At 46.0% G+C, this 144,179-nt stretch overlaps 2 protein-coding genes and 1 pseudogene across 2 annotated transcripts; 2 read left to right on the forward strand and 1 right to left on the reverse strand.

Annotated features, from left to right (window-relative positions):
• The first annotated feature begins 28,107 nt into the window (after positions 1 to 28,107).
• LOC142455964 (coatomer subunit zeta-1 pseudogene) lies at positions 28,108 to 32,739 on the forward strand (annotated as a pseudogene).
• Positions 32,725 to 66,748, forward strand: TM6SF1 (transmembrane 6 superfamily member 1). Its single transcript, XM_075558054.1, has 10 exons — positions 32,725 to 32,847; positions 38,383 to 38,486; positions 42,497 to 42,594; positions 46,564 to 46,667; positions 49,885 to 49,967; positions 51,833 to 51,954; positions 54,275 to 54,379; positions 59,301 to 59,393; positions 59,563 to 59,682; positions 65,146 to 66,748. Exons 1-10 carry the CDS (start codon positions 32,756 to 32,758, stop codon positions 65,335 to 65,337), a joined length of 1,113 nt encoding a protein of 370 aa, XP_075414169.1. The 5' UTR covers positions 32,725 to 32,755; the 3' UTR covers positions 65,338 to 66,748.
• Positions 63,933 to 120,824, reverse strand: HDGFL3 (HDGF like 3). The gene is made up of 6 exons (XM_075558053.1): positions 120,606 to 120,824; positions 97,303 to 97,379; positions 91,802 to 91,940; positions 88,709 to 88,867; positions 81,652 to 81,798; positions 63,933 to 67,825 (listed from the first exon to the last, which is right to left on the reverse strand). The coding sequence occupies exons 1-6, from the start codon at positions 120,687 to 120,689 to the stop codon at positions 67,820 to 67,822; spliced, it is 612 nt and encodes a 203-aa protein (XP_075414168.1). The 5' UTR covers positions 120,690 to 120,824; the 3' UTR covers positions 63,933 to 67,819.
• Between the last annotated feature and the right edge of the window lie 23,355 nt (positions 120,825 to 144,179).

Below are 144,179 nucleotides of genomic sequence, written 5' to 3' on the forward strand. Positions count from 1 at the left end.
GGTACAATGGATTTGGGATGAGATGTGGAGAGTGGCTACACACTTAAATAGAATATGATCATTGTTACAAGTGAATTGCATATGTAGAAATTACTGAGAGCAGGGATGTTTTGTTCTGTATATTTTCACCACAATAAAAAGGAAATACATTTATAAGGCTATCATGCTAGGCATATAATTCCCAAACATGCTTTCCATCCCCACCCCCACCCCACTGAAAACTTTATGGAAATCATTTCATGCCAAGTCATGCTTTCAAATGCTCAAAGAGTGGATGCTGAATCAACTTATTAAGAATGTAGAAAATGAGCTTCCAAAGATATTCTGAAGTGAGTTTAACACTGATACTAGAAACTGATGAAGATCACTCAAAAACAAAGCAAATCAGCCAATCTAATTTTATAATTATAATTTTATGTGTCCACTTGGCTCGGCCATCATGCTCAGTCTAGAATTGGTGTGAAAGTATTGGTAGTGTGAAAGGTTAAGGAAGAGGCTGGACAACTATGGCAGGGGCCAAACCCAATCCAGGGATACAGATGGAAGCCAACTAAATAAGAGGGGGAAAGAAAGAGAGAAGAAAAATACATGGGTGGGGGGCAGCAGGGCACTAGCCCACCCAAGGGGAGGGTATACTTTATATCTCCAAAGGAGAGTGAGAGAGAGACCAGGCTTCAACCCGATGCACCAACGTGAATACAACATGTCGGCATGTACCAGGGAACAAACACAGAGGTCTGCGGGGCTAGTCCCAGCCCCAGCTATGTGGACACTTCCCCCCTCAGAAGAATGTGCTTGAGAGGACAGCACTGGGGCTACAGCTTGGGGAGAGGGCGCATTGTTTTAGAGCACACAGGAGAAACAAAAATGGATGGAGAGGGAGGAGAGGACATCCTGGCCCACCAAGCCCCAAGGCTGATGTTCCTCCTCGGAGCAGACAGTACACGGGGAGGACCTTAGGACTGGCCCCAACAGTGGACATGGTGTCCCTCACTGAACCATGGCACTGCGGGGGATAGCACTGGAGACATAGTGTGGGAATAGTGCATGGTCTGGTAGGCACGGGGGACATGTAGCAGAGCAGCAGGGAGAGCAGAGTGTTTGACCCCCCCGGGGAATACCAAAAATAGACTTTGGAGACAGACTGGAAAGCACTGGTAAAGGCCAACAAACAGACCTTGAACTATTTATAGGCTTTTCCATTTTTGTCAGTGGTTTTCTTTTTGTTATTGTTTTGACTTCCTTTGTTGTTTTATTTGACTTTGCCTGGTTTTTGCACTTATTAATGCATCTGCATGTCTATCTAGATAAGATAGGTGGGATAAATAATTCGGAGATGAAAAGAATGGGACCAATGGTTCTGGGGGGATGGGGAGAAGAAGAAGTGGGAGAAAGGAAAGGTGGGGACCAACCCAGGGACAAGGGAACAACAAGTGAACTAAAATCAATGGAAGGAAGGTCATAGGATGCCTAGTGGGACTTAATCAAGTGCAATGCAGCAGTGAGAAATTACTAAACCCAAATTAAGGCTGAACATGATGGTGGGACAAGAGGAAAGTAAAAGGAAATAGAGCAAAGAACCAGGAGGCAAAAGACATTTATAGAGGCCTAAATACAGGCATGTGCATATGTAAATACATATAGAACAAGAGGGGAATAGAACTATGTACTCAGATCTATATGTTAAGAATCAAGGTTGAAATGGACATTGGGCCTCGACTCAAGTACTCCCTCAACATAAGAACACTTTGTGCTTACAATTGGGCATTCTGTGATGCTCACCTTCCCGACACAATTGCTAAAGACAAAATGGGTGCATAAGCAAATCTTGTGAAGAAAGCTGATGGTGCCCGGCTATCAAAAGATATAGATTGTGGGGTATTACAGGCTTGAAGATAAACAAGCAGCCATGGAGCTGAGAAGCAACAAAGCCCACATGGAAGAAGCACATCAGCCTGTGTGATCATGAGGTGCCCATGGAATCAGGTATCAGGCATCTAAGATCCAGAACAAACTCATACCCAATGTGAATGGGGTGGGGGCAGGAAGTGGACACCCAATTCCCATCTATAGACAATTGAACATCCCTCACAGAGGGGTCACAGGGAGGTGATAAGCCAGTCAGGGTGCAGTATAGCACCGATGAATCACACAACTTTCCTCTAGTTCTTTGGTGCTTCCTTCCTCCCCACTATCATGACCTTAATTCTACCTTACAAATCGGATTAGATCAGAACATGCACACTACTACAGATAGAGCCCGAAACACAGGGAATCCAGGATACATAAATCCCTCAGGGCCAATAAGGAGAGTAATGCCAGGAAGATTAGGGGAGGGTAGGGGGAAAAGGGGGAATCAATCACAAGGATCAACTCCCAAGGGGACACGAGTAACAGAAAAGTGGTGACGGGCAACAGAGGACAATGTAAGATATGGAAATAATCTATAACTTATCAAGGGTTCATGAGGGAGGGTGAAGGGGAGGGAGGGGGAAGAAATGAGGAGCTGATATCAGGGGCTCAAGTGGGAAAGAATGGTTTGAAAATGATGATGGCGGTATATGTGCAAATGTGCTTGACACACTGGATGAATGTATGGATTGTGATAAGAGATGTAAGAGCCCCCAATAAAAATATTTGAAGAAAAAAAAAAAGAAAGAGGCCGGATTTTTTTCCTCCTCATATTCCAAGTTTGGATGACTTTGAGGACTTTCCCCAGGCCTACACCTGTGGGCTCAATCACAACCTATACCCAGTGCTCGTTTAAATCTGTGGCCCTATTACAATAGCCGCATCATTTCCAAATTCTTTCCCCTTCTGTAAAAATAATGTGTTTTAGTTCCACTCCCTGGTCTACAGAATTCAGCACTTGGCCAACTGAGATGGAACAGAGGTGCAGGAGTACACCAGACACTTGTGACTGTGAGTTAAACCCAAGAACAAAGAACACCTTGGCAGCTGACCGGACCCTGAGGAAGCAGCTGCCCAGAGCAAGGGCGCTATCCCATGATACCTCACCAAATTGCTGCAGTTCCCAATTTGAACAGCTGTTGTGTGCAAACCAAATGACTGTAATTCCACCCATGTGGACTCAATTCCTGGCGTTCTCCACCGCCCTCATGAATAAACACAATGTCCTTCCCAGCTAAACTCCTTTATAAATCTCTCCTTTTCCTTTGTTCAGAGCAACCTGGTCTGCATTGCCTTTGGCCCCTCCAGGTCTCCACTTGAAAAATGCTTTTCAATCCAATAAACTTTTTTGAGCATTGCCCTTTGCAAGGTACTTCTCTCTCTGATAAAGAATAGATCTTTTTGCCTGCACAGTAAGCCTGGCTCCCTGCTTTGCTATCCTTACTGAGCAGGAAAAGAACTTCCAATTGGATGTATGCTCTGGCAACATTTGGGTGACTCCATAAAGATAGATCTTAAGATAAAGATAGGTCCTAGGAGACCCCAATGTCCGATTTGACTAAGGCTGGGAAAGGTCCCAGACCACATTGGAAGGGTGAACACATGGAAGAGCCCTCTCCCCTTGGAATGCGTAGCAAAACCCTTTTGTTTCATTTTTTCATGCAACTAATTTCTTTAACTCTCTCATTTTATTTTATTTTATTTTGGGCTCTTACAGCTCTTATCACAACCCATACATAGATCCATTGTGTCAAGTAGATCTGTACATGTTACCATCATCATTTTCAAAACATTTTCTTTCTACTGCAGGTCTTGGCATCAACTCATTTTTTTCTTTTCCTTCTCGCACCCTCCCTACCCCATGAACCCTAGATAATTTATAATGTTTTTTCATGTTTTACCAACTACTGTCTCCCTTCACCCACTTTTCTGTTCTCCGTCCCCCTGGGAGGGGTCATACATCCATCATTGTGATTGTTTCCCCCTTACTGCACTCCCACCCCAACTGGTATTGCTGCTGGTCCTGAGAAGTTTATTTGTTGTGGATTCCCTGTGTTTCAGGCTCTTATCTGTACCAGTGTACATGTTCTGTCTAGTCAGATTTGTAAGGTAGAATTGGGGTCATGATAGTCCAGGGGGTGGGGTGAGAGGGGGAAGCATTAAAGAACTAGAGGAAGGTTGTGTGTTTCATCAGTGCTATACTGCACCCTGATTGGCTTATCCCTTCCTTGTGGCAGTTCTGACAGGGGATGTCAAACTGACTACTGATGGGCTTTGGGTCTCCACTCTGCCCTTTCCCTCATTCACACTGATATGATTTGTTTGTTTGTTTGTTTTAGGTCTTTGATGCCTGATACCTGATCCCATGGACACCTCATTATCACACAGGCTGGTGTGCTTCTTCCATGTGGGCTTTGTTGCTTCTCAGCTAGATGATTGCTTGTTTATCTTCAAGCCTTTAAGACCCCAGATGCTATATCTTTTGATAGCTGAGCACCATCAGCTTTCTTCACCACATTTGCTTATGCACCTGGTGGTCTTCAGCAATCGTGCCAGTAAGCTTGGCTCCTTATTTACTGAGCAGGGAAAGAGCTTGCAGTCGAAAGCTTGCTCTAGTAACAGGTCGTGACGAACATTTTGCAATCAGTTGATATTAAGGCAGATTACTCTCCATAATGTGAGTGGGCCTCATCCAATCAGTTGAAGAATTTAAGGGAAAAACTGAGTTTCATAAGTCAGAAAGGATTCTGCCTTAAGGCACAGATATTCTACTGGACTTTCTAGCTTGCCACCTGCCTGACAGATTCTGGACTTCTCAGCCTTCACAATTGTGTGACCCAGACCCTTTAAATCTCTCTCTGGCTTCAAAAATTTCTTGGGGAAAAATGGAATTAGAAAGAGACAATAAAATTTCTCCATGAACTTTTTGAAGCATTTATGTGTATGTGTGCATAGATGCATGCTTATTCATTCATCTGCTTCTCTGGAGACCCCTACAACTAATGCAATATGGAAATATACAAATAAATCAACTGAAATATAACACTTACTGAAAGTATCAATAACCACGACTAAGTGAAACTTGATTAAGTAAACCAAAAGTAGCTCAACATGAGGGCAATCAGGAAATAGTACTGACAATTATCACCTCAACTCTGGCTATCTTGACCCAGGTCAAAAAGGTATCTCCACATACTCTCTGAAACTACAGTTTCCCTTTCGGGTATTTATGAGACATGTTTGCCCCTCTGTGAAATGACGTCACTATGTGGCCATCGTTGGATCTGTACTTGTAATAGTAAGAAATTGGAGTTTCCCTCAAGAGCATGCTAATAAAATTAAGATAACTTCATGTCATGGAATTTTATACAACCTTTAGTAATAGAGTGGTCTTATTTGTATCAGTGGGTGAAGTTCTTCAAGTTCTATTGTCCAGTTAAAAAGTGAAATAAAAAATAACTAAAATGAACTTTAAAGTTGCAATATAGACTTTAGCAAGATATATAACTTATAGAGACCATCTGGCTCAGTAATTCGCAGCCATGTGAGAATACAGTGACTAGACACATTAACTCACTATTTGCATTTGACCTCTGTGTGCCCCAGCTTTCTCTTCTGTAACTGTATTCTTGTAATAGCTACATATGCATATATATGTAATCATTTTATTGGGGGCTTGTACAATTCTTATCACAATCCATACATACATCCATTGTGTGTCAAGCACATTTGTACATTTGCTGCCACCGTCGTTTTTAAAACATTTGCTTTCTACTTGAGCCCTTTGTAAGGTAGTCGAGAGGCAAGAGGCACCAGAAACCGAATCAGCCGAATTTTAGCAAACAGGCTTTATTAGGAAAAAAAAACCCGCCTGGGCGAAGTCCCACAGTCCACAACACCCGGGCTAGGGAATCGCACCCAGGCTTATAGGAGCTACCTTTTTATTGCCGGGAGACATGTGGCTGGGCTGGCGCTGGGCCCGTATCTAGTAAGGTGGTCCGGCATTGGAAGGTACAGGCATGTCCGGGTTCCTGGTAGGCAGAGGTGTCTGCCAGAGATTGGTGGAGCAGGTGTGCCCAAGTCCCTGGCCAGACAAAAGAGCCCGTCCAGGATTGGTGGGCACAGGCACATCCGAGCCCCTAGCCAGGTAAGGGAGGCTGTTAGTGATTGGTGGACGCAGGCACGTCCGGGCCCCTAGCCAAGTAAGAAAGGCTGCTGGTGATTGGTGGACCCAGGCGAATCCGCGCCCCTAGCCAGACAAGGGCGCACTTCCTCGTGCCTGGCAGAACACACACGTGGCTGAGTGCAAGGTGTGGAGAGAGTTGGGTGGGGGTTTATTGATTTGGTCAGACACCCTTTAATCAGCTCCTCATTTCCCCCCTCCCTACCCCCTCCTCCCCCCTTCCTCATGAAGCCTTGATAATTTATACATTACAAAAATCTGAGAAACTTTACTTAGTACCCCTACAGATTTGTGTCTTCAAACACAGGCATTGTGAGAAATTCTATCTTGGGATTTAATGTAAACACTGAAGTATCAAAATATTTTCGAACAGAGGAGGACTTTATATTTTTAAATATGTTTTAAAAATATGTCTAATGAAACTATGACATTTTAATTTTTATACAGCACACAATTCAGTGATGTTAATTATATGGAGCGTATGGTGCATCCTTCATGACCAAATTGTAAGGAATTTTGGGGCGTGAAACAGAACCAAAGATCCAATCTGCAAAATTTAGAAGCAGGCTTTATTGGGAGGCTTGCGGGCGGATTCAGCAACTCAGAGGATTGAGCTTTGAAACCGCACTTTGGGAAATTCGGGCTGCATTTTTATACCCCTGCTGGCAGACACAGCTGGGAAGGGTCCAAGCTGGGGAGGATCTGTGCACACAGGTGCTTCAGAAGGGAGAAGGTCTTTGACCTTATCTATATGCCAAGGACGGCTAAAGTGGAGTGTACTTATCTTCAGAAAACATTCTGGATCCGGGAGGAGCCGGCTCCAGGAATTTGAAGGTTGAGCAGGGGAGGGGGAGATCAGTGAGAGGGAGGTCAGTGAAAGGGAGGTCTATGAGAGGTGAATTCTGAGAGCCAAGCTGAAGGCATTGGATTCAAAATGGAGTCCCTTTTGCCAAGGCCAGGCACAAATATTTCCAAAAGTTTCTTACCGCGCTGAACACAATAATTTTCCAGGATTTTTCATGATTATAATGCTTTGTTCTCTTGGTGGTGGTTTTGTTTTGAATTCTTACACACGTATTTCCTCTAGATAAACGACCACAGGTAGAATTGCTGAGACAAAAGGGTTTAAACGGTAGACAGATATTTCTGAATCACGCTCTAAAAACGTGTCTCAGTGAATATTCTCTGTGCCTTTTGTCAGCATACAAACCACCAGTGGTCCGGTTGCTGTTGAGCTGATTCAGACTCACGAGGTCCCCATGTGTGTCAAAAGGAGCATGCTGTTCCACAGGGTTTTCAGTGGCTGACTTGTCCGAAGGAGCTCACCAGACCTTTCTTCTAAATGGACCTGAGTCTCTAAGCTTTGGCTAGCAGTGAAGTGCTTTAACCTTTGGCTCTTCCCAGGGACTCCATTCATTAAGAAAGGGGCGCGCGCTTGTCTTATTGAATTAAAGGGCTCTTTATATATTAAGGATACTGCCTCTTTGTCATCGACCACACACATGTTTTTTCCCCAGTGTGTCTTTTTAGGTTTCATTTTATTGTGCTTCACGTTTAGATGGACAGGAGTTTAACACTTTTGTGTAATCAAATCTGCCACTATTTTTATTTTATTGGCTCTGCCTTGGGTATTATCTTTAGAAAGGCATTCCTCAGATCAGCACCAGATAATTTTCACTGGCATTGAATTTGAGTTCACTGTGGATTCTACTGCTGCTCTCCTTTCTGTTTCTCCTTTAATGTTTAACTGTATTCTGGCAGGTATTGGTTTGGTGTATGTGTGTGCGTTTTTAATCTCACTAACTCCGATGATTGAAACAATTTCATTACATCACCCTCACTGCAAAAATCCACCTTTCCCCCACGAGTCTATGCCCAGTCTATGTGAGGGGGTTTCAAAGCTCATGGGGGAGGGAACCCCATTATTCATTTTTGTTTGTGTATTTTTTATTACAATTCCATGATCTTTTAATCCATTTTTCCATGAATTTTTGACGCTCCTTTGTACACTTGGGTCTGTTTTTAGACCTCTCGGTCCATGTATTTATTGATCTAGTCTGATATCAGTATTAGATTCAAAACAAAACCAAAAAACTCTCGCTGCCATTGAGTCGGTGCCCACCCAGAGCCACCGTCTGAAGGATCATGGCTTTGCAGACCCTCTAGAGCTCAGTTCCGTTCTGTGCTCATGGGTCACCCTGAGTCGGAATGAGTCCACAACACTGGGTTTGGTTGTTTTGCCTTTTTAAACCCGGGGTTGCAGGAAAGGAGGGGTGGGGCATGATTGCTTAAGGAGTACTGAGCTTGTGTTATTGTGTAAATTATGGTCTAATCCATTATACAAACCAAAAAAAACCCCAAAGCCAATCCACTGACGGCAAGATGATTCCAATCCATAGCAACCCTGCGTACAATTTCTGAGTCTGTAAATATTTATGGGAGCAGACAGCTGCATCTTTCTCTAGTGGAATCAATCATCTAGTAGAGCAATTATTTATTAATAATCCGTTGAAAAATGTTAATTGACATGACAAAATGTTCTCAACCCATAATGCTGAGTGAAAAGACCAGCTGCAAACCAGTACAGTCTATGTACAGTCTATGCAAAATGCATCCCATTTTGTCCTGCGGGCTCAGACTAGATCGTTTTAACTGCCTGTACTGTATGTGGAAGGCCTCCGGTGGTGCAGTGGTTAAAGTGTTCAGCTGCTAGCTAAAAGATGAGCAGTTCAAACCCACCAGCGGCTCCTGGGGAGAAAGATGTGGCAGTCGATGTCTAGAAAGGTTTGCCGCTTTAGGAACCATGCGAGGCAGTTCTATCCTGAGTTGGAATTGAGGTGATGATGGTGGAGTTGGGTTCGTGGGGAGGAAGGGTCTGGCACTATATAGAAGGATGGGTCAAAAAGCATTGCCACAAGATCATAGAAATCTTGATTATATAAAAAACATGTAGCTTCTTCTCCCTTGAGCTCTGCTCCGCTTATGTCTAAATGCTTCTGGAAGTGGGGGACCCACCTCTCTACGCCTCTCCTACTAATTCTGTGCTCTTCAGTTTACACCACTTCAGAACGGTCATCCCTTACAATGCTCTCTGAGTTTTGAGAGCAAGAAGAAGCCTGAAGGGCAAGGTCAGGGTTGCGGTGTGCATGGAGTACGGTTTCCCAGCGCAATCCTCACCGGACAGCCCAGGCTACCCTCAACGAATGTGCAGGTGCAGGGCTGCGTGAGCAAAAAATTCCCTGGTGTCATTTCTCTGGCCTTTTTTCCCCCCACCAATGCAGTTTTCAATTTTCTTTAAAGTGCCTCACAATAAGCTCTGTGGTATAACTGTGTCCTTCAGGGAAATCTATCAGGACGATCTCTTGGAAGTCCCCCTAACAACCACCATAACCTTCTAAGCTGACGCTCTGCTGTGAATTTAACTGCAGCGGTTAAACACTGAGCGGTTAACCAAAAAAGGTGGGTGTTCCAAACTCACCCACTAGCCTCTCCTTGGGAGAATGCAGTGACAACTGGCTTCCAGTAAAGTTTACAGCCTTGGAGAGTCTCTGGGGGAGCTCTAGGCTGTCCTCTGGATCCTCTGTGAGTTGAAACGGACTCAGTAGGACCGAACAACCAGAATATAGAAGTGCAGATATGTGAATACTCTTGTCAGCCTGCAGAGCGCCTCGGGAACCAGACGGCGGCTGATGACTGAGGTTAGAACGTAGCTCCCTAGCACTTGAGCTCCCTGTGACCCTTTCAGTTTGTTCTAGTTTTCAGCCTTTTCTACTTTCAGCTGAGATTATGTTAGAGCTCTCCGGGAAGAGATATACCTCGGTCCTTGGCTCTGGGCAAGAAAAAATTCACGTCAAGGTCTGGTTTGTGATCTAAGTGAGTTTATGGAGAATAGTAGCAGTTTCAGGTCCTACAGTAAATGGAACACAAACCAGACAGAGTCGGAGGCACAGTTGTGGGATGTGGCCTGGCCGCTCCGCACCGCAGCCTGGCTGTGCTACATCGTGTAGCAGCCGCTGGGAGAGAGAGAGAGATCGCTAGAGCAAAACCTCTGCCTTTTCAGGGCCCATTGGGAGGCGTGGTCGACAATACTGGTCGATCCCATTGGCTGAATCAAATTCACCAGCTTAGGTGGGCCAATCCAGGTGTAAGGCCCACCTAAGTGTACCACCCCTTCCTGGCCGGAAGCTTGAACCTCTGAGCATGCGTGATGGAGGCCCCAGGCACTATGCTAGCTACCTAACAGTTTTTATCTGTTTTATCTTGTTATTGTTGTTTGTTACTTTTTTTTTCTGTACATGAAATCCAGGATAGGCAAATCTATAGAGACAGTGGCTGGATGATCGGTCCCTGGGGAATGGGGGGTGGGGGTGGGAGATGAGGACTTATGCGGAGGAGTGCACGATGGAAGAAAATGTTCTGAAACTGGTTGCGGTGATGATGATACAGCTCTTCCTGGTGTGACTGAACTACTGAGTAGTATGAACTATATGCCAATGAAATTGTTTAAACGAAAGAACACAGAAGTACATATGTAGAAATATACCTCGACTGAAAAAGACTGGAAATATATGACAGCTGTCACTAATTGGAGATATTGCAGACTGATGGGATTGTGGGCGAGTTCCCCCTTTGGAGGAAGGAGCCCTGGAGGCGTAGTGGTGACATATTGGGCTGCTGACCACAAGGCCCGCCCCTGGGCACCACCAGCCTTTCCGGGGGGAGAGGACAGACTTACAGGGTCGAGATGAATCACAATTGATTCCATGACAGTGAGTTTGAGGGTGTTCCTTTTTGTGTTCCTTTTCTTATTTGTTGGAAAGAAAGGGGTTGGGTTTTTTAAGTGCAATTTCATCAGATGTGACTGCAGGAAACATTTGGAACCAGTCAATTATAGCAGGGACACTGGAGATGCCAGTGCTGGATGGTGCAGTCCCGTCTTTGAGTCCTTTGCAATGCTGCTAGGCGTGGTTTCTCATTTGGCTTGAGAGGATTTAGTTCGTTCAACCTCAACACGTGCGCCCAGGTGTAAAGTGTTAGGGGCGAGATTATAAAAAGCGATTAGATCCCGTTACTTGCCGGAAGGAGCTCATAATTTAGTAAGAAGGAGCAACCCTTCGGGCCTGCTCAGCTAGAAGTAAAACCTCTTTTGCTCTTGGCTGCCTCTGCGGCTTCGATGCAGCAGCAAAGGCAATTTGCCAGAGCTGAGACTAAACGCAGCTTCCGTGTGCAGTTTTCTTCGCTTGCCCTTGCTTCCTGGAATCCGGCCTAGCCCAGCAACATATGGCACCATGTGTGCGAGTTTATAATTAGAACAAATGCGAGGACTTACGAGAAAAAAGACCTTTTGGCAAAAAACACGGAGCAGATCTCTAGAAGCGGCAGTCAAGAGGAAGGAGGAGGAGAGATTTGTTTGGCAAATGAATTTAATGCCAACAAATAGAGAGCAGGCATTCCAAACATTTTCAAGGCAATTATGGGTAGGGTTTTTCTATTTCAGAGAGGGCAGGAAAATGTAGCCACTATTAAATTACTCTTGTTTGAAAGGATGAGCACTGTCGATATAAATAGAAGCTGAGGGCAAGAAGCTCAAGGCAGCACACAGCTCATGTGTTCAGCCGAGGCAGGTCAGCATGTGAACTAAGACCCTTCCATGCAGAGGGCTGTGATTCTGCCCGGGACCCCAGTAGGAGCCACAGGGAAGAAGAGAGAAGTACAAGTCAGAGAGATCTGAGCGCTGCCCTTCCTATAAACCGGAAACCAGCCCAAGCCTTCCCCAAACAGCGCACGCCCCCTGATCACACCAACGCACAGTGGGCTCACTTTTTGGTGAACGATACAATCCCTGGGTAGCACAAAAGGTTAACAGGTTTCACTGTTAAAACGCACAGTGGGCTCACTTTTTGGTGAACGATACAATCCCTGGGTAGCACAAAAGGTTATCATGTTGTGCTGTTAACCAAAAGATTGAAGGTTCTCATTTACCCAGAGGTACCTTGGGAGAAAGGCCTGGCAATCGACTTCTGAAAAACCAGCCCTTGAAAACGCTACAGAGCACAGTTCTGCTCTGACACGCGTGGGGTCGCGCTGAGTCAGTGCTCATGATTTGGCAACTGGCCGACCCCGAGGACATGCCTGGGAATGTTGACAGGAGTACTGTTTTTAATAAGCAAAAGCCAGAGACAATCCCGTTCATCCTTCAAAACGAACTCACTGCCATCGAGTTCGTTCCACCTCACAGCGACTCTCTAGGACAAGGTCGACCTGCCCCAGTGGGTTTCTGAGACTGTAACTCTTCACGGGAGTAGAAAGCTTCATCTTTGTCCCTCAGAACAGCTGTTGGTTCTGAGCTGCTGACCCTGCAGTTGGCGGCCCAACATGGAACACTACTCTACTAGAGAGTGTGTGTAAATAATACTCTGGTATTCTTTTGTGTAATTTTCTGTAAGTGCCTTTTGTAAAGGCGAAGTTTTGTTCTTCAAATTCTTCTGGACCATTTACTTTGGGCTCGTACCGCATTATCCTGTCACTGTGGTTGCTTTTTGATTGCTTGGAAAATGGTGACAATATCTTTGCACAAAACAAATGGATGCATGCTGTTTGCTCGCAGCCTCCCTCCTCAAAGATAGGAAGCTTATCTCCTTAGAGCCAGGGGGGGTGGATATGTGGCTTTATCACAGCGCCAGAGAAATGATCTGCTGCTCACCATGGGCCTCTTTTTCGTGCCTGGAACAAAGACTTGAGAGCCAGCAGCCCTGTTGCAGACCTGCCCGGTGGGAGTGAAGTGACCTGACAGCTGGGACATGCTGGTCAGGGCCTATGTGGATAATGTGGCAGTGATTTATCAGAGCCCAGAGTCCCAAAGCCAAGGTCAGGTTGAGCCAGCTGGAGTGCAGCCCTCATACTCTGACCAAGAGATACAAAGCTGGGTTGTAGGTTAGAGCAACTGCAGAGGTCAGTTGTGGACATGAGAAGGTGAAGGGTGGGACCAGTTGACCTTGGGGGTCTCTAGCCTGTGCACGCCATTAGGTCAGCAAGAGGCCAATGAAGCTTTCTAACCCCCACAAAATCTTGAGGTCCAATGGACCCCTTCCTGGTATACCTAGATGTAGCCTTGGAGAAAAGCTGGAAGAGTGTGGAGTCTAAGAGTCTGAGTCATTTTACCTACAAGACAGCCTCTCCTAAAGAGATGGAATCCATTTCTGCGTTGGGTTACCTGTCCTGGGATAAACCAAAAGACGTAGCTTCCCTCCGTGTCACCTAATTAGTGGGACCTGCCAAGACCAGGTCACTTCAAGATGACTACAAGAACTATCTTCCTTCAGCCCTTCTGAATGTAGTGCGAATACTTTTGCAGCTCTCTTCTTCTCTGTTGTAAGAGCCCTGGTGCTGTAGTGGTTATGAGTTGGGCTGCTAACAGCAAGGTCAGCAGTTCAAAACCACCAACCAGCTCCGTGGAAGACCAGGGGGACAGTTCTACCCTGTCCTGTAGGGTTGCCAGGAGTTCGCATGGGCTTGATGGCAATGAGTTTGTTTGTTTATTTAATTCTCTATTCTGTTAAGTTTTTCTTGATTTTAAGAACTTATAGACTTTTGCTGAAAATAATTCACTCTAGGAAATTTTCTAGGTAGTTGAATAGAATGCGAGAACTTCTGACATTGCAACTTTCCACCATCATCGTTTCATTACTGAGACAATCTTAGAATTTCTGTTGTTTTCCCACTCCATATATCATCCAATAATCAATCATCCATCCACGCTGCAAACAACAGAAACATTGTTTGAGCGTCTTGTGCCAGGTCGTGAATAAGAAGATGAGAAGACACTCTTTGCTATTGTTCTTTCTCATCCAGCGCAGGTAACCGAACAGCCGCCTCCAAACAAGCAAACAAATCAAACCAAAACCCACCAGCCAAAAAAGAAGAACTCTCAGTGCCATGCAGGTGATGCCGACTCACGGCGACTCCAGAGGAGCGGGCAGAACTGCCCCCGCGGGTTTCTGAGATGGTACCTCTTTACGGGACTAGAAAGTCCCTTCTTCCAAGGAGCTGGCGGTTTTGAGCTGCTGGCCTTGCAGTTAGCTACTCAAGGAGTAACCCCTGCCCTACCGGGGCTCCTAAGAAGAAGAAAGAAAACCAAAGTGCTGCAGCAAGGATGATGTGACATGTACTTGGAACACGTTGTCAGACACGACCAGTCCTAGGAAGAGGGCATCGTGCCTGGGACGGTAGAGGGGCCGCAAAAAGGAGGCAGACTCTCCATGAGCTTGACTGACACAGTGGCTATAGCCATTGTGAGAACTGGGCATTACTTCCTTCTGTTGTACACAGGGTCATTATGAGTGAGACCGACGTGACATGCCTGAAAACAAGTGTTTTCTGCCCGGCTTATCCATTACCTATGCGTCAGTCTGGGAAGATTAGAGAAACAAATCCAGAGTCACTCATATGTGTATGAGAGGGTTTTATATCAAAGAGAATTTAAATATTGAGCAAATATCCCAGCCCAGTTCAGATCAAGTCCATAAGTCTAATATTAGCCCATATGTCCCATACCAATGTATAAAATCCTCTTCTGAATCACGAAACACATGCAATGACGCTGAATGCAGGAAGATCACAGGCCAGTGGGTGCAAAGTCTTTTGGATCCAGTGGCCGTAGCAGTATTTCAGCGCTGGCAGGGGTCTCCACGCGGCTTCTCCAGTTCCCAGAGCACAGGGTCTATCAGTTTAGTCATAGTGCCGTGTGTCTTGTCAGTAGAGCGTCTCTCAGGGAGTGAGTCAAGGGAGGGAAGTGTCTCCCGCCTCCAAGGAGGAAGCACAGGAGTTCCCAGAATCCTCAGGAGATGGCCATGCCCACACAGAGGCCTCATTGGCTATTACCCGATAGACATACTGAACTCCATCCCTTAATCCTTAATCCTCTCAAGTCCCAAATTGACACACGATTATGTAACTCCCACAACCCAGTCTCAGCTTTGTATCTATTACTTATAGTGGTCATGATGGCAATCAGAGCAGTCTCCAGTGGGTCGATTCTGACCACAGAGGGTTTCCCAGTTGTAAATCTTCATGGGGCAGGCAGCTTCACCTTTCTCCTGTCAGGCAGCTGGTGGGTTTGAACCAAGGATCTTTCTGTTACCACAGGGCCACCAGGGCTTCCACGATCGTTGTTGTTATTGTTGATAGGTGCCATCGAGTTGGTTCCAACCCATCGGGACCCTGTGCACAACAGAACAGGACACTGTCTGCTCCCGAGCCCCCCTGACCATCGTTCCCATTGTTGTGCCATGTTAATCCATCTCACTGACGGCCTTTGTCTTTTTCGTTGGCTCGGTAATCACGTAGGACTGTACAATGGTGATATTTTAATTCTAGAATGTTTTCTTGTGATTCACAGAAATTATTTTTCTAATTTCTATAAAGGATGTTCCCTCATTAGCTATTGGTTTCCCAGAGATATATATTTGTTCACGGAAGGTAGGGTAAACACTTTATTCTGTCCACACTGCTTCTTTTTTCAACCCGTTTTCAGACTACTGATGGGCTTCTTAGTATCTTCCAGGGGTGATCCAATGTACTTCCCCCTCCTTTTCTGTGCTTTATTGTTGGAGTGTCATGATGAATGTATAGTTCTTTATTACATATGATTGTTTCAGTCTATTGCAGTTATTAGTTTTGGGTTCTCGAATCATCTTGTTTTGAAGCTGGCCTTTGCACTTTGGTACATAATCACCGCAGACTTGGTACAGCTCTGGCTTTCGTATGTCCAGATGCACCTCTTCGGCTCCAGTCCTGGAATCGGCTCCTTCTCTAAGGAACCACGAAGCCCTGCGGTGAGACGTGGATTTAGAAACCAGAGACTGGCCTCATCCGTGGGGAGGGAGCAGCTGGTTGAGAAGTGGTTGGACCTCTGGATGGTGGAAAGGACCCAGAATGTGAGATCCTAAATAAAATTATTAAGAACTTCAAGACGGCAACTGCTGAGCATTAAGCCCTAAGCATGGGACTCTGTGTGACTGCAATGGCCATACCTGCCGTGGAGCTGTCTCTGGCCTTAGAGTGTTTGACAGCACGTCTTCAAATATAGATTTGTAGCCCCAGGAACCCCAAGGGCGCAGTTCTACCTTGTCCTGTAGGGTCACTTTCAGTTGGAATCAACTTGATGGCAGTGAGTTAGTTTCGTTTGTTTCACCTTGTTTTAAATTCTGGCTCAACTGCTTATTTGCTTCATGACCTTGAACAATTGGCTAACCTTTTTTATGTGCCCCGAATCAAAAGCAATCAAGCAAACAGACAGACAATCCATAGCCATTGAGCTGATTCCAACTTCTAATGGCCTGTGTAAGGTTTTGGAGTCAGCACATCCCTAGGGGAGCAGGTAGCTTCTTCATCTCCCCCCTGGGAGCAGCTGGTGGATTTGAACCACCATCCTTGCAGTTGGCAGCCCAATGCCTATGTCACAGCAGCCCCGGGGATCTTGTGTTGTACCCCAGCTTCCTTATTTGGCAAATAAAGACAATCATGGTAACATGTGCTACCTCAGAGGGTTATATAGAGATTAGATGAATGCACATTAGATGTCACCATATGTATAAATAGGATGGAATAAATGCTCAGTGAATTTGGCAATTATTCGAAGAACTGAACCAACTTTAACTCTACCAGGAAATGTCTGCTTGACTGTTTTTCTAAAGTACCTTTATTGGATTTAACAACTTGCTTTTGATTATTTGCTAGATGACGCCTCCAACACAAGATAGGAACAGTGTTGCCAAACCACACTGGTACAAAATGTTGAAATGGCAAGTGTTTTGCTATAATTTGCCTACCCTATTTACCCAAATGGAAAAAAAAAAAAAAGCTGGTGCCTCCTTACTCAAATTCCCATTGCTGTTGAAGCTAAGCCCCGTTCCAGACTCTGGCAGAGTTGGATTTTCCCTCTTCAGTTCAACTATCCAGTTAGCTTTTGATTATGAAGCTGTCTCACACATGCTGATGCAGTCACACATCAGATAAATCACTGAAATCAGCCCACTTGACGCCACATTATCAAGGCTCCTGTCACGTTAATAAAAATTACATGAGGTCTCCGAGGACCTTGCTAGAATAGGCCACCACTCTGGTTACAGGAGAGTAAATCTAGACTAGGCTGATATGTGAGCACGGCTCCTTTAACTCGGCCCATCTCTATTTTCCAGCAACAGAAGCTAGATGAACCCCGTGATACGCAGGCCTGCTTATCTCTTTCCCACCAGCCTCGGCACTTTCATGTCAAGGCAAAACATTTTCACCTCTGCTCATGAATTCTTTCCCGTGCGGTCTCATATGCTATCTGTTTTGTGATTTTCCTGCCTCGTGATTTTAAATTTCCTGATCTCTTTAAATATGTAACCGTTTGATCAAATAGTCTTCCACCTTGCACTGCCCTCCAAGGGGTCCCTTCTTCTTCTTACCTCCTAGCCGAGTATCTTCCTTCCATGTCTTTGTTTGCTGCCAGTGCGCAAGGCTGGATCTGGCCACCCTTTGATAGAGTGGGTTTAAGGCCGCTGGTGATCTAACTGCCAAAGCTAGTGAGCTGAACCCTGGTGGTGTAGTGGTTACATATCAGGTTGCTAACCTCAAGGTCAGCAGTTCAAAACCATCTGCTGCTCTGCGGGAGAAAGACAGAGCTTTCTACCCCCATACAGAGTTATAGCCTTGGAAACTCACTGGGGCTGTTTGCCCTGTCCTATCGGGTTGTAATGAGTCGTCATTGACTCGAAGGCAGTGAGTTTGGTTTTTGACTCATTGGGCAGGATGGTTAACTCAGGATGATGTGAGAAGTTTTACAAAACTCTCCCTTCTTTTGCTACCCCAGGAAGGTTGCTGGTGGTTCTTTGTTAGTACCGTGATGCCTTCCCCTTGCTATCACTCTACCTCCCTGGTTTTGGAAAGGCCGTCTCTGCCCAGGTCCTTAGGGATGAACTCCTCGGATGCAGTGCCTCTGACCTGCCTGCTTCCCAGGCTGACTCCCCCCTCCTTCCCCTGTGCACCTTTGAGCCGCACGCTCTTCTTATTGAGCTTCTCAAGCACAACTGTGATTTTGCAATATTTTTTTGCTTCCTTGCAGACTGGGAATGAGTTAGTGACTTATTCATCCTTCCAACAAAAAAGAGAGAGAACAAAACCACACGGTGCCGACAGTGCAGTAGTCACGCAATACATACATGGTCATTGAAAGAATATTTTCAATGTGATTAATCTGATAGGGACTCAGCTACCCAATACTTAGCGTCTGGCTAGAAAGGCACCACTTATTTAAACCACTCCTCCATTTCTTTCTACTTGAGGCCATCTTTGCTCACGCTGGACTTCAAGCAGGGGCTGAACCCCAATGAGCGTGAAGTAAGTGTGAAGGTTGGGCCAATCAGTGTCACCACAGGCAGAATCCTGAATGGCCGCGACTCTATCCCTGCAGCTTAATAAAGCAGCCAAAGTCATCAACCCTTCAAGAAGCTCACCAACATCGTGACCCCAGTCCTGCCTTTCACTGCGGGCCAGACAGAGCATGTGCACAGGTACAGATAAGAGATAAGAGCTCACGACACATGGACTCCAGGAACAGTAATGGGAAGAGTGGTAACAGGAGGGTAGAGGGAAGGTGGGGAGAGGAGGGGGGAAGGGAGAGCTGATAGCAATGATCGACACATAATCACCTCACCACCACCACCACCACCACCACAGTACCACCACCACACCACCACCACATGGGGAACGAACAACAGAAACCATGGGGGAAGGGAGACAGCGGTTGGTGTAAGATATGAAAATAACGATAATTTATAATTTATCAGGGGGTCATAAGGGTGGGGGTGGGGAGGGAGGGAACAAAGAGGAGCTGATACCAAGGGCCCAAATAGAAAGTAAACGTTTAGAAAATGATGATGGCAACATATGTACAAATATGCTTGATACAATTGATGCATGGATTGTCATAAGAGCTGTAAGGGCCCCCAATAAAACTTTTTAAATAATAATTTTATAATTCTCACCAACAAATTTATTAATGATGAAATCCATCTCTGTTGAATGTCTCAAAGGGTCTGCTGGCTGAGTCTTCTTATCAGCCAGCCTCCCCTCAGTCACTGGATTGCAAAAGTTCCCAAAGTTGACTAAAATGATGTTGGAACATGGCGTGTTTGCAAATTAGACTTTGCTTTAATAGGGAGATTTGAATATCAAAGGATTAAAAGATGCCTTTAGAAAATGGACTAATCTCTCAAACACTTATGCAGAGATGCCTGTCCGTATGATCTGGTTGTAAAATTCAAATATGAAGTGAATGGTTGTCCAATTCATCACGCTCATTTCATTTGCTCATTTACATTTTATCAAAGCATACATACTTTTAGTAAGAACAATAAAATAGATCTACACGGGTCAGAAGGAAAAACAGCAATCCCTTGTCCTGCCTTCCCGCGCCCCTGACTTCTGCTCTCAAAGACAACATCTTTCAATGCTTTTTACTGTTTCTTCTACTTTTGCCCATATTTCCAGATGGCATGCTTAGCCTTCTTGCAGGGTTAGGTGTTGGCTGGATATTGTGCAAGATGAGGCATTGCTTAGTCTTCCTTTCCTCTCACTCCTGCTGCCTCGAATCAATTAGATGGCAGTGATTAGGTAAATCATACTTCAGCCTCAAGTTCCTTGGTGAAAGTTCTTTTTTGTCTCTTAACACTTCAAACACACTGGGCAGCCTAACACTTTCTTCATCTACTAGAGACCGCTCTTCTGCCCTAAGGTGAACTGTTTGGCCACGTCTACGGCATCGTTGTCACCCATCGTCCTGCGCATTTCCACAGCCTTCCTCCTGTGCTGGTGCTGTGGGTTCCCCAACCCAGTGTCTTCTCCGACATCGTTTACCCCTTTGCTCTGCTGGCACACGCTCTGCAGGAGCTTTCCGAGTAAAGGAAGACAGCACTCTGGAGACATTGCATTTCATAAAAATGTCTTGTGTCAGTCTGGGTACTTTAGAGAAACAAACCCACAGAAACTCATGTATAAGAGAGAGTTTTATAGAGAGGTAAGTGCACATCAAGGAAACATCCCAACCCAGTGCTGCCCAAGCCCACAAGTCCAACATTAACCCATATGTCCAACACCAACCCACAAAGTCCTCCTCAGTCTCACAAAACATACACTATGATGCTAACTGCAGGAGGTAGGCCAAGTCGTTCAGTGAACATGTAAACATCTCAGCGCTGGCAGGGATCTCCACACGGCTGCTCCAGCACCCAGGGCTGCATCAGGGTAGGTCCATGCAACTTTTCCTTGGGGATGTCTTGCAGGAAGTGAGCCTTGCCAGCTGAAGCAGGAACTGACTAAGACAGCTGCACCCTGGTCCGACGGTCACAAAGCAAGAGACCTGAGAACTCGAAAGGTGAGGCTTACCAAGCCATGTATCCATGTGTCCTTCAATTAACCCCATGTGTGTTTATCGGCCAGGTTGGCACAATAAACTAACTACCTCAATCTTAATGTAATTTTTCTAAATTGTCTCTGTTTCTTCGAAGATCCATTTTTCTATTGGTTCCTCTTGGCCTTCCCTTTTGCATTTGTTGACTCTCAGCTTGGAGCATCTCCTGGTTTTCCTGCAGAGAACATTTGGCATTTGGGGTTTCCTTTCTTCATAGTGCCCCCATCCAGTCTCCATTATGACTCGCCCCTTCCCCCCCGCCCCCGACTGCTCAACACTGCTATTGACAAATCACTCTAGAGTTCAGTGGCATGAAATAACAAAATGTACCATTTCTTATGATTCAAGGGGTTGACACTCAGGTCTTTCAATGGCACTGTGATGGCTGAAAGGTCCCAGCTTGCCTCCTCTGTGCTGATTGCTGGTGTTGGCCACTGAATCGCATCTTAGCCAGGGGCTTCGTTTGTTCTACACACCAGCTTCTCCAGATGGCTTCTTGAGTTCCTTATAACTTGGTGGCTGATCAAGTTAACTCTGGAGTCAGAGACTGGAGGAGAGATATAAGAACATGTTGACATTTACTTCTTGCTGTAGATTCCTTTTCTATCTGTTCTGTTTAGCCCAAATGACAACAGAGGAGGTATTCATGTGACCCCGATCTCCAAGCTACAGCAAGCTTGGGTTTGACTTAGTGTCTGTCAGTGCTCTTCCATTTCCCACAAGGTCAGATTCCCCTCCATTTGTTTTCTCGTCAAACAATGTTCTAGGCTCACTTATGAACACAGCGTATTTCTTCTCACTTGCCAGCCACTATAATTCAAAGTCCGCATTGCCTGACTTGTATTAACATGCCCTTATAGGAAATCATATTCACAGAGCATCGTGACTATTCATCCACTCCCTTAGATCAGAGGTGGAAGATGGATTTGGGACGGCATGTGGGAAGAATGCTCAAGCGTGGGGAAGGCTCTCAGCAGGGAAGAAGTCAGTGCTCAGCTGGGGACCCTGGACTTGGAGTGGAAGTCATGGTGGTGTTGGTGCCAAGAAGACATTGCCCCTCCCTGCCGTGGATGTTGTAAGACTGATCTTACCCTGGGTCTTCAGAGGGTTGCTCATCTGTGTACAAGTCGGTTGGACTCCTGAGCATTGTGAGTGGCACTTGGGCGATATGCCAGTCATCGGCATCGAGTGTGTGCTGAGGAAACAGCTGCTCAGAATTTGAGTCTATATTTGTTGGAAGAATGTTGCTGAGGACATATTGTGTGACACAGGGTGCCCTTTAAGAGAAGCCATGGAAAAATATTTCTGACCGAGGGATCTGTTTTTATCTTATGGATACTGGGAATGTTACAACTGATCATGTTTCCTTTCTTGCTTAGGTTGCTAGGAAACCGAGGGCGAAACTACAGACCACTTCTAGCCACTGCACACCACCTTGGACCCTTTCCAGACTGTCTTTAACTCTCCCTTCATCGTATCTTCTTCTGCTTTTCTACAGAATTCCTTCCTTCCCTTTTCCATCCTCCCTCCCCCATTACAAAACACCCCAATGTCTTCCTTACCCCCCCCAAAAATCATTTTATTAGACCATAGCCTGGACATCATTCCGTTCAATAGTCTTGTCATATCAAGCAGTATGGTACAGTTCCCACCACAATCATTTTCAAAACCTTTTCTTCCCTCCTGTACTCTGATATCGGCTCTCTGTTACCTTCCTCCCTCCCCTGCCGTACCTCCCAGGAGCGCTCCTTCTAGTTATTGTCCCTATGTAGTCATCCAGCGTAGGTTTCACATACAGACAAACATAGACAGATACATGACAGAGAGTCAAGAACACCATGAACAATCACAAAATACAACAGCTACGCCTCAATTAAATAAAAGTAAAATATTAAAAAAACAGATCAGGCTCAAAGTGTGTCAAAACGACAAGGTTTCAGCCATTCAAGCCAGGATGATTATTTTAATCCACTATAATCATCTCTCCTGTGCTCTCGATCTGATCACCAGATTATGCCCATTCCTCAAATTCAGATGGGTTTCACCAGAGGCTTCTTTGGTGTAGATCCTGGGAATGTGTTTGGGCTTCCACTGTCATCCATAGCAAACCAGAATTTCACAATTTTAAGCTCTGAGACCATTCCCTCCTTCAGATTTCGATGATATCATTTACAATCCTTAGATCACAGATGTTGCTGTGCTTCTTCCATGTGGCCTTAGTTGAGGTCTCACTTAGATAGCTGCTTGTTTGAAAACAAGCTATTAAGACCCCAGACACTATTCTTTCTGATAGCCAGACATCATCTAATTTCTTCACCACAGTTTGCTATATATGCATCCATATCTTCCATGTTTCCTTTTTGCGAGGGCATGTTTGCAGCAGGGCCATGTCATAAGAATTAATTTTTCTTAGATTGGAACTAGGATTAACTGAAGGCCCCAAATCCATTCCTGAATCTATGTTTTCTACCGGCCTCTGGTTACTTTTTTTTTCTTTCACTCTTCTTTTTTCCCTTTGGTTACTATTTATGGATCATCTGCTTTATGCTCGACACTGTGCTAGGTACTGTATGCAGGCCTATTTTAGAAAAAAAAAGTCTCTATCAACAATTGCAGGCCTAGTTCGGGTACTTGTGGTCACTGGTAAGGTTTAGGGAGACCCATGCAGTGAGAGATCTCCCAGTAGTGTTTCCTTGGGTGAGCGGGCCACTCCATGGTCCCTGATCTGACTGATTCACCACGGCACACCGTTCTTTCTGGCCCCGGCCATGCTCACGTCATTTGTTCTGTCTGTGCACCTGCTGGCCTAGATGGAGCTTTTGCCAATTTATCTAGCGTATCTAGCTTATCTTTCGCCAGTTTATCTAGCGTATGCAGCCACCCACAAGAACACAAATGTGACTCTCATCAGAAGGATAAAATGTGAAACAGGAAGAGGTGGAGAGGCCTGGAGGTGCAGGTCAGAAGAATGAACTGTGGTCTGGCTTTGACTTTGCTCTTCCTGATTTTTACTCTGGCTCCCTTCCAAAAGGAATGTCCCTGCTCCTCAACACTCTTTCTCAGTTCCTGCTTCCTTTCCCCTGTGACTAAGTTCCAGAATTGAGCTTTCATTTCTCCACTCTCCCAGACACAGGTGGGCAAGGGGGGGGGGACTTCCTGCTTCGTCAGCTGCGCAGAGTGGGCATTTAGAAACATGTGGGCCACGGTGTGACCATCCATGTTTACAGTTTTCTACCAGGAAGCTTGGAGTTCAGTTTGACGCTTGGTCAGTTACATAATTAGCTGTTATGGTTTGCAATATTGATGCTCCTAAAAAAAGTAAAAAATAAACTTTGTTGACTAAATTCCTTGAATTTTATGGTGACTACGAAATTAACCACTACTGAGCTGCAATGAGCAGAACCCTAGAGCAGAACTTGAAGGCTGATACGTGACTTGGTTATTACAGTGTCACACGAGGGCCAGCATGACACCAAAGAATAGTGTGCAACATCTTTTCCTCAAGGACAGAGAGTGGCTGAATGAGCTATCTTCTCCCTTCAGCATTAGAGACTACAGTGGTTGCTTAGAGATTGCTGTTTTCTTGTCTCATAGCAACGTTCTCTTGGCATCCTGACCAAATCTGCGGCGTGTCCTTCGTGAATTATCTTAGATGCCCTGAACGGCGCTTTGTAGCTGGGTTGTCATGTTGTTGTTATGAATTGTCGAGTCGACTCCGCCCCATAGCGACCTTCTACACACAGAACAAAACAGTGCACGGCCCTGCACCCTCCTCACAGTTATATCTGTGCCTGCGCCTGTCGATGCAGCCACTGCGTCCATCCGGCTCGTCTAGGCCCTCCTTTTTCATCACCCCTCCACGTTACCCAACATGATGTCCTTCTCCAGGGAGGGGGCTGTCCTGACAGTATGACCTGACCATCCGTAAGAGGAGGTCTTGCCATCCTTGCCTCCAAGGAGCACCTTGGTCGTGCTTCTTTCAACACAGATCGGTTTATCCTTTGGGCAGTCTATGGTACTTCGCCAGCCCCACAATTCAAATGCATCGATTCTTCTACAGTCTTCCTTACTCCATGTCCCACTTTCATATCATGTGAGGTCATGGCTCAGGCCAGGCGCACCTTGGTCCTCCAAGTAATATCTTTGCTTTTCAGTACCCTACAGAGGTCTTGTGCAGCAGATTTACCTAATGCAATCCGTCTCTTGATCTCTTGATTGCTGCTTCCATGAGCATAGATTGTGGATCCAAGCAAGACAAAATCCTGAACAACTTCAATCTTTTCTCCATTTATCACGATGTTACCTATTGGTTCACTTGTGAGGATTTTGGTCTTCCTTAGGTTCTGTCTCTCGATTAGCTAACTGACCTTGAGGATGGCCTCTAGCCTCTTGGTTTCTTCATCTACAAACAGTTATTCTCAGAGAGAGGTGGACTCCACCCTCTTACTGGGACATTGGATTCACTTCCTTGACTTTATGCCCTACTTTGTCATATAGGATTTAAAAAATCTTAGACAAGTAATAGAGGGTCACTCAGGGTTGGCACGCATACATTTCTTTAGGTAATCATGGGAAGGTATGCAAATACCCCTCAACACAAATTTAGAGAATCGAATAATCAGAATTAACAATTAAAATGACAATGTTAGTTCATTAGCTAGAGTCCAAATATTTACTTATTTATGATTCCTTCTCAATCGTTTCCCTCCCTTTGTTAGCGGTTTGCAATCCCTAGCCAAGGGAAAGACAGGCCTTTCTACTCCTGCGCAGAGTCCACTCTGGGCCGCTCACCAGGGCGCTGCAGGGTCGCTATGAGGCGGGACGGACTCCATGGCAGTGAGTTTGGTATTGTGGTTTGGGTGGTGTAGTGGGCTACGAGTTGGGAAGCTACCTGGAATGTCAGCAGTTCAAAACCAGCAGTCACTCCATTGGGAGAAAGACGAGTTTTTTTACTCCTGAAAAGATCTGACGTCTTGGAAACCCACAGAGGCAGCTCCACTCTGTCCTATAGGGTCACCGTGAGTCAGAATCGATTGGATGTTGACTTTGATTGGTTTCTTGAGATCCCAATTGGGGCTTTTAGATTCCGCAATGGCGAGAAAACCAAATTAAAGCCACCCGTTTGTGGCATTTCTTTGGGGGGCATCATTAGGAAACTAAGACAGTGTCCCAAACCAAACTCAACGGCAGCGCTCTTCTCCTAACTCTCTCCTCTCGCTGTCCTGTTCAGATCTTTCACACCTGCCCCTCTTCCGTTCAAGTTCCCATCCTCTCCTGCTGAGACAACGCGGTAGCTTCCGGCAGGCCTTCCAGCAGCCCATCTCTCTCTCCTTTCTGAGCCGTGGTCCTCGCCAGCTGCCAGGCAGAACTTGCCAGGTGCGTCTCTGATCAAGTGTGCCCCTCCGCTCACTGCTGACTCTGAATGGCTGCTTCATTGAGAGTTTCTGGGATCTAATCCCGGAGCAGGCCTCCATCTTCACCCGCTGCTAGTTTGTCTCAGGCTCGGTTTTCCAGTATTTTGCACCAGAATTTCTTGCAATTCATAAAAATGGCATGCTTTCTCACACATCCTTACCTTTTAAATATGTTGTCTTCATAGCCTGGGACACCCCCCTCCCCAGCTTCCTGGTCAGCATGGCCACCTTCTGCTTATTTTTCAAGGCGACTGGTTTAAAGCCTCACCTCCTCTGTGAAGTTTTTTCTTAACTCTCCCAGACAGAACTGGCTGGTTCCTACAGCAATTTGGACCTACATCTCTTATTGGGCTCATGGTGCTTGTTTGCATGTCTTTCCTGCTAAGCTGTGGTCTTCTTGGGCAAGCATGCTTGCAATTCATCTGTGTGCCCTGTTTTTAGAACAATGCTGGAAAACATGGCTGACGCTCTGAGGGTGTTTCGTTGATGAACTAAATGATGTAGTGAATGAATGATCACATGCAGTGATGAGATTCAAATAATTTAACAGCTCGTTTGCTGCCCTAATGATATACCGAGAGGTAGTTGATTATTTCATACTGTCAACACTTAAATGAGAACAGTAAAAGAGGTGCACATTTAAAAAGAGTAAGGGATGTACATTGGTGATTTCCACATTCGAGAGAACTCTGACTGAAAGTGCCATTTTAACAACCAGTTCACTCACTCAACAAAATTAGCCATTAGTTCTGCGAATTGGTGTGACCTGGCTGAATCCCGCCACTGGATCACACCTCTTCTTACAGTGGCAGAGAGCAGGAGTAAAGCCAGGCCAATAGAACAGAAGATCATAGCCTGTAGCTCTGATGCCCAGCCCAGTAGCCATTACCACCTGTGACTACTGGGCACTTGAAATGTTTTGTTTTTTAAATTATTATTATTTATTGATCATTTTATTGGGGGCTCTCACAGATATTAGAACCATCCTAAGTCTATTACATCAAGCGAACTTGTACAGATGCTGCCATCATCATTTTCAAAACATTTTCGTTCTACTTGAGCCCTTTGGTATCAGCTCCTCTTTATTCCCCCACCCTACCACCCTTATGAACCCTTAATAAATTAGATTCTTTTTTCATATCTTACACTGTCTGATATATCCCTTCACCCACATATCTGTTATTTGGCCCCCACGAGGGGTGTTATGCATCCATCATTGCTATCAGTTTCCTCTTCCTTCTCTCCCCATTCCCATTCCATACCCTTCTGGAATCATTGCTCCCATTACTGTTTCTGAGGGGTTATCTATCCTGGATTCTGTGAAACTGAGATGTGTTGTAAACGTAAAATACACAGGATTTTCAAGGCTTAGTTTGAAGAAAGTGTATAAGCTATCTAAGTGTATAAGCTATCTCAACATCTTGTGTGTCATTGATTTGTTGAAATGATTATTTGGGGGATATACTGGATTTAATAAGATATATTATTACACTTAATTTCAATTGCATTACATTTTTTAATATGGCTACTAAGAAATTTGAAGCTACACATGTAGCTTAAATGTGTGGGTCACAGAATGTTTGCATTGAACAATAAGGATCGCGACCATTCGTTCACTGAACAACAGATCTTGCATGCGTACCATCCTGCTGTTGTTAACTGCTGGTGAGTTGGCTCCAACCCAACCTGGCCCCATGCCTAAGTGGACAAATTATTGTCTGGTCCTGGGCAATCCTCCTGACACTGACACTTAGGGGCTCCTCTCCTGTGCTAGGTCACACAGGGTTGTCCTGGGGTCGATGAGGTGTTTGTTTATCACCAGCCCTTTCTGCTAGTCTGTCTGAGTTAGCAAGCTCGGCTGGAACCTGTCCACCATGATGACCCTACTGGGGTTTTGAACACCAGAGGCATAGTTCCCAGCATCATAAGCAGCTCTCAAGCCATCACATTATGACAAAGTGACAGATGGATAGTGATTGAAGATGGGTAGTGGACTTCCCAAGTACCAGGTATGAATCTCGACGAGAGGAACAGAACAGCTAATAAGACAGATAAGGTTCCGAACCTCAGAAGTCGAGTATGGAGGGAGAGGCGTAGATCAGGAAACCATTGTATAAGCAAGTTAATTTTTGATAGACTAAGTAATGAGGGAAGCTTTTGAGGCTCCACGTCTGCACCAGCTGCGGGTCAAGGTGGAGGCACTGATTTCGGAGCCCTCCCTGTGTGCCCCACGGTACTCTGATGCCACCTACCCCAGTGTCAAGGAGCAAAGGCCTTTGAGAGGAGCATTTCAACCAGACTCCTCGGACTGACACTGAAACTGCCCCCCCTGGAAGGCCCCACAGTGGTTTATAAAGGCAGTACTGATCTCTCTCTTTATGTGATTGGCAGCTCCTATGAAAACGAGCTGATGCTCACGGCTGTTCTGAAGTGCCTCTTCGACTCCTTCAGCCAGATGCTGAGGAAAAATGTAGAAAAGCGAGCTCTCCTGGAGAACATGGAAGGGCTTTTCTTGGCTGTGGATGAGATCGTGGATGGAGGGGTGATCCTAGAGAGTGGTCCTCAGCAAGTAATCCACCGGGTGGCATTAAGGGGTGAAGATGTGCCCCTTACAGAGCAGACAGTAGCTCAGGTGCTGCAGTCAGCTAAAGAACAGGTCAAGTGGTCACTGCCTCGTAAAGACCCGCTGTTCCTGGCTCCTCGCCTCCCTGCAAACATCACATGTCTCCTGTGACTTCTCACCCAGGTCCCCAGAACTGACGCTCTCAAGGTCATCTTGGGGAACACAGGGGTCCCTAAAACTCCATGTTATTTGTGATTCTCTCTCTCCCCCCCCCCCCCCGTTTTGTCTTGGAGTAAAGCTCCACTAGATTCAGACACAGGAGAGGGAAACCCCCTCTGCCTTTCTAGGCTGGATTATACTCCCCTGTCCTCCTGTCATGTTTCTCCTCCACTTCTGTCCCTTTGCTGCAGCCACACTTCAGATCAAAGCAGGAGAAGGAATGTGTTGGGTGTTTCTCTCCCTTGGCCCGGCCTTCATCCAGCAGCCATATGTCCGGCATAGAATGATGGCCTGGCCGAGAGTCGAGGATGAGTTGGGGGCTTTGCCCCCCTTCTTGTCCTCAGCGCTTTCTCCCTTTCCTTCTTACTGTCCTGTCTGCCAGGCTTGGAAAAAGGATTGGGATCAGCTCACAGGGTGGACACAGAGGAGAAGAAATTTCCGTGATTTAAATTTTAGTGGATAGAGATTATGAAATCTGTAGTTCAGTCAGAGCCGCACACTGTAGCTTCAACACTGCGATAGCCTGTGAATGTGCATGTGGGAGTGTCCATCCCTGCGTCCACTACCCTCGCTGTCCACCTTCACCACCGGGGGTCTTCTCCTGGCTCATCCTCTTGGTGCCCTGGAGCAAGGCCAATCTCAGGAATGGAAACTCCGTTCTAGTCTTGGAGAGAACTTCTGCTCAGAACTGGAGAGGGGGCAGAATGTATGACTTGGATCTCTGGGCTCTCCACCCCCTAGGCTCCCCCACATACATGTCCCTCCTCTGTCTAGGTCAGCAGTCTCTCGGCTGCTTAACCCTCTCCTCTCCACCTTTGCTTTGCCGCACATCCAAGGGTCTGGACACTCCTCTGACCCAGGTGGCGGAGAGAAGTGTCTCTTTCCATCAAGCTTTTGGGATTTGCATTTCCTTCGGAAGGTGGAACCACCCACCCTTGGGTCTAATTTTCTCCACTGAAAACTTTCTTCCCACCCCCCAAAAAAATCTCACAAAAAAACTTCTTGAGACTTAAAGGTTCCCTCCTACTCACTAACTGCCAGTTCTCCAAGATGAAAGTGGGCAGAAAACTGGGCATACTTGGTGTAAGAAATGTATGGGGTCGGGAGATAGCCACCTTCATACGCAGCTCCCTGTCAAGAGGAATAAAACAGGTTTCTTTGTAAAAATAAATAAATAAAAACAAAATAATGAGGAAAGGAAAGCAAAGAGGATGTGGGTGGGTGGGTGGTAGGGAGTATGCAGGTAAGATGAGGGCGATAAGGAGGAGAAGGCTACAACGTAGTCTAGATGAAAGAGGGTACAGCGTTGAACTATCACAGTGGTAGCACAGACAGGAGAGCTATTTGGGAAGTCTAGTTGACAGAATTGCGCTGAGAGAAAAATTCAGGGACAGTTAATGAGAGTGGTGGAACAATATGATGAATATATTTAATATCACTCAAATGTCACATGTGACGATTTTTGAAATGTTTCGTTATCTGTAGATGATCACAATAAAACAGTTTTTTGGGGGGAGCGGGGAGGGAGGGGAAAAAAAGAGGACCTGATGCAAAGGGCTTAAGTGGAGAGCAAATGCTTTGAGAATGATTGGGGCAACGAATGTACAGATGTGCTTTATACAATTGATGTATGTATATGTATGGACTGTGATAAGAGTTGTATGAGCCCCTAATAAAACGTTCAAAACAAAAAAAAATAAAACAGTTTTTTAAAAGAAAGGAATGAAGTTCTGATACATGCTAAGACATGTATGAACTTTGAAAACATTATACTAAGTGGGAGTAGCCAGATGCAAAATGCTACTTATTGTATGATTCCACTGATTTATTAACTACCCCAAATAGCAAAACTGTATAGAGAAAGTAGATCAGCAATTGCTTATACCTGGAGAAGAGAGGATACGAGGATAAGAAAATAAGGGGATGATAAAACCCAATTCAACACCAAACTCACTGCCTGCAGTCAATTCCAGCTCATATTGGCTCTGTAGAATGGAGCAGAACTGCCCCTTTGGGTTCCTGAGGCTTAACATTTTTTTTATGGAAGCAGACAGCTTTGTCTTTCTCCCAGAGGGGATGATAGCTAAGGGGTATGGAGTTTATTTGGGGAATGATGAAATGTGATGCAATTAAATAATAATGATTAGGCAATTCTGTGAAAATTACCAAATTTTACACTTTAAAAGGGCAAATTGTATGGAACACGACTTAAATCTTAATAAGGCTATTACTTAAACAACAACAACAAACAAACTGGCAGGGCTGTTGTAACCCAAGGAATTAGGGAGAGACTGGTACTATCGTGGGCACTTGGATTTCTGGCTCAGGTGTGTGGTGCCAACCAGGTCAGGTGCAGCAGGTCTGGAGGATGACTGTGAAGTTCCTTTTGGCCACGTCCAAGGTAACCCCAGGCAGCGGTGCTGGGGGTTATCAGCACAGATGTGACCATCTGACCCGAGTGTGGGTGAGAGAGGACGGAGAGAAGATGGTAGGTGGGGAGGAAACTCAGGTCCCAGGAGTGCAGTTGGAAGTTGGAGCATGCGTAAGGATGTTCTCAGGCGGGAAACAACCCGGAACAGAGGGAGGGGTTCCAAGCATGGAAGAGAGAAGGCATGGTCCATGTAGCAGCATCTGAGCGGTGATGCAGGGGGGCCTGGGGGGACCTTGAAGACGGGCTGGGGAGAGATAAGGGGTCTCAGGAATATTTGTTGTCAGGTGGGAAGGAGTTCAAGGAAAGTCAGGAAGATTAGAAGCCGTTTTGGGAGAGAGCGAGGTCCAAGTTAGAGATAAGAAAGCCACAGAGAGAAACTAGGGCTTGATTCCGGTTCAGGCCAAGGCTTCAGTTTGGAGCGTCTACAAGCAGTACCAGGAGAGCTGACTTTGGGATGGCTCGGGAGGCCACAGCCCATGCAGCTCACTCTCCTCCTTTCTAAAAAGTGCCAGAGGGTTTCTTCAGATGGCCAGCCCTGATAGGGGCTGTGTCCTTTCCCCAAATGGGCCCTTGAGTACATGCCCAATGACGGCCAACTGGTCTCCCTTCCTCTCATCAGCCAATGGACCGGAGTGAGCGGGCACCAGTGGTCCACCTTGTCATTGGTAGGGTGTGGTTGCGCATCACTTGCTGGTGCTGTTCTCAAATGTTCACTCGCAGGCAGGTGTTCGATTTTATGATGCACTATTCAAAATACTGCCAGAGGAACAAAGTTATTGACAGTAAAAGGAAATCATAGTAAAACGCCTTTTTCTTTAAGGAGACTGAGGAAAGTGAGCTACTATATGCTCTGTAGCCAGTGGGCATCTATCTGCTCCTGCCTCCCAGTCTTTGTCCCTCGGGCGCCCCAGGCAGGCAGTCTGTCTGGAGCTGACCTGGAACTGAAAGGGATGGGACAGCATTTAAAAATTAAATTTTAAAAATCAATTAAAAATTTTAAAAGGGGAGGAGGGGGTTATAGCAGAGCAGGGTAAACCGTCACATGAAGCCAGCGAATCTCAGAATCACACTTGTGCTACCGCTGTGTCACAGATACAAATACAGCATTAAGTAACTTGACCCAGGTCGACCGCTCACCAGCTGGGCACCCATGGTCTACCAGGCGGCCGCTGGCACACAGGTTTCGTGGTTTCATGAGTCTCAGGCTCTACTCCCCAGTCCCCCACGTGCAGGATCGCGGGTCCTTAGCGCCAGGACACCCCTGCTCTGGCTCCACCCTCCGCTGGCCCGCGGCTCAGCCCAGCGCCCCTTCAGGTCGTCGGCCACAAGCTCCCGGCGGTGCCCAGGGCCAGGACTGCGCCGCCGCCTTCCCGCAGAGCCCGAGCCTCCAGGGCACCTGTCCCGGCCGGGGCTCCGGTCGCGTCGGGGCCCTGCGCGCCCCGGCGGCGGGCGGCGCTGGGCGGGGCTGCGGCCGCGTGGAGGGGGGCGCCCGAAGGGCCCCGCCGAGGGGGCGCGGGCGCCGCGGGGAGCCGGGGCGGGGCGGCGGCGCGGGGGATGCGGTGAAGGGTGAGCGGCGGCGATGAGTGCTTCCGCGGCCACCGGGGTCTTCGTGCTGTCCCTCTCGGCCATCCCGGTCACCTACGTCTTCAACCATCTGGTGGCCCAGCAGGAGTGAGTTGAGCGGGCGCGACGGGGGTCGGCGCCGGGCCGGGGACCCCGCTTGGCCGCCGGCTGGAGCGGCCGCCACTCTGGGCTCGGGCTGGGAGCTGCAGTCCGCGCGGCTCCTGGGGGAGGTAGGTGGGGGGGCGGGGGACGGCCCGGGGCGCTGTGCGCAGGGGGCATCTCAGACCTGGGGATGTCTCCCCCATTCCGGAGCCAAGTGCTGGGCGCCCGCCCGGGGTGCCGTGCCGTGGCGGCGCACGGCCAGGTGGGGGGGTTCCAGAGGTCAAGAAGGGGACGCTCCTGCCCTTGAGGCGCCTGTGGGCCAGCCGCGGGGGACGGGCCGTGTGAGCGCGCGGAAAACTCCCCGGCGTGGCCTGCCCCTCTCCAGTTGTGCCCGGTTCCATCCCGTCCGTGTAAGCCAGGAGCGTGCCCATGTATGGACATGCACATGCTTAGCATTTCTTATTAGTTTTAGAAACGGTGGGGGGGGACGACCTTCAGAAATAGCCCCGGCCCATCAGGCAGAAGACTTGGGTTCTAGAGCGGTCTTGGACACTACAGTGTGCGGCCTGGCCTCACTTGTGGCCTGTCTGATGTCTCTCTTGGGCGGTACCGTGAGGGTCCAGTGAGGTGTGCTTGCGAATGAGGAAGGGCTCTTGAGTCGGTCTTGTGGCAGAACGAGGAAGTAGGGGAGAGGGGCCAGTTTCAAAGCTACGGAAGTGGACCGGGCTGAGCTGAGCGGCTGCGGATGAGGTTTGGTCCTGTGGGCAGCTGTGGACTAACCAGCCTGCAGCAAGCAGTGGAAAAGCGGTGCTGGTCTTTGGGGAGGAGGAAGTAGCCTGTTACCTCTGACTTCCCAGCAGTTGGCCTAAGGAAATTACCTCAGTTTTGTAGGTTAACAACCGCCTCCGCCATCCTCCTGCCTGTGAAGTGCAGGCTTCCTCCTCTCTCCCTGCTGTGGCCACCACTTGCTGCTGGCTGTATCCAGACCCCGCCCACTCTGAGAGGGCTTCCTCGGAGGAGGCCTGACCCAGTTTGGGGGTGCGTGTCCTTGAAGAAGCAGTTGCATGTCAGATGTCTGCAAAGATCCTGCACTCCTAACAGTATTTATCAGCCAATGCTTATGGAATACCTGCTGTGTGCTCTGTCCGCACTGTTCAGGGGATGCGGACATCGTTTTGAATAAGCCAGGAAACGCTGGAGGGTGTGTGCAGGGACACGTGGACACAACTATATAAATAGACATGACGCACTCTGAAGGCAGTCAAATAGGGGGACATGAGACAGTGGTAGTCAAGGAAGGCTTCACCGATGAGGTGGCACCTGAGCAGCAGGAGGCAGCCACCAGAAGACTTGGGGACAGAACCTTCCAGACAGGAGCACCAGGCGCAGTTGGGGCAGTGGGGGAGGGGAGTAGGGGGGGGAGAGGGATATTTTGGACAGAAAGCAGATGATCTTACTAAAAGATTGTATCACAATGAAGATGATATGTGAGCGGGAATCCTAGGCTTGGGGTTGAGCTGCTAGGAAGATGGTCATGGCATGGTTGGGCTCCTAACCTACGCGTTCGCAGTGTGAAACCACTGGACGCGCTGCAGGAGGAAGATGTGGCAATGGCCTCCGAAATGATGACCGCCTTGGAGATCCTTTGGGGGTCACTGTGAGCTGAAACTGACTTGAGAGTGTGTGTGGAATTGAATTGGTTGCAGCCATTCTCCCCGTCCTGTGGCAAGTTAACAATCTAGTGAAACCGACTCCTCCTTTTCTTTCTCCATCCCCTACTGCCCTGGACCCGCTCTGCTCCCAGGGTATCCTGTATTTCAACTTTGTCAGGCACTGCTCTCTCTGACTTAGACTTGGCCAAGGCTCTTCTGTGAGCTGCTGGCCCAGCCCCTCCTCCTGCACCGTTCTCAGCCTCAGCACCCCAGTCCCAGACACTATACACTCGTCTTGGCCATTGGACACGCCTCACACTGCCCCCTCCTCCTGCACCGTTCTCAGCCTCAGCACCCCAGTCCCAGACACTCTACACTTGTCTTGGCCATTGGACACACCTCACGATGCCCCCTACCTCCTGACCTGCCTCATGCTGTTCCTTCTGGTGGGGGGAGGGGGAATCTTTCTCTCTTGCTGACCCAGACCTTAGGGGCCTAAGGAAAAAAGATCACCTCGTCTTTCCAGACCCTCTGTGCAAGTCTGGGTGGACAAGAAAAACAAATTTATAGACACACATATGTGTATAAAAAAGAGCTTTATACAAAGAGTAATTGTATATTAGAAAACATCCCAGCCCAGTCCAGATCAAGTCCATAAGTTTGATATTAGCACATCTGTCTGATGCCAGTCTATAAGTCCATCTTCAGACTCATGCAACACATGCTATACAGCCGAGTGCAGGAAGATCACAGGCCAGTGGCTGGAAAGTCTTGTGGATCCAGTGGTGATGGAAGCATCTCAGCGCTGGCATGGGTCTCCACGTGGCTCTTCCAGCTCCAGGGCTCTGGCTCCATCAGTGTAGCTCCATGTGGCTTGTCAGCAGGAAGACGAAGCAGAGGGTGTAGGTCCCGCCTCCAGTGGTTATTTATCTCAGTGCCTCCAAATGAGGTCATCAAGCTGCGACCTGATTGACAGGCCAAATGCCAGCCCTTCACTCTTAATAGGCTCAAGTTGACACCAGCTTATGTGACTACCAACCACATCCTCCCTCCAAGCAGATGTGCTTTCTCCCACCCTTCGTGGAGCCCCCTTGGTTGCATCTTTCCTACCAGAGGCCCTCTGCTGTGGTCGGCGTTTGAGAACCAACCTGCCACCGGCTTGCCATCATCGGTCGTGCCCAGCGCAGCCCCTTGTGCAGAGCAGACATGTAGTCATCTTCCAATGTGTTGAACTGGGCTTCCTTTTCACCAGACCTTTATAAAATCTTGGGGGCAGGTGGGGGGAGGGAGTCAAGAAGAAACGGAAAGAAAGAACATACCCATTAGAGTCAGCAAGACCAGGAAAGGGTTGCTATCTTTCTCTCAGATACTCACTCACCCTGCTCATGCTCACCTAGACCTGCCCCCTCTCCGGAGGTGTCTGTCGACACAAAGGCATCAGTAAGGCCCTTCCCAAGATGAGAAACTTTATCACCCTTCACAGCCTTAGCGGCCCTCCCCCGAGTCCCTGCTGGACGCCTATGCCCTTGTTCCGAGAAGGGCCTGCCCCAGCCATCAGGGAGGGTCTTCAGGGACTGTTTCTTCCCCCTCGTCCCCTGGAGGTGGAGCTCCAGAGAGGGCACCGTGAACCAGTTTGCACTGCTCCCCCTAGGGCACCAACTGCATGGTGGCGGCGCTGGCGGCGTGATCGCTCAGGTCCTCAGCAGCAAGAATGGAGGTCTCTCCAGGTCTCAGGCTGTCCCCCATTCCAGTGCCCGTGGACTTCCACAGCACACGTCGCACGCTGCTCTAGTCCACCAGCGTACACTGAGACCCAGAGGCTTCCTCCTCCTTCCTCAGAAGCTCACGGAAGAAGCTGGCGCATCTTCCCTGTGTGTGCCACCGGAAACACCCTGGGTCACCCCCCTGCCCGACACTGACATGGACATCCTTATTCATACAGAACAATTCCTCATCCACCCGCTCACCCCCAATTCACCCATCGTCCCTCCATCCTCCACCTAGCCAGCCCTTGTCCACTGACTCCTGCGTATTTTCTCAGCATTCCCAGGCTGACCCCGGCCTCGTGGTTCTCCAGGTGTCTTGAGAAGGCTGCTTATTCTCAGGTCTCACCCCTGAGGTGCTCTGATTTTATAGGTTTATGGTAGTGTCTGGAAATTGGGGGCCCCTCATGTTCAGAGGTTCCCTTTTTCAACTCAGTGTGGGATGCAGGGCCAGGCGATGGGAGTGCGTCTCTCCTGTGTCTCTGGCCGGTCTGGGGTCCTGTCAACCCACAGTGGATGAACAGGTGTTGCATACTGACTGACCCCTCTGGCGGCAGCGTTCTGACTGGTGCTTTGCCGGAAGCCAGCTGCAGGTGTGTGGGATGGACTGGAGCATGGGTAGGTCCCTGAGCTTTTGGCGGTGCTGGTAGGCGGGGTGGGAGGGGGGGGGGGACTGTGACTTATAGATGTGTATTCCTGGAAACTTTCTGTTTCACTCTCTTTCTTCTCTAAGGCTGAAAAGGGTGCTTCTAGAAGTTCGAGGGGTCCTGGAGGCCTCCTTGGCGGAAGGTTATCCAAGAGCTCTGGGGCTGAGCTGTGTGGGGTGGGGGCGGGGCTTCTGCTGAGGAGAGGTGCTCAGAGCTGCTCTGTGGGGTCGTTCAGTAGGCTCAGTGCAGCTGGCCATTGGCAGGGGCCTGTGTGGCTTCATCTAGAACCCCAGGTAGGGGCGGGAAAGTATCAGGGTGGGATTAAAGCGACTTACTGGTTGGTAGGGCTCATAGGCCACTGAGACAGGCTCCGCCACGGAGACAGGACTTTGCCTGTTCATCTGTGTCCCTGGTGCCTGGCACATCCACTCCCAAACCTGCTGTCATTGAGTTGATTCTGATTCATAGCCACCCCTTAGGACATGGGAGAAGAGCCCCGTGGGGTGCGGAGGCTGTGCGCCTTGAAAGATCAGACGATTTCATCTGCTGGCCCCATTCACCAACCTCGGCATTCCTGGCTGAGTGCTTTAACCAGTGCACCACCAGGACTCTTACCAGGCGCACACACAGCTGCGCAGTGCCGTCTTCCATATACTTTCCCAACTACTGAATGGGCACAGTGGCCGCATCGAGGGCCGCAGGCACAGACACGATCGTGAGGATGGCGCGGGGCCGTGCCGTGTTCGGTTCGGCTGGGTGCAGGGTTGCGATGGGTCGGAGCCGACTCGAGGGTGCTAACGACAAGGACCATGAATGAATGATCAGATGCATGAAGTGAGGCAATGATTTTCTTTAGCGGCAAGGACGGGGAGGCTTTCCCTCACGTCCTTTGGCTGTGTCTGCCAGCAGCAGGCCAGCCCCTGGAGAAGGAGAGCCTGCTCAGTAAACTGGAGGGGCAGCCGGACAGAGCGAGGCCTTCAAGGAGAGGGATGGACGGACACGGTGGCTCCCACCCAGGGCTCAGGCACGAGAACAGTGTGAGGATGGCACAGGGCAGAGTGGTTGCACGCAGGGTCGCTGTGGGTTGGAACCCCCTAGATGGCACCTCACACCACCACCACCACCAAGCAGATGAATGAAATGACCCGACTGTCCTTTCCATGAGCTTACAACCTCTCGGTGAGGGGCGGAGTGCGGGCTACAACCTCTGGCTTCTGACTGCTGGACCCATGTCAGCTAGCTCCCGTAAGCCTGGTGCTGCCCCACGGAGGAGGTGGCCCTGGCCCCTGGCCGCCTCAGCACCACCCCCTCTTCCAGGAGGAGGCCTCAGGAGTAGAGGGCAGGGAGGCCGGAGGTCATGGGCTCCCCCTGGGCTGAGGCAGAGGCGGGCTGGCAGCGAGAGCAATCAATGGTCAGGAAATTCCAGGCACTAGCCGGTTGTGTTGATAAGTGACCGCCTCCCTGCTCTGTTTCTTGCAGTTCCTGGACCATTGTGGGGGTTGCTGCCCTCATCCTGCTCCTGGTGGCCCTGCTGGCGCGGGTCCTCGTCAAAAGAAAACCTCCCCGGGACCCACTGTTCTACGGTATGCATCCGCGGGAGGGTGGGAGGGGCAGAGCCTGTTCCTGTCCACTTCATGTCTGAGAGCTGGTCTCCAGCCTCCTCCTTGGGGATAAGAACTCTGACCCCGCCAGTGAAGTGGCTAGAAACGTCTTTGAGGAAGATGTGGCCCTTGCCTTCCACGCTGTGGCCCTCCCCTCTCCCAGACAGGGGTACCTCCAGGGTCTGGCCATCTACCTCTCCATTCCTCGCCTCCAGTGTGTTCTGAACTGTGACCCGCACCCTGTACTCATTCCTTCCTGAACTTCCTGCCAACAACTCCATTCACCTGGCACGCCAGTTTCCTGGACAGGCCCTACGCCCACACATAAGTAATACGAGGACATGCTTGTACCTAGCACCGAGCATGGGAACAAGGATTCAGCAAGGTGCCATTGCAGGGGACGACACGCAGTGCCTGGCAAAGCGATGTGCTTATGGAGTCGATATAAACACCCGCGGTCGAGCCCCCGCACTCTGAGCTCTGTGAGGCATTGTTTTATTTCGTTCTCACAGCACCCATCCCTCCGTCCAGAGGTGGACGAGAGTCCCTGGGTGGTGCCAGCCCTGGGTGGTTAACGTTTTGGCTGCCAACTACAAGATTGGAGGCTTGCGCCCACCCAGAGGTGCCCTGAAAGGAAGGCGTGGAGATCGCCTTCTGAAAACCCAGCCCCTGAAAACCCCACGCGGCTCTGAAACACACACGCTTCCGTGATTGGGGTTGCCATGAATTGGAATCAGCTTGACTGACGGCAGCTGGTTAAGTGGTCTGGCCCCCAGATGAAAATGCTGCCTCAGGAAGGCTCAGAATCGTGGTCAAGGGCCTACTGCGTGTGACCCAGCATTGAATGACCCCCTCCCGGCTCAGTGTCTGCACTTCTTCCATCATGCCACCTGAGCACTCCCTGTGCCGGGGGCTTGCTGTGTGCTTTACTTCTGCTTCAGCCACGCTGAGTAACAAACACCCTTCTGATCGCCGGCCATGCCCTTCAGCAGCTCACATTAGTCTCGTGTTCACGCCATGAGTAGCCAGAGCCTCTTTGTTTCAGGCCACCAGTTCCTCAGGGCGAGCCCTTTGCTCGGACGGTACAAAAGCACAAGAGGGATCCAAGCCAAACCAAACCCACTGCCATCTCATCACTTCTGAGTCCTGGAGCCCCTATAGGTCACCCCTGCCCCCTTGGGTTTCTGAGACTGTAACTCTATGGGAGTAGAAAGTCCTATCTTTCTCCCATTGGGGGTTGGTGGTTTCGAACTGATAACCTTGCAGTTAGCTCCCAACACTTAACCACTATACCACCAGGACTCACCGGGGTTGGGGTGGGGGGGCACGCCTCTTAAGGCTTGGAACTGGCCACCATCACTCTAACTCACACTCCATTGGTCCGAGCAAGTCATGTGGCCAAGCCCATTGTGTATGGCTCAGGAAGCGGTCTTTGCTCAGGGGATCTGGGCTAAAGTAGAGAAAGACATGGAAAAGATATCAGGATTAGGAATCGATTCGGCAGCAGCTAACGACAACTAGGGCCCTGGGTATGGCTAATGGTTTGCACTAATTGAATGGTCCACCAACCCAACCAGAGGCTTTTGGAGAAGGCTTGGTGATCTTCTACTAAAAGATGACAGCTGTGAAAACCCCGTGGAGTCCCACTCCAACACACATGCTGCTGTCATGGGAATCAACTCAACTGCAATGGATTTACCAGTCATTTTCCTCAACTCGAATATAAAAACCCTGAAACTTGGAGAAAGGGTTCAGAGCCAGGCAATGGGGGAGCCAGGCCTGTCTGGCATTGAAGCTCATGCCCTCCCTCCTGGCCAGCTCCTGTGGCCTCTGATCTGACACTGCCTGCCTCCAGACTAGCCTCCGGCTGCTCTCTGCCTCTCCCCACTCTGTGGCCACTGCCAGGGACCATCAAGGTGACTCTGACACATGTACCCCGTGTGTATGAGGGTACAACTGTGCTCCCTAGAGGTTTAATGGCTGTGGTTTTTGGAAATAGATTGCCAGGTCTTTCTGCTGAGGCACCGCTGGGAGGGCTTTTGAACCACCAACCTGTTGGTGCCCAACCCAGTGTGTGAATGGCTTGAGCTGCTCAGGGCCGTCCCCCTCCATCGAGCCCACAATCACCAGTACTCTTTCTTGTCTTCCACCTCCTGCAACCTTGGGTGGGGTGCCCGTCTCATGTGCCCTCGGTACTCCACACTTCTCCCTAGCAATGGCTGCCGGGTCAGCCCAGCAGCAAACCCACAGCGCCACCAGGGCACTTTTCACATCAGTGAGGTTCCCGGCATGAATTTAGTTTCTGAGTCAGATCACACTGAAACCTCAGGATCAAGCCCCGGGCCAGACTCCTGGTCCACTGGGCGTCATTTCTTAAATAGGGACTGACCTGCGTGTGGCATCAGACCCATTGGGAGAGCAATCCAGTGACCCTGTGCTGAGCACTCCTTTCCTTGGGGACATACAGCGCTAGTCACCTGGGACAGTCCTGAGAGATGAGTGGTAGAACGTGATTTTGATGGTGAAAACTGGGCCAAAGGCCTGTGTGGGGCTGCAGGAAAGGCAGGGTCTGCAAGATGCAAGGCTGGACTCCTGGCTGCAGGCGGCTGTCTCAGGGCAAGGACAGCTTCCCTTCTCAGTGAATTAACCTTCCCCAGGCATCTAGAAAGGAGCCCTGGTGGGCGGAGTGGGTTACGCATTGGACTGCTAACTGCAAGGTCAGCAGTTCAAACCCACCATCCGCTTCTCAGGAGAAAGATGAGGCTGTCTGCTCCTGTAAAGGACCTCTGTGAGTCAGAAGCAGTGGATTTGGGTCAGCTTGGGGTGTGCTTCTCTAAGTTCTTGTCCCGTGGCTTTTCTTAGACTCATAGTTATCCCTGTAATGTTTCTGTTGGCCAAACCTCTCACGTGACCCATTTCAACTTGAAAACGCAGCTACTTCGACCTATTTGATTACCCACTGTTTAAAAATCTGATTCTTTCCGCCATTTGTGGATCGTGTTTTTTAAGTCTGGTGAAGAGATTCTCGTCTCCCGAGTAGGATTCCCTAAGATGACTCTGTCTTGCTTCCTTCGTGGCCAGGGCTCCCATCTTGTACAGTTGTTCTCATTACTTCCTCATTGGTCCTTGTCTGAGAGCCAGTCTCGCCTCTGTGTCAGCTCCTTGTCCATCTGTAGGCTCTTCAGTGTGGACTCAGGCAAACGTTGGACAAACTGTGATGGGCCTACTTCATGGTTGAGTGAATGGCCTGCCTCATCCAGCCTGTTCTTTTTTAGGAGTCCCCTAGCCCTGGTGGCACTAGCAGGTTGGACTGCTAATAGCCACGTCTGAAGCTCGAAACCCCCAGCCGCCTAGAGGGAGACAGCTGAGGTTATCTGCCCCTGTGAAGACTGACAGCCTCCACAACCGTCTAGAGATAGGGTCCCTGTGAGTCGAAATGAACTCAGTGGAATCTGGTGGGTGGTACAGATGGTGAGCTGCTCCCCAAAAGGCTGGAGGCTGCAGACCGCCCAGAGAAACCTTGACAGAAAGACCTGGCCCTGTGACCAGAGGCCCTTGAAAATCCTGCACAGCACAGTTCTGCTCTGAGGCACCCAGGGCACCAGGAGTCTGAGGCAACTCACCGGCACCCAGGTGAAGCCATTGTTTTACCCTGGTGGCCACCTCTGTGTTAACTGGGGGGCAAGTGGTCCTTGGTCCTGGGTAGCCGCTGAGAGGGCCATGGAGGATAGGTGCCATCAGGTTCATGACTCTGGCTCATGAGACCCCAGGTGTCCGGGGCCTTCCTCAGGGTCACAGGCAGAGGATGACAAAGCCTGAGTGTGAGCACGCGGGCAGCAGTGGGGAGATTTGTGAACACAGAGTGTCCGTCGGAAGTGCAGAAGATATGTTGTGGAAAACATTAGAAGCAACCTACTCTTACTGGCTGACGCCAGCTCTTTGTCATGGTCTGCTGAGCTTCTGCTTCTTAACTGCTGATTTCTCTGCCCTAGTTTACGCCGTCTTTGGATTTACCAGTGTGGTGAACCTCATCATAGGCCTGGAGCAGGATGGAGTCATCGACGGCTTCATGGTGCACTACTTGAGAGAGGTACGTGGCCGCTTAGTGATTAGGATCAAAGGGGTCAGGAGCCCAGAGCACTTTGCTCAGAGACAGAAATGCTGTAGTTTAAAGTAAGCTGGTATGATACACAGAAAATTCCATTGACTGCCATAGACTAGGTTGTTTATCCTCATGGAAAATGAAGCAGAAAACTAGAATTAGATCAAGGACAGTTCCCTTTCATATTCAGCTCTTAGGACTTGCCCCTCCCACCCCAGTTCCAGGTGGGTAACCTTGCCCCTCTACTTGAATTCTCAGTACCATTGGGTCAGTTCTGACTCATCACAGTGACCCCAGAGCGAAGGGTAGAACTGCCCCTGTGGATTTCTGAGACTCTTTTTCTTGCTCCTGATAGTTTTCTTGAGACATAATTCACATATCATACACTTTCATAGTTCAGTCACAGTAAAAAGAGTTGTATGTACACCACCACAATTAGTTCCAGGACATCCTCCCCAGTCCTGTGTTTGTTATCACCTTTCCAATTACCTTCCAACCTCCCCTCCCCCCCTATCCCTGATAAGCCATTGCACCAGCTACTGTAAGAATAATTCTCTATGGGAGTAGGAAGCCTCATGTGGCTCCCTCAGGATGGCTGCTGGTTTCAAACTGCTAACCTGTGGTTAGCACCCCAATGTGTAACCGGTAGGCCACCAGAACTCCTCCTACAGGCCTGGCTGAATTAGACTCCAGCACCTTCCTGCCCCAGCTCAGTGTCCAGGCACAGAGGTGGTGGTCCACACAGGCCTGCGGCGCTGAAGGAGGAGGGGCAGCGATTGCCTCCTGCTGGGAGCAAGGGGGAGAGCTCTGTCAAGGTGACAGCACTACTGCAGCACTTGTCTTCAGTGGCAGTGGCTGTGACGGCAAACAGTTACCAGCTAGACCAGGAGGCTGAAGGACATTCCAAGGAGAGTGAACAATGCCGCACCTGGAGAGTGCAAGGTTTTCGAGGACATTTGAGGGTACAAGTGCTCCAGGGACATGCTGGCAGGAGGCAGAGCTGGTGAGGGAGGCCAGGCCAGGGCTGAGGGCTGTGGAGGGGGCTGCAGGACCAGGCTCTGGGGAGCTAGCTGCCATAGGCTTGGAGGGTGACAGGCTGTGAGCCAGCCCTCATGAACAGTCATCGGGCAGCAGAGGGAGGGAATGAGGCTGGGACAGCAGGGGAGATGTGTGGTCACCGAACTTGGCTGGAACGAGAGCCCTGCTAGGGGCATACAGAGAGGGAGGGTGGCTTGGTGGCATTATAGTAGAAATAAAACCATGGGATCTGCACCAGTTTGCTTGGGGGAACAAGGAAGACAAAGGTGACCTGTGATTTTGAGCCTGGGTAATTGAGGAGTGAACCCAGGTGGGAAGGTCGGGAGAGGGGAGAAGTGAATGAAGCCAGGGTTGCTGAGGAGGCCCATGGGACGCCCAGTGAACCACCAGGAGGGGCCGAGGCTGGCATCTGGTCTGGGCCCCTGAGGAAATCATGCGGTTGCATGCTTTGGGCAGTCAGAGCAAGAAGCCTTGGTGGCACCGTAGTTAAGCGCTTGCGTTGCGGGTTCAAATAAATGACAGCCACTTAATGTCTTGATAATTTAGAAGAGTCTTTATTTGGTTATAACCGGACTGCTGGAATCCCAAAGCAATTCTTTGATTGCAGTCCTGAGCGGACGTGTCAGTGGATCTTTAAAGGCAAAAATGCCTCTATCATTTGTCTAGAACTTGAGCAAGCGTGGACAGGACCAGAACATAAAATGAATGCTATTTCTCTTTAGAGGTAGTGAGCATTACAGAGTGCAGCATTGATTGCAACACCCTGGATAATAAAGTACAAATAGTAAGGTCCTGGTTATAACATCATTATTAATTACAATGTTCTGATCTCAAGAACATGAGAGCACATTCTAAGATCAGCCACTCGTGGGACTTTCCAAGATGGGAGGGGGAGGAGGCAGGTCAGTCAGCAGTCAGTCAAGGAGATGGCTTTACAGTGGATTATGCTAGTCTGTCTCACTTGGCTGCTAGCTGCCAGGGCTGAGGGTGGACCCACCAGCCACTCCATGGGAGAACTATGTGGTACTCTGTTTCCATAGAGTCTCCTCTGCTGCCAGAGAATCAATCCGACATATGCGACCCTGTGGTCGCTACGCTATATAAGCTTCCAAGACTGTCAGTCCCTGTAAGGACAGACAGTCTCATCTTGCTCCCGAGGAGCCACTGGCTGGTGGGTTCAAATGGGTGACCCCCCATTCAGGTTAGCAACCAACGCCCAGCCCACTGTGTGACCCGGTGCAGGTTTACCCTGCCCCTTCAGGGGCTCACAAGCCGACCTCTGCACAAGAGCAACTAACAACAAGGACAGCCATCACCGATCACAGCACATCAGAGAGAAATGCTGGCGGGCACAGGAGTGCCCCCACACCCCCTCCCGCTCTCTCTGGATTCTTCCCGGAGCAGCCCCTGGCCCCAGGGCAGCAAGAAGGCCAGTTGATTGACAGACAAGGGGATCCTCGCTCTTTCAAGTAGAAAGGGGGTGAGGGTGTTTGTGGGGATGGCGGAGCCAGCAGGACAGGGCGGGAGAGTTTGGTGGAAGCCGAGTGGCATCATCCGCAGTGCGTGGTGACACGCACTGGCGATGCGAGCCACCCTCTGCAGAGCCACTGGGCAAAGGGGCCCGAGTTCACCCTACAAGTGAACACCTCGGCGTGGAACGGCTCCACGCAGAGCTCTCCACGGCTCCAACAGCGGACTCTGAAAAACCACGTGCTCAGGATCGGAACGTTGCTAAATTCAACTCGAGAAAACCTGTGCAGGCCGAGAGTGAGCGACAGGCCGCGCCTCGAAGCAGACCGAAGCGCTGCGCTCCGTGGACTACCCAGAGGGCTCACGCCCATCATTGTGCTCTGTCTGCCCTTTATTTACATAAAATATCGTGACCGGTTTTCAAAAGAGAAAGAGATGATTGCGAAATGTGAATCAGGTCGCTGCTTGTCTAACTTGGTGGCTGCATATAACCCCACAGGTGTGAAGCCGCCAGCCAGGAAAGTAAGAACCCAGGCGGTGGCAGAGGTTGGAAGTGACTGTTGGTTTGGCTAAAGCAGAAACGACTCAATGATAGGGCGGTGGTGCTGGGAGGGAAGGCTAACGTTGTAAGTGTCATTTGGGGGCCTCACAACCAATGATTTGGTCTTCCATGATTTCTGATGGGGGAAAGATGCTCTGTCCTCGCCCTTTCCGGTGGTCGCACAGGAACTTGGAGTTGAGAATTGCCGAGTGGGACCAGGGAGGTAGCACGGTAATCCCGTGCGCCCAGAAGGTGGAATTCCTCACACCGGCTCTGCTCAGTCCCACGCCCGACTCTCCCCACAGCCAGTGGGAAAACGGATTGAGAAGATCATAGACTCCCCCTTCCCTCCAAGCTGCTGCTTCCTTGCCAGGGAAGCCCAGGGAATCAGGGTATTGCCTCCTAGGGAAGGTGTGGGTGGGAGGCTCTGAGTTCAGTGGGACCTCTCTGAGGCGAGTGCCCAGCCCTGCCAGCCAGCCAGCCAAAGGACACAGTGCCCTTGGCCAGTGGCTCCGGGTCATGGTCTTTCCCTGCCACCCCTCTGGCCACGACCATGCTACTGGTTAGCCATGGCTTGGCCCCGGAGTTGGTTGTGCAGGCGGGACTGCCCACAATGCCAACTGCCTTTCTGTCATGGTCCAAACCATCAGCTAGGTGTGACCGCTCCGAGTTCTCTGCCGATAGACCCTGTGACAGGGCCTGGTTTGGGCGGCCGTGGGGGCAGGGAGGGTCCTGTCCTCACATTCCTGCCAAGCGTGCAATTTTACCTGTTTGAGCAGCGCATTCTCTTAGGCAGGTATCACCCGTGAGGTGGGCTGCCATATCTCCCTCACTGCGCGGGCCTGGAGTTGCGCAGGTGAGTGGTGGAGCCGCGTGGACAGCAGACTGACTCTCCATGCTCTCCGTAGGTGGAGCCGTATCTGAACACCGCGTACGGGCACATGATCTGCTACTGGGATGGCTCTGCGCACTACCTGATGTACCTGGTGATGGTGGCAGCCATCGCATGGGAGTAAGTCAGTTCACCTGGTGTGTGCGTGCCTCGCCACGCTGGCAGGCAACACGAGGGTATGTAAGGAAGAGGCTCACTGGGGGGAGGGGGGTGATGCACAAACAGGGACACGTACGTGTGAGTGTGCACGTGATGGTGCAGACGGGGAGGGCCTTACATTCCTCGCACCGTCACCTTTTGAATCTGTCCCTTTGGTCAGCATGCTCTCACGAGAGGAGTGGGTGTCCCGGAGTGCTCTGCTCCTGCCACCCCTCTTTAGCCACAGCTTGGCCCAGGGGTTTGCTGTGTAGGCAGGACTGCCCACGTTCAATCCCCCCCCAGGCTCTGACTGTCATCAGCTTGTCTCCGTGTAGCTTGTGAACAAGAATGTCTCTCTGGGAGTGAGTCTGGGTCCCGCCTCCAGCATTATCTCCTTAACACCTCCAAGTGAGGTCATCAAGCTGCGGCCTGATTGACAGCTAGACTCCCCCTTTCACTCTTAATCCTCACAAATTGGCAGCAGAGTATATAATCACCACACCTGGGGATTTGTCACACCACTGACATCCATTTTGGTGGTGGCAGCGATGACAGATTCCTGGTGCCTTCTCGCAGAGGAACTCCATGGAGGTCCACTCACAAGCAGCAAGCCACTGCCCAGCAGCTTCAGGAGGACCGCTCTTGTGCCTCCGTGCGTCTCCCCAGGATGATCAGAATTGCCCCCGTGGGGCAATGCTGGTGCGCCGGCCCCTCGAGAGCTGGCTCCACAGCTTCCCAGGCTCGTCTTCCGTGGGGTAGCACGAGGCATTGTGCGCAGCTCAACCACGCCATTCTTGTCCCCACCAACTGGCTTTGTGACCCTTCTCCTTCTTCTCCACCTTGAATTTAGCCGCTGCATATTTCCTCTTGTTCCTGGCCTTTCTGAAATACACCGTGGAGCAGAAATACTGGGCAATTCCTCCAACTAGGATGGGGTTTTGGCTGCAGTGGGGCTTCCCCTTCTAGAGCTTTTTGCCCTTGATCTTAGTCTACTGAACTTGGCCACTGGCTTGTGCTTTCCTGGCTTTAGGCTTCTCCTTGGTGTCTGGCTTCTTCTCAGCCTTTTCACCCTCTATCTTGCAAGATGGGAAAGAGGAGGTACGCTCTCTAGGGAGGGGTCCTTTCAAGATGCCTGGAGTCCAGCTGCCCTCCCAGGCTTCCACTCGGTGCCCCATCAGAGCAAGTCATGCCTTCTTGTCCCACCACCAAAGCCAACATCAAACTCATGCCGGCAAGTCAGTTCCAACTCAGAGCGACCCTCCTGGGGCAGAGTAGAACTGCCCCCACAGGGTTTCCAGAGCGGGAAATCTTTATGGGAGTAGACTGCCACGTCTTTGCCCTTGGAGCAGCTGGTGGGCTTGAACCGCAGACCTTCCAGTCAGCAGCCAAGTGCTTCAGCCACTGCACCACCAGGGCTTCTCCTCTTGTCCTTCACAAAAGTCAAGTGCAGCTGTACTGACCAACCAACCATCAACCCCTTTCTCACCTTGCAATCCAGGGCAGCTCTAGGGGCCAGCCTTTCTTTCTCTTGTTCTCCAGCTCTGCGAGGCCCTGCGTGGGCCCTGCTTAGAGGAAGCCAGGAGTGGGTCTGAGTTTCTGCAGCTCAGTTCACACTCAAGTAGGGGAAGACTGGTCTGCCCTTCTGCTGACAACCCCAGCCTCATTTGGCCTGGAGGGCGGGGGTGGCAAGAAACATATAGGCTTCTTTAATGTGCTCCCTCCAGGGAATCTCCCTTGGGACTTCTCACGGCTCCTCTGTAAGAGTGCACCGGCCCATGGGCTTCAAGGTGATTCTGACTTAGAGTGACACTGTAGAGGGGGGTCTCTGGGGCCCTAAAGGGGGCCTAGTGGATTGCGAGTTTGGAACCAACAGACCGCTCTGTGGGAGAAAGGTGAGGTTTTCTGCTCTCGTAAGGACTGACACCATCGGCAACCCACAGGGGCAGTATTTATCCATCCCGTAGCATCACAAAATATTTGAGGTTGTAAATCTTAAAAGGAGCCAACAGCCTCAACTTTCTCTTGAAGAGTGGCCCGATGGGTTTGAACCTGTGGCTTTGTGTTTAGCAGTCTAATGCTTAACCAACAGCGCCCCCAGGACTCCTCCCTATGTAGAATGGAGCTGGGTATTGGTTGAAGCAGCTTCCAGGCCACATCTTCTCTGAAGAAGCTTAGGGGTAGTTGTGTAGCAGCTCCCTGTGTAACATGGGTGGTGTGCCCCTGACTGCCCTCACCTGTGGGCTGTGGCCAAAATGCTAGGACAGCAGGGGCCATAAACATCCTTTTGCTTACACAGAATCACTCATTTAAAATAGGGATACAAAAAAAAATAGGGATACAAAGCCCTTTCTTTGAACCTTTCCCCGCCCCTTTCTTTCATGGCACTGAATTTCATATATAATAGGGATTCTAGTTCCTCTTTGGTGGTAATGGCCAGATGGTATTTAAAAAATATCAGTATGACAAGAATAACTCCCTATTTAAAAGCACAAGAGGAGGGCTTAAACTCTGTTTCCTAAGGTGGGCAACACCGCCCCCTGGGGGGCACTGGAGTGATCCAGGGGGACTACTAAAGCAGATAACACCAAAAATAACACCCCAACTTCACCACAATCAATCAGGTCCATGCAACTCAGAGCGACCCTACAGGAGAAGGTCAAATTGCCCCCATGGGTTTCCAACATTGTAACTTGGCGGTTCTCAACCTTTGGGGGTCGAATGACCCTTTCACGGGGGTCGCCTAAGACCATCGGAAAACACATATTTCCGATGGGTGGGGTGACCACGCATGAGGAACTGTATTAAAGGGTCGCGGCACTAGAAAGGTTGAGAAGAAGCACTGTCATATCTGTTTACAGGAGTAGAAAGCCCTGTCTGTCCCTCGAGGAGCAGCTGGTAGTTTCGAACTGCTTACCTTGCAGATCGCAGCCCAACAGGGAACCCTAACACCGCCAGGGCTCCTTGTGAAAATAGATACCTACATTTTATCCTGGACTATGGGCTAGAGCACAAAAGGGTTTATAGGACATCACAGGCCAGTGGCATTTAATCACCAGAGTTCTTTGTGCCCCGGCTCATTCAGGTTTGATTGATATCCTTTGCTAGAGAGACTGCACGGTGATAATGGGAAACATCTTTTGATGCTCGTATTCTCAGGCAAGTGCACTAAATCAAGGGTTTTGTTTTGCTTTTGTTACAGGGAAAGTTACAGAACCATTGGCTTATATTGGGTCGGATCAATGGTCATGAGCGTGATTGTTTTTCTGCCTGGAAACATTGTAGGTAAGGGGCGTTGCTTAGAAGTTACTTTCCTCCTGCAGCAACGGAGGCTATTTGGGTGCAGTGGAACCCAGCAACTGTTCAGCCAACTTACCACACACCCTCCTGCAAATGCTTCCTCTCCCCCAGGGTCTTACTCTGGCCTTTGAAAAGTGCCTTTGGGCTATTCTCAGAAGTGTACTTGGAACGATTAGTTCAATGCCCCAGTGGCTGGCTTTTTAGAAGGGTCTAACTCATACCCAGAAGGGCTAAGGATGGAGTTAGTCAGTTTGGGATGTATATGTATATATATATATCTGTATATATACATATTTATATGTATATATGCATATATATATTCGATGTGCAAATCATTCTTCTTATAACTCTTTGTATTATATTTAACTCTCGTCACTATGGGAACTTAATAAACACACTTGGAAATTAAGTCTCTTGAAGCCAAATGCTAACGATTCTTTATGCACACAGGGAATCAGGATATTCAGTGTACTTTGCCCCCCTGGCCTATAGATAAGATTCCACCAGCCCATTGTTCTGAGTTGATTCTGACCTCCAGAGACTCTCTGGAGGGTTTCTCTAAAAGGAGTCCTTGTGGCGCAGTGGTTACCAGTTGGGCTGCAATCCACAAGGTGAGCGGTTTGAAACTGCTAGTGGCTCCGTGGCAGAAAGACGGGACGTTCTATGCCCATAGAGTTACATTCTTGGAAACTAACCCTGTCCTATAGGGTCACTATGAGTCAGCACTGACTGGGCAGGAGTGAGTTGAGAGTGAGTAGATGGGCTTAGGTCCCTGATTATTAACTAACCTAGAGGCTGGAAGATCAAACTCACCCAGCCTCGGTGGTGATCTGCTTCTGAAAAGACTGCAGCCAAGAAAACCCCGTGGAGCAGTTCTACTCTGTCACACGGGTCGGCCGTGAGGTGGCGTTAACTCAGTGACAGTGGTTTGTGTATTCTAGTTTTAGACAGGATACTGTTGCAATCAACCTCCAGAAGTGCTGGTTTAACCCCTTTGTGTTTGTGTTTCTCGTTAAACGACTCTTTGACCCACTAAGAAGCACCCCAGCCTGTGTGATCATGAGGTGTCGATGGGATCAGGCATCAAAGACCCAGAACAAAAAAATCATATCACTGTGAATGAGGGAGAGTGCAGAGTGGAGACCCAAAGCCCATCTGTGGACAAATGGACATCCCCTTACAGAAGGGTCACAAGGAAGAGACGAGCCAGTCAGGGTGCAGTACAGCACCGATGACACATACAACTTTCCTCTAGTTCTTTAATGCTTCCTTCCCCCACTATCATGACCCCAATTCTACCTTACGAATCCGGCTAGACCAGAGCATGTAGACTGCTACAGATAAGAGCTCAAAACGCAGGGAATCCAGGACAAATAAACCCCTCAATCATGAGAGTAGCGATAGCAGAAGGGGAAGGAGAAGGTGTGGGGAGAGCGGGGGTGGGGTGGGGTGGGGAGGGACCGACCACAATTATTTACATATAGCCTTCTCCCAGGGGGATGGACAACAGAAAAGAGGGTGAAGGGAGACAGTGGTCAGTATAAGACATGAATTTTATTCTTTAATTATCAAGGGTTCATGAGGGAAGGAGAGAGGGGGAAATAAGATGATACCAGGGGCTCAAGTAGAAAGAAATGCTTTGAACATGATGATGGTAACGTATGTACAGATGTGCTTGATACAGTGGATGGATGGATTATGATAAGAGCTGTAAGAGCCCCCAACGAAATGATTTAAAAAAGGATTCCAGGTGACTGCTGGGAGACGGGGGAGTATCCTCCGCGCTGCTTGTGTATAGATGTGCTTTTTGGTAACTCCTGACATCCTCTTTCCTTCTCTCTCTCAAACAGGCAAATATGGAGCACGAGTCTGCCCGGCTCTCATCTTAAGCATACCGTACACCTGTCTTCCTGTCTGGGCTGCTTTCAGAATCTATAATCAGCCACTGGAAAATTGCAATTATCCCCCAAAGGTGATCTTATTAAAATGCCCCTGTTACCTGCCCGTAAGCGCCGGAGGCTGCCTCAGCTCCGTTGGCCCAGGTCTGAACGCGGCCTCGGCGGCCTGGCCCCGAGACATTCCCCTTGTGCCGCTGTGTTGGCAAGCTCCCGTCTTCTCCCCCAGGATAGTGTGTGTCTTTGCGAGGACACCCGCCTCTACTGGTCTGCCCATGTTTGGGAGCTTGCGTGGCCTTCCTCCAGCAGTAGGGTGCCGAGGAAAGGCTGGAGTGTGCGCTCTGCCCACAGTTGTGCATGGCTTCCGTGTTGGGCGACTCTGCTCGCCTTTCTCCCCTGAATCACTTCTACCTATGCATTCGCTGCCCCAGTGGAGGCTGGGGGGAGAGCGCCTGTCCAGGCAGCCCTCACAGGGTGGAGACTCAGGACAAGTTCACTGCTCTAACAAAAGTTTACAATGGAAGGAACGGAAATGCCTTCATTTACAAAGAAGGCCACAGTTTGATACCTGTTTTATAGAATCAGACTGTCTACCCAATGCTTTTGAGGGTAGTTAAAAAGAAAGAAAAGAATTTCAAGTAGCCCGTGGGTCACAGAGAGATGTTGCTCAGTACGTCTTTAAGTGGAGTTTGTCCGTAAGTCGGAGCAGATGCCTTTGGCCCTCATTTGGCCGCAGTGCAGTGTTTCCCTGTACCGCCCCCTGGGGGAGCACAGGAGCGACCCAAGGGGCTGCAAAGCGGTGCCTACCGTTTATTCTGGATAAACGCAGGAGAAAGATGGGGCTTCCTACTGGTAAACTGAGTCTTGAAACCCACAGGGCCAGTTCTGCCCTGTCCTGTAGGGTCAATATGAGTCGACATTGACTGGATGGCACTGAGTTTGGGTGTTTTTGTTTGCTTGTTTATGGGCTATATTCAAGCATTTTTAATGGTCACGGTGAGTGCTGAGTAATATTTTTTCCTGTTTTCTGAAAAAGGGGCAGTAGGCCAAATAACGTTGGGTACCTATGCCCGAGTGCTTTAGCAGCGCAGTGGCCCAGTGGTGAAAGCCAACCGCCAGCTTGGCGGCTTGGAACCAGCAGCCCCCATGGCAGGAGAGAGATGTGGCAGTCGGCCCTTTAACAGCCTCAGAAGCCCTACGGGGCAGCTCTTCGCTGCCCTAGAGGGTACTCGGGCTTGGACTCGCTTCACAGCCAGGGGTTCCGCTCAAGAAAAGTGGAGGGGGTTGGGAATGGAATTTATTGCGAGAAGCGGTTGGTTTACTACTTTCACACAGAGGCCAAACTTCCCCCAAATCCCAAACTCCCTGCCATCGGGTCAATGCTGACTCACAGTGTCCCCTTGTGGGGTTCCGAGACTGTAACTGTTTACTGGAGTAGAAAGCCAAGTCTTCTCTCACGGAGCTGTGGGTGGTTTCGAACTGCTGACCATAGGCCAACGTGTACCTACTACACCACCGGAGCTCCTACTATTAAAGGACAAGTATGACTTGTCCATAAGCTGACCGTCCATAACCCTGGGATTTACTATCTACCCCTGGCATTGAACCTGGCTCCACTGCTTTTGAAGGTTCCATGACAGTATGTCTGTCTGGTATCCTTTTCATAAGACACACAAAACTATTCATTAATTTTTTTAATCGAAAAAAACACACAGTGACAGCCAGCTGAAATGGACAGTTATCATATACTACTGATAAAAACATTTATTTAGAATCACTTTGCAAATCAATTTAGCAACATCATCAGCCTTAGCAAGTTCAGTCCTTGAACTCCGAGGGCCTTATTCTGAGCGAGGATTGTCAGAGGGAGTTGTGTGGCGTGCTCCATCATCGCGTGGTGGGAGAAGAGCCAGAGAGAGGAGAGGGCTTCCAGTGGGTAGAATACTGTGCAGTTACTTATATTTCACTTGCAGTGACACAGAAAGGTGCTTCTAATAGCAAGAGATGTTAAGTACACAAAGCACAAATCCAAAATTGCATATACATTAAGTCCTAATTTTATGAAAAACAAGTAATAAATAGAGGAAAGAGATCAGAAAAGCATGCCAATTGCTAACAGGAGCGTGGCAGGCACATGGCTTACTTATCTTTTATTCTCTCAAATGAGTGTATAACCACAGACGTGCTCTTTCAAAAAGGAAAAATAAAATCGGACAGGTAGGCAACCGTGTGGGCCCGTCTCCTCCTTTCACGGATGAGGGCAGTGGGAAGTGACTCTTCTCCTCAGATTCTCCCATCCAGTCACCAGGATTGACATCAGGGCAGTTTATGTTTCAGTACATCCGGAGTCGTCTTTGGCACCGAGGGCCTGCTCTTTAGCGACAAACTCTCTTTTAGGTCGTCCGAGAAGCCCAAGCCAAGGACCTGCTGAGAAGACCGCTTGACTTAATACTGATCGCGTGCCTCCTCCTGGCAACTGGATTTTGCTTGTTTAGAGGTTTGGTAAGCACAACAGCGCAAAATAACATTAACTTCTCTTTTTAGTCTACGAAGGCTTTGAAGTGGAAGAAAAAAAGAAGTCTACATTTTTTTTTTTTTTGGGTTTTTTAAATTGGGTTTCCTAGCACACTGAGAAATGATCCCTCCTGTCGGAGCCCAGGGCTCGGGGGACCTGCTCCCTGAGGCTGCCCCACCCCCACCACCAGACTTCCACTCCCAAGGGGAGGGTGTGCCTTGGGCGATGTCATGCATTTCACCCACAAGTATCCTCCTGCCCTTATTTTGGAGTTGGCTGGTTGGCACAGAAGGAGCCCTGGTGGGATTGCGGGTTACTGGTCAGGCTGCGACTGCAAGGTCGGCGGTTTGAGCCCACCAGTGGTTCTGTGGGCTCTCTACTCCCTTAAAGACTTACAGCTTCGGAAACCCAAAGAGCCAGTTCTGCTCTATTGCACAGGGTCGGTGTAAGTGGGAGTTGACTTGGCGGAAGTGAGTTTGGTTTGGGTTTTGTATGGCACAAATGGTTAAATGCTGGCTTCTATCCAAAAAAGGGGGAGACTAGAGCCTCCCTAGAGGGGCCCTGGGAGAAAGGTCTGGTGATTGATCTCCTCAGAAAGGTCACAGCCCGTGGAGACAGTCTCCTCTCTCCACATGGGGTCATCATGAATTGAAAATGATCCGACAGCACCTGCTACCCGCACCATGTGCCTGATGGAGTCCCTGAGGGGTGTGGGTGGTTAATGACTGAGCCGTGACTCTGGACCCCCTGGAGGACCTTGGGAGAAATGCCTGGTGATCTGGTGGCCTGCTTCCCAAAGCTCCGTCATGGTCAAGTATGGAGCCCAGGTCGACTCGGACACACAAGGCCCCCATGCGCTGCAATCTGCTCCACAGCGGGCTTTCCCGAGTGGGGAGTCTCCGTCACCCCGTTCCTCTGATGTCTCCGACTTGGCTGTCTTTCATCAAAGCTACAAGGGTTGTACTCTACACGCCCAGGGAAGCTGTGCGAGAAGGCATCTCGGGGCTCTCAGGCGTAGGGTGGAGGTGACCGAGGAAGGGGTGTGATGCAGAATGTCCACAAAGCCCACTGCCACGGGGTTGTTTCGGACTCCGTGACACAGAGCACGGAGTGGAACTGCCCTACGGGTTTCCGAGGCTGTCAACCTCCATAGGAGTAGAAAGCGGTCAACTTTGACCCCCGGAACCACAGATGGGTCCCAACTGCTGGCCTTGTGTCAGCAGCCCCATGCAGAGCCCCGCATGCCACCAGGGCTCCTTGAACCCACCTACAGTTGGGTCACTGACTTCCCGGATGGTGAAGTGAATCACAAATAAGGACCAGACTCCGAGTCTGTGGGTTGGTGTACCTGGTGGATGACATTAAGAATGTGTGGGCATTTTGCTTTTTAACTTTTCTCTTTTTCTTTAAATCAGTTTATTGGGGCTCGTACAATTCTTATCACAATCCATACATCCATCCATGTGTCAAGCACATTTGTACATTTGTTGCCATCATCATTCTCAAAACATTTGCTTTCTACTTGAGCCCTTAATATCAGCTCATTTCCCCCCTCCCTCTCCACTCCCCTCTACCTCATGAACCCTTCATAATTCATAAATGATTATTATTTTTTCATATCTTACAACTGTTTCTCTTTTTCAGTAGTACAGTATAAAAGTGGATGCCAAGGCCCCAGTTCGTAGCTGGGTGGCCGTGCCAAAGTAACTTCACCGCATTGTCCCCCAGTGTCCTCCCCTGTGGAAGAGCCGGGTGGCGTAATGCTTACCAGTAGGGCTGCTAACAGCTGGCCACCAGTTGGACCCCCCCAGCCGCTCCTTGGGAGACAGAGGGAGCGTTCTGCTTCTGTAAGGAGTTAGTCTCGGAAACCGGCGGGGGCGGCTGTCCCGTGCTCGCAGGGTTGCTGAGTTGGAGTCAACTCGATGGATGGCGGCGAGTTTCCTTTGGTTTTGCTTTCATCCCTGTAAGACAGCAGTGGCTGCGGTGCAGGGCTGCTTCTAGGACAATGCGCTAGTGCTCCCCAGACCCTTAGCAGAGGGCCTTACACTACTGAGTGCTTGGTAGGTCAGCACTGCTACCCTCTTAAGGATCGGGGGTCCTTGACGATGACCCAGATTCCTGATTGATTCTCCGTCGAAATTCAATGAAGCGGCTTGGCTTCTGCGGGCTGTTACACTCAGTCTAGATGGCGCGTCCTAGCGGCTCTGAGCTGTAGGCACTGCCTGATCCATCGTGGGGAGTGAGGAGGCAAGTGAAGGCTGAGGAGCTGGCTCATGTTTGGGGGCCCTTGGGTGATGAGGAGCCCCACTGGGGTCGTGGCTAGGAGTGGGGCTGCTACCCACAGGCCGGCCATCCAGCCACCAGCAACTGCCTGGGCTGAGGCTTTCTGCTTCTGTAAAGATCACAGCCTGGGAACCCGTGGGAGCCAGTCTACCCTGGCCTATCGCGCCACGAGGAGTCAGGATCAAGTCGATGGCAGGGAGTGCGCTAGGAGGACCTGTGTGACTGGCCGGGTTTGGAGCTGTCTCCGTGTGCGGACTGTCCGCAGCTGCTGGAGGAGACCCAGCGGGATACGGGTACAGGCTAGGGAAGGCAGGCCCTGCCTTTGCTCAAGACCACAGGACCCAAGAAGCAGTTCTTTGCCTAGTTTGCTGCAGTCCTCAAAGTTAAAGACCAGGGTTTTGAACTGGTCCATTCCAGGCGGACTCCTTGCCAGGGTAGATGGCATGGGGCTGCTAATTGCAGGATCAGCAGTTCGAAACCAGCAGCCCCGTAGGAGAAATACCAGGGCTTCCTACCCCTGCAGGGTTCGGCAGGGAAGCCCACGGGGTCAGGTCTCCCTGCCCTAGATCGCCGCTGTGAGTCATGCGAGTCGGTGGCAGGGAGGTTTCTTACAGAGCAGATCCATTTCCCACTCCGCATGCTCTGTGCTTCATCGATGGGGCTCATCACAGCGCACCACTGCTCCCTGCCTCCCCCTCTCCTTACCTGCCTGCCTCTGAGCTTTTTCCTTGGGCAAAGCTGCTCCTTTGACCTCAAATGGCTGATTTTTCTCAGGCGTGTGTACCTCCCCAGGGCGGTGTTCATCTGATGGGCCTGTTTGTGGTGGCTGCACAAGCAGGGGGAAGTTCAGTACCAGACTGGAACGGTGATAAGGGTCATGGGCTGGGGTTCCACCAGTCTCCATCCGAGCCGTCAGCCTGGTGTTTTTTTTTATTGATTTTCAATTTTGTTTCACATGCTTCTCCCACTCTGTTCAGGGTAGTTGGTTGTGGTAGCCAGGCACCCTCTAGTTCTTCTGGTCTCAGGGTCGTGGAGTACAGATTTGTATGTGATCTCTTGGACTAATTGTTTCCATGCATCTTTGTCTCCGCCCCCCCTCCCCCCGCATGCGCTTTGCTACAGACCTGGGGAGATTCATCACTGCACCTGAGATGGCTGCTCACAGGCGTTTAACACCTGGTTGCTACTCACCAGATGTCTTTGTGGATCACGTGATGCCAGCAGTTAGTCTCGGAAAGCCACGGAGGGGTGGGGGTGGGGGAAGGGGGTTTGTTATGAGTCAGCAATGGCCCGATGGCATGAGAGTTGAGAGTCCCCGGGCCCAGTGACGCCTTCCCTCAAGGAGCTTGGTTATGGCTAAGAAGTTTGTATACCTCTGCCCCTGCGTGCTCTCCTAGACCCATGGCTATATTTGCAGCACAGGTAAAGAGCATATATGTCGACATGTCCTCTGTCAAACCTCTATGTATTCCTGACTACAGACCCCTTCTCCCAAGCACATTTTCACAAGGTGCCCAGGTGGTCCCTTTAGATCTCAGAATAGCCTGGGGGATCTTGTTAAAACGCTGACTGATGACAAGTTAAAACTACAACAGACGAGTGTTTTTGCCTCGCCCTGCCCACACCCCGTCCCGAGACGCCCAGGTGTTGGCATCTGTAGGTGCTCCAGCACACACGTGCTTCCCGGGGAGGGGCTGTCACCCACCCGATGGCCTGCGTGTTGGGGCCTTTCTTAACAGCCCTGCCACTGGCCTGTGCTCATGTATGTCATCTAGGTGGGACCTGTGGTGGCCGAGGAGGGGGAGGGGACTAGGATGTGCCAGAGATGCCCTGCCTGTTCCATGACCCAAGGTCAACTCCGTGTGACTGAACCTCTTCAGCTCCTTCAAAGCTGACCCGGGAGGTGGCTTCTCAGATCACTGTCCTTCACGGTCACAGAGCTGTGAGCCACTGGAGAGAGGCGCGGGAAGCCGTGTTTGCATCTTGCAGTCCTGTGAGCAGGGTTTGGTGTAGAGATGTACTTTCCGTCCTGCAACGAGCACTGCCAGTCTGCCTGAGCTGTTCCCAGGAAGGGAGCCCCTGCCTGGCGCCCGCCCTCCCTGCTGCCTCTGAGTCGCTGCGGACAGGGCAGGGCAGAACTGCCCCTGTGGGGTTCCCAGGCTGCAACTGTGTTCGGCAGTAGAAAGTCCTGTCGGAGTGGCTGGTGGCTTTGAACTACAGATGGTTGGGGGGGGGGGGGGGAAGAAAGACACTGGTGTCATTCAATTGTACATGTAGAAACTATGTTTTACTATGTATGTATGCGCTTAACAAAATAAAATGAGAACAATCTTCCCTTTGCAAACCAAACCAACAAACCCTAAGCTCACTGGGAATTTGAAAGGTGCCCAAGAACCCAGTGTTGGTTTCCATGCTGCCCCTCCCCTGACCCCTGCTTCCGGTCTCTGTCAGTGGGTCGGAGCCTTGCTCCCCTCCCTCATTCTCTGAGGAGGGTCTAAAGTGCAGCGTGTCTGTTACACAGCAAAGCAGCTTGGGACTGACTGTGTGGGGCACGCGTTGCTTTATCGGCACATGTAAGAACCAGATGTGATTGTAGCGTTCTAATGCATTCATTTCTGCTCTTAGATCGCTTTGGATTGCCCGGCTGAGCTGTGCCGACTATACACCCAATTTCAAGAGCCCTACCTAAAGGATCCTACTGCTTACCCTAAAATTCAGGTCAAGTACTTGGGAAGCTGTAAGGTTTTTCTAAAGAAAACAAAAATTCAATGGGGGAAAATGTGGTCCTTATAGAAAATAGCGATTTCCAGAAGGCAACATCATTTCGGGGTGCTTGGAGTCAGGCCGATATGTCCTTTGCTGACGGTGGGATTTCTCTGCTCCACAGATGCTGGTGTTTATGTTCTACTCTGTCCCTTACTTTGTGACGGCGCTCTATGCCTTAGTGGTTCCTGGATGTTCCTGGATGCCCGATGCCACCCTGATACATGCTGGAGGGCTCGCTCAGGTAGTTGGAATTGTCTGTGGACCAAGCTCAGCGGGGGTCTTAGCAGCCTTGCTGGGATCTGTGTAAACCATCTCTCCTTAGAGCTTGCTGTGCCGGCCAGCCAGTTGTGACTCAGTAGCCTTCTAGGACAGACACAACTGCCCGTGGGGTCTCTTTCCTAGGCTGTAAAATCCAAGAGGGGAGCTCACCGGGTCTTTGCAGCTGCAGGTGGGGGTGGTGGGGAAGGGACATTGAAGCCATCAGGCTTTGGGTTGGCAACTGAGCATGTACACCATGCCGCCATCACAGCTCCTCATTTTAGGCCCCAAAGCCAACTCGCTGCCATCGAGTCCTGACACATAATGGCCCTATCACAGGGTCTCTAAGACTGTAAATCTTTACGGCAACAGACAACCTCCTCTTTCTGCTGAGGAGCCAGCTGGCGGGTTTGAACCAGCAACCTTGAAGTTAACAGCCCAAAGCAAGGGCTCCTGATTTTAAGATGAAAAATAGTTATTAAATATTGCCACCCCCGTGCCTACTAGTCTTTATAGTGTACAAGACATTTCTGCATGTTTTATTAAAGCCACACAGTAACTTGTACTTACTATGATTCAGTAACTCCCCCTCCAGAGTAGTTCGCAGAGCCGTCATTTGTCCCGTTCCGCCACCACTAGCGGATTTGGGGCTCTCACGATCTTCCTGCAGGCCAGACAGGTGATACGGAGAGTCCTCCAACCTCTGTGTCCGGCGAGGCCCCGGGGTTGGCGGCAGTAACAAAGCTTTACCCCTTGCTCAGGCAGAGTCCATGTGGGAGATTTTCAGGAGCCGGGCTGGTCAATGCGCGCTTCCTTTGTGCCTCAGAAGGGGAAGTGGGTGGTGCCCACAGAGCGTGATCTACGCCACAGCCTTTTCCCACTCCTTTGACAGACGAGGAAGTTGAGGCTCAGGGCAGCTTACTGCCGTGTCGCATAACTTGTAGATGATAGGTTTCTGAAGTCCCATCTGACTCCCCGTCCATGATCTGCACTAGAGGAAGACTACGTAACACTGGGAGGTGGGGGAGGAATGGACTGTTGGCAAGCCGTGGGGCAGTGGCTGGCCTCTGCGTGCCGAGTGTGCGTTCTTAGGCTGAGCCTTTCTGGGGAAGTCTGCGGAGGCAGCGCCTAGGTATGGGAACGGACAGACTGGGGGCACGGTAAGCTTTGGCTCTTTTCTTGTCCTGGTTCTGGTGTTTGTCTCGTGTCCTTTAGGACAGTGGCCCTCATACTCACACCGCTGTGTCCCTTTTTCAGAGGATGAGTTTGTGCAAGGTTCAGGTTCGGGGCAGTCTTAGCTTGGAGAAGACAGGTGTGTGTACCTGTAGCAGTCTAAGGCTACTGCCAGACTCCACCTTTTGGTGATGCTGAGCTCACAGGTGGGCATGTGTGAGTCCTGCTGGGAGGTTCTGGGCAGGGCAGCGTGGACTGCAGGCCAACGGAGCATACAAGTGGCTGCTTCGGGCAGGCTCCAGGCTTGGGCTACTTCATGTACCGGTTGCCCAGGCAGACCGAAGCCCCTCTTGCTGGTGTGTGCGCGCCCAGACTAAGGATGACAGAGAACCTGGGCATGCCAGAGGATGTTGCTCCCAGCCCAGCGGCTGGAGAGTGGCGTATCCAGAGTTCCGTTTCTGACATGCCCCTAACTTTTGGCTGGACTTTAATCTTGGTCAATTTATAGTGTCTAGCTGATGGAAAAGTTAGAAATCGTTTTGCAACAAACCAGTGCATGCCATCAATCAGAATGTTGAATTTTTTCTATTTACCAAATTCTTGTTTATGAAGAGACATCTCCTCTTCAGAGGACACCTGACACACTGCATCACCTGGAACGGTGACCCTTACTTGTTAAAACTGCTGTGTTCCAAATGAGATGATGGTCCTTAGTACCCTTCAGGACTGGGAAAGATCTCCTCTCCCATGGCTCAATTCTCAGCTAAACTTAGGCCTGTCTGCAAGAGGAACAAGCCCGCTCAGGAAGCGCATCAACCGTCTGAGCCAAAGGGCAGCATTTACTGCAGGACAGCACTCAGTAGGGCTGTGAGAGGGAGGATTGTGGGGACTGTCATCAGTGAAATGAAACAGAATGTGCCTGAACTCCCAACTGTGTGTGTAGGAATGGACAAGTTCATCTGCTGCTCACCTTTGCTCGGCTCACACGTTAAAAGAAATACCTGAAAGTGACAGCTTAGGAAGAGCACAGATAATGGGGATACTCCTGTAAACCCACTTGCATCGGGTGCTTTTGGTGTATGAGTGGGTTTCACGTTTTCACTAACTATCCTTTGCTGAAGTTGTCAAAGGGCTGGCAAAGGCATCTAAAGCCAGAGCCCAGGCGCACTGAGCGCGTCAAATCACAGCTCTGTCAGCCCACGGAGGAGCACGTGCCCATGTGCTCGTCAGCAAACCCCCAGCATACTACCTCACTCCAGCCCCACCAGCCGCCCGGTGAGGTGCCGGCATTAGGCTCTTCTACAGATGAGGCTGGTTTTCACACGAGCTTAAGGTCTTCCAGCTGCTTTGCTCTGCCCCTAGCAATTTAGCTTGAGTCTGTATTCTTAACCACGATACCATGCTGCCCAGACTCAGAGACCAATACGGTTGGCTTCCGTGGCGCGTGCCAGAGAGCCCGGCCCACTGTCCTCAGGCTCACGGTGCTTCTTATTTGCAGTATTTTACACGTCCAACTCTCCCTTCTGGAGTTAGGATTGTAATTTCAGCAATCCTTTCCAGGTCGTCTCTGCAAGAAACGAGCTATTAAAATTTAACCTTTCTCCCTTTATTGCTTCATTTTCCATTCCAGTAATCAATTCTTTAAAAAAAAAAAAGGGTCAGAATGGGCTCATTGGGGACGAGTGATCCTTATTTCAGGGGGAATACGATTTAGAACGGACCAAGAAAAACTACCAGGCACTCTGCCTTACGGCCCTGAACTGTAAGTCACTGCTGTCAGTTGGAAGATAATTCACTATCAGCCCAGTGAATTATCCAGGTGAGCTCACGGGAGGCCTCCTGTGCTGGGGGAAACATCACCCAGGAGACGCCAGGCAGCCTGTGGCTCGTCAGCTAGACGCCTGGGAAAAAACCCTCCTTCAGAGAGACCTGCGGTTTGTCACCTCCGGATTAGGCCTGAGTAAGCCTCGGGCGTTTCCAGCACTTCAGAACTCTGGAAACTTCTGTCCCGATGAGTGCCCACGCAGCTGGAGAGGTGCCGCCAAACAACCCATCAGCACCACAAGCATGTAGCGATCTTTGCCCTCTTCAAAATAATCCCGAAGAAAAAGCCGTACTAAAATAGGTCTGGAAATACAGACATGCTGTCTAGAAGCTTGTGTTTCGACAGCCACGAGACCATTGCTGTTGAACATTTATTTAGTTCTCACAATATGGCAGGCACCACACATAACATCAGACACAGCACCTGCCCGGTGGGCTTACAGTCTAACCTATGGACATAGACTCATTTTAAAATGTCTCCATTGAGTTTGCAGTTCATGAAAATGAGGGCGCAGCTGTGCTTGCCAGTGCAGGCCGTGAGTCTATGGAGCAACACTGGCCAGGTAACCGGCTTCCCCAAAGCAGGTGGCCACGGTTGCTTATTCCATACGCGCTCAACGCACGGTTGGCATTTCCTCAAATGCAGTGACTCTGGTGTGTACAAGCATTTCTAAAGAAGCCACTCCAGCTCCCATTTCCGAACACGAGGGTTCAAATCTGGCCTTTAGAAGAAAAAGTTGGATATATTTTTAGGCAAACTCCGTTATTCGGAACAGGCCCTAGGTAGAAATAGTGACGAAGTTCCTGTTCCTAGAAACGTCCCCCTTGGCAGCTCCTCAGAGCAGCCTCCAAGTTCCTTCAACTCTTCAAGCCTTTGTTCTTCTATCCCGGAGATGCAAATGTGCAGTTCACATTTTCTGGTTTCGAACTGGGTGTCTGCCCGGGGAGGTGTGTCTGAGGGTGGGCCCTCTCCGATCACACACAGTTCAGAGGGGTTATTGGTCCATGGCAACGTAGCACACTGATTTCTAACTCTAGAAAGTAGCAACAACCAAAAAAGTACCACAGGTCTCCAGAATGTATCAGTAACTTGTAAAAATATGGCTTGTTAGAATATCTGCCACTGATGAAAATTCAGAGATGCTTATAAAAGCTTGTCCTATTATTTTCATGGATGGTGAGGTCGAAGTCTGCACACCTTTACTTGTAAACCACCTAGCAGAAGAAATGGATTCTGTTTGGAAGATGAATTTTATGCATTGAAAGCAAACGACTTGGTTCTTCCTTCTCATTACTTGTTCCTTAGGTGGCAGTATCTTTGTCTCTTCATGTTCCCCATGGGCTCATTAGCCCACCACTCCTTAAACTCCCAGTCCTTTAGCACTACCTGCGGGGGTGGGGAGGGCTGCGGTCTGCAAGGACACAGCACCCACGGGAGCCTGTGCTCCCCCGACTGCCGTTTCCTCCCCGTGCCGAGGACACGCGTTCCAAACGCATCCACCGGCACCTTCCGAATGTGCGCTGAACAAGGACTTCAGTATGGAGGGAGGCTCTAGCCTTTTTCCCTCTTGCAGAAAGCAAAGAATGCTGGCAAGCTGCAATTCCAAATAAATCATAATTCGATTGGAAAAGGTTTTCTGCATGCACTTTCCCATTTTATAAAATGTCCCCTTGTCTCCCTTCCCCAATGCTGGTACCAACTTTATCTTAAAATACAATCCTTGTTTTGTTCTTTCTTTGCATTTAAAAAACAAAACAGGTGTGACCAAAAATACCTGGGTATTTTGCCCGATGACTAAGATGTGGCCCTCCAGTCTTCTCTTTAGTTTGCTAGTTGTAGTTCAGCTTTCCAAACCCTTTACTTTTATTGAAACACAACTGCAAGGTTCAACTTGTAAAATCGCTAGAATGCAAACCAATTAAAGAAAAAGACTTTCTTTAAATTTTTTGTTGCTGGATTGAGCTTTACCAGCACCCAGGTTACAGAAAATGCTCAGCTACTAAACTACAGCTTGATGTTGAGGTCCACCCAGAGGGGCCTCGGGAGGAGGGCTGGTGGTCAGCTGCGGACGCCGGCCCATGACAGCCTCATGTGCTGAGCACAGTTCTCTTCTGGCATACGTGGGGTTGCCAAGAGTCGGCAGCGACTCCCTGGCTAGTGGCTTGGGTAATGTTTGGTACAGGGCACTAGAGGGTTGAAACCACAACCGCTTCATGGTGTGCATAGCAATGTCACACCAGAGGGTGCAATTTATCTGAACCGTTATTATCAAGAGGAAGGAGCCCTCGGCTTAATGTGGCAGTAAAGACTAGGGTTGTGTGAAAGTGCTTGGCCTACAGGCAAGACTCAGTTCACGGGCACACGCACAGCCTGAACGACTTACTCCGAACTCTGTGCGTTCGCCCGGACACCCATCTCATGTCTCCCCACGTTTCTTTTCTGCAACAGGCCCAGTTTTCCCACATTGGTGCTTCTCTTCATGCCAGGACCGCTTATATCTACAGAGTTCCTGAGGAAGCGAAAACACTTTTTATAATACTAAACATAGCGTATGGGCTTCTCCCTCAGCTTTTGGCCTACCGTTGTATCTGCGAGCCAGAGTTCTTCATAAAAACCAAGGCTGAAGAAAAAGTCGAATAACAATACTACTTCTTGGTCTTTCTCTCTAAACTACTGACATGTGCTATATTGATACTGGTCGTGTGTCCCATTTTACGCCCTCCCTTCCCGTATCTGAACCTGTAATTCCTCTGTACTGTATGTGTGTTCTAACAGGGTAGTGTGTAGGTAATTTTTTATCTTTTTCTGAAGGAAAACTAAAGTTGTTGAGAGGAACCGTTTCTAAAAGGAAATGTACTCTAAATTACTTGTAAATAAAACTGACCATCTAGCTGGATATTGTTTACATTAAAGAATTGTTAGCGTGACACTTTACAGTTTAGCTCCTTCAGTGGTAAGCCCGATGACTCAGATCGGGGCTGTACATATTACAAATTCTAAATAGCAAATGTAGAATGGACAGTTTGTGTATGTATATCACAACCTATGTTTCATTGTCAACCGCAATATATAAGGCAGGTCCATCAAAATATTTTTAAATGTTGAAAACTGCTTTCATTAAATTGATTTGAGTGTGAATTTAGCTAAAGAACAATCAATAATCACTACTCTGAATGAACGCTTACTTTATTGGTGACAACATTTCTATTGTATTTCTGTGGATATTTTTAATAAAATTACTTTTGGCCTTTTACGAAGACAAGTTTTATTATATTGGAAACATTTTGTGTCTTTTTTAATGACAAGTTTTATAGCTTTCAGGCTTTCCATTTTAATAAGTCTGTCAGTTATTTTTAGATTAAAAATGTCACTTTAGGTTTTCCTTGTGTCTTATTAACTACGTGCAATGGGGAAGTCTTCTGATGAATCATGGTAATATTCAAAATTATTAAGTATTTTTTTAAGTAAAAGAACTGGATTGGTGTCTCTTATCATTTTTATCAGCATATCGTCTTTGGACCTGTGTGTGTGTGTGTGTCTGTACTAGAGAAAGTCTTATTGGCTAAATGTGGGAAATAATCCAAAACTACAGATGTCATCTATGTGCCACAGACAGGAAAGTGGATATGTGCTTTCCTACTCCAGGCCGCCCCCCTTACCGCCACCCCCCCATCCTTCATGGCCCCTGCTTTCAGAAACCACTCACGTGTCCTCTTCTTGCTACTTGTTAGTTGTTGCCCAAGAAACAGGAAAATCAAGAGAAAGCGGGCTGCAGACCCAACGGAGGGACGATATGCCGTAGAGATTATTTTAATGTGTAATAACTCGCACTGCCGTCCCTCCCAGTGTGCTCAGGTCATCCACCACCAGAGGGCAGAAAGGAAAGAAAATGGAACGGAGACCCTCACCTGCGCTTGATTCTATTGTCAACTCGCTGTTAACCACTTTTGCTTTAATATATGAATTACATTAATACCTCACGTTACATATATGAAGCCAAATTACACTAACATGGTTGCTGACAACCTCAAATCTTAATCCCAGTACACATTCCAATAAATTTATTCTGTAAAAACAATACATATTTTTGTTTTTGATATTTTTTTACAGTAAACTTTCAACTACAAACCTCGAATACGTGAAAGACGTTCCAAGGATATCACAGGATCGATAAAACCCAAACTGACAACTGTGTTCTCACAATGGAAGCTGGCATCAAATAAGTAAAGTTCTCTATTCGCACAACAGCAACAACAATGTACACAAAATGATGGTTTGTGGAGTGAATAGTAACTATTCTAACTCTAGTTCCAAAAGAAAACAACAGTTTTTAAAAGTTCATACTAAAAACTCAATGCTTTGTCTGGTTTCCCATAGGGCTGCTGCCGATTCCAGATTTATTAAAATGTAAAGGCCCTACCTTGAGTGGTTAGCTCAAAATGTATTGGCATTGGGGGAAAAAATAAATCATTGCCTTTATTCGGAGAAACACAAAAAGACTCACCAACTGCACATAGAGAAACCGAGTTTGTGTACATAACAACATGGGCTTTGAGAAGTATAAGCTCTCAACTAGCTATTTCTAATACAGAATAGATATTTTACAATATGGTTAAACTTTACACAGACATGGCCTCAAAACTCAAGGATCATTTAAAATTGATCGTCAATATACCAACATCATGTATCTAGGAATTAAATCCTGGGTTGGTTCTGCCAGAGAGGAAATCCCATCCTTGAACATTGAGCGGCGATTTCAATGCTCGCTGATACTGAACTGTTTGGCGATGGCGGGGCAAAGGCGGGAGCAAGATGAGCATACTGCCTTACAAGGACCCTAGACACGGTCGGTCTGTGAAAAAGGCTTCATCCTCCTCGTGGCAAAGGGCAACTTCATGCAACCAAATAACATTAAATTAAATCAGTAACCTTAAAAAAGGCTAAAATGTCTTTTTTGTCCCCTGAAACACAACAGAGAGGAATGTGAATGAAGCACAAACAAACTGGGGTCTGTCACTGACAGCCAAGACTACGTGTAGGTTCATATCAAATCCAAGATTATTAAACGACCAGACGTACAGCTTTCTTGTGGTTTCTCTGAATATGCAGCACTCTGTGGCCGTTAGGTCTGCAAAAAGAAGAAAGGGAACAAGCCTTTAGATGACTTAGGAGACCGACCAGGAGAGCTGGCCTTACCCACCGAGGTTACACTCCCATCTTGAATGACGCTGTAGCACTGGCCATACTTACCACCAACAGTTTCTGAAGCTTTCCTTTCTATGTGATAGTGCAAACCTCAACAACCAAAAAAAGACCAGTAGTCCACCTAAAAACTCAACAGAGGTTCCGGACACTTCACCAAGCAGGAACTCTAGCACTACTACCAAGCACACGAGTGGCCACGCCCCAGCCTTGGGGTCGGTTTCCACCCGGTGACTCACAGGCAGAGCAGAGCTGCTCCTTGCTGCAACCACACGTCTTTCCAGGAGCGCACAGTCTCACCCTCCTCCCATGGTGTGGCTGGCTGGTGGGTGGAACCACTGACCACTTGGTAAACTACCCAATGGTTCACCCACTGCACCACTGATGGTGGGCGGTCCAACTGTGGGAAATAGTACAGTGCTTCCTGAAACAGTAGCACCTGGCCCTCCTTGTTGTCTGCCCGCATGAAGCGATCACTGAAGATCTAGACGGGCGCCACAGCGAAGGACGGTGCAGGAAGCCGATGGTAGCTGGCTAGCGGAAGGAATAGCATCTGAGATCTTAGAAGGCTTCTCCTATAACACGCAGTCATCCAAGTGCCGTGTCAGTTAAATTCACACAAAAGTACATGAGCCTGTGTGATTCAGGACTATTCATAAATCTATCGAAGGCTGGAGGAGGGAATGGTATTAAGCGTTTAAATTCAGAGCACCCAGTTTGTATAATGCTTTGGGTGACAGAAGCCTAAAATCCATTTGCAGGATCCCCACAAGGATTAAGCCTCTGGTGAATCACCCTGACCACTGACCTGGGATAAAATTTGTTCCAGTTTTTAATATTTTCTGCATTCTCTTCCATTAAGATTTCTGTGTTTTGTATTGTTGGTTGTGGGTTTTTTTTTGGTGGCATGTTTTTCTTTGTATGAAGTCCAAGAAAGGTAGATCTAATAGAGGCCGTGACTGGACTGATGGCTTCTTAAGTGTGATTGGCAGTGGAGGTTGGGGGAAGAAGGGGAGCTAATAAACTGAGTACAAGAAAGAAGAAAATAGTCTAAAATTGATTGTGGTGATTATTACACAACTCTTTTAAATATGATTAAGCTATTGAATTGTACGATATGTGAATTACATATCAATAAAATTTTTAAAAAGCTGGTATAGAAGTATCTTATGGTGCAGACATGCTATGAGGTGTAACAGAGAAATAAAGAGCCACAGCATGAACAGACAGATGCATCCCAAGTTCAGCAGAGCACTATTCTCAACAGCAAGGTCATGCAGATAATCTGAGTCTGTCGGTGGGAGAGTGGATAAACAAACGATCAGCCCCAATACAATGGAATACTAACTACGGCTAAAAGAATAACAGTACACCCGCAAAATATCTCGTTATATGGATAAACTTGGAGGATATTATGTTGAGTGAAATTAGTCAATCACTAAAGGGCAAATACTGTAGGAGACTACTGTTATAGAAAGTCAAGAATAGGCTTTCCCACAAGACCCTTTTATGGTTATGGGGTAGGAGAGACAGGAGGGTAATCACTGACAAAGGGCAGACACACATTAACTTAGGTGAAGGGGAAGACAATATCCAATAAAGGGGGAGTGGTCAGCAAAAATAATCCAGGCAAAGAAAGGCCCTGGGTGGAGTACACGTGTTAAAGGCAACAGAGATAAACACTATTACACACACAACCATGCAATAACAGGAACAGCCATAATCTATGAATGGATACATAGACATGAATGCCAAACAGATGTAGGAAATAGAAGGGAAAATATCCATCGATATACAGGTTTGGAAGAGGATATTTCTACATATGTATTTACATGTGCTGTAAATATATCCATGAATGGAAGATTATGAGGACTTCTAGCTATAACTAAACACCTCAAGGGAGTCGGTTCCTGGACCTGGAGTTCAGGACTGTATTTTGGAGGACCACCAAGGTCAAATGGTGTAAAACAGTTCATGAAGAAAATGTTCTACCTCCAACTTTGCTGTTACGACGGGCCCTTAGGAAACTTGTGAGCTGCTACCTACGGTAGGCCTGCGAGTCTCTCCCTGCCCAGAGCAAATACGAGTGAAGAAAATCAGAGATGCAAGGAAATACTTCATGTAATGAACCTCAGAGGAACCAGATGGTGCCCAACTACTACTACCAACTGCCCTGAAGTGGATCACATTAGAAGGCCCTAGACAGAGTGGGGGGAAATATGGAAGAAAACTCAAGAGCACAAGAAAACACAAGGCTTACTGGTCTGACACAGACCGGCGGAACCCTGTGTGTCCTCTATCGTCCTAGGTCTCTGGCGGGCTAAGCATTGCACTACAAGCCATGGTTCAACCACTGGTCCCTCAAGACGAGGTTATCTCCTCCTGTAAAGATTTACAGCCTGCAAACCCGAAAGAGCAACTCTACTCCGTCTGCAGGTCTCTCTGAGTTGGAATTGCTGTCAGTGAATGAGAAGTGATGACAAGGGTTTTTATAAGGTGACCAATGACACTAGGGAGGCCTGTATTTCTTAGACAATCAAGCATTCGAGACGAGATGGGGCGTGTTTGCTCTAGAACAAAGCTCAGAAGGTAGAAAGCATCAGGCAGGAGGGGAATGGAAATGAGCAACATGATGCCCAACAACGTGGGACGAGAGATGTTACATTCTGGGATTACAATTATACACACCAAAATATGTCTGTCTTATTGAATGAAAAACCTGATCTGCTCTAGAAACCTTTATCCAATTTGCAATGAAGTTTGATTTTTCAACGTTAAAGGGCACTTGTCTTCTTCCAGAAGCCCTGCGGCGTCATGGGTTAGCACGGACTGCCAACCACAAGGCCGGCGGTCGGAAACGGCCGGCTGCTCTGCAGGAGAACGACTCGGCGTGCTACGCTGGGAAGTCACAGTCTTGGAAACCCAAGGCGGCAGTTGTAACTCTGTCCTCTTGGGTGGCTCTGAGTTGGAATGGATTTGATGGCAGTGAGTTTGGTTTTGGCTTTTCGGTATTCCTAGAAAAGAGTGAGTGTCGGCTACTGTCTTGTGGTACAGAAACAGCAGCAGCGTGTACTCTGTACAGCTCTGAGGCCGGAATGCACAGGCAGTGGAGAAATTGCGGGCAGCCATCTTTGTGAGGCTGCAGTGCTGGGAACAGTAAGCTGCTCAAAATTTAAACACTTGAAGTGAATACACATGATTCCGCACAGTACTTCCATTTAATTACTTTGGCCATATGGCTCAAGCGTAGTACAAAAGTTAATAAGATCAAGATGAACAAAATCTCTGAATTTTTGCTTTTGAAAATAATTAAAGCGAATTCACCCCAAGGCTCAATGCTTAGTCAAACAATAGGTCTTTAGTAGGGTAAGCGCTGGGCTACCAGCCACGGTTCAAACCCACCCACCTCTCAGGTGAGTTTGGGGAAGAAAAAAAAGTATAATTAGGAGCCCAAATTGGTCTTGAAATGTCTATGGTATTCCCATGAAAAAGTAAAACACAGCATTTCTGTCTCATAAACAAATGATGGTTCCATCTGGGTTCTCCACTGTAAATTGTGTCTGGTTACATTTCCCAAATGAATGTTATTTTTGTTTCCGTCATCATTAACTCAAATATATGACCGACCCCCCCCCCCACCTCCATGAGCTAGATGAAAAAGTGAACTCAGGCTCCAAGGACTGCCTGCTCTAGCACCTCACCCCAGGGGCTGGCCGAGTGCCAGCCCCAGGTGCACACGCAGGGGCGTGGTCTGATGTACCCGGCCAGTACCCACAGGGTGCTGTAAATCACACTGTAGGTACGGAATTGTAGGGCCTTCGGGGAGAAAAAAGGGGCCGAATCTGTCATTCCTCTAAGAAGGGAGAAATGTGTCTCTTTGCCCTTTCTGTCTCTGCCAAAACAAGGACGCTAATCTTAAAATTAAAAAAGAAATCATATTCAAACATGTGTGATCTTACAAAGTACAGTGGTTGAGGATGCCTAATTATTAATTAATAAGTAAAAGCATTAGACAAGAGTATATTCACAGATACTTTGGTGGAAATATCTGCTAAAATACTGAAAGCTTGTTAAGTCAACCAAAGCAAACGCCTTTAACGATGGCTTTTTACTTGTATTACTATGAAAGGAGAGTACACTCTATTTACATTGGTAGAAAATTCACAGTAACAACTACTCAACCCATAATGAGAAATATTTTGGAACAGATGGTTCCCAGCCGCCGCGAATATTATTAATATTGCAAACAAAGTGCAGGTGGCACCAGAATGCAATCACAACCCCAAGAAGAAGCTTTTGTTTCTCACAAGGCGGAGCCACACAGGCGTTTGTAAGAGGACAAGGCAAACAAAGCTTAAGACCATTTGGTTTTGCATTTCCAGACCTTAATCACTGTCTGCGCCTATACAGAGAAATCGACAATTGTGACGGCCTATGAGAACGTTCTGGATAGCGTGCTTGGCTGCTAGCAGAGGCCATGCCGCTCTGTGCCGCGGCGCCCAATGCTGGGTAACGGTCAACTAACCCCGTCGGATTCTCTCCTGAGGCCCACTGAGACACTGTGCGGCGACACCCACAGGGCCAAGAAGCAGGAGAGGTCACAGGGTGTTTTTCACTGAGGCCAGTTTGGTACTTGAAGGAATGATGGCAGTAATCTATGGCCTGGGAGAGCTGTCTCTTTCTTTCTGAAAAGAAAACAGCCAGGGGTCTTGGTTGCCCAGGATGAAAGTTGATCTCTTAAGTAAAATTAAGAATTTTGGAGGACAATGAATGTACAAATGTGTTTTACACAATTGATGTACGGATTGTGATAAGAGTTGTATGAGCCCCTAATAAAACGATTAAAAACATAAATAAATAAATAAACAAACAAACAAACAAATGCATTTGGGAGAACTCAAATTCTCTAAGATGGAGGACTTTGGTAATGAGAAAGGTGGTGATACTAACAAATCTGACTTCAGAAAAAAATATTGTATATGAATTGAGTTAGCCTTCAGAAGACCCGACTATCTGAGCAAATGTTTTCCAAATGATCGTCACGTGATGGGAAAGCAGGCCTGGGTGATGCAGGAGCGGGATCACACAGTTTCAGCAGATGACTGAACAGTGTGACGGGTGCAGATTTCAGTGTGCCATTAACCTGGAAGAAACCACCCTTTACGGGATCTGTGATATCAGAGAACTTCCACAGCTACCTGAAAAAACCAGTAAGATACTTGAATCTCCATCTTCCAACTACTTGGCTGTGTGAGGTGATTTTTTTTTTGATACATTTTATTACGGGCTCATACAACTCCATATACATACATCAATTGTATAAAGCACATCTGTACATTCTTTGACCTAACCATTTTCAAAGCATTTGCTCTCCACTTAAGCCCTTTGCATCAAGTCCTCTTTTTTTTCCCCCTCCCTCCCTGCTCCCCCCTCCCAAGGCGAATTTTTTTTTATACACTTTAGCCAAAATACCAAACTGTCACTGACGGAATGCAGAAGCAGATGAGAACGCAGCTGTCCTCTACTAAACCAGACATTCAAGAGACTTGCAAAAGGTAAAATAATGTCTTAATTTTTTTAATGCAATTGTTTTACATAAAAATGTGCTGTATCTTAAATAGGTCTATTATTGTTTTTTAAAAACTTGTTTTGATTTCTAATTAATATCAATAGTTCTAATATACATTAAAAAACTTTTAGGGGGCCTCACCCTCAATCACTTTCAAGGGCATAAACAGATATGGAGACCCAAAAGTTTGATGAGTTACTGGCTTAGAAGAAGAAATAGGAAAGTGGGATCAGGCACATGGAGATAGTATAGAAAGAGGGCAGGCTCAGGGTCATGGTCAGAAAAATAAAGGTTCCTGGTTCCAGGGCCGCCTTCTCAATAAGGCTCTGTTTCCCAACTCCCCAACTGTACTGGAGTCATGATGCTTTGGGGATTTGACTTCAGCTCCGGAAGTGAGGGAGTCTGACTGGCCTAGGCCAGTACTACCCCCTTATAGCAGGGGTTGATTCTGGGATGGACCGCCTTCTGATCAAGTTCCCAGTGATTCCTGTTTTTTTGGTATTCATCTCCGTGTGTAACCTCCTCCCCTTGAGTAGGGGGCCGGACCTCATGATTTGGGTCTAATAAACAGGGTGGAGCAAAAGTAACCTACTGCAAAGAGTCAGTGACAACACGACTGACTTCTGTCTTGCTGGCACACTCTTGCTCCTGAGGAAGTCAACTGCCAAGTCGTAAGTTGCTTTATGGAGAGGCCCGGGAAGCGAGGAGCTACGGGAAGGCATCTGGCCAAGGACTGGTGAGAAATGGAGGCTCTCAAGCCAACCACCACATGGAATGAAACCCTGCTAACAAGCTTGCACTATGATTTACTCCCAGAGATAGTTACGGTTTATTGTACCAACCTGGCTGATAAACACATGTGGGACTAACTGAAGGGCGGAGAGATAAGTGGCTCGGTGAGCCTCGCCGTTCGAGTTCTCGGGTCTCTTGCGCTTCGATAGTCGGACCAGGGTGCAGCTGCCTTAGCCAGGCCCCTGCTTCAGCTTGCAAGGCTCACTTCCTGCAAGACATCTCTCAGGAGAAGCCACATGGACCTACTCCGATGCAGCTCTGGGTGCTGGAGCAGCTGTGTGGAGACCCCTGCCAGCGCTGAGATGCTTACACGCTCACGGATTCAGCTTTCTTCCTGCAGTCAGCGTCATTGTGTGTGTTTTGTGAGATGGAGGAGGACTTTGTAGATTGGTGTCAGACACATGGGCTAAGGTTGGACTTAGGAGCTTGGACAGCACTGGGTTGGGATGCTTTCTTAATGTGCACTTACCCTCTTATCTACAGCTCCCTTATACATAGGAGCTTCTGTGGATTTGTTTCCCTGGTTTACCCACTGACACACCCCATTTGAGCCTTAAGATGGTTTGAGCTGCTGACCCCTTGGCTGCAGTTTTGTGAGGGGCCCAGGGGCCTGCCTGAATTCCCGACCCACAGAAATGCTGAGATCATAGATGCCATGCTCAGCCAAGTCGGGGTAACTTGTGTGGCAACAGATTCTGAAGACAGCAGGGCTGAATTCGTCCTGGCCACAGAGATTAGGAAGGAGCCTTGGAATCGCCCCCACAGTAATCAAGAAAAGGACGCTCCTGCAGTCTAGATAAGTGATCCTGCCCCTTCCCACCTCCTTTCCACTGTTAGGAGTGAGAAAGAAGTCACAAGGCCCCTGGGGGAGGAGGGCCCAGAACAACATGGGCTCTACAGAGAAACCCTCCCTCCCCTTCCTCTCCTGCGGTGAAAGGCATTTGATGTTCTTTGGAAAATCAGCTTGAGCGTTTCCTCCCACTGACCACGAGGAGTTATCTTTACCCTAGGTTCTACTCCAGAAAGTTCCTTACTTTTGTCCATTGTCCTGTCCTGGGGGAACTTTAAATAGTTCTGACACTTAATCTGTTCTCTGATGACTGCAGCCTGCCTTGTGATTGGCATGGACCTTGCAGAGAATTGTCAAAAGGTCATAAAATGAGGTGAGTCATAGCCTATCTTGCAAATGAAGTGGCTTACCAAGAGGGCATCGGGCAGTGTTGTGGGAGTGCTGTGTCTTGAAAGTGACAATTTGTGTACAGTACAAATAGCCAAACCCATAGCTGTTTTTGCTGGCAGAAAAATGCAGAAGGAGGTAGAGCAGGAAGAAGCAGAGGGCGCCCAGGCAAGGACTGTAACAGGGGTCCAGGCCTCTAACAGTGAAGATGGCAGCAGGCGTGGATGCAGGAGCGCCGGGCTGAGACTACCTGTCCCGAAGGGGCAAGAGGCCTGGCGAGCTGGGAGTTGTGATGCTATCCTGCACTGAAGGGAGCGTTTGCTTGCCTGCTTCCCCATCCTGAGCCTGAGCTGCCGACTGTTGAGCCTTCGATGTACCGTTGCTTCCTTAATAAACCACCTAACTTGTAAGTATAGTCTGTGAGTTCTGGTGTGCCATTGCGATGGATTCTGGAAGCCAGAAAGAAAACTCTGAGGGAAGGGCAAGCTGGTGTTAGAATTGGTTGAAGAGAGTTTATGTCTGACCCAGGGGAATCAACTTTGTGCTGCTGATGAATGATTGTCTTTCTTATCCGTGAAAGGACGGGTTTGAACACAACTACTAGTCCCATTTCACACCTCCCATTATTACTAAACTCACCACAGTCATCTGCCAAGGGGCCCTCAAGCTCTGCAACCTTACGTATTCCATCGCTGCTAACTGAAGCTCCAGAGCACCACCTGCCACATCCGGGAATCTCATCTCCAGCCAGCTTGGTCCGTTATGTGCACCTCTATGCACCCGCCTCCCTAGTCAACCATAACAAATCTCCTAGACTCTCAACTTGAATTTCCAAGATGTTCCACTCATCAACCTGCTCGAATGGAGACCTGATTCTCCCGTGCACAGTGCTTCTTTCCCTGTAACTCCCTTCAGTGGAGGCTGTTTTCTCGCTCACAGACCTTTCACCACTGGCCCTAGCGGTGGGGAGGGTATCCTACTAAGTCTTCACTCTGATTCCTAGGCATTTCCCTTCTCTCCGGTGTTCCCCCTTCACCTTTGAATTCAGTACTGTAGCCGCTCCCCTTCCTTAATGCAGGCACCGACAAGCTTCCCACAGCAGTCCCCTTACTCTTTGAGGACTGGAGCAATGGTTCACTGTCACTCAGCATCATAAGTCCATCCATGTAGATTATTTTCAAACATTCACTTCTTTGGCCTTCTCTCCTCCAAAAATACTGTCCTTCACCCTGCCCCAGGCAGTTACTCCCATGGCTATTTTCTTAGGTAATTCCCAACCACCGGGATTAGTTCCAAACGTGTGAGTGCATGTTAGGTTGTCTTAAGAACTTGGGGGCTCGACTGGCATTAATGGACAAGGGCGGCCACAGGTACTAATGTTCTGGGATGTGCTGAACAGTGACCGCATGGTTACGAATTGTCGCACAAAGCACCAGCAGATACCAGCACTTGTCGGCAAGCACTGCCATCCCCTTCCGTAACTCAGAAGCATCTCATTCTTCTATCACCATCTGTCTTTTGCGTTTACTATCTTTATCCAGTCCTGCAGCGCAAGTAATTCTTGAGTCTGTGCCACATAATGCTCTTCATAGCCGGTCCCTAATTTTCCTTTCCAGCCCAATTTCACTATTTTCTGTCACTTATTCTAAGCCAGTATTTCACCAAACGTTCTGATCTCTGTATCCCTTTATAAAGGAGTCCTGGTGGTATAGTGGTTATGTGTTGGGCTGTGATCCCCCATGGTCAGCAGCTCCTTGGGAGAAAGACTGGGATTTTCTACTCCCGTCAGTAGTTACAGTCTTGGAAACCCATTGGGGTCACAGAGTCAGCATTAACTTGAGGGTTTTTTGGGGGGGGTGTGTATCCTATATAGGGCGCCCTAGTGGTATAGTGGTTGTGCACTGGGCTGCAGACTGCCAAGTATGCAGTTGAAAACCATCAGTCGCTCCATGGGAGAAAAATGAGGCTTTCTACTCCTATAAAAAGTTATAGTTTCTGATGGGGGAATAGGGCACAGACGCACCCAAGGGGCGGGTATTGTTTGTGTCTCCACAGGGAAAGAGGGACCAGATATAAAGCCAGTGCCGGATGAATGCAGTGCGCTGGCAAGGAGTGGGGAGCCAGTGGAGGGGCCTGAGGGCTCACCCCCCCCATACCAGCTACGTGGAAAAACACCCCTCACCCCAGAAGAATTTACTTGAGAGGACAGCACTGAAGCTGCAGCTAGGGGAGGGGGGCATGTCTGATCAGAGCAAATGGGAGCAAATGAAGGGGGAGGAAGAGAGAGTGGAGCACATCCTGGCCCATCAGGCCTGGAGGACGATATCCCCGCTCTGAACAGCCAAGGGACAGAGTGGACAATATGGCTGATCCCACTATGAGAAACATCATCCCTTGATGGCCCAGGACCCTAAGGGGGACAACACTGGAGATTCAGTGTCAGGACTGGACCAGACTGACTCTGTGACACCGAGGCAAACCACTAAAAGTGTGCGGCAGAGAAACCGTGGGAGCAGAGCAGGGAGCCCCTGAGGGAGTACAAAGGACGGACTCTGGGGCCAAAGCATGGGACCCATGGGGCCTGACTGAAGGACACGTCTAGAGATCAAAAATCAGACCTTGATCTATTTACAGGTTTTTCTTTCTAAATTTTTTTCTTTTAATTTATTCTTCTATGGGTAATTGGTTTCCTTTTTTGGTGTCATCGCTGTGTTTTCACCCATTGCCTATCTTGCTATGACTTGATTTTTGGTGCATATTATTATCTCTACAGATCTATCCAGGTAAGATAGACTGGATGAATAGCCTGGAGGAGAAAACAGCGGGACCAAAGGTTCCATGGGGACACGGGAGAGGGGGAAGGGGTAAGGAGGTGGTGCTGACCAACCCAGGGACAGGGGAGCAACAAGTGATCCAAAATCAGTGGCAAGGAAGGTGTGAGAAGCCTGGTAGGAATTCAGCAAGGGCAATGTAACTAAGAGAAATCACTTAAACCCAAATGAAGGCTGAGCATGATAGTGGAACAAGAGGAAAGTGTAAGGAAATAGAGGAAAGAACTAGGTGACAAAGAGTATTTACATGGGTCTAAAGACTGGAATGTACATGTGTAAATATATATAAGAATGTGGGGAAACAGATCTATGTGCATATATTTATAGGTTTAGTATTAAGGCAGCAGATGGACATTGGGCCTCCACTCACGTACTTACTCAATGCAAGAACACGTTATATTAAATTGGCATTCCAGGATGCACACCTTCCTGACAAGACTGCTGAAGAAAAATGTGTGCATAAGCAAATGTGGTGAAGAAAGCTGATGGTGCCCGGCTATCAAAAGATATAGTGTCTGGGGTCTTAAAAGCTTGAAGATAAACAAGCAGCCATCTAGCTGAGAATAAAAGCCCACATGGAAGAAGCACACCAGCCTGTCTGACCACGGGGTGTAGAAGGGACCAGTTATCAGACATCAAAGAACTAAAAATCATATCAGTGGGTGCCTACCTTCCTGATACGATCACTGAAGACAAACGTGTGCATAAGCAAATGTGGTGAAGAAAGCTGATGGTGCCGGCTATCAAAAGATATAGCGTCTGGGGTCTTGGAGGCTTGAAGACAAACAAGTGGCCATCTACTTCAGAAGCAACAAAGCCCACATGGAACAAACACACCAACCTGTGTGACCACGAGCTCTCGAGGGGACCAGGTATCAAGCATCAAGGAATAAAAAATCACATCATTGTAAATGTGTGAGTGCAGAGTGGACACTCAAAGCCCGTTGGTAATGGGTGAGTGCAGAGTGGAGACTCAAAGTCCCCATCGGCAGCCAACTGGACACCCCCTTACTGAAGGGTTGTGGGGAGGAGATGAGCCAGTCAGGGTGCAGGGTAGCAACAAAGAAACATATAACTTTCCTCTAGTTCTTAAATACTTCCTCCCCCCACTATTGTGATCCCAATTCTACCTTACAAATCTGGCTAGACCAGAGGATGTACACTGGTACAGATAGCAACTGGAAACATAGGGAATCCAGGACAGATGATTCCTCCAGGACCAGTGGTGAGAGTGGCAATGCCTGGAGGGTGGAGAAAATGTGGGGTAGAAAGGGGGAACTGATTACAAGAATCTACGTATAGTCTCCTCCCTGGGGGATGGACAGCAGAGAAGAGGGCAGGGGGAGACATCGGACAGTGTAACATATGACAAAATAATAACAATTTATGAAATATGAAAGGTTCATGAGGTAGGGGAAGTGGGGGGAGGGAGGGGGAAAACGAGCAGTTGATATTAGGGGCTCAAGTAGAAGACAAATGTTTTGAGAATGACGATGGCAACAAATGTACATATGTTCTTGACACAATGGATATATGCATGGATAGTGATAAGAATTGTATGAGCCCCAAATAAAATTATTTTTTAATAAGTTATAGTTTCAGAAATCCACAAGGACAGTTCTACCCTGTCCTATAGGGTTAGGGTTGCTATGAGTCAGAAGCAGCTCAATGACAGTAACTTTGGGGGTTTTTGGTATCCCTTTTGTATCCTGGAAAATTGACAGCCCCAAAAAAGCTTTTTTGAAGAAAATATATGTTAAGAGTTCGAAAACCAAAGTCACGGCTGAGTAGATTCTGACTCATCGTGATCCTATGGGACAGAGTGGAACTGCCCCGGTGGGTTTCTAAGCCTCTCCTGATGGGGCAGAAGACCTCATCCTTCTTCCTCCGGGCAGCTGGTGGTTTCAAACTGCGGACCTTGCCGTTTGCAGCCCGGCATGGAAATACTGTGCCATAGGGCTCTTCTTGTTAGAGCTACTGATAGTTATCAGAAATTGGGCATTGGAAAATACTAATTTTACTCTCTCCACGTGGCCCTCCTCCCTTTGACTGCTGTGACTCTGAAGTTAACTGAGAGGTTAATGAGTTAGGAAGAGTCAAAATGGACAAACGTGTTATATAAGTACCTTAAATATCAATATTTAAATACTGTTGAAATATTTAATATTTCCCTAGGTACTTCAAACTACAAAATACTCTGGAAGATAAAAAGCAGTATCTATTTCCTGACTGTGAGCATGCCCTTGGTTTGGTAAGAGAGGAAATAATATGGTCACGTTTTGAGGTAGCACTTCCTTCTTATTGAAAACAACTGACAACATTTCAAAGTTATCGTATGTATAATTCAGTCACATTGGCTACGGTCCCCAGAGTTTACAGCAAGTACGTTTCCTTAACAAACCGTTATCATTTTCCCTTCCCACCTGCCCAAGGCAACGACCTGGACATTTTCTAAAGTAGAAATACATGCTACTTGCCCCTTTCTGCTTGATCGACTTCACTCAGAGTGCTTTCAAGGCGTGTGCCAGCCCTTCATTTCTCTCTGGGCTGAGTTGTAGCGCTCTCCTGCATGCTTGGGATCATGTTTGATTTAGCGGTTCATCTGGGTTCTTGCTACCTTTTGGTTACATGCGTTGGTGTATGCGTTTCTGAGTAGCTGCTTTTAGTTTTGGGGGGTGTACATAGGAGTGAAGGTGCTGGGTCATAAGGTTAGCGTTCAGTTGGCTTTTTGCCATACCAACCAAGTGTCTCCTATGTGCACCATTTGCAGTCCCCCCACCAGGGGATGAGGGTTTGTTTCTTTCGCTACATTCTCAGAGATGGCATTTTATGATTTCAAACCTTACTTTATTAATTTATATTTAAAATGTTTTATTTTGACTAAGGTAAAGGTTTACAGAGCAGATCATCAGTTTCACATCCAACAATTCATACGTATTTGGATCTAACTCATTCACTGCAGCCCCCTTGATGGAGGCTGTCAATCTCATAGAAGCAGACAACCCCATCGCTCTCCCATGAAGCAGCAGGTGGGTGTGAACCTTTCACTCAGCAGCAGAGCATCTCAATCACGGCACCACCAGCGACTCCTTTTACGCATGAACATGAGTGCACATTCACACCTTACTTTTCAGTCTCTTTGGAGTTGCTACAGTTAAACACAAACAGAACAAAAACCCGCTGGGGCAGTTCCAAATGGACGGGCAGGTGTGATTCGCCTTGATCTGTCTGTGTTCTCTGACCCTAAGCAGCCAATCACGCGGGAGCTAGGAGAGTATGTACACAGCAGGAGAATGCACTGCTGCGTGCACTAGTGCCGCGCGAAGGGAGCAGAACGTCTTCTAGTTACAGAAGGGGAGCGATGGATGCACGGCTATGCTTACCCCTTCACTGGTTCTCTGCAAGTCTGCAGTCGTGTTTCTTGTGTCATTGCCGGCATCGCCACCCTCGGAGCTGCTTTTGTTTCCTTCTTCTCTGCAGTCCTTGTCATCGTCCTCTCCTGCGGCTTTCCGGGACTGTTTGGAGGATTTCTAAATGTTTAGACAAGTTAGAAATTACAGTCAAAGAAGAAGCCAGGCCGGCTGCACCAGACCTTGTGGTTTGGTGGAGTCTCTCGGTACTACAAAGGCGGGCAACGCGAGCGTGGGCAACTCATTCCCCGGCTGCGGGCCTCAGGTACATGCCTCGGACTGCTCCGCTCTCACTACAGTCAGGAGTAAAGACGCCCGGAGCCAGACCACCGCCAAGGGACACTTCGAACTGCATGGACACCACCACGGGAAGGCAACGTGTCCACACAGGAGGTCACACTTGAGCTTTACAGAGCTGTAATGCCCCCGAAAGGCACACTGTTCTTCCCCATCGTTTCACAGTAGTGGAACTTGAGGTACGGAAGTAAACTTCAAGATCACCTTAGGAAATCCACAGAGACACATCAATAGAGGCTGTTTGACCAACAGTATAGATGGAGTCATCTTAATCAAACTTTGTATTATCCAAGATCCCAAATCATAAATCACAGACCATGCAAGACGCATGGGCTCTGGTCTTCAATAAACAGCTCTGCCAACTTTTGGCTAAAGCCAAAGACTAGGAGCCCTGGTGGCGTAGTGGTTACGTCTTGAGCTGCTAGGCACAGGCCAGCAGTGGGAAACGAACTACCAGCCTTTCTGAAGGAGAAAGACAAGCCTGTCTGTAAAATTAGTCTTGGAAATCCACTGGCGCAGTTCTACCCTGTCTATAGGGTCTCTCTGATTTAGAATCAACTAGAAGGCTTTGAGTTTTTGTTTAAAACTTGAAATTGAGATGCTAAGAAAAGTCTTCATATGCTAATTAAAATTAACCCCTGACCTTCTGCACCTTTTAAGGTACAATCAGAGGTAGCCTTTGATATGTGTGAGAGAGCCAAACAGCTTAAGGGGTAATATAATTCTAAGAGAATTCTCACCTGTGTGCCCAGAGAACCTGGGTCACTTTGGTTCCTGTGAATTCCCCACTGTGAGGCAATAGCAAGAGAACCCTACTGGGGCCATCAAGTCCACGCTGCTGACTTATAGCAACCCTAGAATAAAGCTGCCCCTGTGAGTTTTAACTCCTTATGGGAGTAGAAAGGCCTGTCTTTCCCCTGCAGAGCAGCTGGTGGTTTCGAACGACCTGACTGTCAGCAGTCCAACCACTAGGCAACCTACGGAGGATAGGAGAGCTGCCCACTATAAAGACTTTGTAATCTTTGCAAACTGGGAAGCACTCACACTGTGTGTTCTGGTTATGGTCGGAGTGTTTTCTGGGGATCAGATCTTCTAATAAATTCAGTGTCTGCTCAACTTGGTGTGGGTACTGATGGGGCTTAACGGTCCTACGGCAGGACTGCACATTTTGGAGGTGACATCATTGTGTAATGCAATGTAACATTACTCTAATTACGGAGAGCTTTTTAAGAACCCCAAACAACCTGATGACCAGTCCTGTGTTCCTGTCATGTTGTCCATGAAATCATGGGGGAAATACATAGAGAAAAATACAAGTGTAGTTTGCAGCAAGAGTTGCTAATTAGCACAACAGCATTAAAATAATAAGCTAGCTTTAATAAGCTAGCTTTAACTCACTGGCTCTAACTATACCTTTAAGTAAATAAAATTTAGCTTTTTGCCAACATTTCTTCAATGAGAAATTTACAGAATCTTTTAGTACATGTCAAATAAAAACTAAAGCTACCTGATTTAGGACAAGTTCGGTCTTCTAAAACTAAATTAGCCAATGAGCTTCCTCAATCAATTTTTTAAAATGCCACTTTTTTAAAGAAAATATCTCCTAGCTATGTATTAGTGTTGGAGATAGTATACAGGAAATAATACCTGTAAAAATGGAATTAACCCAGGGACCAAGCCATATAGGAAGAAGTCACAGGTTACAGAAACAATGCCTCAAGGGACGCTAAGAGGAGCAAGGCAGACAAGGTATAACATTCCTTGTGAAACCTGTAAAATCTATACCTCAATTGTTCTTCAGATCATAAACTTCCCTACTAAAAGAGAAGGTTCAATTGGTTTAGGAGGCACGCAAGGCAGACACGTGTATCCACTAAGTAACTAAAAATGGCAAATCCAATGCCCACTGGGATCTGAAGTACGAATAAAGGCGTTAGACACATACCCAACTAGTTAGGCTGCTTCCCTGTGAGCCCGAGAGGGCAGAGGGGTCAAGGGGGGGAAGGGGAAGGTGGCAGGAATCCTAACCCAAAGGAGAGGGGGAGCACGTTTCCCCGGCATCCCTCCCTCTCGGCACAAAGGAAGGGGAAGGGCAGAAAGACGCAGTTCCTCATCAATGGAAGAGCCCAGAGACAGAGAAAACGCTGGATGGAGAGAGACTGGATGGTCACACCACCCCCATAAAGAACGAACAGATTGGAAAACAGCACAGCATGGAGTCTGGGTGTTGAGGTTCAGGAATGCACATAGCTACATTCTGAAAAGAGGACCAGTCAATAGCAAAAGAGTCCCAGAAAGGTAGCGAATGGTGGGAGGCCTGCCTTCAGCAGAGGAAACGCATCCGCTCTGCGTTCAACCAGGCCTTGTCGACCAGAGAACCGTTTGAAAGCACCAGCCCTCTGAGAAAGAACCTCTGCTCCCACCATCAGTCACAGTCTTGGAAGCCCACAGGGGAAGTTCTCCCTTGGCCGGTAAGGTGGCTATGAGTTGGCATCAACTTAATGGCAATGAATTTGTTGTTGTTGTTGTTGTTAAGGGTTCTTTGAACTTCTTTTCCGAAGAATTCCCTTCAATATGCTCGCCCTTTCTGTTCAACCCTTTTCGCTGACTCTGGTCTGAATTTTTACCCTTGTCCAAAATCTTTCTTATGAGTCCTGTCCATTCTTGTTAGACTCCACTTTGAATTTTCAGACTCCAATGTGGTTCAACACTGTGCACACTCACTAAAAGGGGGCAGGAAAGACTGGTAACAACCTTATGACCACAAAGACTGCCTGGCCAGCCCAAGCTGGAGTAAGGTGCCAGCCCGACAGAGAGCATTTACTCTGTAAGCTTGAGGCGGACTGTCCCCCATCTCTCTTGCAGGTCTCTGTTCTTTAATAAATGCTTTAACATAACTTTGACCTTCTAGGCTTTTTGTCCATGCTGTCTGCTTCTATTTTACTCAACCAAAACAAACTGCCAAGCCCAACCTGCCAGTGGAAAATGAGATCATTTTTACTTTTATCATAAAAGGAAAGCTGAGATTTAATAAGCCACAAGTTAAGTGTTTACTATTAGATACAACCAAGTATGACAACATAAAAGGAAAAAATACTTTTGATTCTACTAAATACAGTGTACTTTTTGATTGTAAAATAATAGACCTTGTCCTGTGGATCTGATATTAAGAATGTACAACTCCCTAAAATTTAGAATACTTTTAAAGAATATTTATGGGCAACTTGTGAGTAGATAAAACATTATCCAAATTGGGTGTGTATAGACCAGAATTAGGGCATTATCAGAGTTCGACTAGACAGTCAAACCCAGCATCCTACAAAGAATCGTGGGTGCAAGCTGTTTTTGGCAACCTTGCAAAGCAACCTGTGTTCAGATGGTTGGATTCCCTATAATCTGGAAGAACCCTTTATGTGTTTTATCAGTGTGGTTCTGAATTGGTTGTGTTTCCAAATACTGCTGTCTTTGTTTGCATTAAAAAACAACAACAACAAACTAAACTTCAATGATAGGTGGTTTAGCATCATCATTATCAGTTTAGATGGTAGTGAAGGTCTGGTTGTGCAGTGGTTAAAGCACTTGAGTACCAACCAAAAGGTGGCAGCATGAACCCAGCAGGTGCGTGGAGGAAGAGATGTGGCGGTCTACCACTGCAAAGCCGTCCTGCCTCACACAGTGCAGGGGCAGTTCCACTGTGTCCTACAGGCTCACTTGAATCAGAACCAGCCCCATGGAGTGGGCTTGAAGGTTGATGAGTTCCCATATACAGTGAATACTTTGCTTGCAAATGATTTTTAACCTGTACTTTTTTAGTTTCTGATGGTTCAGATATGGATCGTCCCTAATGCTAAAGATAAGCCCTCTCCAGTCTGCTTCTTCTCTGGCTTTCCATTCTAATTCTTTTTCCACACAAACGAATGAGCTAGGGATGTGGGACCTTCTCCTCCACCTAAATGGCACATGGTCAAAAGAGTTTATGAACCACTCTTCTTCAAAAATGTAAAAAAGAGCACCATATTTACCAAAAAGGAAGTATGTGATAAGCAGCAACCAGCCAGGCTATGTTAGCTGTGAATGTTTCTCTAAACCAGCAGTGTTAATTTCACCTGGCAATGCAGTGGCCTCATCTCAGACATCCACGGCCTTCAACATAATGACCCGAACCGAGTTTCCAGGACTGTCAATCTTGTGGGAGGAGACAACAGCCTTATCTTTTCCCCAAGGAATGGATAGCTAGTGGGTCTGTATTACTGATCTTGTAGGTTAGCAACCCAACAGCTAGCCCCCAGTTCCCAGGCCCTCCTCCCGGGGATTCTGCGGCCACCCTCTCTTGGTTTTCATTTCAGTAGGGCTAGCGGGGCAGGGGCGCACTGGTGGGGCAGTGGGTTATGAACTGAGCTGCTCACTGCAAGGTCTGCAGTTTGAATCCGCCAGCTGCTGTCATACAGTTAATCTCTCTTAAGCCCACGCCCCTGCGCGGGTCTGAATTGGTTATGTTTCCAATTATTGCAAAAACACTAAGTTTTACTCTGTCTTATGGGGTTGCTATGAGTCTAAATAAATTCAATAGCAGGTTTCTGTTTGTTTGGCTTAATGGGATGGAGAAATACAACCTTAGAAGAGAGGATGCTGAGACTTGGTCTCGCATACTTTGGACGTGTTGTATCAGGAGAGACCAGGTCCTGGAGAAGGATGTCGTGCTTGGTAAAGTAGAGGGCCAGTGAGAAAGAGGAAGGCCCTCAATGAGATGGACGGGCACAGAGGCTACTGAACTGGATTCAAACAGAGACACCGTGAAGATGTCGCAGGCCTGGGCAGTAGTTTCATTCTATCACAGAGCAGCGCTTCTCAACCTGTGGAATGACCCTTTCACAGGGGTCGGCTGATTCATAACAGTAGTAACATTACAGTGATGAAGTAGCAGTGAAAGTAATTTCATGGCTGGGGGAGGGGTCACCACCACATGAGGAACTGTATGAAAGGGCTGCGGCATTAGGAAGGGTGAGGACCGCTGGGGGTTACTCTGAGTCAGAACTGACTTAATGGCACCTTACAACAAAATCTAGAGGCGAGCTCAGCAGCCTGTTTGAGAAACCCTCAGGTAAATTCTGGTGCAAGTTTAAGAACCGCTACACTCTATCTTTATTCAGCTAAAAGTCATGGTTCAAACGTGATCAGTTAAACCCTAATACATACATCCTTAACCCGTCCTTCTTTGAAAGTATAAATCTTTCCTAGGTATGAACCCTGGAGCCCTATTACTTCTGGTCTTTGCAATAGACGATGAAATAATGGCATTTAAAAGGCACACTGTTAGATGCTACTTTTTAATCACTACTAAGGAAGACTATCTTAGGTAGCAGTTGAAAACATTTAGGGTGGTTCAACACATTATGTAGAAACTCAAGAGTCAAACAAAAGTTAAATGAAATCAATCGGTATTTAAGTGTGCAATGCTAAAAGAAATTCAGCCTCAAAGACACTGCAATGGTAGCTACCGTCTGAAGTGAAATTCTAACCACTGTGCTGTCGTTTGCAACACGACATCGTGGCAGGTGCCAGATTTCCATTGGGCATCCTGAAAGAAATACTGCCAGCATTTTTTGCTAGGGGTTAGATTTCATAAACTGACAAAAAAAGTGTTGATAGTCTGATAACTTGTTACTTATTTGTAAAATGTTCTCCAAGTATAGCCAGGCTTCCACTTAACCAGGATCCAAGTGGAGATAATTTATCCAAGTATTCAACAGTGTGACAGGCCACTTTTAGTGAAATGTATTTGCAAGGATCCATGTATCTTGCTTTCAGTTTCTAAAAGGTGAACAATTTCCCACAATCTCACAGTTCTTTCTACTGAATTTCTGAATGTATAAAAATCCCAGACTTTCCATTTGCAAATCAAGGATCATGTCACTCCTCTGCTTAGCACCTTCAATAAATTACGGTCACACCCTGAATACAATCCAAACTTCTTAATATAGACTCTAGGCTGCATGTTCCTGCTTAGCCAGACTCCCCCACCCCCTTTCATGGCACACCTTTGTTCTTGCTTCTCCAGCCACACCTGCCTGTCAGCTCAGCACATGCAAACTCTTCTGCCGGCTTCAGAGCGCTGCTGCGGTGTGCCACTTGCGGGGCTGCACCCACCCCTCCCCCTTCCCAGGGTTCAATACAAACTTCATCTTTTACAGCAGGCCTGGCCACACTACCGCCATTCCCGGCTCAGATTCATTTACTTCACAGTCCTTTCTGAAACTGATCCCTTTGCTTGTTTGCAACCTGACATAGAACAGGTGCTCAGGAAATAGAAGAACTGAAGCATTTAGGAGCAAAAGCGCATTCCTTGAAGCGGACAGACGGGTAAAGATGCCATGACGCGTCAGTTTATTTCCGCAGGGCATACATGTCGGCCTGGTATCCGAGTCTCGCACATTCCTCAGGAGGCACATCGTTGCAGGGGTAACTACTCAGTATGGGCCTAGGCCCGGGACTGAACAGCAGGGCTCCCGCCGAGAGAGTGCTGGTTTCTAACCAACTGCACAGTGCGGCAACCCAACCCGAGGCCTTAGCCAGGCACTCTCACAGCCAGGGCTCCGAGCGTGGTCCCTCCCTCCTCATTCCCTTAGGATCGTGCTGTATTTCCATGCGCTCCCCTCCCAAACCAACGGACAGCACTGTCACAGCTTTTACGAACACACGTAACACGAGTAACAGCGGGGAGATCCCCCGTCACCTTTGAGGTGTATGACTTTTTCCGCTTGGAGCCTGCTTTTTCATTCTTTCTTTTGCCTTTCCCGTCTTCCTCGGCTCGCTCGCCCTCGTCTTCACTGCTGGCGTCCGCGGTGTTGCCACCCTCTCCCTCGGTTTCTGAAGAACTCTGTTGCTGAATTGCCTTAGAAATCAGAAAACCATAGCTATTTAATCACATTTCTGAAAAACCAGAAACTATTAAAAGAATCAATTTGGTTCTAAAATTGATGTGGTAATGGTTGTACAATTCTCCTTGATGTGACTGAACGATCGAACTCTTTAAGTGTCTGCTATGTAAATTATGTGCCAATAAACTGTTAAAAATAAAATTTAAAAAGTAAAAAATAAATGCTTTTAAAATTGCAAGGGAAAAAAGAAGCAGTTTGTTTTGGTTAAGAATACGCACAGCAAAACATACTAATTCAACACATACAATTTAGAGGCTTTGGTTACACTCTTTGTGGGGCAACATTTTCCACCCTACTTTGCATCTGTCCTCCCTCATTACCATAAAACCACTGCCCATAGAAACAGTTCTTAAAAGGACATATGCTGAAGGGCAGACCGTTTTTACTAGTTACCCTAAGGGATGGCTTCTGGGGATATTTGGGGTTCGAAGCTTTAAAAGATTATCTCAAGGCAACAGTGTTATGGGTTCCTCTACTTTCCATGGCCGGCTCCAGAAAATTTAGTCAAGAGAATTAGAAATTGATCTGTATTTTCACTCTTTTGATCAGGAATAATCTATAGAGTCTTTGACAAATTGTTGAGTTAATGGTAGGCAGGTACCATCTAATTTTTCTAGTTTCATGGTCAAAAAACCCCAAAACAAAAAGCTCACTGCCACGGAGTCAATTATTCATGGAGACAAATAGTCCAAAGCTCCACATCCTTCTCCTTTACCTGGTTCCTGACACTCCTTCCACTTTGAACCAGGTTTCTGGTTGTACAAAAGAAGTCTCAGCAGTTACTCTTTCTCTTTTTGAAAATAAATTTATCATACAACATTTGCCAATTCAACTTTTTACAAGTATACAAGTTATTCACATCAGTTACAAAAATTGGCTTACAATCTTACCCTTAATGTTCTTTTTCTATCACTGCTAATCTCTCCATTTTCTGCTCCCTGCTGCTCCAGGAGCCATTAACGAACTTGGCCTCCATACACTTGCTTTTTATTTTTATAGTACACAAATGAGTTCATTTAATTTTACCCATTGGTCAATGGCTTATTCACTCAGCAAAATTTCTTCAAATTCCATCCACAATGTATCATTCATCAAGATTTAATTTCTCCTCCTGGTTAGGTAATATTCCATTGTCGATATGCACATTTTGTTTAGCTATTCATCATCTCCGGATGGTTGGTTCCACCTTTGGGCTACTGTGAGCACTTCCACATTGAAATGGAACGTCTTTTTTTTTTTTTTTTAATCTCGTGTCTTCACATCTTTTGCCTTGGAGATGCTAGTTATCTGGCCTCCCTATATATGGAAGTATATGACTTTTTTAGTAAAATACTTTAATGGACATTTTTAATTTTTATGAGGGTCTAATATCTACTTTGTCTCTTGACATTTGTGCTTGTCATATTAAATAATTCATTGTTGAAAAGTAGGCCTGACATAGTGTTGTACTGCTTTTTCTTCCAAGAATTTAGGGTTTTAATTTGTACATTGAGGTCCTTAGTCCGTTCTGAGATTGTTTTTGTGTATGGTTTGAAGCATGGATCCTGTTTCAGCTTTCTTTGTGTGGAAATCTAATTTTCCAACACGATTTACTGAGGACTCTTCTTTCTTCATCAAATGGCCTTAGCACTCTTATCAAGGATCAGCTGACCACAAAGTATAGATGTATTTCTGGACTATCAGTCCCACTGGTCTATGTGTTTACTGTTAGGCCAGTACCGGGCTGTTTTGATTACTGTGGCTGTAGAACAGGTTTTACAATCAGGAAGATGGGTCCTCCTGTTTTGTTCTTCTCTTTCAACATAATGTCAGCTATTGAGAACCTCTTGTCATTCCATATAAAGTTGAGGATTGATCATTTCTATCAAAAAACTGATGCAATTTTGATCAAGATTGTGTTGAACCTATAGATCATTTTGGATAGTACTGACATTTTAACTACATTAGATCTTCCAATCCATGACCATGGATAGAACATTTACTTACTTGAGTCTTCTTTGAGCTTTTTCAGCAGTGTTTTATAGTCTTCCTGCTCTAAGTCCTTTGGGTCCCTGGTTATATTTATTCTTAAGTGTTTTACTGTTTTAGATGCTATTATAAATAAAATTGTTTCTTTAACTTCCCTTTCAGATTTTCTCACTGCTGGTACATTGAAGCCCAAATAATTTTCTTTCTTTCTTTAAAAAAATCATTTTATTGGGAGTTCATACAACTCTTATCACAGTCCATACATACATCCATTGTGTCAAGCACATTTGTTGCCATCATCATTCTCAAAACATTTGCTTTCTGTTTTACCCCTTGGTATCAGCTCATTTTTTCACCTCCCTCCCTGCCCCACTCCCTCAGGAACTCTTGATAATTTATGAATTATTATTATTTGGTCATATCTTACGCTGTCCAACATCTCCCTTAAAACCCAAATGATTTTCTTTGTTGATTTTATAGCCTGAGACTTTACTGAATTCCTCTATTAGCTCTAGAAGTATTCTAGTGGACTCTGTAGAAATTCCCGTGTGCAAGGTTATCTCATCTACAGGCATAATTTTACTCCTTTTCCCATCTAGATACTCTTTTCCTCTTCTCCTTGTCTCATTGCTCTGGTTAGGACTTCTAATAAAATACTGAATGTGAGCGAGCACCCTTGCCCTGCTGAATTGTTACCACGCTTTAAGTGGAAAGAATGGAACTTATTCTTAACATTCTTAAGGTACAGGTTCAACAACTGCAGTCTCCCAGCGAGCACTTGAGCCCTAAGCAGCAGTTATAACTGCCTCTGGGGCTACAAAGCCTCCTGACAGCATGTGATGGCAACTCCCCATACAAAAACACAAAGAAGGTAAAATCAAAGAAATAAGATGTGGTGAGTGATAACAAAGCAAACTTACCTGGTAGCCAGTGAATTTTACTCCAGGGTTATTTTCAATTTCCCACAATCCTTCATTAAAGCCTTTCCGCTTATTTGACTTTCCAAACTTGTCTTTGTATTCCTTATATGGGAATAGGTCTTTGGGACCTAGAAATGCACTGTAGAGAGATTTAAGAAATAGGATTGACATTATGGTCTTCAAATGTAAGAAGGTATTTTAAATACCAGTAGCAACCAGGAGGTGAAAGGATATTTCCGTAAACAAATTTAAAGTATATATAAACTCTTTTGAGTTAGGCCCAAATCGCGTTTTAGAAACATCATTCAAGGCACATACTCGCCATCTTCATCTTTACTATAAAAGTAGACCTTTCCCTCCATGTTTTAGAGCAAAGTAGACTTCTTTCTGCTTTGTGTTTCCCTAATTCATGACTTGTATTACCTTCAACAAACCTTTTTGCTCTTACTTTAATAAAGTTAGCACTATTACTACTACTTTTTGACGGAATTGAGCAGTTAACTTTGTTTCCACCATTATTACCTCAGACATTAACTTGGTGGATGAAACTGTGGTGGCCCACATCCTGGATGACTCCTATGAAGCTTACCATACACAGCTTTATTGATTTATCCATAATCCAACAAAGACGTACTGAACATCGACCATATGCCAGGCTCTGGGTCAGAGGTGCTGGGCCCTGCAGGAGTATACACTGTAGGCCATGGAGGGCACAGGGTTAGACAGGAAGAGGAGCACATATACGATGTGTGCTAAGGACCAAAGCAAAACCGGGAAGAGACAGGCATGGCTGTCTTATTTGAAATAGACAGATCAGGCAAGCTCTCGCTTTACACAAATAGAGGAGCTACAGAGTCACCCGAGGATAGCAAGTTGAAGAAAGAGCAGGTGGAAAGGCCCTGAGACTGGAGCGTTTCTCAGAAACAGGAGGCCTGTGTGGCTGTGTGAAATGAGTCAAGGGGCACGTAGTAAGAGATGAAGTCGGAGAGGTCAGCCTGCTCCTGGAGGGGCAGGAGACAAAGGTGCCTGGGGGCACAGTGAGGACTTTGAGTGAAACGGGATGCCCTGAAAGGTTTTAAGAAAAGAAGTGCCAAGTGTGTGCTTTAAGCGATGATTCTAGGTTCAGGGCATATCTAAGCTGGAGATACGAAGGTAGGAATATCAGCAGAGGTGACCTTTAAAGCTATGACACTATGGGTCATCTGTTCATTTTTCATTGTCTATAAATTTCATTTTCCGACTGGGTTTCAGTACTGATTCCTCGCATTGTTCAGCTGATCAAAGATGTCAAGTTAAAAAATAACTCAGATGAAGGCCTGATCTCTGGGCTATTTAAGAACCACCCGACCTGTCATCCTTACTCACCTTAAACCACTCAGTCAGTGCAGTTCCATCGCACCGAACCAAGAGATAGCTTATTAGATTACTATACACTTTAGGAAAAAAGCATGTCACTGTCTTTCTGACAAACTCAACATGAGAAAGAGACTCTGGGTATGCCCATTTCCCTGGTACAGAAATCTGTCACGAATAAGTCTTTTCCATAGCCTTTGGAAAAGGCCCCATGGCCAGGAATTGATTGAGGGCTTGGTTGTCTGAGGTTCACACAGACTAGTTGGGGATGCTAACCAGGGCCTTTATTTAATGGTGTCATAAGAACCAGAGGCAAGGATTACTTTTTTTCGATGAAAGGGCGAATCACTTCTACTCTTTCTTGTTAATACATTTTTTTCAAAATATGAGATCTATGTCCTCCTGCTGCAGGGAACAGAAAGCAGTCCATTGACAACTGGCCATGTTACCTCAGCCGAAAGGAGACCACGAACACACTCTTCTAAAACAAGTCCTATGTTTTATGAACAACTGTGCTGCTTCTTCCTTTCTGGACGACTGCTAACTCTGTGTATCACATGCATTCTCAATTGATGATTTTGCCATACGTTGGACAGCTTTGAAAGGGCAAATCACGGGGAGGGAGAGGGGAAAAAAAAGATGACCTGATGCAAAGGGCTTAAGTGGAGAGCAAATGCTTTGAGAATGATTGGGGCAGGGAATGTATGGATGTGCTTTATACAATTGATGTATGTATATGTATGGACTGTGATAAGAGTTGTATGAGCCCCTAATAAATTGTTTTTAAAAAATAAATAACTAAAAAAAAAAAAAAAAGAAAGGGCAAATCAAAACTAAAAGGCAAAAACTGCAACGTACTTGCTCTAAGGCTATTCCCCACCCCGGCCAAGACTGCCTTAAAAATTGCCTAGGCCGAAACTACTGGGGTTATGGCTTATTATATAGAGAAGAATTTGGGTCTTCAATCAATCTCATCTATCTACCTGGGCATTCAAATCGTGTGAAAGATGTATTTTCTGGGCAATTCTGGCACTACATGGGGGTACTCCTACTGCTAACTGGCCCTACATGGGGGTACCCCTACTGCTAACTGGCCCTACATGGGGGTACCCCTACTGCTAACTGGCCCTACATGGGGGTACTCCTACTGCTAACTGGCCCTACATGGGGGTACTCCTACTGCTAACTTGCACACAGGGCTGATAGTTTGTGTTAAGTACCTCCTCTTTCACATGCCTTTAGGTTGTTGCTTTTTATAATTTAATTTAATTAATTTTAATTCACCCAGCAGATATTTTAAAGTCCCTCCCATGGGCAAGGCACTATGCTAAGTAATGTGTATACAGGAATAAGTAACAAAGATCCCTGCCTTCAAAGAGTAGTTGAATATTATTAGGTAATTGCCAGGGTATAATCACACAGTTACAGATACCCACTATCTACTGAAAAGTCACCTGAAACAATATTAAATGTTAGGTTGTTTGTTAAGACTGAGAATGGTGTCACTAACTTATACTAAGAATGTTGTTAAGAAACCGCTCTGTGAACCCCCTCACGCTGTTCGGTGGAATCATTATGTCCCAGGCACCAGCAACCCACCAGGTGGCAAGTTTTTTAAGGGCACCTTTTCACTCCCAGGGCCGTGCTAAATGTCTCGAAAATAGAAGCTTGCTAAGTGAATGAAAGAAACCACGTAGTGTGGTAAATGGTTGATCTTGGTGTTTATAGTAGAAATGTGATGTTAATGATTAAATCCTGCCTTGTCTCAGAAATACGATCAATCAGGTCACTGGGAAATAGGTCCTAAAGCGAAAGAAAAACAGTCATATAGACATAAAATGGAGATAGGAAATGAGGCAAATACAGAAACACATCACAAAGGATTGGGTCTGTTCTGTTTCGTCTAGTCATCATTGTTGTTGTTGGGTTTTTCTTTCTTTGCTTTCTGTTTGTGCTCTGTATGATTTTTTTGTACATAAAATCTAGGATAGGGAAATGTATAGAGCCAGTAACCAGATTAGTAATTGCTAGGGGAGAGGCTGGGATAAAGCAGAGGCTCCCCACTCCTGTAAGGCGTGACTGTCTAGGACACCCGCTGGGGCAGTTGTCCCTGCTCCTTGTGAATCCAGTGGTTTGTTTTGAAGGGCGCAGCAGGGAAGGCTGGGGAGGAATGGGGAGCTAACAGCAATGAATAGTGGAAGAAAAGGTTCTGAAATTGGCCATGGTGATTACTGAACAGCTCTTCTTAAAATGACTGAATGATTAAGTTATGATATGTGAAATATATGCCAATAAAGCTACTTAAAAATTTTCACTCCAAGAGAAAGGTACATTTATTATAGAAAAACCATTTCATTCTATGCTTCCAAAAAGTCAGAGGAGGAAAATGTGATTCACTGCATAATTCAGTGTCTTATTAGCTGAAATAAACAAACTCTCTTTCAAGGCAAGCATGAGAAAGAGTCAAAGTGACAGAGATAAGAAGGAGATAACATCTGGCTCTACTAATATTGAAATTAACAGAACGTATTTGGGGACTTACAAGAGTTCATGACAGTTTTTAGTTTTTCTCCACATTTTCAATTTCTATTCCATTTGTTTTTCCGGTTGTAAGTAATCATATACATTCTTAGTGTGTCAGCCCCTCATTATTCATTCTTCTCTTCCTTTTTTAAAAAATCATTTTATTGGGGGCTCATACAATTCTTATAATCCATACATACATCCATGTATCAAGCACATTTGTACATTTGTTGTCATCATCATTCCCAAAACATCTGCTTTCTACTTGAGCCCTTAATATCAGCTCCTCGTTTCCCCCTCACACTCCCTCATCAACCCTTCATAATTCATAAATTATTATTATTCTGTCATATCTTACTCTGTCTGGCATCTCCCTTCACCTACTTTTCTGTTGTCTGTCCCCCAGGGAGGAGGTTATATGTAGACCCTTGTAATTGGTCCCCCCGTTCTACCCCACCTTCCCTCCACCCTCCAGATATCTCCACTCTCACCACTGGTCCTGAAGGGATCATCTGTCCTGGATTCCTGTTTCCAGTTGCTATCTGTACCAGTGTACATGCTCCATCAAGCTGGATTTGTAAGGTGGAATTGGGATCATGATAGTGGGGGGAGGAAGCATTTAAGAACTAGAGGAAAGTTGTATGTTTCATTGTTGTTACCCTTCACCATGACTGGCTCGTCTCCTCCCTAAGACCTTTCCGTCAGGGGGTGTCCAGTTGCCTACAGATGGGCTTTGGGTCCCCACTCCGCACCCCCCTCACTCACAGATAGGATTGTTTATTCTTAGTCCCCCCCCCATGTTTGTAAGCAGAACATGCATCTGTCAGGCTAGAGATGGGTTTTCCTGCTTCAGCTAGATGTGATACGTGATCAAGTGCTAGATGTGATACAGCTAGATGTGATACGTGATCAAGTGCTACAACGTTTCTGTCATTTCTGTAAAAAGAAGTCAGCCTTCTCTCTGGCAGGAAAATGGACATATAAGCTGCTGAATGCAATTCCTAATTAAGCATACAAACAAGGGCGACACTCAAGGGATGGTGGGACAATAAGGCAGAAGGAACCTGGGTCCTTAAGGTGGAGTAATTTATTCTCCTGATGTGGTCACCTCTGAATTGTTTCAAAAGGAAGGTCTATTATGATTCGAGACACTATAATTTGCACTTCCTTCATTATAACAGTTTAACCTGTACCATACCAATCAATTGTTAGACCTTTAAAATACAGTATGTATGTTTGTGTCAGGATTCACAAGTTGAAAGAGTCTGAAAGAACAAAATTTTTTTCTATGAAATATGAAGAAGCAATTTCTGCAGAAGGGAAATGTACAAGAGCTGCAGAAGAAATTACTGGGAATGGCCAGCAAACTACCTTAGGGCTTAAAAGACGTCCTAAAGAGAGACTTTTCTATAACACCCAACACTTAAACAGAATGAAAATGACTTTCAAATCTAAAAATATACTTTCAGACATTAAGATCATGAAACTTTTAAGTTATCGGGCTTGGTAATTTTATGTAACAGATTCTATTTTAACAATATAAAAAACATTATAGATCTTCCATAAACAGAGCAGTCTAGCAGAGCAAATGAGAGTTGTTGACACTTTGAATTTTGTTGACTTACGTTTCATGGGTGCCAAAAAAGAAGATAGGATACTTGTTCGCCGGAGGCTTCACAGCTCCTTCCGGGAGTTCATCAATCTATTAAAGATAAACCTTGTTATTGTGTATTTAATAAAATTTTGCAAAAGAAACACTATAAAACTCAGATACTCTGTTGCTAATTTCAAAATAAAAGCCCTCTAATCAAAATTTAAAATTTTATTTTCTTGAACTCTAAAATGATTATCAAGTTCCTATGTGGCCCACTGTAAATTGATGATAACTCTATAGTGATGCAAAATTAGGATTAAAAAACCCTCATATTTCATTTGACTCAATAGAATTACTAGTGGAAGTTTATCCTAGTGAAATAATTCTTTTTTAATGTCATGAAAAGATAACATCATGTCTCTTTCCATGGAATGGTTTCTCCTGAGAACATGCCCACAGCATAGGAGACAAAGTCTCACCATCCTTGCTTCTATGAACATTCTGGTCGAACTTCCTCCAAGACAGATTTGTTTGTTCCCTCTGGTAGTCTGTGGCATTTTCAATATTTTTGTCTACATCATACTTCAAACAAATGAATTCTTCTCCATTCTTATTTATTCACTGTCCAACTTTTACATGCACGCGAGGCATCTGAAAATACCCCGGCTTGCAGCAGGAGCACCTTAGTTCTTTCTCAACGTGACATCCTTACTTCCCGACACATTTTTAAGTGGTCCTGTGAGTATGTCAGCTGACTCTTGAGTGACGGCCCCATAAGCACGGATTGTGGACCCGAACAAGACGAATGCTGCGCAATATTCATCGTTACGCATTCACCAGGATGTTCCGCTTTAAGGATTTTTGTTTTCCTTACATGGAGTTGTAATCCATACTGAAGGACTGGTCTTCATCATTAAGTGCTTCAAGTCCTCTTCTCGCTCAGCAGGCAAGACTGTACCATCAACATACCGCAGAGGTAGTGTAAGAGCCTTCCTCCTATCCTGATGTCAAGGTCTTCTTCAAATAGTCTAATTTTCAGATTATTTGCTCAGCATATTGATTTAATAAAGATATAACCCTAATGCACCCCTCTTAATTTCAGACCAAGCAGTATTCCCTTGTGTTTGAATACGGGTTTGAGTTAGTCTGTGTAAAGCAGCGGTTCTCAACCTGTGGGTCTCAACCCCTTTGGGGATGGAATGACCTTTTTACAGGGGTCGCCCAATTTAAAACAGTAGCAAAATTACAGTGATGAAGTAGCAACGAAAATAATTTTATGGTTGGGGAGTCACCACAACATGAAGAACTATATTAAAGGGTTAAGAACTACTGATGTATAGTTCCAAATGAGTACAATGAAGCATTTAAGAATTCCCATTCATCCTAGTGATGCCCATAGCTTGTTATGATGTACATGGCTGAATTCTTTTGAACAGTCAATAAAACACGATCTTTCTGATATTCTCTGCAATTAGCCAAGATTCATCTGATGCCAGTCCTCTGCTAAATCCAGCTTGAATTTTTGGCAGCTCCCTGTTGATGTACTGCTATAATTTTTGAATGGTCAACAAAACTTTACTCTCCCATGTCTAGCTGGATAAGATAGACAGGACAAATGGTTTGGAGATGAAAAGGACAGGACCAATGGTTCCGAGGGCACATAGGAGAAGGGGAGGTGGGAGAAAGGAAGGGGACCAACCCAGGGACAAGGGAACAACAAGTGAACTAAAATCAATGGAAGGAAAGTTGTAGGATGCCTAGTGGGACTCAATCAAGGGCAACGTAAGCAGCGACAAATTGCTAAACCTGAACGAAGGCCGAACATGATGGTGGGACAAGAGGAAAGTAAAAGAAAACAGAGGAAAGAACCAGGAGGCAAAGGACATCTATAGCGGCCTAAATATAGGCATGCTTATATAATATAAATAAATTGAGAGGGGACTAGAACTACGTACTCATCTATGTTAAGAATTGAGATTTTATACATATACATACATATATATATATATTCTTGCTTCCAGGCTTTACCTATTTATAATGCTATGAAAATCTCAACTATGCCCCATTCAATACTATCTCAACAATACAAAAAACTTTAATAATTATATTTTGAACAAATAAAAATAGAACATAAAGTGGAAAAGCCTATGGTCAGATAGGTGGTAAGCATTGAATTACTAGGTGATAAAAAAAAATCACATCATGCACTTTTCACTCAGGAGCAGTGAATTAACAAAATAAAAACCTTTAAAAACTTTTCTTTCAAATGAAATTGGAAAAGAGAGAACTCTGGGTCAAACTCGTCCTTTGTCTAATGTGATGTAACGGATACCTACTACAAGGGTTGCAAAACTGGCGGTCCTCGTGCCACTTCTGGTCTGGAAATAGTTTTTTTTTTTAATTTGCCTCATATGCTTTTATTTTTTCAAGTTGATTTAGTTGCCAAGATTAAAAAAACGTCTAAGATTCCCATTAACATCTACCTTAGTGACTTCTGTGAAATAACATAAAAATAAGGAACTGTAGCACACTGGGAGTCATTATTGACCCCCAGCAATGATGAGTTGGAACAGTAGGTTTGCATTACCACATGGTGTCTAGCTGAAGATATGCTTTCCACTAAAGAACCAGCCTTTCTATCGGCTAAATCAATGGGTTCCTTAACTCAGCACCCTTTGCCCTAACACAGAGAGTTTGGAATGAGTCTTCAGCTCTCAACCAGGTTTGAGTTTCTAGAACCGGTATTAGCAGAATTTTAGCCTTTTCTTTCCTGACTCCCCAGTGGAAATTCTTACCTGGCCCTCCCCCAATGAGATTTCTGAGTCTATGTAGAATTTTACTTAGTACATTTTCATTGCTTTAGCAGACCTTCCAAACCCCATCCAAAATTATTTTGCAGCAGGATAATCATGTACAACTAAATTTGGGAACTAGTGAATCTAGTTCTTAAAGACTTGTGTCAATTTGAGCACAATTTTTATTCTTGCTTTCAATTTCATTGAGCTTAAGTTGACAACATAAAACAGTAACATTTCATTTTGTCTGATAGAAATACGGTCACCCTTCCTTTTGCTTTATTCACGTCTGATACACTATTTTGAGTTTGGAAATGATTTCTACCCTTTACTATTTTGTGTTAGGTGGGCTTCTTCTTAGCTTTATTGTGTAGGTTTTTAATTATTGATCCAAATGAAAATCATTTATATTTGTAACATATGAGAGGATTTTTAAAAGTTCATGAAAAAAAATGAATTGAAAAGATAATGAAGAAATTTTATAAATTATTAAAAGCGCCCTCATCCTGTCTGGCTTAATTCTTTTATGCCCCTATTTTTTCTCTTTATCTTTTATCACATAAATTATATCTCAAGTACCTTATTTTTAATTCCACAGGCAGTTAAAATCCTTCATGAACACTATTAACAGCAATAATATGTACACATTGACAGTATGTTTATTCTAACCTGAAACAAGATAAAGTATTTAGTGTCTTCCCCAATCTTCTTCCTTCCCTTTCCCATTTTTTATTAACCTTTCCCTCCATTTTCCTCTATTATGTTCCACTGTTCAGTCGATCAATTATTTAGTAATCACTTTTTCTCCCACAGCAGCTGGGCCTGCAAGCAACGCCTGGATGCCTTTACTTCATGACAGAGTATCAATGTACAACTAGCTACCTCTGCGACAAAAGAAACTGCATTCCCAAGGAGATGAGTAACTACCCAGCCAGACTTGCAAACAACGTGGTCAAAAGTTCTTGTTTTGAACAGCAAAATGAGTCATGGATTGGATACGCCAGATTTATTCAACATTTCTGGGAGGGTCTGGCATTTTACCTTGTCTCCATTGCTTTTGCCCGTAAAGTATGTATGTTTGGGTGTGGGTGTGGAGGGGTGTAACTATATATTTTTTTATGTATTAATGCTTCTTTAAGGGAGCCCTGAAGGCACAGTGGTTATACATTGGCAAGTTAACCACAGAATCTGAAGTTCGAAATCATGAGCCACTCAATGGGCGAAAGAGGCTTTCTACTTCTGCAAAAAGTTACGGTCGTGGAAGTCCACACGGCAGTTCTCCCCTGTCCTCTAGGGTCACTACGATTCGGAATCTACTGGATGGCAGGGAGTTTGGTCTGTGGATGCTTCTTTAAGGAGCCTGGGTGGCATGGTGCGTGAACGACCAGTACTAGAATGATGAGGCCTTCTGCTCCTGTAGACTTAGGAGTTGTGAAAACCCACGCGGCAGTTCTACTGTCCTCTTGGGTCACTATGAGTCAGAGGTGACTCAAAGGCAATTAGCTGAGATGTTTCTCTAAGGTGTCCTGGTGGTGATATCAGGTAAGCATCAAACTGCAAGGTCGGCTGTTCAATCAGCCAGCTGCTTTGCAGCATGACCAGGCTATTGCTTTGGTAGATTCAGGTCCTCTGAGACCCTCTAGAGGGCTGCTGGGAGATGGAGTCAGCGTGAAGGCAGGGGGTTTGGTTGCGGTTTGCAGGCTTCGCTGTTGCCATGGGACACGTCTACAGGAGTGAGACTGCTGGGCCGAGTGTTTCTTAATTTTACTGGGTATTAGCAGGTTTTCAAAACTCACGGGACCAAAGTATGAACAGGCCTTTACTAGCAGTCTTTGACAGCATTAGCACTGGTGTATTGCTCTTTTACATTTGCATTTCCCTGATGAATAGGTGAGGCTAAGCATCTTTTTATAAGTTTGTTGGATAGTAGGATGTGACCTTTAAGTAATTACCTAGTCATATAATTTTTGCATTTCTCCATAGGGCCCTCCCTGTCTTTTTACTATTCAATTTGTAATGTTAACTAGAATGTATTACATCTGTATTTTTCCATTATATTGTTTGTAGGAAAATGTTCTTCTCTAAACTCCCACAGCAGCACACTCTCCTGATCATTCTCCCCTATTTCCCCTCCACTCGGCAGTCTGCTCATTCCCCCGTTTCCTCACCCGCTCTTGTTAGTCTCCTTCCACAGCAACTTTTCTGATCTGCCTACACTCACTCCTTTGCTGGTGTCACCCAGCTCTGTGCTTTCCATGCCATTCGATCCCTAAATTATATCATGACATGTATCAATAAAAGGTGTTCTTTGCCTACACACTGCTGGCCCCGGTCGACCCCACGATGATCTGTTGCTTCCATTTCTAGACATGTCTCTGACTGGACTCCTGGCATACATTCTCCTTTACTTCCCTTTCCACCCCAGCAAGTTTTTCTCCAACGTCTGACCATAGCACTGATGATGCCCTGCCCTGCCCAGTATTCTGCAATGACAAGGCCCTACCTGACACGGGTCTATCTGACTTCCTGAAGTCATCTCCTGCCTGCCACCCTTCCATCCCAACTCATTCTGTATTATCCTTATTTGCCACTTGCTCTTACGTGAACATGCTCCTATGGGGCTGCTCGTGGTTTCAAACTGCCAACCATATGGATCACAGCCGAATGCCACCAAGCTTCCCTCCCATTCTTTAAAGATATGGAAAAACTAATGACCAGCTTTATATGGAAAGAGATGCCAGATACGCACACCATTACTAAGGTCAAGAAATTCCCCAACACTTCCTGCTTTCAAAGCACCCTACAGCCACAATGGTCACAGTAAACCAGGACTAGGACCACAACAGGTATATATACCAAACAGAACTGAGGAACCAGAAGCAAATGCACCCATGTATGAACACCTGACCCTTGACAACGAGACTATCACAGACAACTCAGAAGGTACAAATGGAAGGTAAATTAGACTAGTAAAAGATTTTTCTAAAAATTAAGACACTCATGTGCTTCGAAAGACTTCTCTAAAATAAAAACAGACTCTACAAACGGGGGGGGGGGAATTGTCAACTACCAATCAGACAAGGGCATAATCTCTATAATTTATTTAAAAATTTAACATATCCATCATAAAACAATCTAATTTTAAAATGTACAGAAGTCATGAGGACAGAAACTTAACTAAGAAGACATTATTGGCCAAGAAACCCACGAAGAAATGCTCAGGATCATTAGCCATTAATGAGACACAAATCAAAATGCAACTGAGTTCTCATCTCACTCCAGCATTAACAGCAAAGTTGGAAAACAAACAAGCACAAAGTTCAGAAAAGAACAAATGCTGGTGCAGGTGTAGCGAGATTAGCACTCTTGTACACTGCTGGTGGAACCATTGTGGAAAATGGCACGGCACTTCCTTAAAAAGTCAACAGAAATAACCGAGATCCAGCAAACCCACTACTAAGTATAGATCCTCCAGAAATAAGCACCAAGACACAAGTCCACGTGCGCACAGGCCCTGCCGTCATTAGTTGGCGCTGCAGCAGCAAGGGAGACTCGGCAGGTGCCGGTGTTAACAAGCAGAGGCTAGAAGTCTGAATTCAGGGCGCCAGCTCTGGGGGAGGCTCTCTCTCCTTCAGCTCTGGGCCCTGGTCCCTGGTCTACTCTACTTCTTTCTGGGTGACAGGATGCCCCTCTCCCTGTTCACGTCTCTCTTCTTTTACCTCAGAGTCCTCACATCTTTTCTTCTTGGGACTACGCGTTAAACTCTCTGAATGCCTATGTTTCTGTCTCTAGGTCCCTCTGTCAAGGTTTCATTCGAGTTTGCTGAGGTCTCCTATATTGTGATACCTTTCCCCTTCTTTTTTTAAAGGGAAAACATGTTGCTGACCCACACCTGTCAAAAAATTGAATCATTATGTTCTGAAGTACATATAAGCAAAAATAGGCATAAGGTCCTTATGAAACCAAAACATATATATTTAATAGAAATAAAACCAAGGAATCAAAAGAATCCAAATTCAGGCCTTGTTTTACTGAAGTTATGCCCCATTCACAATATGAACATGCCGCAGTTTGAGCACGGCGCCTGTACATTGTCTCGAGCTGGATGATGAAGCGAATCGCATGTACGATTACCCACAGAATGAGCACGAGGACCCCCTTTGCTCAGCCCGTCAGCAAACCGTTCACTCAAAGCCCAGGTACCAGAGAAACAGGTTAGCTGGGCAGTAAGCGGGAGACGAAGATTAGGGCAGCATTTAGGCGCCTCAAGGTCTTTGCTTCCGGTGTAACTTCATGAATACTAATCTTTCACTAAGACAGGAATACGTGAGCGGGAAGGGGCAGTTCCGTATATTCATTTTGAAGATGAACTGATAGTACCTGGGGGACAGCTAGATGGAGCTACTTAGTGAGTACATGAATATATGGATTTGAGTTCACCCTAAGTCAGGGTCTGAATAGAGGTTTGAGAGATGTCACTCAGGAAAATGATGGCTGAAGGCAAAGTAGAATCTGTTAAGGTACAATCAGAGAAGTAGCAAACAAGGAAAGAAACATGATGAAGACCGCATGAAACTCACAGACGCAAAGGATGGAAATACGCTCTTTGGGCTGGCATGTCATGGTGATCCCAGGGGGCACAGTTTCAGTGTAGGGGTGAGGAAGAGGCAATGAGGCAGCGGAGAAAGCAGGGTGAGTGGAGCTGTTATTTCTCATAGAGAGGAAGAGGCTAGAGACTGAGGAGAGGGGCTGATTAAAGTTTAGGAAATGAAGACTTCGCTTAGGTCACTTCTCTTTCCTGAGCCATATATTAGAATGACTGGAGCACAGGGAGATCTTGAAAACATTTATGGAATGCCGAAAGAATGAAAAAGGGGCGATATCAAACAAAATTTAGGAGGAAAGTATTCGTGAAGAGGGAGAAGGGAGAAAAACGATAGCTTCTTGATGACCTCTATGTCTAGGTTCCTATGTTCATAATTCTTGAAGTGACCCTGAAAAGATGACTCTACCCAAGCCAGAGGTTAGGTCACCTGCCCATGCCCATGCATCTGCTGAGGGGCAGATGCATAATTTGGACACCAATTTCTTTCTCTGCACACAAGCTGTGCTCGCCTTCCATCCTAACTTCTCCCAAGCAGAGACATCGATGTGCTTCTCTGAGAGGGAAGGGCGAGAGCAGAGAGAGCAGTGCTTTTCATTTACAAGCAAAGGGTAAGAAGCTGTAGTTCAACCTGTTGGCCTTGCTTTTCTTTGTGAAATAAGAAAGTAAAAGAATTGAGGGAAAGGACATGAAATTGGAAGAGAGTTGTAAAAGTCTCTGTCAACTCCAGGGCAAGAGACAGAACTGAAGAGCAGTACTGAGAACCCAGATGAACCTAATCTTGGACAGTCTCATCTATATGACAATGCAAGATGTCTAGCTGGTCTCACAAAGGGCTGGCTGGCGCAGGCAAGGCAGATTACCAGAACGACCCAAGGAAGCTTCCAGTGCGACTGCTTCGAAGTACGAGGAAATTGTGGCGAGAGTACCAAGTAGCAAGTGATCAAATTTGGATAAGGAAGATATTGGAGGACACGGGTACACCAAGAGGACATGGAGTGCTCAAGGGCTCACTTTGAGTTTGTAATAATATTGAATGAGAAGCAATTTTATGGAGCAAATATGAGTCTTCAATCACCTTTATCTCCACTCCACTTCAGCAAACCTCACCAGATGCTAGATCTTGTTGATAGCTCTATTCCTGTAATTTGGTTTACCACAATATAAGAACAAGGGACATATTAGTTCTGAGTAACCTGATCCCTTGTAGTTAAATAAATTCTTGCTTCACACAATGAGCTTATTAAAAATGGATAATGGGCATGATACTTCTCAGTGGTATCAAAGGTTTCTGCCCTTCCCTTGCAGCTCTGGATAGTACACAATAGGACCAGGGAGGAACAGCAGCAGCTGAGGACAACTGTGGAATTAAAAAACAACAACAAACTAATCTGACTGTTGTTCTAAGAGATTCTTATTTAATAATAATTATTATTAATTAATAAAATACAATGGATAAGGTTATTCTTTAATAATGCTAGCTATTTCTAACTAGCATCCTTGTGTTAAGTCAGAGTCAGATGGGATATGTAAAACTTTTAAAAATGTATACATTTCAGAAATTGCAAAACATCTAATTTTCAATACTAGGTTCTGTTACTAATAGCAAGTTAATCTTTTTTTTATTGGACACGAAATGCTTAAAATGTAAATACATAACCATTAGAAATATATTTAATATAATGACTTTATACCCACTTCAGCGGGTACAACAAACCCGTTCTACCTAAATATCTTAACTTAGCAAAAGTCTCTCACTCCAGTTGCAGATTGATGTCCCATAGTCTAGCCCCGTAAATCCAAGGAAACTCCAGAGCCTCAATCCTATCAGCCAGGAAATATTAGGTAAAATCAATCAAATTGTGTACAATTGGGTAGTTTAGCAAATGCGTGTGGCTTACAAATACAAACAGATGAAAGACAGTGACCTTCAGGAAAGGTGTGTATACCATCAGAAAATGAAGGTTTGCTATGTAGACTCAGTCTTTTTATTTTATGGGAAATACTGGCCTGGGTGGGTAAGTCCAGTGTCACTTTCGTGGTTTTGTGCTGGCGATCTTTGTATTAGCCTGTGACCGACCACAGCACACCAAACCGCCCCACACTGTTTGTCAAAATCCAATTCCAACTCACAGGGATAAACTTCCCAATGTCTTAACAGACCAGACCAGCACTTTAACTGTAGGTAATGAAATTGATTTATTGGGTTGCAATCTGATTTGTTACAAAATAAAAGATAACAGAATGTCGGACAGGGCAAGATATGACAAAATAATAATTTATAAATTATCAAGGGCTCATGAGGGAGCAGGGAGTGGGGAGGGGAGGGGGAAGAGGACCTGATGCAAAGGGCTTTAAGTGGAGAGCAAATGTTTTGAGAATGATGAGGGCAAAGAATGTACAGATGTGCTTCACACAATTGATGTATGTATGGATTGTGATAAGAGTTGTATGAGTCCCTAATAAAAATTCTTTTAAAAAGACAACAGAATATAATAGGTACTCATATAAAACCCCAACCCACTGCCACCAACTGACTCTAACTCACTGCAACCTTGACTAGATCTTTACGGAAGCAGGCAGCTTCATCTTTTCCTTTGGAGTGGCTGGTGGACTTGAAACTCCATTCTTTAGGTAATCAGCCCGTCACCTACCCCACATTGTAACTAAGGTGCGTGTATGTGTTTTATGTGTGTGCACTAGGATGGAAAATTACTTCTCATTTCTTCCTGGGACTACTACTCAAAAAGATTTGAAAGTGACTATACTATACTTTCTCACAATCAATCAGCAAGGGTGACTCATTCTTTCTTAAAAGATAATAGTTTTATCGACACATCTTACACATTCCAATATATCCATTCACATACAATTCTGTTGTTCAGTTCCATCGAGTGGGGTTATTCAATCATCAGTGCTATCCTCCCCCGCCCCCCCCCTACCTTCAGGTAGCCCCACTCCTCTCACAGTTTCTAGGGGTCAAGGGATGACTCATTCTGAAGGTCTAAATACTCAGTCAAAAGTAGTTACTTAATGTTCAGATAGCAGTCCAGAGTCAAGAACAATTAAAATTCCTTGTTTAAAAAATAATTGATCTCATTTTGAAGGCCAGAGCTATTACAAGGAACTTATTTTCAATTCAGTCTACATATGCTAATTCTAAAAATGAACGGAGAATTTGTAAAACTGTTCCTTTTAAATTTGTGTTTCCTTAAAATTAAGAGTTTATGTTACCACATCTCAACCTACCTAAAATTGTTTTAATCTTCTGTTAAACTAATTTTTTAATCGGTTAACCACTAATGAACCTAGCTGAACATATCCCCTCAGAATAAGTCTCAACTGAAACATATTTGCAATTGAAACTGGGAAGTTATTACCATGACATCAAGAATTTGACATGTAGACAACATTGTTGTTACTACTGACTGACTCACAAACACTTTGAAAATCAGATAGCTCTATTTTTAGGTGGCATCTATAATTCACTCAGAGAATCCACTAGCAGCTTGAGCTCAACTCAGTGATGCAGGTGGGAAGAACAGCTTATTAAGAGACCATTTATGTATGCCAAGGTGGTCCAGTTAGGCTTGCCTCCAAACCCTGAAGCTCTGTGAGACTGCTAGAACTGACCTATCGCACGCACTCCCCAACTGAAAGAGACAACTGTTACAGGAATGTCCGGTAACTCCCAGATCCTAGAAACAATTCACTTATACTGGGCCACAGGAAAACTGAAAGACACACCTGCCACACTACCGAAGCATTTAATGAGCCTTTACTAGGTTCCTTACAATGTCTAAGGAGTCCTGGCGGCATAGTTGGGGTATGTGTGGGTCTACTAACCTCTGGTCCCTGGCTCAAACCCGTTAGCTACTCCTGGCGAGAAAGCTGTGCTCTGTAAAGATCTAGACTCAGAAACCCTAAGGAGAGCCGCTGTGACTTCAAAGGACCGGCTGGGAGCTGTTTTCCCTTTGCCTGGAGTTTAGTGTTCCTGGGAGGTAATTATTTGGTACTTAATTAACAAACAAAGGTTGCTAACCCAATGGTTGGTGGTTCAATCCTACCCCCGCAGCTCTGAAGGACAAGGCCTGACATCAAGACAGCTCTATGAGGCAGTCTTCATCTACAGAGTCGAAATGCCATGAGTACACTCCGCACCCGACAACGGGCATTGCCAAGCCATTCTCTCACATGCACTTAAACACTGATTCTAGAAAAAAGGAAAGGAAAATGAATAAGAACTATCATCTTTATTTTACAAAAAGGCTGCAATAAAACATGCAATTTAACAAACTTAAACAACCTTTTAACTCCTGGTCTAGTTCTCTGCCTACATCACAGGGCTCTCCAGGGAACAAGAGAAGATGCCAATCTGACGACTTGAATTCACTGGTCAGGAGGTTACTTCATTCTTCTATGTGACTGATCCCTGGGATCGTGTTGCTGCTGCTGTTTTTAGCGGTCACCCATCAAACCAATGCAACCCACACAGCCCCTGTGCACAACACTGTCGGGGCCCTGTGCCCCCTCATGACACAGCTGTAGGATTTTCATGGTCTGCAGTCGATAATTCAATTTGCTAGGCTTTTCTTCTTAGTCTGACTTAGTCTGGAAGCTCTGGTGAAACCTGGTCAGCATCACAACAGGACACAAGCCTCCCGACAGATGGGTGGTGGCTGCGAATGAGGTACATTGGTCAAGACCTGAAGCCAGGTCTCCTGCATCCAAACAAACAAACTGACTGCCACTGAGTTGATTCTAATTCATAATAACCCTGTAAGACAAAGGAGCACTGCCCCTGTGGGCTCCTGAGGCTGTCACTGTCTACAAAAGCAGAGAGCCTCATCTTTCCCCTACAGTGTGGTCGCGGGATTCAAATTGCTAACCTTGTGGTAGCAGCCTAACCCACCATGCCACTGGGGCTCCTTCCACATCTCCTGCATTAAAGGTGAAAATACTGTCACATAAACGCATTTACATATATGTAGCTCATTCTTATCCAGGCTAGGAGAAGATATGCCGGGTTACACAAAAGTCACTGGAATTTTTTTATTATCTCTTCGTCCATTTACCCCAAACCCTTTGAAGCTCCTAATTGAAAAATTAATTTAGCACTTCTATTTTGAGGAAAAGAAATTACACATAAAACCAGCAGGTAAGACGCAAAGGGAGATGCGGTGGCACAGAATGGGAATGAGGCAAACTAAGAAAAATGTACACAGTCTAGTAACATGTTACTGTACTTTGGAGAGAACATGCATCTCTACTGAGCAAAACTCACAAGCATGGCTACCTTACTAGTGTTTTCCAGTATACGTCTATATCCTCTCACACATAAAGGTTAGGAACTAGGGTAGTCAGATGGTTTTTATGTCCACCAGACACTCCTGGTCAGGGTTAGTCAAACCTGTCCATCAGATCACAGCCTGATGCTGTGTCCTAAGGGTGAGGCCTTCTCTATAAGCGGGGACCTGGGGCCCACCCCGTCTCTCTCCATTCACCTTCCTGCTTGCTAGCCTCCCTGAGAGCTGCCAGAGGCCCGCCATGCTTCCACGGACTCTACACCCACCAACCGGTGATCTTCCTGTATCCTGTATCACTGCCTGCCACTCCCGTGAGTCCGCAGATGAACTTACAGATTTGAACTGGCCTAGGAGACTTTCTTGATGCATAATTACTTCTCGATATAAAGCTCTTACACACATGGGTGTCACTGGATTTGTTTCTCGTCAACCTGCCCTAATACAGGAACCTGTACCCAAGTTCATACCATATACCCATTTGGAATGGACTTTACTGATTTTGATTTTTCTCTATACCTAACTAATGTCTTACATACCAAGATGAGGCCAAAAGTACTGCTACTGGGGTTCCAGTGCAGACACTCATGGTTTGTCCCAAACAAAAGATGCTTACACGTCTCTCTATGGCCAGTGGATGGCAGCACACAGCTTCTCTCAGTGTTACACTTGACTAGTCTCATTAGGTGCCTTCAAAACCGGGCCAATCAAAAGTGGCTTCTGACAATGGACTGGGCCTGTTCCGTTCAAGGAACAGGGCTATTGTGACTCACAGAAGGCTGGAGTAATGGTTTTCTTGGACTCTCAAAGGGTAATCTCAATACTTTTCCTTGAAGAACACAGGCTTATCATTACGAAGAACTTTCAAGAAAACAAAAACCAGTACTGGTGGGAAAAAAAGGACAGTAAACTTGGGCCAAGGACTTTTTCCATCACAGTGAAGTACCTGTTCATTCTTCAACGGTAGCAAGGGCTATACTTCAAGCATTTTGTTGGAAAATCTTACCCCATACACACTGAAGCCCCAATCTTGCCCTTTCAGATTTGTTTTTATCCCCAACATCATAGAGCACTGAAAAGGAACAGGGTCAGAATCCCTCTAGTATTTCTAAAATGACTTTTGTGATGTGATTAAAACAAAAAGCAAGGAATTCTCCAGGGGAAGGGTTAGAGATGGAAACAATGCTTTCAGAAGTGGGTAGACGTAGATGGTGGGCATATCAAAAGCAATGCTTTTTAACATATTTGATATTTTTAGTTAATAAAGGTTTCTATGATTTTATAACTTTTTACTTTCATATAGTATCTCTAGGTTGATATATAGATTCGATCTAAATTTTAATCAAATAAGTTAACTCAATTAAATATTTATATTTATTAGATTGACAAAACTTAAAAAAAAAGAATTTACTTTTTGTGACTGATAAAACAACCATTCTCTTATTCTATAGGTGAATGTGTAAGTTAGTCAAAACTTTTCTGGAGGACAATTAGGTAATATAAAATCAGAGCTCACTTGTTGTGTAAGGCAGGGTTCTCCAGAGAAACAAATGAAGGAAACAAACAAGGAGTTTATACACACACACACACACACACACACACACACACACACAGCAAAAAGGACTATAAAAAATACTTACAGAGGACTCAGTTCAACTCACTTTCATGAACAGTTAATATACTGGAAGTCCTCGACTCAGGTGGGCTTCCAAGTCCAAGGTCAAGTAAGCAAAGTCCCCCCCCCCTTGGGCAAGGCTGGCACAGTTTACCCACAGGCAGCAAACAGCCGGGTGGGTCAGCAACAGTCAGTAGCTCAGCTTAGTGAAGCAGGCGAGGATGGGCTATCAAACTCAAGCGATGCAAGGTGACCGATCCACCAGCCTTAGCTCAAATGATGTATGTACCTGTGATGTGTCGAAGCAAGTCTCAAAGGAGCCTCAAGCTCTGGCAACATGATCCACAATCAGTGGCTGGGCCCACAGGTAGTGCAGCACACAGGTTGAGGAAGAGAACTAGCTAAAGCAACAGCACGCTGGTCCGACCTCCAGAGGGAGAGAGAAGGGGCAAGCCTTGCTGAGCCATTTATCTCTTTGCCCTCCAATCAAACTGCAACTTGATCAATCCCACAGGTTCCTATTGGCACAATAAACCTATCACACTATCACATATACCCTTTGATTAATATTATTTCCCAAAAGCAATTCAATGGAAACAATCATTTAGCTAGAAAAATGTTTCGTGTAGCACTGTTCCAATAATAATACAAGAATTAGAAAGTCTAAACACCCAATAATCAAAAGTGATTATCATTTAGAATAAGTCCCTATAATAAGTAACCAAATGGCACTATAGAAATATATTCACTGAGCAATTAGTCCCAAGAACTAATGAACCATGTGAATTTCAGGCTCCCCCGACCCTGAGACCAGAACTACATGGAGCCCAGTTACCACAGCTGAGCACTCTGAAAGGATCACAATGTAAGGTCCTGGAGAGAGTGGGTACAAAATATGGAACAAAACTTGAAACGATGAGCAAGGCGTAGGCCTTAGTGATCTGACAGAGACCTAGATGAAGTAGCCCTGATCAGGACACCCTTTAGGCCTAGAACTGAACTCATTTCACGAGACATGGCTGAAAGGCGTTTGAGGTGAGAAATAAGCCCTTCTAAAGAAAAACAACCAAACACAATCCCCAGGGTATCATTTGCCCAGGGATAGAGCTCAGAATGCAGGGCGTTACAGGAAAGGGTGGATGATGATACACACAGGAAGTGAGAAGAATGCTGTTACAGTGTGGAGATCGCAACCAATGCCATGAATTAAAATGTGTAAGAATTTTTGGATAGAAACCCATTTGCTCTGGAAACTCACCCAAATCATAACTTAAAAGTTTTAAAAAATTCACTGTGGTTTAAAATCATTTTAGATCTAGTGTTTAATTGGGAAAAAACATGGCAAAACTATATAGAGTACCAAAAAAAGTTCCCACAAATATAGGTATATATTCAGGGTGTTAATAACTAGGTAGGAGAGTTCTAAATTTCCTAAGGCTAATGTTTCTACTTGCATAATAAATACTTTTAAACAGGTGTAGTTAATATTTATAATGGGAAGATCAAGCCATTATCCTTTTGAAATAATTTATAGTCTGAGCAAACCATTTTAGGTGCTGATTACTGATCTTCCTCAGCACTTCTATGATGAAAGACCTCTTTGAAAAATGTTCTCGTTGGTTGCTGATATTTTGGTAAAATATAATAAAAAGGAATTTAGAAGTATGAAATTAAAAGGCATATAAAATACATGCCTCAATTTGTATTAGGTCTATAAACAAAAAGTTATTTTGCCTAGTGGCTGAAAGACTATTTTTAAACTCTCTCAGTGACAGTTAACAGACTGCTCTTCAGTGCACTGGCAAAAGCGATCTGAGCCTCTTGCCACATGTGAGTGAACCGCAACAAGTGGACGGCATTCTGATCCAGCATCTCGTCCGCAATGGGAGACAGCGATCCCCAGCAAACAGAGATATGTGCTCTCCTCCCTACTACGTTTCCCATATGGATTACTCTATCATATTTTTATTGCTAACTAGACATTCTCCATGAAGTTGAATATTAATTTTAAACCATCTGTCCCAAAATAGATGACAAAAAGGCAAAACAAAGACAATATTACATAGTAAAAACTGACTTCTGAGAATCAATAAAAATTTCCAAATTTGGGCGAACTGGCCATTGTGAAGACATCCTAAAGAGGGTGTGCCATGTGTAGAGTCTACTGTTTGAACATACATTCTGGTCTTGAAGGTTTAAGTTGCCTTTTTTCTCCCTGGGCTAATGGTGAATAATGAGGCAATTAATGAGGGAGTGACTTGGACGTGTGCCAAAAATTTGAAACTTAATAGCATCTTATTTTCAGTAAACAACAAACAACAACAACAAACTCACATGGGACTGAAAATTGGTTTAGTCTCCAGGAACAAAGTTGCATACTTCAGTTGTCAAAGGTAGACAAAACTAAAAGTGCTATGGATCAGAAACTGAGGATTTCCAGCCAATGTTTAAATTAACAAAAAACATGGGAATTATTTAATTACCACTGTGCTTCAAAATGACTACAAATTCTATCTACTCATACAAAAATGAAAAAAAAATTTAAAAAACAACATCTAACAAAATGTCTTATACACAGTTGCTCAATAGAAATTCAATCAATAAGATCTTTAGGTTGTCCCATGATGGTAAGGCCAAGTGCTTTATTCTCAAATTTCATCAGGTTAAAGGCTGAAAGCCAGATTAAAAGAAAAAGATGAGCAGTGGTTCAGGATGAAATGAACAAAAGGACCAACAGAAGCAAAGCACCCCTTTGGCAGAGACAGACAGACTCCTCAAGAGTCAGCTGTAAATAAGTAAACACAGAGGTAAGCCACTAGGTTAGTGCAAACCTCCATGGGGTTACTCTGCAGTCAGTGGACAGCTGCAGAAATGTTCTCTCAGTAACACACTTGTTTTCGCCTCATTAGCATGATTAAAAACAACCAGAAAAGATCCAATCAAAACAGTGGTTTCTAAGCACATCTGCTGCGCCAGTCAAAGTGAAGGCAGGGGTCAGCTCAGAAGGGGATGGGGGCTGTTTTTTAGGATTCCCAAACTTGATAGGATTTCTCAAAGGGCACATGCATGGTGGTTATAGGAGCGTATTAAGAAGTTATAAGAAAATTGAAAACTGCACCAGTGAGAAAAGTGCCAGGAAAAAGTAAACTGAGGATTCCCACCCTCCCAATCAGGACAACACAGTGCATTCTTCAAGAGCAGGTAGGCCTGTCCTAGGAGAACTCACCGGGAAACCTTATTCATCCCACCCACAGCCCTAATCTTGCCCCTTCAAGACTTCTTTGTTCCTAAAACTCAAGAACATTTCAAAAGAACAAGACTTAAGTCCCTAGACAACAGCTGTGTTGACGTGGTAACGAATAAAGTAGCACAAACTCTGGGGGAAGGCTTAAGAGACGTAAAGAAGTGTGTAAAGTACTTGAGACGTTGAAACACCTCAGCTAGCTCGACATATTTGCTATCTTTGTTCAATTAAGGTTTCTAGCAAACACTTTATAGCAGTACTTTTACTTACCTTCCTAGTTTCTGAATTTGTCAATGAACAATAGGAATATGCAACTTGGGAGGACTCGGGGCTTACAGAGATTTAAAAAAATATCACTGAAAACTAAGAATAGTGAAATTCAATCCACAAAGATACTGTTATCTAAAGCACCTTTTCAGATTGAGGTATAATAATAAACTGTACAATGCACAAATCTTAAGTATGACAATTAATCTTCACATGTGTCCATACAAAGAAACCACACCCAGATCACGAGACAGGACATTTCCAGTGCCTCCCCGTCAGTACTCCCGCCACCTCTATCCCATCCAGCCCACCACCGAGGTAACCAGTCTGATTTCTTTCATGGTGTTTTACACACCCTAAAAATGTAGCTCTACAGAATGCACTCTCTTACACCTGGCTCATTTTCCTCAGTGTTTTATTTGGACACTCATCTGTACTTTGTTGGCAGCAGTAGTCTGGGTTTTTTTCGCCACTTTCCTGCGCATGGGCGATTGGATTGTTTTCAGCCTATGCCAGTAAGAATAAGGGCACTCAAGTCTTTGGGTGGGCTTCATCACTGACTTCTCTTGGGCACTGACGTAGAACAGACAGCTGACTCACAAGGGAGGCGTACGTTTATTAGATCCTGCCAGTTTTCTACAGTGATTCTACCAATTTACCCTCCTACTAGCAGTGTCTGTAAGTTCTCAGACACGAGTTTTAAATTTAAAAAATGATCATTCGTTGAAGAGCAACAAGCGTTTTGAAGCTTTTATTGGATTTGTTTTTCCATATTTTAGAGCAGGGTAATGTCACATGAAAAGGGCTAGACAAGATGATTTTGAGGAGCTTGGGAAGAAAACAGCGGAGTTTCTATTTTAGTCTGATTTTTTTAGCTAGAAAAGAAAGTTTCCTAATATTTAACATATAAACTGACACTAGTGTCCTCATTCACACAACTGTTAGCATTCATATTTATTCCCTGGGCACACTGTGAGTTACTGCCACCTGTTCGTGCCTAGGTGAGCAAAATAATGGATTCTATTATCTAGTTTTAACACAACTCTCACCAAATGAACAAGTGGTTAAAAAGAACCCCCTATGAAGCTTATACTCATAATTTAAGTATAAGCAAACACTAAGGACTAGCAAGACTGACCCTACTAGTCCAATAAATCTCTTTGGAAGATAAAAATTGTGGCCACCTATTCAGACCTCATAAGAATTAGGCAAAAGACATTTCAGAAATCCAAAGTATTTTAAATACGGGCTTAATATATTATTATTGTCAATGGTATTTTACCACTATGATTTTAAATCTCCTATGAATAAAAACCTTAAAATATTTTTGTATCATGTTTCACACCCCTTTAAGTTTCCTATGTTTATAGTATACATGTATGAAAGGGAGCTTCAAAAAGTTTATGGAATAAAATGAATTATAAAATAATCTAATATTTCCACATGGTTTTTGAAGACCTCTCTTACATTTTAAACTAGATTTATACATATTAGCAATGCATGATCAAAAATATTTTTACCAACCGTCTTGCTTTTGAAGTGTTACTTATTTGGTATTAAGCTAGTAAATCCTTAGGCCTCAAAGAACATCTACTTTTGTACTCCTATATAGTAAAATGTACCCCCTTAGAAACAACTGCCGTTCCGTGCTAAAACAACACCCTTGAATAGCAGGGGAGAAAGGAAGCACAGGAATCAACTGGGATGAGAGATGAGGGCACTTTCCCAGCAGTGCTCATCTGTATCTTAGCAGGGGGGTTGGATTATACCACTATTATCAAATCGACTGCATGGCACATTTAGGATAAGTAAGAGAAATGCCATCTCATGTCATGTAAATTTTACTCCGAAAGAAAAAAGAACTCTATAAAAGAATAATCTTTGACCTCTAGTTAAAGGCATGCACTTTTAAGTGTTTAGAAGTGAATTATACAGATGTCTACACTTCACTTGGAAATGCATTAAAATAAAATGTACTGGTTTGTTTGGATCCAAACCAAAATTACTGCCATTGAGTCCAATCCGCTAAAGGAATAGTTACATGAACATACATGTGATAGAGCAAGTAAAGTGTTAACGGTACAACCAAGATGGTAGATACATGGGTATGCCACTTTCCAGGTCTTTCAACGTTTCTCTTCTGAACAATGTCAGGAGAAAACAAGCTATCTACTGAAGAGATTGTAACACTGAGTTCAAAATGGAGAAATACTAATCATTTAAAATAATGCCATGATAGAGTTAGAAATTTAAACAGGCAAAATAATAGAAACATATATGCTGTCATGCTGTGAGGTGAGAATGGTTCTGTTTTACAGACTAGTACATTAAAACAGTAAGATTCCAAAACACGTCCCAACTCACAAGTGTAAGGCATAGCCAGAAGCTGAATCTAACTTGGGCAAATTTTCTAGCTGTCTGAATCCTCTGTGCCCACAACTCATACAAGCAGGAGCTTAAGCTAGGACCAACATTTTCTAGAACAAGAAACTCACTTCGAAGATGGACCAATTCTGCTGGAAACACCCCCCCCCCCAATGATCAAAATTTGGTTTTCCTCCTCATAGGTGTGATGCTATAGGAACATACAACATCTAATCCACATATCTGCCCTTCATATCAAGTGACAATACTGGTAATTTGAATAACTAGGATTTTCTTCCAGTTAGTATTTTATAACATCAGCATCTACAAAACCATCGTTAGGTGTGAAATGAGAGATGCCTCCTGGAGTTGGGATGAAAATGAGGTGAGAACATGTACGTAGTACACAGCACAGTAACCAGCAAGAGTAGTCACTCAAGAATGTTTTTCATTTCCTAGCCTTTACTTTTGCCTTAGAAATTGTAACATGCTGCTTCCTATCATACTTCTTTTTCCCCAAGAGAGTTTGGTCTTTTCCTTGAGGAGCTTGTGCTAAATGTGAATAGACTTAGATTTTCCACAGACTGTTTCATTTTTCTAATTTGTTTTTGTATTTTTTCTAATTTGCTTTGGCTTCAAAGGAAAACGTTTAGGCATTTTTGTTCTACAGCCAATGATATAACCAGAACTGCTTCCCTGCACCCATCACCCTTCCTCCCTTCCTGTGGATCTGAATTCTGTTCTCTAGCTGATCACATTTCAAAAATACTACTTTATTGCATGTTTGTGGTGAAGGATTTACGCAGTAAGTTAAGTTTCCCTTTGCAATTCTGCAAAGATCGTCGGTTGGGGACGTTACATTCATCAGAGCTGTCTCTTGGTGTTGTCTGTTCCCTTTACAGTATTTTTAGTTTCCCTGCTCCAGTACCTTCTCACTTTTGCTTCTGGGTAATTGTTGACCTGTTGGTCTCACACTGAAGGGTTTTCAGTAAAATCACCAATCTTATGGTAATATGCATTTGCGCTACTCTGCTGCAAAGTGATGGAGGGAGGTGGGGAAGCTTGGTTCTAGGTTTAAAGCTGATCTCTGGGTGACAGTCTCAGGGAGACTTTTGATTTGGGCTGATCTAACTTTTCGGCCTCTTTTTTTTTTTTTAAGATAAGAATTGCAGTTCTGCTGCACCTTTTTTTCTCTTATTCGATTCAGGCCCATCTACTGTACCCCTTGTCAAACGGTCAGGGGAGGCCCATGCACTAACGCTTCTGCTCCCAGGGTAAATGAGCCTGTGGCTCTGGGAGACTTGTTCCTTCTCCAGCTTTTTGCTACCTTCTCACTCTTGCTCATCCGCTTCTCACTTCTCTCAGATGTCAACTCTGCTATGCCAACTGACTGAATTGTCCCAAGAGACTGTATAACCCGGGCCATGTCAGCAGCAATTTTCTGTTTCACAAATGACTCCAGGTAGCCAGTCCAAACAAGCAGCATGTCCATGAAATTCTCATCTTTTAAAAAGTTCTCTGAAGATCTTTTTCAAAGGTAAAATTAAAGGTGACCAATGTGCTACAATGAAATGCCCAAGTGATAACCTCTTAATTCACTTTAAAAGATATAACTGGTTGTGTGTGTGTGTGTACATGCACACACCTACACACCAGAAGTTGTATTTCTTACTTTAAAATTATACCTAGGGGTTTCCCTAAATGATTCCTAAAGTCTCAAATAGGCTCCTTTAAACAATATTAGTATTACAGTATGAAAAACAACCAGTTACTCTACCACAAAAACTTTTACTTATGGGCAACCTACATCTCACACATGGAGAAAAGTTATTTTCCCAAGCCGATTGGAATCTGTGAGGATGTTAAGTGTTGAAAGGAGCACTTTATAGTTGCCTCAGTGCATACTCTGACTGCTGACACGATTAGCTTGTTACTGCATCTCAATCAGACACCGGGTCCCCCAATTCCTGGCCAAGTGCCCTTTCCTTTCTACAATTAAGACTTCTTCCAAAAGGAAAATAAAACACAGTGATCGTGTCCATCCACTACTTCAACTTCAGTCAATCTCAGTCTGTCCACCCATGATGTCACTTCCTTTTGTAAATGTCTCTTTTTTTTAGCTTTCTCCATTTGACTAAAATACACTTTGGAACTACACTCCATGTCAAAATATCCCATGCCTTTCTAGTCCTCTGGGATACTAGCATGGTCCCTAAGAGGCCTTGACCCTCCTTTTCGCAGGATGTTTCAAGCAACCAACGGCTATTACAAAATTTCAACCATATAGGACCTATTTTAAAACCCAATGCACACACACACACAAAAAACCCAATGCACACACAGCACGCTGTATGTAGCTGGTCCGCGCTCAACGAGCATACTAAAATATCAAATGCCATGAATTCCATGCAGCTGCTTTCTAGAAACAGAGTGTGGTGACAACCCAGATAGGGGAAGCGCTATTGTGGACAGTGGGGGGAGGCCAAGGCGAAGGCTTGGGTGCCGACCTAAAACAAACATGGAGCTGAAAAGGTGCTTGCTGGACCCACGGGCTGGTGCCAAGCTGTAAGCGCCTGCCAACATTTAGTGTCTGTTTAAAAGAACGGCCGGTCCCAGGGAGGCAGACAATGATGGGGCAGGAGAGGGACACAGGATCGCGCTCAAGGAAAGCTCAACAAGTCTGGATGGCGACGGATGCACCCACGGATGGCTGCAGGGATGACTGCCCGGGGGGGCTCCTGCCGGCCCCAGAACGACCACTCTCTTTCCGGCGTTCCCCGCCGCCCCTCGGGGCCAGCTGGTGGACAGCCATTTGCACCGCGCTCGGCTCCCTGCCCCGACGTTCGCTCTGCGCCCGGAACCCACCGGGCACGGGCTCGATGCCTCCGCCCGCGGCCAGTGGCGCCGGTGCCCGGTCCCCACCCGCTCCCCAGGAGGAAGGCAGCCGCGTCGGGCCTGCGGGGACCGGCCCCGCCTTCGAAGGGGGCGGAAGGATGGTGGCCCCGGCGGGCGCGGCCGGGAGCCTCCGCCTGCAGCCTGGGCAGCGCTCGGGCCGCGGCGGCGCCGCCGGGGAAGGGGCGGGCGCGCCATCATGCCGGGGAAGATGGTGGGCAGGCGGGCGGGCGCGCGGCCGCGGCACTCACCCGGGCCGGCCAGTGCGGGTAGCCCTTCATCTTGGCGAAGACCAGGTCGCCCGCCTTGTACTCGCGGGGCCGCGGACGCGCCATCCCGGCCGCTCGCCTGCGCGCTCGTCCTGGGTCGCCGCCGGAGATGCCTGCGGCCGCGGGCGCCCCCTTGGCGGGCCTCGGCCGGGCGCGCGGGCGGCCGCTCCGACGAGGGGAAGCGGCGGCGAGGCGGCCGCGGAGGCGCGGAGCAGGCCCGGCAGGTCGCGGCCGCGAGCGGGGGAGGGGCGCCCCCGGCCGCTGGGCGCGCGCTCGGCCGCGTCCGGCCCGCTGAGGTCCGCGCCGCTCACTGGCGCCGCGTCGCCCGCTTCATGCCGCCGCCACCCGCCTCCCTCGGCTCCGGGCGCCGCGCGAGCGCCGGGCCTCGCGCCTCCTCCGAATTCCTCCTCGGGCAGCGGCCGCCAACACGATCTGATGCTTGTTGGCGCGCGCGCCCCGCACCCCCCCCCCCCCGCTTCGTCCCCCGCCCCCTCCCCTCCCCTCCCGCGCCGGCCGGTTAATTCCTAGGTACACGGCCGCCTCTCGCAGGGAAACCGCGCGCGGCTGCTGGGCGCGCGGGCGGGCGGGCGCGCGGCGGGGTGCGTCCTTCGCCAGCACCGGAGCCCGCGGCGGCGGGCGGGAGCGCCTACTCCGGTGGACGCCCGCCGGCCGCTCTCTTTTGTTCTCGGCTGGGAGCTTCCAGCAGCAAGGTAGCCAATCACCACCCAGCGACCCCCCCCTCCCCGCCGTGGGCGCCACACTGGGGGCGCCCCCAGCCTGCCCCCCAGTCCTACTCCTGCTTCCTGCCGACTCGCCACGCCCTCCAGCCGCCCACCCCGCTTGGCTACCCGAGGGCGAATTCCTCCCGCGCAGCCTGGGGTGCCAGGGACCAAGGCAGGCGCTCCAGGCCAGGGCACAGCTGCCTGAAGGGGCGTCCTGCTACCCTGGACTTCAGGCTACGGAGAAGCACTCTGGAGTCAGTGACCTTCCTGGGACCTCATCCCAGGCCCATCCTTGACAAGGCTGTGTGCCCCACGCAGGGTAAGCTGTGCTCCACGCATGGGTAGTTTTCTCAGTTCACAGAGATGGGTTGGAACATGGATGTACAGGACCCCAAAGTTCGTAAGCGGGTCTACTTCTGTACGTGTGGGTCTTCTGGGCCTGCCATTTTTACGAAGGAAAAAAACAAAAACCAACTCGCACAAGTCCCTTGTTCCCAATCCTGGCAGCCTTTGGGACGACGCGTTGGAAATTGGCAGTCAGTCCTGGTGATGTACGCAGCCAGGCCATTGGGTCAAGAACAACGTGTGAATTCATGTTTCACTCGGAACTTTTCAGCCGGCTGCTTTCAGAAACATTTGGGGCATGAGAATCTTCCTCACAGCCTTCTCCCCGGAGAGGAGTAAATCGAATAACTTCACCAGTTCCTCTCTGATTCTGCCCAACGAACAAGTGCTGCCCCTTTCATCTTCAAGAGCCCCTCTGTAAGAGGTCAGTACTTTGTTGTGGTCCACCTGGTCACAAAGACCTGACGAATACTCAGGAGAAGCCACAGTCTGTCTTTGTGGCCGTCCCAGACTCCTGCCCTCTTTCCCACACAGAAGCTAAAGCTTCTCTCAGCCAAGGTGTCTGTGTTTTCTTTCATGTGGCAGCTCCTTGTTCCTTGGTGCTGGACTTCCAGGCCTAAGGGTTCAAAGGCGGCACGTGTCCTGTACTTCATTTACTTGGTTCATCGTGGAGCTCTGGCATTTCCTTACTACTGTAAGGTGACCCGACGTCCCGCTTCTTAGCAATTTTTCCCGTGTCCTGTGGCTTTTTTTAAAAGTCCCAATTTTTGGAAAGAAGGCACGACAAGCTAGGGTACGCGGTTTTCGGCTACCATGTGGCTATTTCGCCAAGATAAGAGTTTTATCAATGGTGTCCCGCTTTACCAATGTTAAAATCTGGTCACCTTATTGGCGACTTGCTCTTTCCTAGGTATTCATCCTTCCTCACTTGTCCTAAGAAGTCAGTCTCTCATTGTGAAAGGCCAGCCGGGATCTTTTTGCCACAGCCATAACCTCTGGTGAATGTGTCCCACACTCGTAGAACCTGCTGTGGACAGCTGTCATCGTGTCACAGCCGATTCATGAGACAGTGAATAGAACCTGTGTAGCCTCTCCTGTCAAATCCCAAACTCAGGAGCCTCTGACTGGCTGCCAAAGCCCTAGCTGTTAGCTGCTGGCCCTATAAGATCTGGCCTCCCTGTGGTCACAAGCGGGAAACCGGAAAGAGGAGGAAAACGAGATGGGAAAGATTAGAAGTTGGGAGCCTGAGAAGACTTTTAGTGGGAGAGGGACCTAGTCATATTGGATTCTGACAGATCACTGGTGGCCAGTATGGAGATGGGGTTGAGTGTGAGGGGCTCAAGGTGGGGAACCCAGGTATGAAACTCCCACCAGGACACAGAAGACCAGGAAGGACTGAGACAGGCCAGGCCGACTCATTGGGCGGGATGGGAGAGAAATCAAATGGACTCCTTCATTGCTGACTTAAGCAAAAGGATGGTAAGGAAAATTTTGAAGGGTAGACCAGTTTGAGATGAGATTATGAGTGTTTGGGAGATGTTGAGATTTCAATGGAGTATCCAGAGGGAGCTGTTTAGGGAGCAGCTAAATACATGGCTTAGAGAAAGTTGTCCGGGCAAAAGGCAGTTATGAGGGTTACATCAATAGACAATACAGGTAGTGGTTGAAACCATGAGCGAGCCTGCTCGGGAGGCTGCATCAGATCAGCCACATCAGGACTAGAGGGTCATAGACGCATAGATTTAAAGAAGTTCAGGAGGGAAATATCCAGATAACTAGATGCCACCAGAGGTCAAGTAAGATAAGGGACAAGATGGATCCGTTGAATCTGGCTATCGAAAGTCATTGGTTGACCTTGTTAGAAATGGTTTCAGTGAAATGGTGGTGGGTAGAAACCATCGAGCCGTGACATAGAGGTGTGAGAGGGAGGTGAAAATGTAGAGGCAGAAGTGTAGACAACTCATTCCCAACAGTGGAGGAGTCGCAAGAAAGTCTGATGGGGGAGTTGTTCTGTTGTTTGGCCGGTTTTCAAAGCCAGGAGACATTAGAGCTTGTTCTGAGAAGGAGCTAGTAGAATAGTTGAAGACAAGGCTACCGAAGGGGTAATTGGTGGAGTCTAGTTATTTCTGAGAAATGTGGAGACTTCTCCCAGTGACGATTCTGGTCCAGGGTTTTCAGTGGAGGCTGGACTGGCTGCTGAGTACAGCTCATGTGTCAACCTTGCATATCCTAACCGACTCAGACTGAATAACAGGGTACCCTTCGGGGTGTCCTCTCTCTGCTCATCAGGGATCTCCTAATGTGCTTGGCTAAGAGCCCATGTGTCAAGCAGCCAGGATGGACATGCAGATCACCCCTCAACTCCTTGCTCCCCTGGGGGAGGCATTGCCCGCTGCTTTCTCTGTGGACGGAGCTTTCAGCCTGGTCGTCTGCTTTACCCACAGGACTGTGGCGGTGGCTGTTCCAGAACAATGTTCTCTTCAAAGAGTTAACAGATAGTATTCAGAACTTATGCAGATAGTATATAGAGTTAACAGAATAGAAATCCTTTTATAGATATCACCAGGAACTTTAAAAGAAGCGATGTGCTTTATTTTAGTCAATGTGGTCCAAAGAGCTGGCCTGTTTGCTGTGTCAACATAATTGGCCACTGAAGACCACCAGGTACTTGCTATTTTCATACTTTCTGTGATATGTCTTAGTCCTGGAGACAGAGTTTTGCCTTAATGAGTGAACATATTTGAAATTTGTGTCTCGTGTCTAACCCTCCTTGCTTTCTGAAACAGTGTTCAGGTTACTTAAGTTTTTAACCTGTATAAGTGGACATGTGTGTATTTCAAGTCTAAAAAGTTTTCATATATATTTTCTTTTTCAGTAATACCTTAAAATCTTTATTATTGGCTATATTAATGATATTAGAATTATTAAATGTCTCATCAAGGTTACATAAATTATTTCTCAAAAAGCTAACGATGCTGCCTGTAAAGTAGACCAGGGATATAGATAAACTTTATATATATTTGAATAGACTTTTGAGCTCACACTTGGTCATAAACCCTAATCTAAGAACAATTAGTTTTTATGATGTGGTCCTCCTGAACAGTTGCCATCATGAACTGATCACTGAAGAAATGGGTACTATAACAAAGTGTGGTGAAACAGTCAGATGGGACCAGCTGCTAGAAAGTACAGCGTCTGAGCTCTTAAAATGTTTGTCTTAAAACGTACAGTCATCTCAGTGATGCCAACTAAGCCCACACAAACGGAACATGCCCACCCATGTGATCCGAGGATTGTAAATAATAGATTCTAAGATCAGAGGAGGGAATTGGCTTAGAGCTTAAATTTTGAGCACCTGGTTTGAAAAAGTATTGGGATGGCAATGAGAGCCCCAAAGTTATTTACAAAGTCTCCATGTGGATTAAGCCTCCACTGAACTCCCTCAGACCATTGACCAAGGGTGTGAATAGTGTTTTGGAAAGGACAGATAATAGATACTGAAACTTCACGTGCTGTCATTTGTTTTCCCCTTTGACCCATTTTTAATTTATTCTAGTTACTATTATTTTCTGCTTTCACTTGGATTGAGGTTTCCCTGTGTTTTATTTTATTGTCATTGTTAGGGTTTTTTTTTGTTTTGTTTTGTCTTTGTATACTTGCCTTTATGTGGAATCCAGGGCAGGTAAATCCATAGAGACAGTAAGTAGAGTAACAGTTTCTTAGGGTTATGCCTGAAGAGGCTGGAGTAGTAATGGAAAGCTTATACTAATGAGTACAAGATAGAAGAAAATGTTTTAAAGCATTTGTGGCAATGATTGCACAATGCTTTCCAGTCGGTTGTGGTGATGATGGCCCAACACTTTTCAATATGTTTAAACCATTAGGGCATGGTATGTGAATGATAGCTCAATAAAACAAAATTCTAAAATTCTCCAAGAAAATGCAAAGACACCAGGCTAAATTTTCTAGTGTATTTCTAATCTATTTTATTATTTTATTTAAAAAGTGGCATATCTTAAAAATGAAGAAAATGTTCTAAAGTGGCTTGTGGTGCTGTTTGCACAATTGTTAACATATTTAAACCATTGCATTGCGTGCTACATGAATTAGAGGGCAGTAAAACTGGGTTCATTTTTAAGAACTTCTGGTAATCGCAGCTGCCTTTGAGCTCATCTGATTTCCGCATCCTCAGATCCTTGTGAGCTACCGCTCTGCCTTGGCCATTTGATCTACCTTTTGCTGCTCTTCTCACCCAGACCCGCAGGCTTCTCCGACCCACGCCTGCTGTCGTCCTCCTTTTTCATCTCTTGACTCAGCTTCCTTTCTTTTTTCTCTTTCTTCTTCCACTCAGCTTTCGAATAAAACTCTGTTTAGGAGCTCCTTCAAATCTTCCTCCTCAAATTCACCCATTCCATGCAGCTTTAATTTCCTAGAATCGATTCTTCCTCCCAGATTTATTAATTATATATGAGATGGTACATACACATTTCTGAGAACAGAGTCTGGCACATAGTAAGCACTCATTATATGTTGGTTAATAGTCCCTTTATTGTTGCTGCTGTTAACATAGTTTAGTGACAGTAATGGAAAGAGAATTAGGAGAACCTCCCTTTCATATATATTTTTATATACCTTTTGGTAAGTACTCAACTGATGACGACCCCATGAAACAGAGTCGAATTACCCTATAGGGCTTCCTAGGTTGTAATTTTTATGGGAACAGACCACCAGATCTTTCTGCAAGGGGCCGCTGAGTCAGTGTGAATTGCCAACCTTTCAGCAAACAGCCACATGCTTAACCTTTGTGCTGCCAGAGCACCTTATGTAGGTGCATGAGAGAGAGTTACATGAGAGGAAACTTGGTTCTCAACATACTTTCAGCCAGAATGTGCCTTATTAGCAAAGATCACAAGACTTCAGCTTACATACTGTAGATATGTCATCAGAGGAACCAGTGCCTGGGGGGACATCATACTTGGTGTGGTAGTTACATAATTTGTGTCAACTTGAATGTATACAAGTTTAGGGGTGGAATCTAGCCTGTCAATCAGGTTACAGCCTCATGGTATCTTCTTGTGGGTGTGACCTTCTCATTCAGAGGATCTTGGGAACGTCCCTTCTCTCTACCTTCATCTTCCTGTTGATGAGCCACGCTGGGACCTGCAAGAACCCTGGAGATGCCTCCACTGCCATTGGTTCGACAGGGCTTGGCACCCCTCGGCCTGTGATCTTCCTGCATTCTGCATCATTGCATGTGGCTGCGTGACTCTGAAGAGCGACTGTGGACTAGTAAGGGACTTATGGACTTGAGTTGGACTGGGTTAGAATGTTTCCTGATATATAAAGCTTCTTGATATAAAGGGTCTCGGATTTGTTTCTCCAGTCGACCCGGCCTAACACACTTGGTGAAGTAAAAGGTCAGAAAAAAGGCAGAAGATCTTCAATAAGATGGACACCCCCCAACTACCATGATCCGAATTCTACCTTGCAAGTCTGGATAGAGCAGAGGATGTACACTGGTGCAGATAGGAACAGGAGGCACAGGGAATCCAGGGTGGATGATACCTTCAGGACCAGGGGTGTGAGGGGCGATACTGGGAGTGTAGAGGGTGAGTGGTTTGGAAAGGGGGAACCAATTACAAGGATCCACATGTGACTTCCTCCCTGGGGGACGGACAACAGAGAAGGGGGTGAAGGGAGACATCGGACAGAGCAAGATATGACAAAATAATAATCTATAAATTATCAAGGGCTCGTGAGGGAGGGGGAAAAAAGAGGACCTGATGCAAAGGGCTTATGTGGAGAGCAAATGCTTTGAAAATGATTAGGGCAAAGAATGTACAGATGTGCTTTATACAATTGATGTATGTATATGCATGGATTATGATAAGAGTTGTATCAGCCCCTGATAAAATGTTTTTTAAAAAAAGATGGACTGACACAGCGGCTCCAACAATGAATGGGCTCAAACAGCACTGATTGTGAGGCTGGTGCAGGACTGAGTGGTGGTTTGTCCTGCTGTACACAGTGCTGCTATGCGTAGAACTGATGTGACAGCACCCATACACTGTTGACGATTGTGTGCCCATCTGACCCTTCCCCCAAAGAATTATTCATGCTTTGATTTGTACTGCATCCTCAAGCGATTCAAATAGTGTTCCTTTTCAATATGTTTGGAGTCTTGGGAACAAAAAGAACTCTGTAAGGGTAAGATCAGATCTGATGGGTAGATGGGGTAATGGTTCCCAACAAAATTCTGTTAAGATAACCCTCGCTGCCATCAGAGGATGAACAGGTGCGTTGCTGTGATGGGGAGGGGATCGTTGGTGCAGCTTCTGTGTACTTTTTCTCACCAATGCAGCCTTCAGTTTTCCTAAAACTTCATAATAAGCCCCATGATTGTCCTGCCAAATAGTCTCTGTCACCTTTTGAACTGACCTCTCTGCCTTGAATTTGATTGGCCCAGCAAATTCCCTCAGAAGCCACTTTTTCGTGTACTTTGCCCTTTGAATCATGTTGGTAAATCTAAGACTCAACCCCATTACAGGCCCTTGCATAGAATTCTTCCCCATTAGTTTCCATCTTCCTTAAAAGACTGATGGAAAGATTTCTTCTTTGAGCTAGATGGTCTTTATACAATGCTTTTGACACCGATTGAGCAGAAAACCTGTTGAAGCAAAGATGTTTGTTTAAAATTGAAAATGCCGACCCATGTAAGATTCCAACCTCAGTAGCCATCTCATCGCGACTCATTCTGCAATGATCTTCCCTCCACTTCTAAACTTTGGCCTCAATTTCTTCTTTCATTGAGGTGAATTGTCGTCCCTCTCCTGCCTCATCTTTAAGGCCTCTGACCATCCTTAAAATGCTTGATTTATCTTAAACTGGTTGTTTCATGCTGGGCAGCATTCCTACAAACCTGTTGTAAAGTTTCAATGATTTTGAAAGATGTCCATTTGCGTTTTGTTAAAATTTGATATTAGCCTTGACCTCAAAATTGTTTTCCCCGTAGCACAAAAAGTATGCCTTTTTTTTTTTAAAGGTGTCCTAACCAGATTAAGAGAAGTATGTTTTTGAGAGAATGTGTCTGCAGCCTGCCATTTATAACACTGATCATTTAAACAATCTTGTTTGGAATAAGCTGCCTGTATGAACTGGGATCCTAGTAGCAATACTTTTGCATAGCTAAACACATATTAATAATAGTATGTATAGAGTGGAGTTTTGCCACAGACTTTTTGAAGCTATATATATTCTGTAAAGATTATACAGCCTGAGGAACCCCATTGGCCAGTTCTACTGTCATAAAGGACTTGGAATCACCTGGGTGGCACATAGCAATGACCTGCATTTGACACATCACAAGGGCGCTGGACCTTGCATCAGAACCTAGTGTGTCTAGCACTCTTGCCCCCGGAGGCGTTCTGTGGCACAGCCCCGGGGCTCTGGTCCCAGAGTCCCTGAAAGAGGAGATATCATGAGATAGGACACCCCCTGGGATAAGAGAAGTCCCGCTTCAGTCTGAATGGTGTCAGTTGAATTTGACGGTTCTAGCATGGCAGAAGGCGCCATTAGGTCCGTGTGCGCAATGATGGGAGGGAATTTGTGACAAAGGTCAGGGCCAACTCGAACTAGAATTGCCAGACTGGGAATGAGTAACAGCAGCAACTGTACTCAGACCTCACAGCAGACAAGCAGAAACCACCCTAGAAGTTTGTGAAGACACTGCGTGAGCCATCTGGTTCTTTTTGGGGGAAAGAGGAACAATTTTTCTAGGCCCTTGGGATGGCTCCACCTGGGGCTCAGGACCAAAGGCTGATTCGTTGAGACTGCTTCCTCCTTTACTGAGGAACAAACTGGAGAATTTTGCTGAGTTACCAGATACTAGGAGGAAGAAGACTTAAGTACAAGATTTTAAAAGGATTGACGGATTTGCGAACTTATCTACCATCTTCCATAGCATTATATATGCCAATTAAGAAAGCATTGGGCCAACAGCATTTATTTTGTTTTTTAAAAAATTTGTTGTGCAGAATATGGACAGCAAAACATATAGCAATTCAAAAGTTTCTAGATGCATAGTTTAGTGACATGGCTCCCACTCTGTAAGTGTTACACAATCATTCTGACCTGACTTTTCTCAGTTGTTCCTTTCTCATTGACATAAACCAACTGCTAGACAAGTCCCTATCCAAAGTTGCTTAGATAAATTTAATCCTAAATAGATAGCGCTTCCAAGAGTAAACTGCTCAAGTAAACCTGTTTTTTCCAGTTATGCAAAACTAGTATTTGATTTTAGTAAGACTTCAAAGGACATTTTTGGTTTAACTTAATAGATTATTTCAGGGAAATAGTTTTAGGAGTTTATCTACTCTCCAAGACCCAAGAAGGTCTAGAGTTCAAGAGAATTGCACATTCTGTTTTACATTTTCTCTCCCAGGATCAGAATTCTTCAGAATCTTTGGTCAAAATGTTACGTAATAGTGGTAACTCGGCATTAGCCAGTTTTTCTGATCTCGTGGCAAAGGAGGCGGTGGATAACGGAGGACATTAGCCACACATTCCATATCACATTCCTGTATCTGATTCTTCTTCTTCCTCTGTTGCTTCCAGTGAATAGAGACCCATTGCTATGCCTGGATGCCTGCTGACAAGCTTTTAAGATCCAAGGCACTACACAAAGAATCAGGAGGTAACACAAAAGTACTAAACATGCTATTAGGCCACAATTGGGGTTCCCCTGAAACTACGACCCTAAACCTTCAAACCAAGGAACATGCAAGTTTAGCTGTTGTCTTACAGTGTATTTACAGAGAGACATTTATATCAAGAAAATGGCTCTCAAAGTTGTATAAGTGGGAAACTCCAACTCCAGGCAGGTTCCAAGTCTGTGGGTCAGATGCCATGCTGGCAGCTTCTCCTGGTTCATGTAGCTTTGGGTGTTGATGAACCCAAGGATCTGCAAGAAGACTACAGACCGGTTGTTAGTCTGGATAATTTAGAGAAACAAATCCACAGAAACTCATGTATAAGAGAGTTTTATGTAAAGGTTAAGTGAGCAACAAGAAAACATCCTAACCCAGTGCTGCCCAAGCCCACAAGTCCAACATTAACCCATATGTCCAACACCAATCCACAAAGTCCTCCTCCATCTTACAAAGCAGATTCAATGATGCTGACTGCAGGAGGAAAGTTGAGTCAGTGAATGTGTAAGCATCTTAGTGCTGACAGGGGTCTCCACACACCTGCTCCAGCACCCAGGGCTGCATCGGGGTAGGTCCATGCGGCTTCTCCTTGGGGATGTCTTGCAGGAAGTCAGCCTTGCAGGCTGAAGCTGGGAACTGCTACGGCAGCTGCACCCTGGTCCGACCATCACAAAGCAAGAGACCCGAGAACTCAAAAGGCGAGCCTCACCAAGCCATTTATCCTTCCGCCCTTCAATTAATCCCACATGTGGTTATTGGCCAGGTTGGCACAATAAACTAACTCAGCAGTAATTACAAATGCAGGTAAATACAAAGTCAGCCAGGTTTGTGGCTGCTGAAGCAAATGAGCTCAAGGTCAGCAGGTTAAATGGACAGGTAATATGGTAGGCTGTTGGCTCAAGCCCAAAGAACCAGAAGTCAACGGGACAGATGCAGGCTCCAGATCCAGCAAAAAGCAAGTGAGCTTTTCCACACTGTCCACTTATATGAGAAGCAGGCAACATCCCTCGGGAAAGGTACTTTCTATTGCATCAGGGCTGTGACTTGAGTAAGGGTGTCACACTTCACCCTAACTTTCTTACTATGATTGGCTGCTCATAGCAAGTCCTATTGCGGGGTTGATTACTTTGCATTAGGTCACATCATTGGGGATTACTAGGTCTTAACTGCTAAATCACTGAGATTCAGCCAAGTTAACACAAAAAACACAAAAGTTAGCATAGTTATACATAAAAACAAATTTAGCTGCTACTTTTTTTTTGGTAGTAGTTGGGATCTTTGTGGTAAAACTATCTCTCACACAACTTACAAAACAAAGACCAAAACCACTTTTTATTTTGAATTAGATGGTTTACAGAGAAGATAATCAGTTTGACATTCAACGATAAAAAATATTTTGTTTCAACTCATCCATTCCTATCCCATCAATGTACCATCTGATATCCTACTTCCCCCTATGTTTCCTATAGCCATTCCTCCTTGTTTCCTAACTCTCTGAATTTTGTCTCTGGGTAAATCCAACTCCTTTGATTTAAACATTTGATTACTCTAGCAAAGGGGTGAGTTCAGTCATCGCCTTGAAGGGTGACTATGGGTGTAGCCTTGGGGTTTGTGGAGGAGGTTCTATTCGGTTCTATTTTCTGTCACTCTCTAGGACCTTCGAGGGTGATCCTTTTCAGAGTCATTGGTAATGATATCTAGGCATCATCTAGATTGATCTCTGGGTTGTTTTGTTTTGTTTTGCTTTAATTTAAAAAAAATTAAGTGTCATCAATAATCAGGTAGCCCTATTTGGTGAGGCAGCAGAAGGTATAGGTGTTGCCTTATCTCCTTTCTCGTGGTCAGCCACCCAGTATGCCTGGCTATATCTGGAGCAGAAGCAGCTTGTAAAAATTCAAGGTTAAAATAAATAAATAAAAGAAGGAAAAATAATCAAGATGGCAGCACCGTAACAATTGACCTGTCTGTCTCCTCTCTCACCGCTCTCATTCAGCTTCTTCGCTCAGGCTGTACTCAACACCCTTCTCTGCCCTTCCCCATCAAAGCTCAGGCTCCCAGGGTTACCACCCACCTCTGCTCACCAGGTTGTTGGCGGGTGTAGGTAAGACCTCTGGCTTGTGTGCCATCTTGCCAAGGTCATAGCTGCAGGACTCCTATATGTTTCGTTTCCACAGTAGCACACTTCTGCCTTCAGAGTCCTCCCCAGACCTTGGGTAGTTTCTTATGGTTCTAGGGTTCTGTCTATACAATCTTTCCCAATTCAGCTTTTATAGATAAACAAATTATTAACAGGAATTACAATAATTGGCTGTGCAACCTTAATGTGATTTTTTTCACCACCATTAACTCCCTTACGCCCCTCCCTCCTGACCCTGGTAACTGCTAATAAACTTTGGTTTCTATACATTTGCCTTTTCTTGTCTCTTGATGTAAATGAGGTCAGACACTATGAGATAGTTACATTATCTGGTGTCAACTTGAGACTATGATGAAGGGGTGGAGTTTAGCTTGTCAATCATGTCACAGCTTGATGACTTCATTGGCAGGTGCTACGGAGATAACTAGCTTACTGGAGGCCAGACACACTCTCTCTGCTTTGTCTTTCTGCTGACGAGACACATGGAGCTATGCTGATGGAACCAGAGCCCTGGAGCTGGAGGAACCACGTGGAGACCCATGCCAATGCTGGGATGCTTCTACCACCACTGGATCCACAAGCCTTTCACCCACTGGCCTGTGATCTTCTTGTACTCAGTGTCATTGCATGTGTTGCATGAGTCTGACGAGGAATTTATAGACTGGTATTGGATATATGGGCTAATGTTGGACTTATGGACTTGATCTGGACTTGGCTGGGATGTTTTCTAAATAGACAATTACTCATTGGTATATAAAGTTTTTTTCCTATTCATATAGGAGTCTCCCTGGATTTGTTTCTGTAGTCTACCCGTACTAACACATTATGGTACCAAGAATGGGTAGCAGTTATATAATCTCTTGTCAATTTAGGAAGGGGTGGAGTCTAGCTTGTCAATCAGGTCGCAGCTTGATGACCTCATTTGGAGGTGCAAGGAGATAGATAGCTCACAGGAGGCCAGATACACTTTCCCACTGCAAGGCATTCCTGTTGACAAGCCACATGGAGCTATGCTGATGGCAGCCAGAGCCTTGGAGGTGAAGAAACCACGTGGAGGCCCATGCCAGTTTTATGATGCTTCCATTACCACTGGATCCACAAGACTTTCTACCCACTGGCCTGTGATCTTCCTGCACTCAGCGTCGTTGCATGTGTTACATGAGTCTGAAGAGGAATTTACGTACTGGTATCAGAAATAAGGGCTAATATTGGACTTATGGACTAAATCTGGACTGGGATGTTTTCTTAATATTCAATTACTCTTACACACATATGAGTGTCTATGAATTTGTTTCTCTAGTCTGCCTGGACTAACACAATATTTGTCATTTTACCAGTCACTCATTTCACTCAGCATAATGTCTAAGTACAGTTTTCCATTCATCTGCTTACAGGCATTTAGGCTGTTTTATTTTTCATTTATTTGGCTATTATGAACAGCTCTGTAATGAACATTGTTATACTAGTCCCTTTTTGAATTTCTGCTTTCCAGTCTTTGGGGAATACTTAGTGGAGCTGCTGGGTCATGTGGTCATTTTATTTTAGGTTTTTTGAGGAGCAGCCACACTGGTCTCCACCATGGCTATACCATTTTGTATTCTCACCAGCAATGGAGAAGGGTTCAAATGTCCTCATATTCTTATCAGCATTATTATTTTCTTCTTTATATCAACCATCCTAGTGGTTTCTTTTTTATTTTAGCCACCCTGCTTCATCTGGTATGGTTTTGAGTCTCTTACCACTCCCCATGGTCTCCAGTTTTGTAGGACTCCTGAGAGGTTGGCCTAACCATCTCCAACCTTCATAGGGCCACTAGGTGGAGTCAAGGACATAGTAGTAATGACAGTATGCTAGTTCAAGGCCAAGGCATTAAGAAGCTTTTCAGTTTTCATTTTCACTTTACTGGGTTCCTGACCCATCCTGTAAAGAATTCTGAGTATTGTGCTGGAGGAAGAGGTAATCGAGAGAGAATCCGTCTCAGCTCTCCAGTTCCTTAAGCTAGTACCAGACAAGTGAGTGAAATCATCTTGGATTATCCAGTATCAGTTGAGCTATCTGAGCCAACATCCCAAAGTACAAAGATGAACGCTCCCTACTAAGCCTTGCAAAAATGATTTTAAGCCAAAATTTTGGAAGTGGGTTCTTATGTAGCAATAGAAATTTAAAGTTAAGTTTAACCGCAAATTGCACATGGCAGGAGAGCACTGATAGGATTGGGAGATAGATCAAGGGCAATATCTAGACTGAAGCCCAGTGATAGACAAGGAAGGGGGTAAAGTCACAAAAGGGTACAGTATAGTCACATTACCTTTATTGGTTAATATTTGCAAAGAAGCACAGAAATGCAGGAAGGAATAGAGAATTATGAAAACATTGAAGTTTTGGTAAATCTAAATTAAAAATTTGATGTCTAAAATGAAGTAATGGTGATTTATTTGGATTTAAATGCATCCTACTTCCTCCTTATGATTTCTATGTCCTAAATTTCCTAAATCTAAATTTAAAATAAGATGTGTAAAATTAAAGTAATGGGGATTTATTTGGATTTAAATATATGGGGAATTAATATTTGCAAAATGTGTTTGGGGTAAATGGAGTATAAAGGTCTAAAAGAATAAGAATTTTTATATGTTTAAAAAAAGTGTGGTGAAGAAATCAGATGATGCCTGGGGTCTTAAGGTTTGCCTTAAAACAAGCAGCCATATAAGTGAGGCATCAATTAAGTCCATATGGTGGACCAACGGTTCTCAACCTGTAGGTCACAACCCCATTGGGGATCAAACGATCCTTTCACAGAGGTCACCCAATTCATAACAGTAGCAAAATTATGAAGTAGCAATGAAAATAATTTTATGGTTAGGGGTCACCATAACAGGAGGAACCAAATGAAAGGGTCGTGGCATTAGGAAGGTTGAGAACCACTGTGGTAGAAGAACATCAGCCTGTGTGGTCCAAAGGTGGTAATAATAAAATCCAAATCCGAAGGAGATAATGGTATCAGAGCTTAAATTTTGCAGAAAGTTATGGATGACAGTGGAAACCCCAAGCCCGTTTGCAGGGTTCCCTTGTGGTTTAAGCTTCCAGTGAATTCCCTCTGGTAATCATCTATGGATGTCACTAGCCTTGCTTTCAGACAGAGCATGGTACAGTCTATGATGGCAGATGTACTTAGGAGAAAGTGCAGTGTCTTACCACTTGATTCCTTTCTGACTCGGTTTTGAGTTATTTCAGTTTTTAATTTTCCGCTTTAGCTTTGATTGAAGTTTTTCTGTTTTGTTTTGTCTTTTTATTTTTTGCTCCCTGTTGGTGTTTTGTATGACGTTCTGTATATACAGTTCAGGATAGATAATTCTATAGAGACAATTCCTGGGATTAATAATCACTTAGGGGCATGGCAGGGGAGGTTGTGGGTGAATAACTTTAAACAATGAGTACACGAAGAAAAGGTTCTGAAATTGATTGTGGTTGATGATTGTGCAACTCTTCTTAATATGACTGAATGATGAACGTGTATGGTATATGATGCAGATGCCAATAAAACCTCTTTCAAATAAACAAGCATTGAAAAATATAATTAAACAAGCATTGAAATGCGACATAAAAGTTAATCAGGGATAGTAAGCACAAAGACTAAACTGGCCTGGCCCTCTGCACCCTCACACTGTTGTTATGTTTGAGCACGGTGTTGAGACCACTGTGTCCACCCACCTCCTTGAGGATCGTCCTCGTTTTCTGTGACCCTCTGCTTTACTAAGCACGAGTTCACGAGTTCCTTTACCAGGGACTGATCTCGCCTGAGAACACGCCAAACTACATGAGAGCCCTGCAACCCTCTCCTCTGAGAGCGTCCAGGCTATGCTTCTTCCAAGACAGATTGGTTGCTTCTTCTGTCAGTTCACAGGAGTTTCAATATGCCTCACCAACACCATAATTCCAACACATCAACTCTTCTGTGGTCTTCCCTATTCCTTGTTCAAATTTCACATGTGTACGAGCCCATTGAACCCACCATGGCTTGGTTCAGGTGCCATTTTCCAGGGAGTCGAAGAGCACTGGCTCTCTCTGGGAGACTTGTAGTAATGCTTCTTCAAACTGCCTACAGCTAATTTCACTATGGAATTAAACTTTCACTTTATCCTCCTGTGGCTTCCCTCTCAGGGGAGTGCCCCAGAAGGCTGGTGGGTTGCTGGCTTTGTTGTTGCAGAGGTTGGGCAGAGGTTCCTGCAGCAGCTTGAAAGGTTGAAGATGTTAGCCCAGCTGCCTTAGGCCCCCAGCAACACAGACAGGAATTCCCAGGTAAGAAGTTGAGCAGAGTATCCCCTGGTGAAGGTCAGCAGGGCTTTCCCCAGACTTGGGCTATCTACACAGGGTGGAGCTCACCTAGCTGGGTGTGGCACAGGCATAAATTCCCTAATTAAAAGGTAAGCACCCTGAGACTGTGCAGGGATATAGAGAAGAGAGGGAAACAAAAGTAACAAGGTAGCTGAGTCCCGATCCCTGTCTGTAGAGCTGCAAGGGTTTAGTCCCTGCCCTGAGGCAGTGGCAAGCGGTGGCTGTGTTGAGAAAAAGCCCCTGCACAGCCCTCCAAGACGAGGGGGGGGATATAGAGAAGAGAAGGAAACAAAACAATAGCTGAACTGCGAAGGAGCTGCAAGTGTTTAGTCCCCACCCCCAGGCAGAAGGTGTCAAACTGGCTGTGTTGAGATTAAGTCCCCTTGCCGGCTCCAAATGGCCCAGCTCCAGCTGAGACAGTGGCAGGGCTAAGGTCAAGCCCTAGCTGGCCTCCACTGAGGTAAGCCAAAAGCCCCCAGCCCCTCAAAACCCGTGGGTCTGTGCCTACTTATCTTTATGATGTTCCTCCTGCGATCCAGCAGTGTTGAATTTCCCTCTAAGCAACTCTCCTGGTCTGAATTCTGTGGAGTCCCACTGGTATGTGTTTTTCAGAAGCCATCTTCCAGGAAGTCCCCACTTTTTGTTTTTGTCAACAAAACTCATCATCATCAATGCTAAATCAACTGAAGTTTAATACCAGTTGTTGATGTCTAGATGCCAGAAAATATCAATTTTAGTGGTATGCCAAAACCTGTCCTATAGGATTATTCTGACAGAGGAAGCCAACTCCTGCAGATAGATGGTCAGCCAAGACCCTGGAGCCTGCAGTATTGTAAATGTTCACTAATCAAAAATGGCCACACTGGACCCCCTTACAAGTGTTTCTCAGTCTCTGTAACTCTAGCTCCTGGGAGCACTTGGTCAAGGGTGTCTTGACTTGGTTTTTCCCTGTCTTACAAAATGCTCTTTTGCCTTGAGCTTTTTTACTTTAAATAGACTTGTAGTTTTTTGTTTTGTTTTTCTCTTCACTACAACAAAGGAAAGTACTAGAAAATATTCACTCACTGCCATCAAGCCAATTCTAACTCAGACTTATCCTACAGGATAGGACAGAACTGCCCCAGTGCGTTTCCGAGAAAATAGAAACATTCAAATTGCTGTTGTTGTGTTTCACAATCATCACACTGCTTTATTTTAACCTTCAAACTATACAAGGAGGCGATAACCTGATGCCAAACCATGCAAATAACAATAAAGAACAGAAAAAACATAATAGGAAGAAAATCATTTTTAAAAAACCGTCCTTCACATTTCCAAGAAGTGCTCTGGCAGGATTGGCACTGAATCCCGGATAACTGCCTGAACCCCTTGCCCAACTTTAGCAAAGGTCCAGCCACGCTTTTGCCCTAGAGTTTATGTCCCATGTCACTGTACACTACCCTCTCACAGACCTGTGTAAACTAGATCTTAAAGTGGAACTGATATCATCAAGACAGAAAGTAAAAACAAGCAAACAAACGTCACTAAGTTTCCATTCAGGAATCAGGAGGTTGCTGTTGATTGTTGGTCTTTCTTATTTTACCAGCATAGAGAATCGTTTTGATTTTTCTCAGCAAACGCAATTCTGAAGTTTAACCAGCAGCAGGCTTAAGTCAAAGGTTTTAGACAGCACAGCCTCCCCTCAGCTCACACCAGCCACTTTCTCCTTTTTTTTCTTTTGGTAACTTTCATATAAAATATGAAATCAAGTACTACTTTATATATTTTAAAGGGTACTTTTTAATAGCAAAAATGTTTATATTTATCTTTTTAAAAAGAATTAATAACAATACTAAAGAAGACTGGGGTTAGGCCCAAGCCCCACCACTTGGGCCAGCTGTCCACTGGGCACAGATACATTAAGGCAAAGGCTCCTGGACCGGCAGTTCCAGTGAGGCTGTGGGCTGAGGACCCAAGGTGAACACGGACCGATCCCGCACAGTCAGCAGGCATGCTTCTCCCTCATGCTCACTGAGCCACCCTGCATCCCACAGTAGACTCTCTAGGCCATGTTGACGAAGAGGTTCGTGTCCCTCACATCTGGGATCATCTTGATAGTGGTGTTCACTTCATTCCACTGGTGCACCTGGTCAATCTTCCAGTCCAGGATAAAGTGCCCGTGATCTGTCACCACAGTATCTGCCTTGTTAACAGCCATTCGTTGTTCAGCCACACCTCCAAACTTTCAGGTCACAGCGTGGCTCACAGGCATGTAAGTTATTGGGTGGTGGGGGGTGGTACCCCCTTATAGGGTCACTATGAGTAGCAACTGATTAGCTGGAACTGAATAATAACAATAACAACATATAATAGCAGTGTTCCAGTATATTATGAAACTGCAAAATCACGTCCAGAGTTGTTTTATACCTCTACTGACAATGTCTGGAGGAGTTCTGGTGGCTTAATGGGTTACTTGTTGGGCTGCTAACCATAAAGTCAGCAGTTCAAATCCACCAGTTTATCCATGAAGAAAAGGTGAAACTTTATGATCCTCAAAAGATTGACAACTTCAAAACCCAAAGGGGCAGTTCTACTCTGTCCTATAGGGTCTTTATGAGCCAGCATCTACTCAATGGCAGTGAGTTTGGTTTTGTAGTTTGGAACAGTGTCTAACAATTTGAGTTGTTCCATATCTGTGTTGGTCTGGGTAGACTAAAGAAACAAATTCAGACACTCACATATGAATAGGAAAGAGCTTTATATACAAGAGCAATTGAATATTGAGAAAACATCCCAGCCCGGTCCAGATCAAGGCCATAAGTCCGATATTATTAGCCCATATGTCTGATACCAATCTATAAAGTCTTCTTCAGACTCATGAAACATATGCAATGATGCTGAATGCAGGAAGATCACAGGCCAGTGGGTGGTAAGTCTTGTGGAACCAGTGGTATAAGCATCTCAGCACTGGCAGGGGTCTCCACGTGGCTCCTCCAGCTCCCAGGGCTCTGGCTGCATCAGGGTAGCTTCACGTGGTGTATCCTCAGAAATGTCTCGCAGGGAGTGAGCCAGTGTCCCATCTCAAGCAAGCTATTTATTTCCTTAGTACCTTCAAATGAGGTCTCAAGTTGCCACCTGATTCACAGACTAAGGCAGCTCTAGTCCTTCACTCTTAATCCTCTTAAATTGACGATAGATTATGTAACTACCGCAATATCCTTTCTACAATTTGTGCCATCACGATCATGAAATTTTCATATTCTGGTTAGGGATAGTGGTTTTTCACTGCAAGTTTAATTTACATTACATTAAGCACATGCTCTTATTGCCCCTTTGTCTATAAAGCATATCTTTAAAATGTGTTATTTACAATTTCTTGGTTTCCAAATCATGTTAAATCTTACCATATTTTGATTTCATTAGCCAGCTGTTGGTTGCTAGAAAATAAAAGTATTATTGATATTTGTCTCATATTATCTTTCAAAAATAGAAAAGGAGTAAAAATAAAAACCAGAGTGAAGGAAAATATTTACAAACTCTATTAACAAAGGGCTTGCATTCAAAATATATAAAGAAGTACAAATCAATAAGAAAAAGAAACAGCTCATAAGAAATATGAGGAACAGGGGCAAGTCCAGAAAGACTCAACACAAAGCCCGACTGAATGAACTGAGTCCTACCTCAAAGCTGCCTGTATCCTTGGACTGAGAACTGAGGTACTCTGAGGAGAGAGGAAGCAGAGTAGCCGCCTGGGACTGTGGAAATGGGGGCCATTGGACCTAGGGGGTATTGGGGGGGATGCATGGAATCCCTGGCTTGGTGGGTATCAATGGCATGGGCTCCAGATGCCACCCTTGCATTGATATGACAAGTTTTGATCTCAGAAGTTCTCCCCCTGCTTAGGGTTAACAGAGCTCTATGGATTGGGAGATCAAACTGCAGGGCAACGACTCACGGGTTGTGGCTCATGGTGGAACTGTGCTGGCATAGACTCTTCATGCCAAGTGTCTGGAGTGCTGTGTCACTGGAAAAATGGCTGATGTTATCAATGCAATCGCTTTATACCTCAGTGGGATGGTTGACAACGTTTTTCTCTTTTGTTGCTTTGGGGTTTCGTTTTTCTGCCTTTTGCTTGTTTACTTGTTTGTTTGCTGCTTAGTTTGTTGCTTTTGTTGTTGGTGGTGGTCTTAGGGGGGTTTTATTTTTGTCATACTATGACCTCCAAAGTAAAACAGAATTGTGCATAACCCATGGACAAGCAGATGGATTCTGGGCTCCCGCTTAACTCTAGCCCCAATCCAAAACAGTTAGTCATTACATGGCCCTGCTTGATAGTTGTGGGGGAAAGGCCAGCCCTCACAATGAATCACATTTTTTGATAGGTGCAATTGTATGGTTAAAAATATACACATATATTATAATAAAATCATAGAGAGCATGAGAGATAAAAGAGAGGTTGAAATAATGGAGTCAGACACATTTCATGGTAGCATGGGAGATGGGAGCCGGAGGGCAGGAGAGAGGCGGAGGAGAAGGAGGACAAGGGGAAAGGGAACAGGGGAGCAAAGACGGGGAGAGGAAGGGAAGAGCTGAAGCCAAGGGGGATCTTTATTGCTAAGCAAGGCTCATATACCTTTGGCGGAGCATGCAAGCCCCCTAATTACAGGTAAAGACATACGTCATGGGAAGGGGTTATACAGCAATGAGCGCGGAATAATCTAGGGACATACACACAATAGAAAGAGGAGGGATTGGGGGTATACATGTGACAAGAAGGGCAGATCTTAGATTCAGATGGCAGCCTAACTTTGGATGTCACTGAGCAGGTTTGACTGTTCTCCGATCTCCATAGAAACCATTATCAGTAGGGTGCGAACCCCACCTACAGGGACCAGGCTAATGGTCACAAGCCTTTAGGGAGAAGTAGCCCATTGCCCTTAACAGCAGGGAGTGGGCCCTTCTTATGGCAGTAGTCTGGCAGCTGACTGCCTTCATGAAGGATGTCTCTAAGCATCTGACCTCCCACCATGTGCTGGCAAATAGCCTCTCATGTTTGGCATGTCTTTTGGGGAGACAAAGCTGGGGAAGTCTCTTTACAATCCCACAGTCACCTTCATGAAATGATCAGTGAAGATAAGGTTGCTACAAAAAGTGGTGAAGAAAGCAAATGGTACCCGGCTATCAATCAGAATAACATCTGGGGTCTTAAAGGCTTGTATTAAAAGAGAGAAGTCAACTAAGAGAGAAGTCAACTATGTCCACATTGAAGATGCACACCAGGTCGTGTGATCCAAAGATGACAATAATAAAATCTAAATATGGTGAAGGGAAAAGTATCAGTGCTTAAATTGTGAACAACATACAGTATATACTCAAGTGTAAGTCAAGGCACCTAATTTTACCTAAAAAAACTGGGGGACTTTTTCAGCATAAAAAATGTGCTGAAAAAAACTCAACTTATACTTAAGTATATACGGTATTTGTAGAAGGTTATGGAGGACAGTGGGAGCCCAAAACCTATCTGCAGAGTGTCTAGTCAGATTAAGTTGCTGGCAATCCCCTCGAGCTACAAGCAAGAGACTCAAACACTGCCAGACGGAGATCGTTGTAAACTTGATTATGCTGGATCGAACTTGATACTTACTTGGGTTGGTTGATCTCACTCTTGACCCAACCTGAATTTGTTCTAGGCTCAAGTATTTCTTGCTTGTTCCATGACAAAATTTTCTTACCTGGTTTTTAAAATATTGATGGTGGTGTTTTCATTCTTACTCATTATGTATATTTTTATCTTTATATCATTATTATTTTATCCTTGTGATTTTGCTTTGTTTCTGTTTTTCATTGTTTTGTTGGGTTTCCCGGTTTGTGAAACACAGGAGTGGATACGAAGTAGATACCTACAGGATAATAACTGATTCAGTGCTTTATAGAGGATGTGGGGCTTGGGAGAGTGATGGAATTTGGGGAGCAAATAATGAAAACAGAGGGGGGAGGGAGCACTAGAACTGACTGTGATTATGTATATACAACTCATTTTAAAAGCGATTTAATCATGGTAGTGTATAATATGTGAATACTGTATCAAGAAAACTACAAAAAAAATGAATGAATGAAACCAAACTTGACCATTGGTTGCCACAGGTGAAGGGGAAAGAGTTGCTGCATAGGAAGCAGTGAGTTTATGTTAATGGAGGTAGAACAATCTGGAAAAGGTTGTCAATTTTGATTGTACAACATGAAGAGTATAATCAATGACACTGAATTATACAAGTAGAAGTTGTGGAATTGGAAAATGTTCTGTTGTGTGTATTTTTTGCCACAATTAGAAAAAAATTATGTGAATAACAATGACTGTTGGAAGAAAATATTCTAGAATGGAATATGGTGACAATTGTACAATTCTTCTTGATATGATTGAATTATTGAAGTGTATGACATGTTGGTGAAGTGCTAATAAAACTGTTAAAATATATATAGGAGAAAAATAAATGATTATGCTCAAATTCTAGCACCAGTCAAAAGAAGACATATGGGGGGAAATCCTTAAATAGGCACCTCACAAAATATGGCAACAAAAATAAAATTGACAGAGGGATTCTCAAATTATGACTCACCGGGGAACTACAAATTGAGGCCACTAGGAACTATTAACTGCACTTTTAATAGGATGGCTAACATTGAAAGGAATAACAATTCCCAAGCATTGATAAGATTGTGGAGAGCTAAAACTTGAAAAGATTGATGATGGAAATGAACATTGGTGCACACCAATTTAGAAAACAAATTGTCATTAACTACTACAGTTGAAGGTGGAGAGATTCACGCCTTAGTGCATACATATGGTCATCAAAAATCATGTACAAAATGTTAATATTATTCCTCATACAAATCTGTGAAACAACCCAGATGTCCATGAGCACTAGAATTATTTGTGGACAAATAAATTGTGTAATTTTCATACACGGGATGAATTCATACAATACCAATGAAACTAACTACTGCTACATCCAATGACATAGATTCATCTTATGAATATAATACTGAGCAGAAGCAGCCAGAACACATGCAACAATCAGTACTGCATGATTCTACATACAGGAAGTTAGAATTTTGTCTGTTGAGTTTGTGGCTATCTTTAGAGATGAAGCTGGGGATAATAATTATGAAATATGCAACTGGTGTGCTGATGACCTCACAGTTCTCTTTAATGCGGGTAGACCATTAAAGTGTATGATATGTGAATTTTATGTCAATAAACTGTTAACATAAAAATACCAAAAAAATAATGAGAGACTGTAAGGAGTTTTCCAGATGCTGGTAATGTTCTACTTTC

Source organism: Tenrec ecaudatus, chromosome 9 (assembly GCF_050624435.1).
Source record: "Tenrec ecaudatus isolate mTenEca1 chromosome 9, mTenEca1.hap1, whole genome shotgun sequence".
Taxonomy (NCBI): Eukaryota; Metazoa; Chordata; class Mammalia; order Afrosoricida; family Tenrecidae; genus Tenrec; species Tenrec ecaudatus.

Excerpts from the sequence above, each read along its gene's own strand:
- HDGFL3 (XM_075558053.1), bottom strand. The coding sequence starts at position 120,689 with ATGGCGCGTCCGCGGCCCCGCGAGTACAAGGCGGGCGACCTGGTCTTC. Across the intron at positions 91,941-97,302 it reads TTTTTTGGCACCCATGAAAC|TGCATTTCTAGGTCCCAAAG; the intron begins GTAAGTCAACAA and ends ATCTCTCTACAG. Across the intron at positions 88,868-91,801 it reads TAAAATTCACTGGCTACCAG|GCAATTCAGCAACAGAGTTC; the intron begins GTAAGTTTGCTT and ends CTGATTTCTAAG.
- TM6SF1 (XM_075558054.1), top strand. The coding sequence starts at position 32,756 with ATGAGTGCTTCCGCGGCCACCGGGGTCTTCGTGCTGTCCCTCTCGGCC. Across the intron at positions 32,848-38,382 it reads CATCTGGTGGCCCAGCAGGA|TTCCTGGACCATTGTGGGGG; the intron begins GTGAGTTGAGCG and ends TGTTTCTTGCAG. Across the intron at positions 38,487-42,496 it reads CCGGGACCCACTGTTCTACG|TTTACGCCGTCTTTGGATTT; the intron begins GTATGCATCCGC and ends TCTCTGCCCTAG.